Here is a 144,179-nt window from a genome sequence, read left to right on the forward strand (position 1 = left end):
CTTACTTCCTACCGGTCCTTTCGGTACTCTTCTAGAAAATAGTGCTTCAAGTTGCTCAAACTCATCATCTTCTCTCTTCATATCTTCTAATTCTTTTGCATATAAGTCTTTCCAATCTTGCTTACCGGTTGCAGATGTAGATGCATGAAAAGCAGGTTCAGTCTTCACAGCTCTAGAAGGTCCAAATTCCACAAGCTCAAAAGAAGATAGTTTCCCTACCAAAGTATCTCTATTGACAGATGTATTAGCCATTATTCTCAACTCATTAGTAGTAGTACCCTTCATTTTGTAAGTCAGTGGTAGGGCTCTCAGGACTTTAGAAACAATTTCATCTTCGCTAAGAGTTCCACCACAACATTGAATTCCCATTACAATCTCATTTACCCTTTCCATGAATACAGTAATCCTTTCATCTTCTTCCATCTTCAGGTTTTCATATCTCACCCGGTAACCATCAAGTTTAGCCATCTTCACTATAGGGTCACCTTCATTAAGAGTCTCCAATTTATCCCATATAGTCTTTCCAAATGATTTGTCTGTTAATCCCATTATTTGTTGATCACAAAGTGCACACAAGAGGTATTCTCTTGCTCTACAATCATTCTCAAGATCCTTGGGTTTGTTGGAGGAGGATTGCTAGCTCCCAAATTAAAGGATGTGACACCATTCTATGTGATCTCCCAAATTTCCTTGCCAAGACATCTCAAATGAGTCTCCATCTGAATCTTCCATACTGTGTAATTTTTTCCATCAAGCCTCAAAATTTCCCTTCGACAGATAGCTCCAGAAGAACTGGATGTGCTTGAACTGTTAGTCACCATAGGATCTTCCTCAAGCGGTTAAGATTTCTGCAGAGAGGACCAAAGCTCTGATACCAATTATTAGACAGTTCAGATAACCAGAAGACAACAAAGAGGGGGGGGGGAGGGGGGTGACTCAGTTGTCACAGATTACAGGAACATTCAACAATTAAACTTTAATACCGAAACCCAAAACAATAATACCGAAATAACAGTTAATCAAATTAAGCATAAACAATAATCACAGAATAAAAGTCATCCACACAACACCAATATTTGTACATGGAAAACCAAGTAAAGGGAAAAACCACGATGGGAAGCCTACCCATAGTGAGATAATACTTATAGAGTAAGTATGTGAATTACAATGAAGGGTCAACAACCTACAACACTCTGCTCATCACAAAAGGAGTCTCATTGACTACATATAAATCTAGACTACAATCCGGAGAAGTGTTAAACTGGAAAAGATAACATCTCCTATGCCTGAGTATAGTTCTAGTTAAGCTCAATACCGGAGGACTAAATCCTCTTACATAAACCCAATTCGATCTCCAATGATCGACCAACTCCTCTTCCTGATATTACATTATTCGCACATTACATTCCTTGACCATGACCTCTTACATTAACCATGATGATCTATAATGAGATCTTACGTCTATTTATACCAATGCTCGACCATAAATAATCAGGTCGGCAACCAGATAATAAACTAATTACATAATTACAAACCATGTCAGCCTTTGACCAAAAAGTAATATCAACATATAAGACATCTCGAAAATACATCAATAGGTCCTATCCACACATTACATTAATGTCAGTCCATAACCTACATCAACTGGGACAAAGTATAGGTCCACACGCTTCAGCAATGATCTCCAACCACCAAGTCTAGAACATGATCACCAAAAGCATCCAAAAACTTCATCAGAGGCTACACCAACACCACTTATGTAATTCATCAAAGATCTCCATCAAAAGCTCTCCCAGTGAAACCCTCGCCAGAACCAAAAACCAAGCTTCTAAGCAAGCATGATAGCATCCAATCACCAGACCAAAACCAACTGACCAAATATGAGTATAAGTATCATGAACAAGCCAATTCCATCACCAGACTATACTGGAGTTTGCTGGATCATTTAGGATCCAAGTTAACCAAAAACCACTTATCCTACCAGGAACAAAAGGGTGTCTGTAAATCATCCAAACAATTAGTGTTGACATCAATGACAAAACATCAATGCAACACATAATCAATTCCACCAAATGGCCAACATGGTTATCGTGTTCGTGTTCTAGTTGATTGGTGGTGTTTTCATTTAGGACCAGACCCATTCTATCTTATTTTGCTGGGTTATGGATCAGTTTGTGTAACGTTTTGGTTGATTCTCCCAATGTGTCATCAGTTGGATTTATTGTTTGGATTATGTTGTTTCGGTCTTAGGCTAACTTGGTTTATCATTGGTTTGTGAGATTATGTAATGGATCTATTGTATTATCTTTTAGGTGTTCGACCTAGTTGTTTAGGTCCTAGGTTGGTATAAATATGATGTAAGATCTCTTTGTAGATAGTGGATCTCTTATGGGATATAGGATTATTTGTGTGTGAATAATGTTGTAATCATATGCAGAGGTTTTGATTGATCATAGCTGATCGAATTGGGTTTGTGAAAGAGGTTTAAGACCTTCGATATTGAGCTTAATCAGAACTGTACTCGAGCATAGGAGATGATATTCTTGCAGCTCATTCTTATTTCCAGATTGTAATCTAGATTTGTTTGTAGTCAGTGAGGCTCCTTTTGTGATGAGCAGTGTGATCTAGGTAGTGTTCCTTTCTGCATGTGCAGGCCCCTCTTATTGTAATCACATACTTGCTGTAGAAGTATTATCTGACTGTGGGTAGGCTTCCCACCATGGTTTTTCCCTTTACAAGGTTTTCCACGTACAAATCTTGGTGTCATGTGTTATGGATGGTTGGTTAATTATTTTGTAATTTATGTTTATGCTTAACTATTACATCTGCTATTCTAGTATTTGGTTTATGCATTCGAGTAGAAGGTTATGTGAGCTTAAAGTTTGATAATATGTTGACAACTAATTCACCTCCCCCTCTCAGTTTGGTTTATGCATTCCAGTAGATGGTTATTTGAGAATTCCAGTAGAAGGTTATGTGAGCTCGGTCCTCTTTTGCAGAAGCTTAACTGCTTGAGGAAGATCCTATGACAACTAATAATTCAACTACATCTGTTTTCTGGAGAGAAACCCCTAAGCTTGATTTGACAAATTATAGAGTATGTAAGATTCAGATGGAAACTCATTTGAGATGTATTGAGAAAGAAATTTTGGAGATCACGAAGAAAGACTATACTCCTCATAATCCGACATTTGGCAATCCTTCTCTGTCAAGCCTAGATAAGGACATTGAAAATGGTTGTAGAGTTAGAGAAGCACTCTTGAGTGCCCTATCTGATCAATAAATAATGGGATTAAATGACCAATCTAATGTGAATGCTATATGGGATAAGTTTGAAGCTTTGAATGAAGGTGACCCTACTGTTAAAATTGCTAAACTTGATGGTTACTAGTTAAGGTATGAGAACCCAAAGATGGAAGAAGATGAAAATATTACTGCTTTCATGGAAAGAGTTTATGAAATTGTTATGGCAATTCAGTGTTGTGGTGGATCTCTGAGTGAAGATGAGATTGTTTCTAAAGTTTTGAGATATTTGCCACAGGCTTGCAAGATGAAGGATACTACAATTAATTAGCTAAGAACAATGGCTAACACTTATGTTAACCGAGATACTTTGGTTGGAAAATTGTCTGCTTTTGAGATTGAAGAATTTGGTCCTCAAGGAGGTGCAAAGACTGAATCTGCTTTTCATGCACCCAAATAATCAACTAGAAAGAGTGATTGGAAAGATTTATAGCGAAGGAACTAGATGAAATGACAAAAGAAGATGAAGAGTTTGAGCAATAGGAAGCCCTATTTGCTAGAAGAGTACCTAAAGGTCCTACTGGAAGTAAGTATGAATGAAATTAACCTTTTAAATGTTTTGCACATAATAAGATAGGTCATTTTTCATCTAGATGTCCTGAGAGGAATTCAATATTTGAAGAGAAAGCTAGAAAATCTTTTAGGCCTAACCATGATTATTAGAACAAGCATAAGTACATGAGAAACAAAGACAAATCATGTTACTATGCAGATGAGGAAGGTGTAACTGATTCTGATGATGAACCGGCACAAGATTCAGTTAGTGGATCCGGTAATGGTAAGGAATGGTATTTTTGGCTATTAAGGAAGATGTTTTGGTACCTATTATTCAAAATGAGAAAAAGGCCCTTGCTACTAAAATTGAAGACAAGAATGAATGGGTGATAGACAATGGTTGTTCACATCATATGACTGGAGATAAAAAGAAGTTTTTATCTTTCCAAAAATTTGATGGTGGACTGGTTAGATTTGGAGATGACAAAGCATGGATGATCAGAGGAAGAGGAACTATATCATTGGATGGTAAGAATAATACTGATAATGTTTATTATGTTGAAGGTTTAAGGCATAATCTTTTGAGTGTAGGATAGTTGGTGGATAAGGGATTTCAATTACAGTTCAAGGATGGAAAATGCAAAATCATTAACAAATTTGGTATGGAGATTGCAACCGATACACAAACTAAAGAAACATCATTCATTTGAACTCTAATGAGAAGACATGTTTGATTGCACAAATTGATGAGAGTTGGCTATGACATAAGAGATTGTGTCATGTGAATTTTGATTGCATTGTAAATATAAGTTCAACTAACGCTGTTAGAGATATACCTAAAATTGTGAAGCCCTATAATCCGTTATGTAAGGAATGTCAATTGGGAAAGCAGTCAAAACTTCTTTCAAGAGTATTCAAGATAAATCTAATGATGTTCTTGATCTTATTCATACTGATTCATGTGGTCCTGCTAGAATAAAGAGTTTTCAGGGTGATAGATATTTTGTGCTAATCATTGATGACTATTCTAGAATGTTGTGGGTTACTTTTTCGAAAGAAAAATCTAAAGCTTTTGAAAAGTTTAAGATCTTTAAAGCTAAAATTAAGATACAGACAGGGTTGAAGATTAAATACTTAAGGTCATATCAGGGTGGTGATTTCACATCTGGTGAATTTAACAGTTATTGTGAGAAGCATGGGATAAGGAGACAGTTGTCTGCCCCTCGGACACCTCAGCAGAATGGTGTTGTGGAAAGAAAGAATATAACTATCTTGGATGTGGCTAGAACTATGATGATAGAAGCTAATCTGCCTCATATCTATTGGAGAGAAGCTATGAGCACGACAGTATACACATTCAACAAAGTTCATATCAAAGGAGACACCGATAGGACACCTTATGAGTTATGGTTTGGTCATACACCTTCAGTTAAGGATTTCAGAATCTTTGGTAGTAAATGCTATATTAAAAGAGATGATTCCATTGGAAAGTTTGATCCTAGATGTGATGAAGGGATATTTCTTGGTTATTCTAATGAAAGTCAATTATATAGATGTTATAACAAGAGATTGTAGAGAATTGTGGAGAATGCTAATGTCAAGATGGATGAGCTATACAAAGGTTAAATTAGAACTTATGAGAGAGAACTAGAAGTGGAGATGATCATAACTAAACCGGTAGAACCTATACCAGAACATAATGTTGAACCAGTTACTCCGACAGTATTAGAATATTCAACAATGACTGAAGATCAAAGGAGGGAAACAAAATGTCAGAAGAATCCTCGATATGTAAGGTTAAATCATTCAAAAGATCAGATCATTGGAGACAAGAACAAAGGAGTAATGACAAGAAGAAGGTTGGCAACTAATGAGGTATGTTTAATTTCTCAAGTTGAACCGGCATCGGTTATTGAATATTGTAAAGATAAATGTTGGATGAAAGCTATGGAAGAGGAATTAGTTCAAATTGAAAAGAACAACACATGGACTTTAGTTCCTCGACCTAAAAAGAAGAATGTTATTGGAACTCAATGGGTTTTTAGGAACAAAATGAATGAGGATGGAGAAGTTGTGAGGAATAAGGCTAGATCGGTATGTAAAGGATATTCTCAAAAGGAAGGAATTGATTATGATGAGACTTTTGCTCCAATAGCTAAGATTGAAGCTGTGAGATTATTTCTTGCTTATGGTGCCCATAAGAAATACAAGGTTTATCAGATGGATGTTAAATGCGTATTTTTGAATGGAGATCTTGAAGAGGAAGTTTATATTGAGCAACCTGATGGTTTTTCACTTTCAAATGATAAAAACATGGTTTACGGGTTAAGGAAAACATTATATGGATTGAAACAAGCCCTAGAGCTTGGTATGCAAGATTGGAAAAATATATTTTGATGCTTGGATTCACTAAAGGTAATGCTGACAGTAACTTATATTATAAGATCACTAATGATGACATACTGATTGTTGAAGTATTTGTTAATGATATCATTTTTGGAGGTGAGGATAAATTATGACTGGAATTCTCTGAAAATATGAAGAATTAATTTGAGATGTCTATGATTGGGGAGATGAAATTTTTCTTAGGTTTGCAGATTACTCAAAATGATAAAGGTATTTTCATCTATCAAACTAAGTATGATAGAGAGTTGTTGAAGAAATTTGGTATGGAAAATTATAAACTAGTTGGTACCCCTATGGTTACAAGTGAGAAATTGATAAAGAAAGATGTATCAGCTCCAGTAAATCATACAAGGTACAAATCTATGATTGGAGGTTTGTTATATCTGACTCAACCTAGACAAGATATATTGAATGATGTTTGTATTATATCAAGATATCAAATGAGTGATCCTAGAGAGAATCATGAGTGTGCAGTGAGAAGGATTTTCAGGTATTTGCAAGGAACAATTGAGTATGGTTTGTGGTCCTAAAGATGATGACTTTATACTATGTGTATATACAAATGTGGATTGGGCTAGAGATGTTGATGATCGGAAGAGCACATCCGATGGAGCTTTCTTTCTTGGAAAGAAACTTGTTTCATGGATTAGGAAGAAGCAATCATGTACTTCTTTATCTACTGCTAGATCTAAGTATGTTGTTGCTTCTACTAAATGTACACAAGTTTTATGGATGAAGCAAATGTTGAAGGATATAAGGGTTGATTGTAATGAACTGGTAGTTATTCACTGTGATAACTCTGTTGCTATTGATATATCATAGAATCCGATATTTCATTCTAAGACTAAGCACATCTCTATCAAGTATAATTTTTTGAAGGAGAAGGTGGAAGCAAATGAAGTCAGACTAGTTTATGTGAACACTAAAGAGAATATTGCAGATATCTTCACTAAACCTTTGCCTAAGGAATCATTTGAGTACTTCAGAGATAGATTAGGAGTTTCTGCCCCTCCGGTAGAGACTTGAGTGGTGTTGATTGGCATTAGTCTGGTATGCATTTATCAATGCCATCATTCAGTCTGGGTTGATGTGTTGATGCTACTACTCAGGGGGAGTAGTCAGCTGTGTGGTTCAAAGGTTTTATGATTTTTCTTTGATGTTTATGTCATATTTTTGGCATTAATGTCAAAGGGGGAGATATATATGTGAAAAATAGAGCTTTACTATGATATCATTCTCAGAGGGAGTTTGGTTTTTGGTTCAGAACTCCATTGCTATATCATCTTGGAGATTTTGTTGGATGTCTTCCATTGGGGGAGACTTGTTTGGCATTTTCTTGGCACTTAAATGTTTTTCACATCTAGTGTTGCCATGAATGCCAAAGGGGAAGATTGTTGGGAATTTGGAGGAAATGATTATGTGTTGCATTGATGTTTTGTCATTGATGTCAACACTAGTTGTTTTTCTATCTATTGACTCCTGGTAGAGTGGTTGGACTATGATATTTATTTGTAGACCATCTTTGGTATTCTCTAATTTGGTCCGACTTATGGTATTGTCTTGGATTGGTTATTCATGTGTTCCTGATGTGTATCAAATTCTGGTGGCTCAATTTTTGATGATCCGAATGCTATCATTTGTTCTAGTAAGCCATTTGGTCATCGGTAAGGGTTGTACGGACAACACTTTGATGAAGATCTTTTGATGAATCCGATAAGTGGTTTTGGTGTAGCTTCTAGAAGGTTATTAGGATGCTGATGGTTATCATGTTCATGTTCTAGTTGATTGGTGGTGTTTACATTTAGGACTGGACCTATTCTATCTTATTCTATTAGGTTATGGACTGGTTTGTGTAAGGTGTTGGTTGATGCTCCTAATGCATCACCAGTTGGATTTATTGTTTGGATTATGTTGTTTCGGTCTTAGGTCGACTTGGTTTATCATTGGTTTGTAGGATTATGTAACATATCTACTGTATTATCTTTTAGGTGGTCGACCTAATTGGTTAGGTCTCGGGTTGGTATAAATATGATGTAAGATCTCTTTGTAGATCGTGGGTCTTATGGGATATAGGATTATCTATGTGCGAATAATTTTGTAATCATATACAAAGGTTTTGGTCGATCATAGGTGATCAAATTGGGTTTGTGAAAGAGGTTTAAGACCTTTTGTATTGAGCTTAACTAGAACTATACTCATACATAGGAGATGTTATTCTTGCAGTTCATTCTTATTTCTAGATTGTAGTCTGGATTTATTTGTAGTCAGTGAGGCTCCTTTTGTGATGAGTCATGTGCTCTAGGAAGTGTGCCTTCCTACATGTGCAGGCCTCTCTTATTGTAATAACATACTTGTGCATAAGTATTATCTAAATGTGGGTAGGCTTCCCACAGTGGTTTTTCCCTTTACCGGGTTTTCCACGTACAAATCTTGGTGTCATGTGTTATGGATGGCTAGTTAATTATTCTGTAATTTATGTTTATGCTTAACTGTTACATCTTCTATTCAAGTATTTGGTTCATGCATTCCGATAGAAGGTTATGTGAGCTTAAAGTTTGATAATCTATTGACAACTGATTCACTCCCCCCTCTCAATTGTCCACTGGTTATCCTAACACTTTGATTGAGTGAATTTGGGGGGTTTCTTATGTAATTGTGAATCTCTTTTCCTTGTGTTGTTTCATTTTCGTTGCTATGGGTTCTCCTGAATTTCCAATTTTAACTCGACATAATTATGCATCATGGAAAATCAAAGCATGAAGTAAGCTAATGGAAAAAGGAATCACACATTACATAGATAGAACAATACCAACACCAGTAGATCCTAAGGCTAATCCTAATGCTCAATTAGAATGGCTCACTAAAAACTGTATGGCTATTGGAAATTTGAGAAAGTATGTATCAGATGACCTCATTTTTCACATTGAGAAATGTACCACAATCAAAGAGGCTTGGGATATCTTTCAAAAATTGTATGGTCAAGTTGATGAAATTATAGGCTACAAGATTGATAATGAACTTACCAATTTGGATCCCAAGAATTATGATACAATCAAAGACTATGTCATAAAGTAAATGAGTGAAGAGAAAAGCTTAAGGATTGTGGTATTGACAAGACAAATGCTCAATTGATTTTCAACTTGTTGGACAAGGTTCTATTAGAATATGTAGCATTTGTTTCTAGCTTCCAAACCCATCGCTTGATAGTGAAAGTCCCTTCACTATGCCTTCATTTGATTTATAAACAAAAATGTTGATGTTGGAACAATATAAGTTGTTGAACATGGGGATTCTCAAGCCTTCAAATTCCAAGGCTTTGGTGGCTAATCAAGGGAATCAAGGAAAAGGTTCCAAGAAGAAGTCATCTAAGTCAAAGCCACAATAAGAAAAAGGACAATCATCCTCTCCACAATAAGGCAATTCTTTATCCTCTTCCAACAAGGTGAGTACACTCAAGAAGGAGCAACCAACTTGTTCTTAATGCAAGAAGTATGGTCATCACGAGCATCGTTGCCACACTAAGAAAATTGATGAGTTGACAAATCTCCTTAAGAAGAACAACGTCAATTTTCCATCTGCCTACAAGAAGAAGAAATCATTTCCTTCCACTTCCTCATAGTCAAAGGGAAGAGGGCAAGCATTTGTGGCTAAAGAAGGTTCTTCATAGCAGCGGGTACTTGATTCAGGTGCCTCTTATCACATGGGTTCTACAAAGGAGAATTTTTCTTCATTGGAGCCATCCAGGGTACCTCACATTTACATAGGTGATGATACACAAGTTGAGGTAGAAGGGAAAGGTTCAGTTGTCGTGGATGATGGAACTTTTGAGAATGTTCTTTGTGTTCCTAACTTGACCACCAACCTTCTCTCTATCTACCAAATCACTCACTATGAGAATGGAAAGAAAGTTGAGTTTACAACTAATTTAGTTGTGGTAAAAGAACTTGATAAAGATTCCTTGGTAGCAGTGGGACAACTCAATCATAATTCAAGGATTTATTCATTCTCCCACTTTGTGCGAAGATCTCCTTCTATGGCCTTTCTTACTCATTCAAATTCAAATATTAAGCTATGGCATGAGCGGTTTGGTCACCTCAACTACCTCTATCTTCAACAACTTAACACTAAAGTAATGGTCACAGGTTTACTGCAAATCAATTTTTCAGAGGGTATATGTTCAAGGTGTTCCATGGGCAAGCATCCCGAAGAGAGGTTTTATAAGGGGAAATCTTGGAGAGCCTTGGAAGTTATTCAACTTGTTCACAATGATGTAGTAGGTTCATTTCCATCACCTTCATTTAGCAAGGCCTACTATGTCCTCACCTTCATTGATGACTACTCTCGCTTCACTTGGATCTACTTTCTCATTCAAAAGAGTGAAGTGTTTGACAAATTTCTGTCCTTCAAGGCTCATGTGGAGAAGCAATTAGGGAAAGTGGTCAAGATCCTTCACATAGATAATGGAAGGGAATATGTGAACAATAGACTTGAGGATTTTTGTACACTTGAGGGGTTTGATCTTCATCATTCAGTTTCCTACACTCTGCAATAGAATGGTGTTGTAGAAAGGAAGAATAGAACTCTCAAGGAGATGGTTAGTTGTATGATATATGCACATGTCTCTTGATCCCACCTTTTGGGATGAGGCTATTAGTTGTGCCACACACATCCAAAATCGAGTTCCTCAAAAATATTTAAAGGGTATCACTCTTTTTGAGGCTTGGGTTGCAAGAAAACCGATTGTGATACATTTGAGAGTCTTTGGGTGTCAAGAATGGGCTTGCATTCCTCTCCAGAAACACAAGGAATTGTAACCTTAGATGTAGGCCTTGCTTATTTTTTAGATATCCCAAGGGTGTTAAGGAATATCGGTTGATGGATCTAGAGACACATGATGTGTTTATTGAGAGGAGTGTTCACTTTGAGGAAATCTCTCCTAACTTAACCTCACTTCCTCCTCCACCTTCCTTCATTGTGGATAGTGATGAGAGTGATTTAGATGATGAGACTCCTTCAACTCCACCTCATAGGGTTACTCCTTTGTAGGGTCCACTTGAAGTTGAGGAGCCTCCTCCTCCATCTCCACCTAGACCTTGTTGGGATCGATAAACACTTGGGTCAATAGTTTCTCTTGTTGGAGATCCTTCAGAAACACAAATGACTCGATCACAACATCAATAGTTTCCACATGCATATTGTATCAACTTGGAATTAATCTTTAGAATAAGCCTACAACTTGTTAGTTTTTCAACAAATATTGATATTGAAAGCTATAGGAAAAATCCAAATATCAACCAATGAAACAAAGAAAATGAACAAAATGTGAAAATATAAATATTATATCTTTACGATCCTGTCTCATTGTGTCCTATCTCCATCGTTCTTGGTTGTAGATCATTGCTATGAGACATGCACTGTGTGTCCTCCAAGATGGCAAATGTGGAATGGACAGATAACTGATAGTTGGATTATGCAAGCTAAAATGATTTATGCTATGATGCAAGATAATAAAAAGACTCCTAAAATGATTAGATACTCAAAATGCTAAAACTTCTAGATCCAAAATGACTATTGCAAGATCACTATTAGTCTCAAAATGTTGGAGAATTGCTCTTTTTATAGATTTTTGGTGTACAAAATCTCATGTGGCAGAGATCAATAGTTGAGATTGAATCATGTAGATTGGATGGCTATGAAAAGATTGGTTGAGATGTGAAAGAAAAAGGAGGAAGATGTTCCTCCTACACCTACAAGATGGAGAAAAAGATGGAAGGAGAAGCCAAGTGTCAGAAGGCTCGCCTTGACTAAGGATGAAGACTTGAGAGAATATAGGATGGTTGGAGAAATGTGTGTACGTACAGATTCTTTGATTTATAAATTGGAAGTTGAAGATAAATGATCTATTAATATTTAAAAATATTAATATCTTTAGCCACATGGTTGATAAGTTGGCAAAAGAGGAAGTGATGTGGAGATGAGATGAGTTGGATTTGGATATTAAATAATTAAGAAATTATTTAATTGATGCGACTATAGAAGAATTGAATAGGGAATGATTAAATATTAGATATTTAATTGAATTGATTTAGAAAGGGATAATGAATTAATTAATAAAATGTTTCAATTTTATTAATTAATAGAAAAATAAGGAATGAATTAAATAAATTAATCTTTTCAAATTAATTATTTAATAGAAGAATTAAGTATTAAATAAATAATTAATATTTATTTAATTATTCATAGCCAATTTTTGAGTGTATACATTTTGACCCTCTTTGAAATGATGTTGAAACAACATTGTTTCAAAGAAAAATCAAGTCTCAATTTTGATTGCAACTGTCGGTGATGAAATGCCGATTGTGTGAGTGATCATGAAAATTTGAAATAATTGATTGAACGATTAATCTCATGCTAAAATGATAAAAAGGTTTGATTAAAATCCCTTTGCAAGGAAAAATTATTTTAAAAATAAAAATGCCCCTCTCCTTCTTTTGAAAAATTTAAAATTAATTATGCTTTATTAGGTCAAAAAAGTAATTATATAACCCATGGATGGGCCCATTTCCACATTATTTTGCACATTTGGCTTTTGGAGAGTGACTGTTGGTGAGCTAGGTGGAGATTTTGGAGTTCTTGTTGAGCTGTCAGGATGGTGGTCCCCTACAAGTGGCATCGATTCAAGAGAGTTCATAGATATCAGAGACGTGCAGTGTATGGACCCTCAGTAGGTACCCTTATTTTGCCTTGTCATACAATTTTTCCATGAATTTTGCATGTGTTTGTTTAGTTTTTGAATTTTTTAATTTTTTCACCATGAAACCCATTTTTTCCACACATCTGTTTAAAGTTTTAGCGTAAACGCATAGGTTTTTAGTGCTTTTATGTTTTTAGCGCATATGCTCTAAGTTTTTACGTTTTTGCATAAAGTTTTCATGCTTTTATTTATTTAGCGCATGCACCCCTTTGTTTTACTCATATACATTTTGATTTGGCACTTTTGATTGTTTAGCGCATCCATGCAATGTTTCCACACATATGGTAGTTTTGATAGTGCATCTGGTGGGTTTAGCGCTTTTACTCATTATTTTTGCACTTTTGATAGTTTGTATAGCGCTTCTGTGTAAAATGGTTCTTTTGCTTGATTTTCTTGTGCATTTGTGATATGTTGTAGCGCTTTTGTCTCTAGTCCTATCATAAGTCAATGTTGCTTGATGAATTGATGATTTTTTAATTGTTGATGTCAGATTTGATGTTGATTCACTAATACATTTGGACTAGATTTTCGACTGAGGTTTCCGATGAAGAAGGTATATTGTGGCCAAATTTGATTTTTTTGAAAAAATGCCCGCATTCATCGTAATTCCGATGGAAATTACCCATTTGGTTTCGACAAAGAAGGCATTAGCAATGAGAATTTTCTTTTTTTCAAAAAAGTGCTCGAGTTCGTCGTAATTCCGACAATAGCGGCCATTACAAAATAAAAAAAGAGGTGGGGAATTCATTTGTGAATTGCAATCCCGCGTAGGCATCTGTGGTGACTTCAACCCCCAAGAACATCAAACCCGCATCGAAGGCATTCCCACGCAGGAGGTAGATTCAAATTGCCCTAGTTTTTAATTTCATGTTGCAAAACATATAAATGTGGTGGTTAATTCTCCTAGTTTAATCTCGTAAAACCATAGAACTATGATTGAGGGGTGAGTGTTCAATTTTGTATCAGCAATCCCTTCCTCCCATATACATACATGTTGATTGTTCACATGAGATAACATCTCTTTGCGGCATCGTATCAAACAATTCATGAGCCTAGCCTTGTCCATGTTTCCACATTTTGCATTCATGTCAAGCAGGGCATTTGCAAGTACAACACCTAACAAAATTCCTCTATCCATTATGCTTTTATGGATGTCCATACCCTGTTCCAAAGCTCCCATTTTTGCACAGGTAAGGAGGATGTTGGCAAAGGTTGTGGAATCTGGCTTTATGCCTTCCAATTTCATTTGCTTGAAAGTGTCTAAAGTCTTTTCGACAAATCCATTTTGTGCATATCTAGCAATCGTTGCAGTCCATGAGACAACATTTCTTTCAGGCATTCTATCAAACAGTTCACGTGCCTTGTCTATGCTTCCACATTTTGCATACATGTCTACCAGGGCAGTTACAACTACAACATCTGACAAAATTTCTCTATCCTTTATGCTTCGATGAATGCCCATACCCTGTTCCAAATCTCCCATTTTGGCACAGGCAGGGAGGATAGTAGCAATGGTCATGGAATTTGGCTTTACACCTGCTGATTGCATTTGCTTGAAAGTTTCTAAAGCCTTCTCAACAAATCCATTTTGTGTAGTTGCAACTACATCTGACAAAATTCCTCTATCTTTTATGCTTTGATGGATGTCCATTACTTGTTCCAAAGCTCCCATTTTGGCACAGGCTGGCAGTAGGCTGGCAAACATAGCTAAAGAAATGCAATGATCAGCTCCAAAGACATCAAACCACTACTAACAAAACCGAGAGTCTAAAATATGATAGGGAATAGTGTGAGTTGTCCTGAAATAAAATATTTTATTTTCAATTTCAACTAAAACATAATTACTCAGCCATTTAATGTTATTAATAAGTGTTTAATTTATGAAAGAGATAAATGGTTGGCCACAAGTACATGAGTTACTAAATGCACACAAAAAAGTGAATTTGATATTCAAAACTATCTACAATGAATTCAATTCTTGTCCATTAGTCATTTATGTTTGCAATAAGCATCTTTCTTTGTTTTTCTTAATCTTTATTCATAGTTATGTGCATATTTCACATTCTATAATTAGGATATCAATTTCTATGGCTGAACACTAGCATGATGTTTGTGTCGTAGTATAGATGCATGGAAACATAATTATGGGATTGTTATATTATAGAGATCATAAATCTAGATATCGCATATTAGTTCTATCTCTTCTTGGATTGAGTCTAAAGTTGACATACAGTCATAAAGCCATTATTAGCAGATCTATCCATTTCTAGTAAAGACAATTGAGAAAGTCATTTTGATATTGAGAGTTTCTTATCTATTTACCTATTGATCATTATTAAGCCATAATATTTAGGTCTATTTATCTCTCTTGCAAAACCTCTGTAAGTGTCCTAGATTGTCCCTACTACTCACTCTTCAATTCGGAAAAATGGAGTTCTAAAGATTTGTTGCACAAGATGGTGTTGAACATATCAACAAGGCTAGCATGGAAGGCAAGTTCAAGCTTCCACTTATACAACTTACAACAAATGATTTCTTGATAGAAGAAATTCTTGAAATAGGGATACAATCGAAAGACAAGTAAGTACATACAAACCTCCTCAGTTGAAAGTAAAATCTGTGTATAAAAAGAGTACATTGAATCCCAATCCATAAACACAATAGAGATACTGATGGAGACTTAATTGGATGTAGCATGTCACAGCAAAGTTGTTAGAGTATTCTAAGCTAGTACATAATGTTTCGTAAAGCCACATTAGTATTTTACCCAGATCATTATCTACCAAAACTAACTATAGTAATCCTTTTGAGGATTCATTTCATGGTGCTAGATCTTCATTTAGTTCCACTTCTTGTTGGAGAAAAGAATAGTTATTTATTGAGGTAGATGAATATCCCATCAACAAAGGACAAGACCCCTTCTAGAATATAACAAATTCTACTCCAACAAAAGATCATGGGGGTTTCACTAGAGATATTGAATAAGAGATAGACTTCTACTACTACATTAAAAGCATTGGCATGTTCTTCATTTATTGATGTAAACTCTCTATGACGCCACCACAACCAACAAAGTGTTACTACTTATCAAGTTGCCATTAGTTTTATGTCAAATTTATACTATACACTCTAGTCGGTTATCTCTACCAAGACATTCAGTCGGTATGAACAGTCTAGTCGGTTATAGAAGAAAGAAAGTCTCAAAATGTAGTATACACCGAGCTATCTACCGAGTATCATTTCATGTCTACCAAGCAGAAAAGATTACACACCAAGTTGATATACACCGAGTGAAACGTGTTACCAGATTCATTGAACCTAGACATGCATATGAAAACATGTTACAAGATCGAGGCACATCTAACCATTATCACATTGGAAATTGCACTTAAAGATTGTGTATGATTTTGAGGTCATCTAACCAATGAAATAATTTGCATGGTTATTCATTTGATAAATCATATTTGTAAGATCGAAGCAATGAATGGATCACCATCATAAGAGATCTATTTATACAGCATGAGTGAAGAATTAAAAAGTGTGTGTGTATGCATGAGTGTAAGAAGACTGTTACAAAGACACAAATGTCACTAAGAAGGTTTTCAAAGAACAGTCGAAGAACAGAGTAAACAGAAGGGTTTAACAAGTTACTATATGGGTTACCGAGGTATGCTATAAGCAAGGTAACTTATTTAGAGCACATAGAATCTACTATAACATTCCAGATGTAAAGTTGCAGATATTTGTAATGATTTTATTGCAATATTTTGAAGTTGTAAGAGAAACCTTTAATAGGGTAAAAGACTCTAATCAAGTCTATAAATTGTAAAGTCTCTAGCCAAGTGCAACATTTAGTTTAAGTGTTGTGAAATCCTTTAGCAAGGTAGATCTAACAGATCTTGATACTCCTAATAGGGTAAGCTATCAAAAATAGCTAAACATGTAGCTCTAACCGAGCACTCTTTATTATTGCAGTAGTGAAGTTGTGGGTGCCATCCCCACCATAGTTTTTCTCAATAACCAAAAGTTTCTGCATAACCAAAATATATGTGTTATGGAGTGAATCATGTATGATTGTTATCTATTTGTTTTAGCTTTATATTATGTTACTGCACTATTCGGTTTATGCATAACAGTAAAGTTATTAGTGAAGAAAAGTTTTGGAGTACTGATTCACCCCTCCCCTCTCAATGCATTAGCTTTCCATATTGGGCCTAACACAAAGGTGTAAAAAGTTGTTTGCAATGCATGGATTTATCGGATTGTCCTTTGAGAAAATAGAATTAAAGTATGGAAGCAAGATTTGCCAGCTCTTGAGGGAAAGACCATGTCAGACAATAATTTCTATTTTCTTGCCTGTGAAGAAAGACAATGTCAGACAATATCAACGAGCAACAAAATAAGGAGACAATTGCTAGATTGTGGTCTAACTTGAAAAGAAAAGGTAATGGAAAATGTTATTGTCCGTGCAAAATTTGTAAGGGGTTAAAGACTAGAAGACTTCTAATCAAAATAGCGAAGAAACATTGTAGGCTACATGGTCACATTGAAGGTGGACATGATTATCATCCATTGGTAAGTTTTTCATTATATCATTTTGACAATTTATATACATAATAAATCACGTGATGATGAGATCATGATCACAGTATATTTATGTATATCAATTTTATATAGGTCGAGCACCCTAGAGCACATGGTATGGATCAACACAACCCTGAGAATATGGTTTTTGATGTGGACGAACATGGAGGTGTGAATATCGAAGCTGAAGATAATGATCCCATGGAAGATGATGATCATGAGCCAGAAAACACAATTAAAGATTATGGTACAAATACATTGATCCATGACTCATTTAGTACTCGCGCAGCTGATCATGATGATGAAGATGACCTTGATGTTGTTCATGAGGTCCCTCTACTTGAGAAGGCATCTCAGGCCCTTTACGAAGGCTCGTAGGCAACTCTTCTCTCCGCTATATTGCTGTTGGTGAACTTGAAGGTTATGAATGGTTTATCCAACATAACAATGTCATGTATGTTAAGGCATGTCATATATGTCATAATAAACTATGAATCATGATGTACCATTAATATTCTTTATTATAACAAATTATATTTTGTTCCCTGCAAGGTTCTTCACTATATGCCCATTATTCCACTTATGCAACGTTTATTCAAGTGCACTAGCTTGGCACAATTTATGGATTACCATGCACACAATAGAAGTCGAGATGACATTATTTGAATGCTTGCAAATGGTTCAACATTTATGGACATAGAGGAAAAGTGGCCACACTTTAAAGAAGAACCTTGTAATCTTAGGCTTTCATTAGCAGCGGATGGTGTCAGTCCATTTGGAGAGATGAGATCTGTTTACTTAGTGTGGCTTGTTTTTGTTATCAACAAACATTCCTCCATGGATGTCAATAAAGAGGGAGCACATAATGTTGGCAATGATTGTTCCAGGTAGTTTATCATTTAAATATAGTCGTCTAAATTTAATTATAAATATTGCAGTAAAATGGTCATAATAATTATGTAATGTTTTTGTTCATTCGATTAGGTAAGTACCAAGTTAAAGATATGAATGTATATATCGAGCCTCTTATCGACGAGTTGCTGGAGTTATGGAATGGTGTCACTATGTATGACATCTCTAGACCAATAGGACAAAGACAATTTCAATTCCATGTGATGCTTCTATGGACAATACACGATGCCCCGGGGCTAACACATTTTTGTGGTATGTTATAGTGTTTAAGTTGTGCATGAACATTATAATTCAAAAAATTATCATATTTAATCCAATTATACATTATCTTGTAGGTCTTCAAACAAAGGGAAAATTTGCATGTCCTGTTTGTGGTCCAAAGATGAAATCTCATCATTCAAAAAGTTTAGGAAAGCAGGTGTTTGATGAGTATAGGCACTTTCTCCACAAAAATCATAAGTATCGAAATACTGAAAAACATCTTTTCAATGGGAAAGACGAGAATACATCAAAGCCACAAAGAATGACACCTCACCTGTGGAAGTTGGAACATAATAGAATTAATCATCAAGGTAATGCCATTTCATCTATTGGTTTGTCATAAAACATCTTTTCTATTTTGTTTTGTTTAATGATGATGTGATTGATGATCATGAAGGTCGTGAGGGCATATATGACCACCTTCCTAAGGGAATAAAAAGTTATCCCCGATAATTTAGTAGGTTGCCTTACTACGAGCAGTTACAAATTGTTCATTTGTTTGATAGTATGCATATTGGAAAGAATATAATAGAGACAGTATGGAAAATATTAGATGGAAGGCATGACAAACAAAAAATTGTCAAAATATGTAGTGACATTCAGGATTCTAATCATGCAATGATAAGTGTCATTCAATCAAATAGCCATGGAGACCAGATTAATATAAGTGAGCTTCCTTGGTTATTAACAGACTAGCAAAGCAATGCTATAAAAGAAGTCATACAAAAAATATGATTTCCCACAGGATTTGTTGTGAACATAAACAACCTCATATCAAAGAAAAGTGAATTTGGGCCAGGGATGAAAACACATGATTGGCATACCTTCATTAAGGTAATTCATGTTCTTGTGTTTTTAGTATGTATTTAAGTACTGCACGTACGTGTACTTTTCATTATGTTACAAAAAAATGAAAAGAGAATTTTATAATTGTTGCAGTACGTTCTACCTCTATCTCTCCCAGACGACTTCGACAATAATGTCAAGCAAGTCATATATGATCTTGGAAAATACATGAGGTAAGTAGTGATATTTGTTTAGTTCGTTGTATAGATATTATATTTGCAATTTGTTTTACTTCTTATGTAATATTATTTTTTTGCATCTTGAATACCTTGTAGGTGGTTGTCATGTAACGAAATCCATAGAGATGATATAAAATATTGGAAGAGAAAAATTCCTCATTTAATGTGTGAAATGCAAAAGTGTCTACCTCCAGCTTTTTTCAAGGCACAAGAACGCTACCTCATACACCAAGTTGAGGAGATTGAATTGTGTGGACTTGTACACACTAGGTCAATGTGGATGGTTGAGAAGCACTTGAAATTTTTGAAGGCTTTGGTTTGACAAGAGCACATCTTGAGGGTTCTATGGTGGAGGGATATATGGTATACCAGACTATGGTGTACATTTCTGAATATCTTCCTAAGTTTGCAGCAAAGATCCACATGGAACGCATTTGGGATCCCAACGCCATTAACAAATTTGAAGGGGAGTACTTGACGGGGAAAGGTAGATTGAGGAAAGTGAGAGGTAATTATAAGATGTTATTGTAGTTAATTAATTCTTAATCTTCAAAATAAATCGATTGTAAGACGTCTATTTATTTTTTGTACAGTTGGTCGAGAGTGGGATGCACTACATTTGTATGTTTCAAACAATCTTGATTGGATGATGGTATGGATTGAACGTTGTCAACATTTTGGACACACGTTAACATGGGAAGGTGTGGCTTCATTGGTTAAAGAAGCACATCGTAATGGATATTCCAATGTTACGCAAAGGGAAATTGATTTAGCATATGGTTTAAGAGATAAACAGGTACGTATAAATTTATTAATCACCCATATGTTTATCAACTCACAATACAATGAATTTTACATGTTTGACATATCACAGGTCAAACACCACAATGCTATGTGCTGCAATGGTCATAAATTTTGCATAAAAAAGTTGGATGACACGAAGAAAACTTGTGATTCTGGCATCACTGCAGTCTTTGAGGTGACAAATATTTCATCGAGAAATGACATTAATCCTCAACAGTCTCAAAATCGATACTATGGCATTTTGGATGATATACTTGAGTGTGACTTTAATTCCTTCAAATTAATTTTGTTCATCGTCAAATGGTACAGGCTACGATTGAATTAAAATGATCCTGATAGAACTGTTATTGAACATGATAATAGTTTTATAATGCTAAATACAAGGTCATTTGAACCAGTTGGGGATGAGCCCTATGTTCTTCCAAGCCAATGTGAGCAAGTATTTTACTCAGAGGTTCCACATAAGCCAGGTTGGTCATTTGTTGTTAGACATGATCCAAGAGGAAGACCGATAAAGTATAATGTGATGGAAGAAGAAGATACCGAAGAAGTAGAAGATGAAGTGGATGATGATCACGATCGACAGTTTCTCAATGACGATGAAGAAGAACAAGAAGAAGAAGAAGAAGATGATGATGACGGTGATGGTGATGGTGATGGTGATGGTGACAATGACGACGACGACGATGACAAGGATGATGATGATGATGATGATGATGATGATGATGATGATGGTGGTGGTGGTGTTGGCGATGATGACCTTGATGTTCATGATGATGAAGAATAAAATGTATGAGGTATGCGATTAGTATATTATCTATTTAATATTGACTTCTTCATAGAATTTTTTTTACATAATTAATTCATTATGTTTTGAATTCTAATGCCATTACATAATTAATTCATGAAGCGCCTTTTAATATGGAGATGGAGATAGGGAGAGTGACTATTTATGTGACAAATTTTAAACTATATTTATTTATGGAAATTGGATTTTTATTAGCTATGTGATGGATGTTGATTTAAAATACATATGTGATGGATCACATGTTTATGATGATGCATGTGACATTTTTTGAACTTTGTGTTTATTTATAGAATGTGGATTGTTTATTACCTATGTGATGGATGGTGATTTATGATACATATGTGATGGACTACATGTTTATGATGACACATGATATGTGATGGTAATTATGATGCTCAATTACATATGATGACACATCATGTAATGCTTCTGATGCTTATGATACGTATGTATTTATTGTTTATCAACTTACAAATGTAGTAATGCTTATGATGCTCAATTGATGGTGTTGATTTTAGGTATAGTCCCTGTGTGATGCTGTCACCCTTGGTGGGAACAGGTCGTTGACTACAGACATCGTCAACCATTTAGTTGAGGATCCTGCATAGTCAACATAAATTAAAGGTAAGGAATTAAAAAATTTACAATGATTTTGATGACAACATCTTTTTATTATTTAATACTCTTTTTGTCTACAAAGTTCATGTTGTTCATGTTGTGTACTATGTAATTTCGCTAACGTTTTTTATATTTTTTCTTTGTCACAGGCCGACATGGATCCATCACATATTACAGACAGAGATGTAGCTTGCGACACTTCTACCAAGCAGGTAAACCTCATTGTAATTGTAGAAATTAGATAGAAGCAAACTGTTACATTATTATGTTCTTTTTTTGTGATTTATACTAATTTTGTAATTGTTAATGATATTCTTGACACAAACGGATGTTCAGGGAAAGGGAGTTGCAGTACCTGAGCACCTTTCTATGGATGTGGAATAATTAGAGTTAAGCAATGATGACCCTGAAGATCCCATAGACCTTGTGAAATTCTTTAAAATGGCTCTTATAAAAATTAGAAAAGAGATTGTTTCTTTGGCAGCCGTGCATCCTACCATTGATGAGATACGACAGAGGGTGGAATTATTGTATAAGACAACAGAAAACTTGCAAGTAAGCAGTAATGAAAGTTTTAATTATAACAAAAGTTCAATAATGGTTTATATTTTATTCTCTTTTATGCCATTAACTAAAATATGTACGTATTGTTTTTACAACAATTTATCCGCCCTCATGAAAGTCATTCCCACGATCAGGGTGTTGTAGGATCTTCAGGTGATGACGATTTTCTTGTATTATCACTTGCTTGGCTTATCACTGTGACTACCCAAAACACATCATACTTGATACTCTCAATTTTCAAAATAAAGGCTCATCCTTGTTTACAATTCTTGCACTTTTCATATATTTAATGTTTGATATATTTAATGCATTATTCTTCAGGTGCTATCCATGTTACTATGCAAATGTCGCCGCCACCTCATCAGAGGTCACCCTCACCTGTATTGTCGACTACAATGTCGGCAACACGTAGCATGCAAACATCCTCTAGTGCATGTTATATTGGCCCGCCCACCATTGGTAGATCCCTCTTTTGCTCTATCTTCTGTCATGTGTTTATTTCCCTTCAAGCGTTCTTTCTTGAATTCTTATGCCATTTCATAGTGGATTCATTTTTTGCAGGAGGAGATGCACATGAGGATGTGCGAGAGGTGACTGCTACTGATAACATACCATCATTTCCTGGAACTTCTCGTATTGCTAGTACGAGAACATTGTAGGCCACATTGGTGGTGAGCGACGAAGAAATGCTTCCCTTAAAGATACAATAGGTTCCAAGTACTTTAAAATTATTATTATATATACTCTAATTGTAATTTACTTTATGATCACTCATTTTGGACTAATGATCCCATGAATTTTTTGCAGGCAATGATATTTTCTATAAACATCTTAGTGACACTGCATTGCAGATATTTGGGCCCACCATATGTAAAAGGTGGTACATCATATGTGAACTAACCCTAATCCACTTTTGATTTCATATCATTGCTGGAATAGTTTACCTTTGATCCATTTCTTGAAGTGTAATAAATGTAGCTTCAGTTCATTTCTGAATCTAACAAGTTTGTTTTTGCTTTCAAAGGTGGAATGACCAAGAAAAATGGTTAAAAGATGAATTGACAAACCAAATGGTTGAGTGGTTTGGAAATGACACCTTTGACAAAACCAAGCTCCTTGAAAAAGTTGGCACATATCTAAAGTATGTGAGGGACCAATACAAGACCCATTTAGAGAGGAACCTAAAGTACGAGCGTCCCCCCATGATTCCAGAGAGGGAGTGGAAGGACTTGATTTTGGATGCCAAGGAGAGAATTGAAAGGAAAAAAGGAAATACACCACTAGACGCCAAAAGAAGGTATGGGATACTATTCAGAATGTAATTATGTACTAATTAATTACTCTTTATATTTATATAATCTAACATATTTCAAACTTTTTATAGACTGAGTGACACATCAAAGGCAACCAAGGCAAGGCAAGAAAAGCACGGGCAATAAAAAATCGGCTCCTGGTGGTTACATGAAACTTGTTGCACGAATTGTAAGTATCTCATGTAAATGAAATATTGCATCAAAATATTAATAAATTGAAAACGTTTTTTTTAATCAAACAATGAAAGCAAAATTCATGGTACCAAGCAAAAATGCAGGGCTCTGAATTCAATACAACGCCCACAGAAGATGACAAGAGAATTTCCTACCAGCAAGGCTATTCAGTCATGACTAATCGGCTACGAGAATTGAGTGGGCATACACAACATTCGAGTGCATCTATGACACAGGTAAATATGCTAAATGGAAGTTGTTTCAAATTGAATACTTTACCAATAATCTAATTGATGTTGACTTCCAACATAAAGTGACTATATTTGTTTTAAATAAGCAAGCAATGATAACAATGTGCATGTCATTGGAATGCAGCCTGCTAATTGTGAAACACCACTTGCACATGAAGGTCCAAATGTGCATCCCAGTAGTGGAGGTATTCGTTTGCTATTCAAATTTATTTATTTAATTATTAATACAATTAAACATCTTAATTTGTAATTAGAGTAGTAATTAATGTAACCTTTTTTGCTAATATTTTAGAGCATGTAGTCGGTGGTGAGCAAGTGCAGCACGATCTGGGTACACAACATCAAGAACGTGATGTTCCCCACTCAGGTAAAGAGGACCACTGTTATTGTTTTAAACAAATATAATTGCAATTGGTGTTCAACATTAATGTAACCTTTAGTATTTTAACTCCAACAGATCTAGAGGGTGTTCAGCATGTTGAGGTTGAGGCTACACAAAATGATGTGGCCCCATCAAGTAAAGAGCACAACTATTATGTTCTCTAAATTAATGAAATACTTGTAACAATAATAATTTTTGTTTTGAATTTAACCCTTTTCTTTGTTATTGCAGAGGAACCCCCCTTCACTTCAGCACCCTTGTCCTCAGTATAGGACTAGGCATACATTGAGATCACGAGCAGTTGGCGGAACATCTGCAGAGGGGGGAAGTGATAAAGAAACCAATGTTCCACTTAGTCTTTTCATGGCTTCAAAGAAAAAACAAAGAAATAAATGATTGTAATCTAACTTATTTGATAATGACTAATTTTTATGTGTTAGTGAATGTAATTATGTGCTAATTAATGGTTATGGATGATATGTGTTAATTAATATTGATGAATGTTGGGTGTTAATTAATGTTAATCAATGTTATGTGTTAATGAAGATTATGTGATATTAATGAATGAATGCTATATTTTATTAATGGTAGAAAGAATTAATGAATGAATGTTATAAGATGTTAATGGGGAATTTAGAGTGATGTTAGGGGGGGTGGGAGGGGCCAAATGAGCTTCCACCTTCACATGGTTGGCCCTGTTAAGTAGAGAATATTAAACTATACTCGAAACCAAGCAAAGCTCAACAAGGTAACACACTTTTCAATATTTCATTATGTTGCACAGTTAATCTTATTGAATAATGTATATTGAATCTTAATTGCAGGGTCCAACAGAGCCAACATGAACAACAACACCACAAGTTGCTAGGTATAATGAACTCCCATATTGTCTTGTCTGTACACAAACAATATGAGTTGCTTCTAGTGTTGATATCCAAGGTGGGACTGCAAAAGTTATGAATATGCCTCATCCTTGTAAGTTTTTTTATTACTTGTAAGTCATGAATATTTCTCTTTAGTTGATTAAAATTAAATGAAAATCTTTAATGAATACACAAAACTATATACACATGCAGGCGCACTATGGTTGAGATGGTCCAACTCCCTAGTCTCACTCTACGACTAAGCTCATGCCATATCTAAATCAAAGACATCTCAAATGCATGGTCGGTGGAAAGCTACAAAATGCCATTTTCATACATAAGAAAGACATACACAATTGGGCACAATCACCAAGAGAACGGTAAAAAGTGTGTTTGAGATTGTATCATGGATGCAAAAAATCTCTTCATTAATCCTTGACTCATGATTGCTATAATACTTCTTTAGACTTCTCATGTCATTTGTTGCACTTCTTCACTATTTTGGACTGAGTTTCAACTATGTATTTGCCTTGACTTATGACTGTACCTAGCTTTGTCCTATCTTTGTAAGCTTCCTCTTTGAATTGTGGTTATAGCTTTGATAATACCTTTTTAATGTTGCACTATTTGTAAGGAGGACAACTCCTAATGCATGTTGCAAATTGTGTTCTAGTGACTGAGACTAAACTTTTTGTACTTGATGTTTTTGACTAGTTGTCATAACCTCTGACTTTGATGCTTGTGCCTTAATAGAACTAGATGTTTCTTGTATTCATACTTGGTCAAGGACTACATTATGATGCTATAGGGCTACAAACTAAGATTATTTATTGTATTGAGTTGCACATTTGACATGAGTTGCCCTATGACTACTATGCCTCTTGAGGTAATAAGGTGTTGTTCTTGTCAATTTTTGACAATGCTCCAACAATAACGTGTTATTTGTTGTTAAGGTTTGAAAAGACCTTTTCGAAACTTATACCCTACTCTTTTTCACTCAATAGACTTGATTACTGTCATTTTATTTGGTACTAGGTATGACTGCCTACTGGCTTTACTGTAGACTGCAATCTCTCTAGACTGTATTTTTTGAGTGTTGTTGTTCTATACTTGACCATCTATTAGGAAAACATAGCTTGAAATGTCCAAAACAATTAATGAATGTGTTGGGTCTCAAATCAACAGATTGGATAGGCTCTAAGGAAATGCCAACTCCTATCCGTCCAATTGACTTGGCCAACTTATAGAGTGAACCTACTTGGTTACTAAATCTCTCACTTTAGGCTCTGCAGGACCAAGGCAGGTATACCTACTCACTAGTTGTTTTCAATGACTAATGCTTTTTATAGAAAATTAAGTATCTTGATCTGATTTCTTTTGTAGTTGTTTTCGATGTAGTTTTCTTTTGTTTTATCAATATCACTTTTTCGGTGAGAATGCTTCTTTCGGTGAATCTTCTTTATCTTGCATTGATGATATTGTTTCTTCGAAAGTCTTTTCTCATCGATGGGGGCCACCTCTACTTTCTTCGATACCTTTTGTTGGTGGGACCATCCCTTTTAGTGAGTCTTTTTGCACCATAGTGTTATATCCTCGAAGACCTTTTCTTGTCGATGAGAACCATCTCCACTTTCCTCGATATCTTTTATTGATGGAGTTACTGTCTTCGATGAGTCCTTTTGGAAGTTCATCGGCGTTTGCTTTCTTCGATGCCCTTTTTATATCGATGAGACATCCCTGGGTCTCATCAATACTATTTGAATCTTAGATACTTCAATAGAATGCTTTTAGACTTGTTCGATAACTTATGGGTTATTACAGTATCAATGAAAATGATGATTTCTTCCAAAGAGAGATGGCTTCTATCGATGAAACCATGTGTATCAGAGACATGCCTTTTAGTCTCCTTGAAACTCATTCTCATCGAAATCTTTTTACTGTCCGCCGGATTTCATGTCAAAGAGACTTTGGACTTCGGTGACTTCTTTTGTCCTCCCATCGAAACTCATATCCTTATTGATATCATTCATCAATGTAGTTTTCTTCTATTTTATCCATATCACTTTTTCGATGAGAATGCTTCTTTCAGTGAATCTTCTTTATCTTGCATTGATGATATTGTTTCTTCGAAGGCCTTTTCTCATCAGTGGGGGCCACGTCTTCTTTCTTCAATACCTTTTGTTGGTGGGACCATCCCTTTTTGTGAGTCTTTTTGCACCGATAGTGTTATATCCTCAAAGTCCTTTTCTTGTCGATGAAAACCATCTCCACTTTCCTCGATATCTTTTATCGATGGAGTTACTATCTTCGATGAGTCCTTTCTAAAGTTCATCGGTGTTTTCTTTCTTCAATGCCCCTTTTATATTGATGAGACATCGCTAGGTCTCATCGATACTGTTTGAATCTTAGATACTTCTATAGAATGCTTTTAGACTTGTTTGATAACTTATGGGTTATTACGGTATCAATGAAAATGATGATTTCTTCCAAAGAGAGATGGCTTCTATGATTTAATTTCTCAAATCAAGATATTTTACTTAATTCAGATCTGATGCTCAACAAAATGAGTACACTATCACCAATCTATCTTGAAGATTTGACTACTCTTTAGATTATGATATATCAAGTTCAAACCAAGCTAAATAAGGGAATCAATGTTGTATTAGGTTTAATTCCATGATGACATTTGAAGCTTGTTAGAGATAGGAGATTTGTAGCAGTTGGCTTGTTAGGTTATGTCACAATCCCATGAAGGTCCTTGGAAACCGTTAATTTCAGTAGACATGAGACTATTATGTAATGAATTGGATCAGCTAAACCTAGAAGTTCTGTAGCCAATAAATCAACTGACTCAAGTGTATGTTAATTATCTTATGATGGTCATTTATGACCGTTATTCTTAGTAGACATTAAGCAGTTTGCTAGATAGTTGGTTAGTAAACCAGTGAGTTAGTTGGCTCAAGTGTATGCTATTTATCATATGATGGTTGTTAATAACCATTATTGTTAGTACACATTAAGCAGATGGCTTGTTTAGATGGTTGGTAACTAGTGAGTTTGTTGAGCTCAAGAATTGGATGTACAAGTTGAGCAAGGGAGGTGAACACTAACAATGCATTGGTGATTGCAATGTTAAAATTACTCAAAATTGAAACCAATAAACTATTGAAAGTAAACCAGAAGACAACACAAAATCTAGGCTCAAAAGTTCATAGTCTGTAATTGATATTAATTTTGAAAAGTATTACAAAACTCGGAGTACTCTCCATAAGACTAGAAAATCCTAGATATATTTCTGCAGAGTTTTCTTACAAATTCTTGCGATCCCCCTTTTCATTAGTCCTAGTATCCATTTATATAATCATGGATGCATACAAGCTTCAAACCCCTTTTCAAAAAGAGTTTGTTTCAAACTAAAAATACTCCCCAAGAAACGGTTACAAGTCCTTTTCAGCATCTTTGGCCTCTTGCACTTTTTGCTCGGCTGCAACCTCTTGTAACTGCTCCGGAGCATCTTCTTCCTGCATCGCATATTTTTTGGACCACTCTTGAAAAACATCATCAGTAGGCCATGAGTAGCCAATAATCTTGTTCTTCAACTTTAATAGCTTTTTCCAAGAGTTCCTTATTTTCCTCACTTCTGACTCCAAGAAACCATAATGTGATTTGATCTTTTCTAGTTCCTCAATTGTTTTAACAAATAGTGAGGTGTCATCTTTATTGATTATTTCATTTACCCTTAGAGATAGATTAGCTCCTAACTCATCCAGCCATACCTGTTTGTCCTTTATCTGATTTTGGTTGACAAAACCTCTAGGAAACAGTTCAAATTTGTGCTCAGTATACTCTTTTCTATATAAATCAGCCTTCCTTTCCACATTGGCTTTCCCTTCTGCTAGCTTTGTCAAACCTTTGGTCAATTCACATGTGGATTTGATAGTGGCATCAGATCCAACTTCATCATAAGATACACACATGAATTCTAAATCTACTTCCCTCAGGATCCACTTATTTAGAATAGGCTCTAGAATGGCCTTGTCCTCATTTAACTCACAAAGAGTGTCAAAAATTCTCTTCATATTGATATGTACCATGGGAGCATCAATGGTATCAACAAAACTCAAAATTGTAGCCTTTATCTTCTCCTCATACTTATTTGCAAATAAGGCTTGAGCCTGTTTCAACTTTTCCAATTCATGTTGACAAGACCCTCTCTGATTTCTTTGATATCTTTTGTCGATGAAGTTATTATCTTTGGTGATTCCTTTCGGAGTTTCCTTCCTTCGATGGCTCTTTTATATCAATGATAAAAAAAATTTTTATTAAAATGATCATCGTCAGAATTATGACGAATACCAAGCTTTCGACTGATGACTTCTTTGACCGTCGACAGAGTCCATTGGATTGTCGAATTTCCGACGAGCATGGCATCATCGACCAATCCGACGCCGAGTTTTCGATGGTTGATTTTGTCAACACTCTGATGAAAATTCATCAAAAATCCAACAAACGACTGTCGGAAATCAGCTCTGAATGTACTAGTGATTAGATAGATAGATGATAAAATGATGATGTGTGATAAATAATTCTCAAATAGATTGATAGATTTGATAGATTGATAACCATGATTGATGGTTGTTGATTGGATAGAAACTCTAAGACACCGATCTAGTCTCTGATGAATATTTGATAAGTTTAGGCAACTAAATACCACTTGTTGATTGATTACATAGATTGTCTGATAGATAGGATAGGATTGATAGGTAGGATAGATGATTTGATTGATAGAATAGATGATGTGATTGACTTAGACATATTGATTGCAAAAATAGGAGAGATTAGATGTTCTCCAGTACATCATGAGTGGTTTCTGTCAATGAGACACTTAGTTCTGGAGCTAGATGTTGTAGCTATTAGCCATATTGATACTTGCGGATTGAGATATCTCTTGTATATGATAGATATCAGGATAAATAGGGTATTATTGATAGCTCTTGCGGAGAGGTGGCATAGTGACCATAACTCCTTTCACCTACCCACTAGTGAGATCAATGTGACTCTAGAGGATGTATATAGGATTCTTCATATTCCCATTGTCAGAGAGCTTGTACAGTATGATTACCGAGACATGGGAGGAGTAGCAGCATTGAGGACCATTTTTGGAGATGATTCGATTGATGGCTCAGAGATTAGATGGGAGGATATATTGATGTACTATGAAACTCTTCCTTCCATTATGGCCAGATTAGTTGGAGGTTTCATTTTCCCGAATAGGAGATCTCGAGTATTGTCAGTTGGATGGGGTAGGATTCTGTTGAACATGATGCAACACAAGACAAGATATGAATGGGGTGTCTATGTGTTAGCTCATTTATATCACAATTTACATTAGGTTGTATACAATGGAGCAACCAGACTTTCTACATGAGTGACTCTTTTACAGGTTTGGTGTTGGGAGCATATTGTGATCACCTGACCAGTTCATGATAGGGTACGGGAGGATGAGCAGCCATATATTTATCTGTATAGTGGCACACTTACCCAACACAAGCTCGACAAGCTTGAGTACTGGCGATGGGTTCTTAACACCATAGAATCTATGATTTGGAGACCCTATGTAGACTGTGAGCCTTGGTATGATGATGCGAGATCATTACCTTTCATTATGTAGACTAGATACTTTATTGGTAGGTCTCTTTTTGTTATTGAGAGATAGTTGATTTTTTGAGTCTTGAGACACTTTGGTAGACCACAGGGGATGCCATAGGGTGTTGCCTTATATGCTTGGACATACAAGGATAGGCGAGACTAGGGTTCTTCTCTTTCCTTTGATGCATCTTACGCAAAGTTCATTTCATTACCCATGGTTCCATTTTATTTACTACCACATGTTTTGGAAGAAGATGCCACTAACGAGTATGTCAATTTCTAGCAGCACATCCTTTCCCTAGGATCACAAATCCAACAGATCCTCCACCTAGATCTATAGATGAGGATGATCCCCAATGGAGGAGGAGACAACGATGATGGGGTGGTAGAGAAGGGGATGGGGAGGAGGGGGATGATGGTAGAGGAGGTAGGAGGGGTGGGAGGAGAGGTGGTCGCCCACAGGTACGAGGAGGACCATTTGGTTTTCATGACAGAGGTGGACCACTACCTTTGGTAGGTAGGGATGGTGGCAGTGATGGAGGTTGGGGAGAGGGGATTAGAGATTGAGGAGGTGGGAGAGATGGAGGCAAACCAACTGGGAGAGTTAAGGTTCGGGTGGAATCAAGGAGAGCAAGAACAAAGGCTGAGGAGGTATTGATTTTGGGTAGGTTCATCCTAATCCTCATGTATTGGCTGCTCATGGAGGAGGTGATGAGGAGAGCTCAGAGGATGATGTGCCACTGATTAGGTGCAGGATCACTATAGTCGTAGTAGTAGAGGCTTCAGTAGGTGGGGATAGGGTTGAGGGACATGTGTGTGGAGAGGATGAGCCGATGCAAGCAGTGGGTGATGATACACAGATACATGATGATTCTCTTGAGATCCTAGATGACACTGCCATCTTGAGAGCACAGATTGCACAATTGCTGGAATAGGTTTAGGCTCTGACTCTCTTGAGAGATACTGCCATTGAGAGATATGGTCGAGCGGAGAGTACTCTAGAGAAAATTCAACTGTTTAGATCAGGTTCTCTCTTAGGTGATATATTTAGATCATTGATTTGCATTGGGAAGGAGATTTCACACTAGCGTGGGATATATGAGAGTGTGGTTCCTCCTAGCTAGAGAGTAGCCAGTTATGTCTCTACACATTAATTGGGCAGGTTGGGCCAAACAGAGAGTGGTGGTGTCATGGGACCACCTTGCCGAGATAGATATCTAGATCCTGGGGCAGGACCATCAAGTGGGGCACATCCTTCTCGAGAGGGACATACAAATTCTGGTGGCAGTGCCACATGATTTGAGACTTGAGTTCCTCTGATGTTGTATTATGGGATATTGTACACTATTGATGATTTTTTAATTATTTTTGTTGATATCATTATACACTTGGATAGTTTATGATTTATGATGATATGCAGACATTGACGGACTCTATATGATGCTATTTTATGATGGTTACTTTGTTATTCATGCATGATGATGAGATTATAATTTCCTTATTATGACTTCTACATGATGATCTATACTATGATGACTTTATTGATTTATCTTGACAATGATGATTATGTGATGATTATCTATGATGCACCTATGATATTGATGGTTATGAGATGATGATGTAGATTAGATCCTTAGATTAGCTACATGATTATGATACATGATGACTTATATGCATTTATAATAATGATTATGATCTTTATACATTTCTAATGAATGATGCTATGATGAAGTATGCATTGATGTATGAGATGTTCTGTATAGATGATATGATGCTTAAAAATGAAATGATTTTGATTTAAATGAAAATGGTATTTATAAAATGATGAAAAATGATACTAAAATGCTTATAATGATGATATGATGAAATGTTGCAAATGCAAATTAATTAAAATGCAAATGAAAATAAATGAATAAAATGAACTAATGCATTGTACCATGATTGATGATCTAATGAAATGCACCTAATGAAATTAATAATGAGATGATCTTTTAGAAAATGCGAATGAATCTAAATGAATAAAATGCAAATGATCCTAATTCAAATGCAAATGTTTTTGTTTGTCCAAGTATACATATGTAGGAGCATCACAAGGATATTGAATCAATTAGGAGAAATTGAACAACCAGGGTAATGGTTGGTAGTCAAATAGTCAGAAGTCGAATGGTCAGGAAGATGAGAAGCGTCGGAACCAAGAATATTATAAGGTGAGAAGATTCATTCGAGATGAGGATTTTGGTTGGCAATTTAGTGTGTGTATGTGTTGAAAGGAGAGAGGCCAACATGCCACTCCACAGAAGCCGAATATGTGTTTGAACGGTTTGTTATTTGTAAGATGAATGCGATCTCCATCACATGTTGTGTATTAATAAATTTAATCCTTTGGTATTCACATGTTTTCGTGTTGGTTATTATTAATAAAACTTGGACTCATGTAGTAGGTTCTTAATATAATCTGTTATCAATTTTTGTTAATCTTTTGGTCTGTTCTTGTCGCAAATCTGCCAGGAAGTCTGTAGATGCTCTGAAAATGGAGCATGTGGTTGGGTGTAGCTGAGGTCTATTATGTCAAGTGGTTATGCCAAAAAAGTTCCATTGTTGTAAACAGTCGATAGAGTTGTCGTCGAGATAAGTTATACCGATAAGATGTCATTATGGTAAAATGGTATCATTGTTGTTAACGGGATAGGTTACACTATCAGATTTGCAAAATTTTGTTCAACCGATTTTGAATGGTTATTCCGATAAGGTATCAATATTGGCATCAAGATAGTTAACCCCATCAAGCATCATTGTGCTCAAAGGTTGTCATCGAAATAGTTAACCCAATAAAGTGTCATCGAGATAGATTATACTATCAGGATTGCTAAAACCTGTTTAGCAAACTTTGCATGGCTATTTCAATAGGCCTTCAACTATCTCAATCGGTATAGCTATATTAAACTTAGTGACATCGGGACAAGTTGTTCTGTCAGGATAACTAAAAAATTGTCGCTCTGCCTTGATGAGTTATTTTGATGGGAGATCAAAAGTCATGATCAAAATTGTTATTCTAATATCAATGTCCAAATTTGATTTATCTGACTTGGAAGTTGAACCATCTTGCATCAATTGGTATCAGAGCGAGAAGATCTTGAGTGTGTAGATAGATCTCCGAAGGAGGCAATCTACACAAGGACCTTGCTAAAAGGTTTGAGATTTTGTGTTGCTAAGTTTTTTGGTTGCAGGTTGATCCATCAAGGCTGCAGTAAGGAAGAGGTTTGTAAAGGTGTGTGTGTGGGACAAACATGAAAGAGGTCTGTGATACTCTCTCCAACAAGATGAAGCTGGGTAGAAGGTGCAGAGAGAGACCACTGAGGAATGGTGGTAGTGCATCTTTCAGGATCTTCGATGGGTAGATGGCAATACGTTGGTGATTATGTGAGAAAGAAACAAAAGGAGTGATGGATATTTGAAATGTTTGAGTTTTCAATCGTGAGAGAGTTATTGTTACGCCATTGATGAGAGTAGTTGAAAGGACAACCCTGTGTCATTGTGAAGATGAAGTTGTAAACCTGTTGAAAGAGGTAAAGACAAAGGCATGAAGACAAGGCTAGGAAGATGAAGACTTATGAATGATGAAGAAACAATTAGAGGCAAGTGTTGACTAATGGCCCATGTGTAGGAGTACATGTTATTTTGTCTCTAGGGGAGTTTGATGCAAGAGCATCGAGAGGATATTGAATCAGTATGGAGAAATTGAACAATCAGGGTAACAGTTGGTACTCGAACAATCAGAAGTTGAACGGTCAGGAAGATGAGCAACATTGAAACCAAGGATATAACAAGGCGAGCAAATTCATTTGAGAGGGGGAATTTGTGAGCAATTTAGTGTGTGTATGTGGCAAAAGGAGAGAGGCTAACATGCCACTTCATAGAAGCTGAATATGTGTTTGAACAGTTTGTTATTTGTAAACTGAATGTAATCTCCATCACATGTTGTGTATTAATAAAGTTAATCCTTTGGTATTCACATGCTTTTGTGTTGGTTATTATCACTAATACATTTGGGGTCAAATTTCGATGGAGGTTTTCGATGGACAAGGAACATTGTGTGAAAATTTGATTTTTTTTTTTTTTAAATGCCCATGTTCGTCAGAATTCCGACGACCTCGGGAATTTTATTAAAAAAAAAAAACACAATGCATTTTCATTTTGAAAGCAAACCAAAGCAAGCGGTGACCTGTGTCTTGCCTCCCTGCCCCTCCCGCCGAAGCGATCTCTGCACAAGCAAGGTAAGTTTTTTTTTGCAATCAAAGGAACTATTTGTTTTTCAATGAAGGGCAACTAATTTTTTTTCGCAATCAAGGGCAACTGGTTTTTTTTTGTGAATTAATCCATTTTGTGCATATCCTACAATCTTAAAATTCCATGAAATGATATCTCTTTGAGGTATTCCGTTATACAATTCACATGTCGTGTGTATGCTACCCCATTTTGCGATTTTTGTTATTGGAGCATTTGCAACTAATTTCTAACAAAAAACCCCCTTCGATTATGCTTTGGTGGATGTCCATACCTTGTTCCAAAGCTCCTATTTTGGCACACGTAGGGAGGATGCTGGCAAATGTTGCATTGAGATAAACATGACTATATTTCATGAGGAGTTGAACTCAAAGCATTGGCACTATCACTTATGGCTATATTAGCTTTTTAAGACACTTTCATAGTGCACTTCACCTGTCCTAATAATGGACTATCATGAGATTCTTAAGAATGGAAATACTCCAAACATTCATGCCCTCTATGTTGTCATTGTGGTTTTCAATCATTGCGACTACATGCTTTTCAAGGACCAAGTAGTGTTCTTTTTTCATTGTTCTACTGTGCATCTCAAGCTGCACCAACATAGTTTTATTTCATGGCTTTGTTTTGATAGTGATTTCTCCATGGCTTCCACTGTCTTTTTCTTGGCACATTCAATGCATTGTCATCGATCACTACTATTTATTGTCCTTTTTACCTTTATTGAGGTTGTTCTCATACATGTTATTCACTTTGTCTATGAGTATATCTCAACCAATTCACTATTGTAAGTAGAAATAAAAGATTAGTCTCATCTCTTTTACTATTTTAAACCTTCATAGTAATCTTTGCAATATATCATTTCCTTCCAATTATATGGAATAATGATTTTATTTTTATGGAATGTGATGAAGGCTTGAATGTGTCTTCTTGAACTCACTTATTATCAGCTCCTCTATGATTACCTTAGATCTTTGTGGCTAAGAATTGTTCTTGATGAACTTATGCTCTTTATTGATTTCTTTTACTACCATTATATTATCCTGAAAAAGGCTTGTTCAATTCTCCCTTAGCATGCATGTTCTCTCTTTGTATTGATCTAGGGCTACTCATTAATGTATCTATGGATTTCCCTTATTCACTATGTTGTGACAATCATTTGCAGATTTGGGACTATCATCTTTCATAATTTGATGTCTTTAAGATGTGGGTACATTGCTTGACAAGGAAAGCTCAAGCATTTGTGAAGTTCAAAGAGTTTAAACCCCTTGTTGAATGGTCATCCAGTTGTTCTCTAAATGCAAAATGCTCAAGTAAATGAGAAATTCACTCAAAATGGTTTATCCACAACTAAAAGAAAACAGCTAACCACTACATATATGCATCAACAAAACAGTGTTGTATAGAGACCTAATCATGCCTTTATGGATATGTAGATCAAGTTCCTACATTTTGGACAAAAGCAACTCACACGATAATATATTTGTTGAACACACCCACCACAAAGATTTGGTTATGCAATAATATATTTGTTGTTAACTTTATCATGGAGGATTTGGTTATGCTTGTTACAATCAAGGTTTGACCAAACTAATTCTTAAATATACAAATGAAGAGTGTGGTTGGTTGGTGACTAATTACTCTTTTTAACACCATTTACAAGATCATATCTAAATCAAGTGTCTCAAGAATTAAGCTACTACTAAGAAGATAGTTTGCCTAAAGCAAATGGGTTTCTTGGGTGGCTATTTATTGTAGATAACTTAGTTCCTTCATGAGAATCAATCAATTTGGAACATGTATAACTCACATTTGTGACATGTCACTAATGCAATTCCTTAGTACTTGTTTGAGTACTATCTCCTCTATTGTTTTCTATCCACTTTTGTCTCCTTCTTAGAACAAATAATAGATTAATGAGAAGGTGGAAAAGGTGGATTCACCTAAGAGGGAGTGGATTTTCCTAATAATATGTTAGATTCTCCCAGGGATGGATGGACTATACACTTGAAAGGTAGATGATTAAGGATGATGACAAGGTGAATTTTCCTTAGAATGATAGGGTTGATTTTCCTAAGAACAAGTAGATTCATGTAAACTAGAGGATACAAATTTGGACAAAATAATGGAAGGAGACTAAAACTAGATAGATTCACCTAAATGGGAGTGTAGTCATGTAAGGATAGGAAAAATTCACCATTTGTGTAAGAAAGATGGATAAGATAAATGATTTATGTGAAATAGATTCACCTAAGAGAAAGTAGATTCACATAAGGATAGATGGATTTTCCTAAAGATGAAGGGATAAGACTTAACAAAAAGAGGACTTAGGATGATGACAAGGAGGATTCATTTAAGGATATGGCATATTCACCTAAGGGATAGTGTATTCTCCCAAGAATATGGAAAAATTATTGATTGGTGGAATGACATACTAGATCAAGGAATGATACAAGGGTAGATTCACCTAAATATAGGGTAAATTCAGCTAAAAGGGTACCCATGAGATTGTGGTACTAAGTACCTATCTATGGATGGTGTATTTGGATACAAGTATGATGAAACCATGCTTGTGTATGATGAAACAAAGTCCAGATCTTTATTATAGGTCCAACATAATCTCTATTATTTGAGACACCATTTTATTAGCATATCCAATTAGGGTAATTTATGGGTTTAATTATGGATCATGTTGTCTATTTCCATGCACTATTGAGCTTATTTGGATGTATTGTGATTATTTTAATTTTGAAGTTATAAATAAATTATGTTTGTATCTTAGAAGGGTAACTCCAATTGATGTTTGGGCAGTTTATTTGAAAACTTATGGTGATTATTGCCCTATGTTATGTAATGGAGTTATTTTTACACTAAGTAATTAACTAGAAAAATGAATTTGTATTGTTGTGCAAGTATGATGAAACCATTCTTGTGTGTTTACATGTTTGTGCATCCTATTGAGAACCAACCTCGCTGTTGAGGAACTCAATAAATGTGGTGTTAAGTAGAAGAATGGAAAACTCAAGAAGCTATGGTGACATATTGTGGCATTAGTAGGGATTATCTCTATTGACCACACCTTTCAAAGATAGTATCCCCTAGTTCTCCTCATAGAATGGACCATTGGATGGCTCATAGTGGTATTCTATCCTACATTTATCTTGATGGCATTGCCGATAGTTGGTATGTGGTTCTTGGTACAGGTTTCCTCTTACCCTATTATCTTATTTATATCTTTGTTCCAACATGTGGAGATTGATTTTTGTCATGCTATGATGATTTTCATGTTTGCATGTGTTTTGAAATTATGCAAATAGATATGATGTCACACCATATTTATGTTTTTATATAGTGTAGGTGATGGTTACATGTTGTTGATGGTAGCGATTTGCATTCAAAGACACAATTCCACACACACACACACAAATATTTGAAGATGCATTTTATATTATTCCTTCTTAGTGGCGATTAGTGTTGGAAGATTTGCACACATGTAGAGAGGAACTCATGTTAGATACAATAGGTTGTGTTTGATAACATATGAATGTGCCTCATGATGTATACATATAGCTTTGGTGTGTGACATGCATGCACATTATTCCATAAGACACATTGCTATGTGGCATGTGCCCTATGCATGTCTTCTTTGTGAGGCACGTTGCTATGTGCAATGTGGCCCTAGGTGTGTCTTCTCTATGAGGTGTATTGCCATGATATGTTAGGATTTGTAGTGTGCAAGCCACAAATGCATGCATGAGGGACTATTATTATAGTCATGTTTTTTGGGCATGTAGCCTAGGCATGTCTTCTCCATTAGGTACATGGCCATGCCATGTGGGAGTTTTTGTGTTCATGCCACAAATGCACACATGAGGGACTATTATTGGAGTCATGATGAATCTTCACTCTATTTAGCCACAATTTCTAGTCGTATAGTTTACTATTTTTAAATGTTGCCTTCTTTGTTGTGATGTGGTTCCTCACCAAGATCAACGTAGATAACCTTGGATGAGTGTATATAAGGAATCAAACATTGGGAAAATCTGAGGATAGGGGTAAGTGTTTGTTGTATGGGTAGCTACAATCCACTTGTACATTCTTAGTGATTATTGACAGCTATGTCTTGGAGGCTAATCCCATTAAAAAAACAAGGGGGAAGTCATACATAATCGTATGGATCCTCCGTAGTTGTGTGTGGATTCAAGACCATCATTTCATATGGTTCTTGGTTACTTTGTGAGACCATGGCATCCTCTTAGACCAATATGTGGGCCTTGTATTGTTATCCCTGCAATGTGGATGAATAAGTGTATGTTAAAATAAATGCTTTGCATGCCATATAGTTGCATATGAGTTGTTCACATCATCAGATCATGATTTAGAATATGTGAATTCTTTTATCCATGTGAAGTCGAATGATTGATTATGAAAATGTGTTATACATTGAAGCATAATCTGTAAGATGTTCTCTTCAAGAAAAAATATTTATGCTTTCATAGTGAAATGTTGATGAAATGGGGTTCTAGTCTAGGAAAATAAACTACAAACTTGTACATTCACCATTTCAAAACATTTTATTGGGGAATAGTCAATTTGGTTCAATTTAATTCCTCTAGGAGAGACCAGCAATATGATTAATTGTTCCATTTTGATGTGATTGGATATGATTAGATATAATTTCATTGAAGATGCAAGAACTAAGTAAAATTATGTAAAATTGACAAGATTAAGCATAAATAGGCAAATAATAAAGCAAAAATCTAACATAGAGGTACATATTTGGAAATAAGACTCTAAAATGAACCTAATCAGTTACCTATAGGGAAAATGAGGTTAGAGATAATCTACCTATATGGAAAGTGGTTAAACTCTACCTCTAAGTGGCTCATCTTGAGCATTGTCGGTATATGGGCATTGATGGCATATTATATTTGGTTCTATCATTTTTGTGGGTGCAAAATTAAGAAGGCAAAATAGTATTAGTGGGATCATGATCTCATCAAAATGGTTTTTGCTTTGCATTTATGATAGCACATTGATCACACCTTACAAAAGGTTCCAATCTCATACATAGCATCCCAAAGTAAGGTCAATAATGATGTAACTTAATGCTTAAACTTGAGTTCTGGGTAGTCATATAGCGATCATTTCCAGGATTGATGCTTAAACTAGAGTTCTGGGTAGTCATATACCCATGGCATAGGGTAGGGGTGACCTGCAAACAATGCTAGTTCTAGATGCATGTTTGCTTGGTGTATAACTTGTCAAAATTAGATCGATTAGCTACAGGTCTGCCATAAAGTTTCCAACTTATCACCAGTGAAAATACAAGAACCAAGGCTTAGAATACTCAAAAATGTCTCTCAGAAAGTCTGCAATAGGCAAACTTTTAGTAAGAATTTGCAGACACAATGCTCAGAAATTCACACAATCAGCTACATTAAATACGTTCTCTATTAAGTTCAATGTTTTAAGATGAAAAAGAAGAGTTAAATGGTTTTGGTTCGATTTGCAATTTCTGTGAAGCTTTTGCACTGAAGTTTCCATAGCCTGATTTTTTTGCCTATGAAGGAAGACCATTTCAGATAATATCAGCAAAGAACAAAATAAGGAGACAATTGCTAGATTATGGTCTATCTTGAAAAGAAAAGGTGATGGGAAATGTTATTGTCCCTGCAAAATTTGTAAGGGCTTAAAGACTAGAAGACTTCTAATCAAAACATCTAAGAAACATTGTAGGTAGCATGGTCACATTGAAGGGGGACATGATTATCATCCACTGGTAAGTTGTTCATTATATCATTTTAACAATTTATATACATAAGAAATCACTTGATAATGAGATCATGATCATGGTTTATTTATGTTGATCATTTTTATATAGGTCGAGCACCCCAGGGCACATGATATGGACCAACACAACCCGAAGAATATGGTTTTCGAAGTGGAGGAACATGGAGGTGTGAATATCAAAGCTGAAGATAATGATCCCATGGAAGATGACGATCATGAACCAAAAAACACAATTGAAGATGATGGTACAAATACATTGATTCATGACACATTTAGTACTGGCACAGCTAATCATGATGATCAGGATGACCTTGATGTTCATGATTTACCTCTTCTTGAGAAGGCATATGAGCCCCTTTACAAAGGCTCCCAAACAACTCTTCTCTCTGTTGTATTATTGTTGGTGAACTTGAAGGTTATGAATGGTTTATCCAACATAACAATCTCAAGTATGTTAAGGTGTGTCATACATGTCATTACAATTAATAAATGGTGAATCATGTACCATTAATATTCTTTATATTAACACCTCAAACTTTTTTTTTTGCTGTAGATTGATAGGTGTGTTTTTCTTACCGCCATCAAATATTCTACCTCGCTCATACCGAGAATTATCTGCCATTATGAAAGATATTGGAATGGAGTATCAAACAATAGATGCTTGTCCCAATGATCATATTATATATCATAAACAACATGAATTTGGAACAAAATGCCCTGAATGTCATATCAGTAGATATCGAACAAATCAAATAACAAAAAAGGTGCCTCACAAGGTTCTTCGTTATATTCCCATTATTCCATGTATGCAACGATTATTTAGGTGCACTAGCTTGGCACAATTTATGGATTACCATGCAAGCAATAGAAGTCGAGATGACATTATTCAAATGCCTATAGATGGTTCAACATTTATGGACATAGAGGAAAAGTGGCCACACTTTAAAGAAGAACCTCATAATCTCTGGCTTTCATTGGCAGCGAACGGTGTCAATCCATTTGGAGAGTTGAGATCTGTTTACTCGGTGTGGCCTATTTTTGTTATCAACAATAATATTCCTCCATGGATGTCAATAAAGAGGGAGCACATAATGTTGGCAATGATTGTTCTAGGTATTTTATCATTTAATAGTCATCTACATTTAATTATAAATATTGCAGTAAAATGGTCATAATAATTATGTAATGTTTTTGTTCATTCCACTAGGCAAGTACCAAGTTAAAGATATGAATGTATATATTGAGCCTCTTATCGACGAGCTGCTGGAGTTATGGAATGGTGTGACCATGTATGACATCTCTAGACCAATAGGACAAAGACAATTTCAATTCCATGCAATGCTTGTATGGACAATACATGATGCCCCAGGGCTAACACATTTTTGTGGTATGTTATAGTGTTCAAGTTGCGCATGATAATTATAATTATAAAAATTAACAGATTTAATAGAATTATACATTATCTTGTAGGTCTTCAAACAAAGGGAAAATTTGCATGTCTAGTTTGTGGTCCAAAGATGAAATCCCGTCATTCAAAATGTTTAGGAAAGCAGGTGTTTGATGAGTATAGGCACTTCCTTCACAAAAATCATAAGTACCGGAATACTGAAAAACATCTTTTCAATGGGAAAGAAGAGACTACATCAAAGCCACAAAGAATGACTCCTCACTTATGGAAGTTGGAATATAATAGAATTAATCGTCAAGGTAATGTCATTCCATCTAATGGTTTATGTTTGGAATTTGAATTTTTCTATCGTGTTTTGTTTACTGATGATGTAATTGATGATACTGAAGGTCGTTGAGGCATGGATGGCCACCTTCGAAAGGGACTAAAAAGTTATCCCAGACAATTTAGTAGGTTGCCTTACTACGAGCACCTACAAATTGTGCATTTGTTTGATACAATACATATTGGAAAGAATATAACAGAGACATTATGGAAAATATTGGATGGAAGGCGTGACAAAGAAAAAATTCTCAAAATTTGTAGTGACATTGTGGAATCCAATCATGCAATGAAAAATGTCATTAAATCAAATAGCAATGGAGATCAGATTAATATAAGTTCCCTTCCTTGGTTATTAATGGAGCAGCAAAGCAATTCTATAAAAGAAGTCATACGAAAAATTTGATTTCCCACAGGATTTGCTGCGAACATAAACAATCTCATATCAAAGAAGAGTGAATTTGGGCCAGGGATGAAAATGCATGATTGGCATACCTTCATTAAGGTAATTTGCGTTCTTGTGTATTTACTATATATTTGTATACTGCGCATGTACTTTTCATTGTATTATGTTAGAAAACAATGAAAAGATCATTTTATAATTGTTGTAGTACGTTCTAACTCTATCTCTCCCAGACCACTTCGACAATAATATCAAGCAAGTCATATATGATCTTGGAAAATACATGAGGTAAGTAGTGATGTTTGTTCAATTTGTTGTATAGATATTATATTTGCCATTTGTTTTACTTGTTATGCAATATATTGTATATTATTTTGTAAAGTCTCGTTTATATATTTTTGCATCTTCAATCTCTTTTAGGTGGTTGTCATCTAAAGAAATCCACAAGGAAGATATAAAATATTGGAAGAGAAAAATCCCTCATCTAATGTGTGAAATGCAAAAGTGTCTACCTTCAACTTTTTTCAATTCACAAGAACACTACCTCATACACCAAGTTGAGGAGATCGAATTGTGTGGACTTGTACACACTAGGTCAATGTGGATGGTTGAGAGGCACTTGAAATTTTTGAAGGCTTTGGTTCGACAAAGAGCACATCTTGAGGGTTCTATGGTGGAGGGATATATAGTATACCAAACTATGGTGTACATTACTGAATGTCTTCCTAAGTTTGCAGCAAAAATCCACGTAGATCACATTTGGGATCCCAACCCCTTTAATAAATTCGAAGGGGAGCACTTGATGGGGAAAGGTAGATTGAAGAAAGTGAGAGGTAATTATAAGATGTTATTGTAGTAAATTAATTCTTCATCTTCTAAATAAATCAATTGTAAGTGGTCTATTAACTATTTGTACAGTTGGTCAAGAGTGGGATGCGCTACATTTGTATATTTCAAACAATCTTGATTGGATGATGGTGTGGATTGAATGATGTCAACATTCTGGTCGCACATTAACATGGGATGGTGTTGCTTCATTGGTTAAAGAAGCTCATCATAATGGAGATTCCAATGTTACACAAAGGGAAATTGATTTAGCATATGGTTTAAGAGATCAACAAGTACATATAATTTTATTAATCACCCGTATGTTTATCAACTCATGATGCAATAATTTTAATATGTTAGATATATTGCAAGTCAAACACCACAAGGCTATGTGCTGCAATGGTCATAAATTTCACATCAAACAGTTGGATGACACAAAGAAAACTTGTGATTTTGGGATAACTACAGTCTTTGAGGTGACCAATATTTCATCTAGAAACGACATACATCCTCAAGAGTCTCAAAATCGACACTATGGAATTTTGGATGATATACTTGAGTGTGACTTTAATTCCTTCAAATTAGTTCTATTCATTGTCAAATGGTATAGGCTACGATTGAATAAAAATGATCCTGATAGAACTATTATCAAACATGATAATGGATTTACAATGGTTAATACAAGGTCATTTGAACGAGTTGGGGATGAGCCCTATGTTCTTCCAAGTCAACGTGAGCAGGTATTTTACTCAGAGGTTCCACATAAACTGGGTTGGTCATTTGTTGTTAGACAAGATCCAAGAGGAAGGCTGATAATGTATAATGTGATGGAAGAAGAAGATACCGAAGAATTAGAAGATGATATAGATGATGATCACGATCAATAGTTAGTCGATGATGTTCTTGATGGAAATGTACACGAAGAAGAAGTCGATGATGATGCTATTGTTGTTGCTGATGATGATGGTGATGGTGATGGTGATGGTGATGGTGATAGTGATGGTGATGGTGATGGTGATGGTGATGGTGATGGTGACAGTGATGGTGATGACGATGATGATGATGAACACAATGATGACGATGATGACAATGACAACGATGACGATGGTGATGATGGTGATGATGATGATGATGATGATGATGATGATGATGATGATGATGATGATGATGATGATGATGATGATGATGATGATGATGATAATGGTCATGATGATGAGTTGGATTAAGAAGAAGATCAATGACATGAATGAAATGTATGAGATGTGATTATTATATTATCTATTTAATATTGATATCTTGATAGAAATTGATTTGACTTATATGGTTACATAAATAATTCATATGTTTTGGATTCTAATGCCATTACTTAATTAATTCAATGTGCACCTCTAGCTATGTGATAGATGGTGATTTAAAATACATATGTGATGGATTACATGCTTATCATGATACATGTGACATTTTTTGAACTTTGTGTTTATTTATGGAATGTGGACTACTTATTAGCTATGTGATGGATGGTGATTTATGATATGTATGTGAAGGATTACATGTTTATGATGATACATATGTGATTCTTATGATGCTAAATTACATATATGATGATACATATGTGATGCTTATGATGCTTATGATACTGCAGTATTTATTGTTTATCAAATTACAAATGTAATGCTTATGATGCTCAATTGTTGGTGCAGGAACCTGAACCCCTTTGATGAGAATCCTACACAGTCTCATGGATCGACAGGTATAAGTCAATACACCTTATAGAAATAATATATTTTAAAAAAATTACAAGAAAAACAAACTACCTCAATTTTTCAAGCCTCAACATTAGCAGCAAATCTAATACAGTTATCAACACTTGAGGCCCCAATTGGATTTACTCAAATTTTAATCTCAACATCAACTTTATGGCCGACTTCTTCATCAATATTACCCTCATTTGCAAAATATCTCTCTCATTACCAACTAACTCTCTCATTTGATGGTGCACAGGTATCATTAATAGGTATTTGTCAGATGTGTCTTCCTCGAGTGAGGGAAATGTAGGAATAGAAGAGGAAAGTGAGACATGTAGTAGATCTCAAATAGGGAGATCAACTAGAGGTCAAAAGATTAGAAAAAAATTCAATAAACGCATGGATTTTTTTCTTGCTCAAGGGGGGTCATGTTCTTATGATGATGAGACCAAAGGTGACATTGAGGTGCCCTTGAGGTACAAACATCTACTGAAACAATGTGTACCCAAGGAACTTCCTCCAATGAACATTGATTTTTGTGTTAATGAGAGGATATATCACATAGCACCTTCGTTGTTACATGGTTTGGGCCTATTTTCCATGGACAACATAAAGGTCTATTACAACAAAGATGCTGAATTGATGGAGTTTGTTGGACCTTGTTACAATTATAATGATTGGATGCAGATTGTTCAATATAAAAAAAGTATGTGTAGGTATGCACTGTCAGCCAATTATATATAACAAGAAGATAATGATCAAAGTAAATGAGTGGCTGTATACATTGATGGAAGGCCAAAAGCAATAGGGAATATTGCAGGTTTTATAAATAGTACATGACTTGGGTCAACTAATAAGCAACCCAATTGCATATTTGAGGCACGTGAGGGAAATTGTGTGTTTGTATGTTGGATAAAATCAGTAAGTGTAGGGGAAGAGCTGCTAATCGATTACAATTTGAGTCGTATAGATACAAACAAAGTTACTATCATGGGGGTGGTACGTACTATATATATACCATTTAAGCCAACCTCCAATTAATGAATCCAATAAACCATTGTATTATTAAGTTTTTTTGCTAAGTCTATTGGTTTCATTTCGCTAACGTTTTTATATTTTTTCTTTGTCATAGGGCCACATGGATCCACCACATAGCATAGATAGGGGTGTAGGTCCCAACACTTCTACGGAGTAGGTAAACCTCATTGTAATTGTACAAATTAGATAGAAGCAAACTATTACATTATGATCTTTTCTAGAGTGTTTTGAAGTAATTTTGATAGTGTTAATTATATTCTTGTCATAGACGGATGTTTGGGATAAGGGAAAGGAACCTGCAGTACCTCAGCACCTCCATAGGGATGTGGGGCGCTTGACAGTGTTATGCGCTGATGACATCGCACTTAGCGCAAACCCTATACAATTGGTACAAACTAATATTAGAAAAATTAGCCAAGAGATTGTTGATTTGGCAACCATAAGCCCTCAGACTGATGAGATAATAGAGAGGGTGCAACTATTGTTACAGACAGTGGAAAACTTGCAAGTAAGCAGTAATGAAAGCTTTAATCATAACAAAACTTCAATAATGGTTTATATTTTTTTCTCTTTTATGTCATTAACTAAAATATGTATGTGTTGTTTTTACAAAAATTTATAAGGGCTCATCATCCTAGTGGCGATGATCAGGGTATTGTGGGTAGTTCAGGTGATGACCATGTTCTATATATTAAAACCACTCCTTTAGACTTGTGAACTTGCTTTTTTAATATTTTATATATTTAATGTATTACTCTTCATGTGTTGACATGGGTCCAAGGTCAACCCCAACTGTATTGTCGACTGCAATGTTGGCAACATGTAGCATGCAGACATCGTCTGTTGCACCAACTCATGTTGACCTGCCCACTAGTGGTAGATCCCTCTTTTTCTCTCTCTTTCGTTATGTGTTTATTACCCTTGAAGTGTTCTTTCTTGGAGGCATTTCATAGTGGATTCATTTACTGTGGTAGGAGATGCACATGAGCATGCGCCAGAGGTGTCTACTGGTGATAACATACCATCATTTCCTGGATCTTCCCGTATTCCTAGTATGGGAACATTGTAGGCCACATTGGTGGTGAGCAACGAAGAATCGATTCCCTTGAATATACAAAAGGTTCCAGGTACTTTAAAATTATTATTATATATAGTCTAATTGTAATTTACTTACTGATCACTCATTTTGGACTAATGATCCCATATTTTTTTTGCAGGAAATGATATTTTTTATAAAAATCTTAATGACATTACATTGTAGATATTTGGGCCCACCATACGTAAAAGGTGGAACATCATATGTGAACTAACCCTTATCCACTATTTTGATTTCATATCATTGCTAAAATAGTTTTCCTTTTATCCATTTCTTGAACTATATCAAAGGTAGCTTCAGTTTCTTTCTAAATCTAACAGGTTTGTTTTTTCTTTAAAGGTGGAATGACCAAGAAAAAAAGTTAAAAGATGAACTCACAAACCGTATGGTAGGGTTGTTTGGAAATGACACATTCGACAAGACTAAGCTCCTAGAAAAAGCTGGCACATATCTAAAGTATGTGAGGGACCAATATAGGACACATTTAGAGAAGAATGTAAAGTATGAGCGTCCCCCCATGATTCCAAAGAGGGAGTGGAAGGACCTGATTTTGGATGCAAAGGAGAGAATTGAAAGGAAAAAAGGAAATACACCACCAGATGCCAGAAGAAGGTATGTGATACTATTAAGAATGTGAATATGTACTAATTATTCATTAAATTTATATAATCTAACATATTTCAAACTTTTCATAGATTGATTGACACGTCAAAGGCAACTAAGGCAAGACAAGAAAACCATGAGCAACACAAACTCGGCTCTGGTGGTTATATGAAACTTGTCGCATGAATTATAAGAATCAATAAATTAAGTATCACATCAAAATATTTATAAATTGTAAACAATTTTTTTTTGATCAAACAATACAAGAAAAATTCACAATCTAAGAAAAAATGTAGGGCTCTAATTTCAATAGAGTGCCCACAAAAGATGACAAGAGAATTGGCTACCAGCAAGGCTATATAGCCGTGGCTGAACAGCTACGAGAATTGAGTGGGCAAACATGAGATTCTGATGCATCTATCACAATGGTAAATAAGCTAAATGAAAATTATTTCAAATTGAATACTTAATCAATAATCTATTTGATGTTAAGTTTCAACATAAAGTGACTATTTTTTTTTAAATAAGCAACCAATGATAACACTGCGCGTGACATTGGAATGTAGCATGATAATCGTGGAACAGAACTTGTACATGAAGGTCTGGATGTGCATCCTAGTAGTGGAGGTATTCATTTGCTATTCAAATTTTTTTATGTAATTATTAATACAATTAAACATCTTAAATTAAAAATTAGTGTAGTAATTAATGTAACCTTTATCATTAATATTTTAGAGCATGTAGTCGCTGGTGACCAAGTGGAGTATGATTCAGGTAGACAACATCAGGAACATGATGTTCCCCAATCAAGTAAAGATGACCACTATTATTCCTTTAAACAAATTTAATTGCAATTGGTGTATTGATTAATGTAACGTTTCGTATTTCAACTCCAGAGGATCTAGAGGGTGTTCAGCATGTCGAGGTTGAGGCTAGACAAAATGATGTGGAAGATGATGTGGCCCCATCAGGTAAAGAGTGTAATGGTTGTGTTCTTTAAATTAATGAAATACTTGTAACAATAATAAAAAATATTTTGAATTTAACCCAATTCTTTGTTATTGCAGAGGACCCCCCTTTGGTTCAACATCCTCGTCCTTTGTATAGGACTAGGCATACATCAAGAGTACGAGAAGAGGGCAGAACATCCAAAGATGGGGGAAATGATGAAGAAGACGATGCTTCACTTAGACTTTACATAGCTTAAAAAAAAAAACAAAGAAAGAAATGATTGTAATCTACCTTATTTGATAATGAATAATTTTTATGTGTTACTGAATGTAATTATGTGCTAATGAATGTTCATGAATGATATGTGTTGATGATTATTGATGAATGTTGCATGTTAATGAAAGTTAATGAATTTTATGTGTTAATGAACGTTATGTGATAATGAATGAATGTTATATTTTAATAATGGATGAAAGAATGAATGAATGTTAGATGTTAACGGGCAATTTAGAGTGATGTAGGGGGGGGAGGGGCCAAATGAGCTTCCACCTTCACGTGGTTGGCCCTATTAAGTAGAGAATATTAAACTATTCTCGAAACAAAGCGAAGCTCAATAAGATAACACACTTTTCAATATTTCATTATGTTGCACAGTTAATCTTATTGAATAATGTACGTATATTGAATCTTAATTGCAGGATCCAATAGAGCGAACATGAACACCATGGTGCAACTGTAAAAGCTGTGAATATGCCTCATCATGAATAAAGCTGAATTAGCGCATTCTCTGTAAAATCTCAAATGCTCTATACTTTGGAAGTTTTGAAATTTTTATGATCATATCGGTCCCCTGCCTAAAAGCTTTTTTCCTTGATTTGTTTGTGATACACATTGAGAGGTTTTTGTTTTCCTTTTATTTATGCATGTCTTAATGATTCTCCACATGCTTCCCATTCTTATTTAGATTGTTGTATTTATACATATATCTGCCATAATAATCCATGATGAAAACTGCCAAAAATGGAAATTTATCGTAGGTTGCAATTACAAAATGCTTTTGTATAGGCCTCTCAAAGATTAAGTACATCAAATTGAGACTTTATAAATTGAGTGTATGTATTAGCAATCTCCCAAATTGTTCAATGGTCTCCAAACTTTGTCAATTTTTTATTTTTATTTTAACTCAAATATGTATGGTATAGGCATATCATTGGTTGTGTGACTTTTTTTTTCCTTAAATGCTTCTATGACCAAAAGAGACAAGTTTTAGATGAAAATGGGGTCTTATGGGCCTCTTTGACACAATGGTAGGTTCTTTAGACCTGAAAATGCCCCAAAAACTAGTCGATTGCCTTAAGTTACAAACAAATCCTTGTTTGTGAGCATGCTTCTTGATCTCCAATTTTGGTGGAATGAAAGATAATATTGAATTTCTCAAGCCTTTTGGATGCTTCAAAACCACCAAAAAAAAGCTACTTTGATCATTGAAATGTTGTAGTGACTTGGATAAAAAAAGAAAACTAAGTCTAAACTTTAGAAGCTAATTTTTTCTTGTCAAATTGTTTTCAATTTTCAAATCATCCAAGGATGCAAGAGTATATTTTGTTATGACAAGATAAAAAAAAAACTTAGAATCTTTTGAAACCATTGAAACATGGGGACCCCTTCCCCCCCTCCAAAATCCCTATTTTTTCAGGATGCAATACTTAGGGGAAACATCCCCTTGCCGCACCACTTAGGGATGTCCTAGGGACTCCAAGGAGTCTCTTGACCATCTTGAGGATGCCTATGAGTGTCCCATGGCCCCCAATTAGAAACTCCAATTCTAAACAAAAATGGTGAAATTATTGTAAAAATGTCATCCGTATTAAAGGTTTGGCAATGCCCCCTAACCTTGATGGGGGCTCTGCCCCAAACCCCCCACAAGGGGCACTACCCATTGACCCCAAACCTCTACCCACCATTCTTATTGTTAATGCAATCGTTTCCATTTTTTTTATGTTGACTAGTTTAAACACTTAGTATGCCAAAGTTTCATTTGCAATTCTTACACTTATTCTTAGTTTGTTCCCAAAGTTCCAAAACTCTACCACCATTGTTAATGTTCAAATTTCAATGCAATCATTGACATATTTTTAATGTTTATTGTAAAATTTACATAGTGTGGCAAATTTTTATTTACAATTGTTATACTTATTCTATACACATCCTTTTATAATTAATTTTTTAAGTTGTATATATATTTGCATCCCACCCCGCCCCCTTCGTCATCCCCCTGTCGTCCCCAAACTTAAGCCCTTGGTATGTTAAGATATGAAAGCTCACAATAGTTTCATTTGATATGTTAATCGAGGAAAAACCTACAATATATAGCTTCCAAGATTCCAAATCCATGAGGATCATGAAGAGGTAGAAAACCAAAAAAAGAAATTGCTTATCCAAGTGTCCAAATTTGTGACAAGGAAAAAGTAGAATCTCAATCAAAGAAGGAGAATGCACAACTCATTATCTTATTCTACCTAAGTAAAAATATTACCTAATTAAGCTTTTTAATAGTGGAATATCACACTTAGGATAAAACATATCCAAGGTAAATAAAATATTACATTGATAGGCTTCTTTGGTTGCTCTAAAAGTGGTGCCTTATGAATTATGTTCTTGGATACTAGAGTTTCCAAATTCTGGGCACTCTTGATAGCTTCTCGTAGAGATTGTGATTCGAAGGCTTTAACCAAACCTTTCAATGGTTTTTGTTGATGTGTTTTTTATGCACTATGCAACACAAAATAAAATACTAAGTATTCTATCCTCTCTTGAACAAAATCCTCCCAAGTGCTAAACTACGTGATCAAATGGGATGACTCCAAGATTCCAATAGTCAGGTCTTGACTTTATATTGTAGATAGACTCAATGATTATGATGTGATATCTTCTAGAATCACAAGGGGGACTTACGTTGCTTGGGTCAAGACCTATCCATTCTCATGTTTCATGATTGATTTACACTCCATGATTTAGGTCATCCTTGAGCAACATCTTGACTTAGCCAAATTTTGTTTTTTGTACCCTAATTCTTTAATTTTGACCCCTTACTAGCATTGCCTTAGGTTTTTTTGGAATTATTGCTTCTCTAGCATGGGCACATTTCTAGGGTTCATTCACACAAATTGTTGTTGATGAGCAAGCTAGTATCATGACCATGACTTAAACAAAATTTTAACTTAGTCAAAGTATCTCCTCCAAACTTCTATGAGTTCATCACCTTCATTCTTCATCATTTGGATGTCTTTTGTCATTGGAAGGTAATTCTTGACCACCATACCTCAATCTTGACCTATGCTACCCTAAAACTCCAGAACATATTCATGTTTACAATTGAGATCTTGGTGACTTGATCACTTAATACAGCTTAATCATGCAGGTCTCATCTAACTCCGACTCCAACACTTAAGCAAATCAACCCTATCATCCAAGTAATTTGGGAAATATCTTGCAACTTGACAACATGGGTAATGATGGAGGAATGGAAGGTGAGACCTATAGAGGTGAGAGAGAGAGAGAGGGTGAGAGGAAGAGATAATGACCTGGAGAGGGTAGAGAAAGAGAAGTAGAGAGGGAGAGAAGAAGAGAGGGATGGAGAAAGAGACCTAGAGAGGGGAGAGAGAAGAGAGAAAGTAGAGAGGGATAGAGAAGAGAGATAGAAGAGAGATACCAATGTCAATCTTTTTCTATAAACAAACATTTTCCAAAAAATTGGCCTATCGTCAGAATTCTGACTCCAAAGGGTAAAATTTTGATAGAGGAGTGTCGTTGGATGTACAACATTCTCGTTGGAACTCTTCTAGAGGCCGTCGTATCTGACAGCCCTCCTTTGTCAGAATTTTACCCTTTGGAGTCAGAATTACGACGATAGGCCGAGATCGCGATGGTATTCTTTCGGGATATGAGCATCCATGGTAGCTGTCGGAAAGGTTGGAGGTGATGTCAGAATTGCGACAACCACAAGGACAGTCGGAACTTCCGACACAAAGTTTTCGATGACTTTTTTTGTAGATTTACCAAATTGTGTCGGAATTCCGATGATTTGTCATCAAAATTTTGACCCGAATGTACTAGTGTATTAATGACTCCTAGACTCATGTAGTGGGTGCTTGATACAATCTGTTATCAATTTTTGTTATTATTTTGTTTTGTTCTTGTCGCAAATCTGCTAGGAAGTCTGTAGATCCTGTTTGTTTTCCCTGAACTTCCTATCATTATTGTCTAAAAATGGATCATGTGGTTGGGTGTAGCTAAAGTCTACTACATCAAGTGGTTATGCCAATAAAGTTCCATTGTTGTAAACAATCGATAGAGTTGTCGTTGGGATAAGTTATACCGATAAGATGTCATTACATGGTAAAATGGTATCATTGTTGTTATTGGGATAGGTTACACTGTCAAATTTGCAAAATTTTGTTCAATCAATTTTGAATGGTTATTCCAATGAGGTATCAATGTTGGCATTGGGATAATTAACCCAATAAAGCATCATCGTGGTCAAAGGTTGTCATCAAAATAGTTAACCCGATAAAGTGTCATCGGGATAGTCTATACTCTCGAGATTGCTAAAACCTGCTTAGCCGATTTTGCATGGCTATTCTGATAGGCCTTCAACTGTCTCGATGAGTATAATTATACCAAACTTAGTGACATCGGGATAGGTTGTTCTATCAGGATTATTGGAAATTGTCGCTCCACCTTGATGAGTTATTTCGATGGGAGATCAAAATTCATGATTGAAATTGTTATTTCGATATCAATGTCCAAATGTGGTTTATCTAACTTGTAACTTGAACCGTCTTGCATCATATACTCAATCATTATTTCAACCATTGATCCTGAATGCTGATGGATTCTTATGATGGAAATAAAAATGTAATGGAAATGCAAAGACCTAAATGATATTGCCATCTTTTCAACATTTTTTAAGAAGTGCTTAAATTCATTATTGAGATTTTAAAAGTTGTAACAAAATAAAACCATCTTGATATAAAAATTCAAGATGACCTAAGTATCTCTTACATGGATTTTCATATAGAAATTTAATACAAGCATCTAGGTACAAGGAACCAATATGACCTAAGTATTTCTTACATAACAGACATGGATTACCCCCTTCTATATATGACTCAAAACGTCCTCAATGATCTTTTGTCGATCATGTCCTTAGACAAGTACATACATTAATAAGAGATAAACCACAAACAAAAGACAAAGAAAAATAACCATGCCCCATAATAGCTCTCTAGTCTTGAACATCACCGAGTTGCATAAGGTACATGATTAGGGAAAATCAAGATACAAACATTGAATCATGCATGTCACATGTATGTTCCCTTAGTCAAAATAGATATAATCATCCTGATTAATGATTGTTGATATGTGTTGTCACTTGCTTGTTGAATCTCTAAATTCTGATTTTCATGATTCAATTTGTTGGATATCCTAATTTTGTTTAAGCCTTCTCTTACCACTTGTTTTTCTAAGTTTTTTGATGTTTTTGGATTTTCTAGATTTTAATGTTGCCCCCAGCTAGAAACAAAATTTATTATGGATATCCAATGATGATCCAAACCATGGTGGGATACGATGCAGATAATTGTTCAAATAAGCAAGGACAGTGACTATGCTAAGTATGTCCTTGTTTGATAAGCTTTGTGAGTTGCGGATTTCTGCTAATGGCTTAGGTCAAATGGATGCGCAAGAAAAAAAGCAAACTCATTGATAAAAGAGCCAACTGTTAGATAGCACCCGTTGCCAGGTTTTTGCCATCTAAATTTATTGCATTTTTTTGTATTATTTTCACTGTTTTCACTATTTTTGTATTTTGTCTTTTCTGCTTTTTAGGGATTTTGTCTTTTATATTATTTTTTGAATTTTTCTTCTTTTATACTTTTTATAATACTGTGTTGATATTTCAAGAATAGAACTTCTTGTGATGCATGGTATTGATAGGTTCATTGAACCGTTCACCTTTTAGTGTAGACAATTTTTATGCTCTTGATCCATATGTTGCTACCACAACAAAAAGACCCAACCAATTTGGCTCAAATTTGCTCTTTTTCTCTATGTCCTGTTGGTTGCGTGGATTTTCTCTCAGAATGAGATCTCCTATCGGAAATACTCTAGGATTGACCTTGTGATTGTAGCTTCTTTCCATTCTCTATTGATATGCCTTCAAATGATCTAAAGCATTTTTCCAATGTTCTTGTATCAGTTATAATTCTTGTAGCCTAAAGACTCCATGTTCTTCTTCTGGGATAAGTCCTTTCAATGACGCACGTAGAGAAGGTATTTCTACTTCAACTGGTAAGATTGCTTCTGATCCATACACTAGATAATACGGAGTTGCCCTCATTGGTATACAAATGCTAGTGCGATATGCCCATAGAGCAGGGTTCAACTAAATGTGCTTGTCCCTACCAGCTTCATTGACTGTCTTCTTCAAAATCTTGAGGATTATTTTATTGTATGCCTTGGCTTTACCATTTCCTTGTGGATAATATGGTGTTGAGAACCTATGTTGGATCTAGAATTTCTCACATATTTCTTTTACATCTTGATTTTTGAAACGTCTCCCATTATCATTGATAAAGGTCATAGGAACACCTATAGTGATAGATTATGTAGCTCAGGATAAATGATGAGATCGGTTTTCCTATCACTGTTGTCAAGGGCAATGCTTCAATCCATTTAGTGAAGTATTTAGTTGCTGTCAAAATGAACTTGTGTCCATTACAAGATGAAGGATTTATCTTTTCCACTAGATCTAGTCCCCATTGAGAGAATGACCATGATCGTGTTAGAGGATGCAGTTCTTGCGCTGATGCATGAATGAGATTCCCATGAATCTAACATTGTTTACACTTCTTAGCATATGCAAAGGAATCTCTTTCCATAGTGGGTAAATAATACCCCAATCGAATGAGTTTCTTAAATAGTGTAAGACCACTTGAGTGTGTATCACAAATACCTTCATGGACTTCATTTAGAGCTTTCTCAAATTCCTCACATTCAAGACATCTTAAGAGAGTGTCATCCTAACCTCACCTATAGAGGATATCCACAATAATGGTATAACGGGCTGATTGACAAATAAAATTTTGCTTCTGATTTTGGGATAAATTTGGAGGAAGGATATTATCTTTTAGGTATAGATAGGTTTGGTCATATAGGGAGGCATTGGTTCGAGATATGTTGTAGATGATTTAAGTATTTGGGGCATCAATGGTAGGATAAAATATTTCTTCCACAAGGAACTTGTAACACTCTTGATTTTCTTGAGTTTGCAAGAGAGATGCTATCATAGCCATGACATCTACTGCTTGATTCTCATTCCCTAGGATTTGAGTAAATGGGATTTCAGTAAAATGTTCTCTGAAATCTTCAACCAGCTTCTTGTAGGGAATCAATTTATCATCCTTGGTTTGATATTCATCATTGATCTGGTTGATTATTAGTTTTGAATCTCTATAGACATGTAACTCCTTGATGTTCTATTCAATATCCATTTTGATCCCAATAACTAGCGCCTCATACTCTGAAGTATGGTTTGTACATGGGAAGCACAGTCTATATGATTTAGGAATGGTGTGATCCTGAGGTGTTATGAATAAGATTCCTGCACCTAATCCATGTTGTCTGTAGGATCCATCAAAATACAACTCCCAAAACTTTTTGCTAATTGTAAGAACATCTGCATCGAGAAACTCAATGTGTAAAGGTGCATCATCACGCAAGGGTACTTCAGCCAGTTGGTCTACAATTACTTGTCCCTTTATGGCTTTTTGGTCAACATACTCAATATTGAATTCACTTAATATCATGACCCATTTAGCTAATCAACCAACTAATGTTTCCTTGCTAAGTAAATAGTTCAATGGATCAATCTTTGCAATTAACTTAACAAGGTGGGCAAGCATATAATGTCGCAATTTTTGAGTTGCAAATACCACTACTAGACATGTCTTTTCCATTATTGTATAGTTCAACTCATAACCAACCAAGGTTCTACTGATATAATATATTACTCTTTCCTTTCCTTTTGTGTCATGTTGTGCTATAAGAGCTCCTAATGATACATCTATTACTGAGATGTATAGAAACAATGGTTTTCCTTTGATTGGTGTTGCTAGCATTGGTGGATTTACTAGATATTGTTTGATTTGTGTGAAATTTTCCTCACATTTGTCATCCCATCTGAATGGAACATTCTTGTGTAAGATATGAGTATAAGGGTGACATCAATCAGCTAACTAAGATTTGAACCTTCGTATTGATTGCAATCTCCCTTGTAGATAACGCAACAGGCTAATATTCTTTGGGGATTCCATCTCCATGATAGATTTTACATTCTTTGGATCCACTTCTATTCCATGAGATGATATGATATAACCTAGGAGTTTACCTGATGTAACCCAAAAGCACACTTCTTTGGATTTAACCTTAATTTGTATTGTTCTAGTCTATCAAAGATCTTGTCTAAGATTTCCAAGTGCTCTTCTCTTGGATGTGATTTTTCTAGTATATCATCCACATAATCCTCCATGAAAGTATGCATCATATCATAAAAAATGGTTGTCATAGATATTTGATATGTACCTCTAGCATTATTGAGTCCAAATGGCATAACATTATAATAGAAAGTACCCCAAGGGCATGTAAAAGATATTTTCTCTTAATCTTTAAGAGCTATCTTGATTTGGTTAGACCCTGAGAAACCATCCATTAAGGAGAATATTTCATGTCTTGTAGATAGATCTACAATGATATCAATACTTGGTAATGAAAAGTAATCCTTTGGACATGCTTTATTCAGGTCTCTGAAATTTATGCAGACTCTGATACTTTTTTCTAGTTTCGATACAGGCACAATAGTTGACACTCATTCTAGATATGTGATTGGTCTTATGAACCCTACATCCAATAGGTTCTTCAATTCTACTTTGACTAGAAGAACAATATGAGGATACATCTTTCTAAGTTTTTGTTTAATTGGTTTGGCTTTTAGAGTGACATTGAGATGATGCATAATTAGATCTGGATCAAGTCCTAGCATATCAGTGTATGACCAAGCAAAATTGATTTGCCTTTTCTTGAAGAACTTAGTAAAGTCATGTCTTTCTTGTTCTGATAAAGATGTTGTGGGGTGAAGAATCTTAGGACTCTCTGGAGTACCAATAGTAACTAACTCTGTGGGTTCTATCAGAATAGCTGATCTCTCTTGAAAATATTTTGGAAAAGTGTCAAATCTTCCATCTTCTGGTGCCTCAAGGAGGTTTTCACCATTAGATATGTTTTTATTTTATCTTTTGACTAATCTAATGTTGTCATAAAATTGTTTTTAGCATTAGGCCTTCTTCTTTGTTATTATTTCACTTTTGCGAGTGGAAGATTTGGCATCCTCCTGACTACAAGAAGCATTATTTGATTCACTGGTGGAAGCTCTCTTTTGTATTATAGGTTCAAAAACATTAAGGTATAAGGATATAGCATGGTCATTTGGAAAGATATCAAATTCAGGAATTTCGTCATTTTCTCAGTCAATCAGTTCTGGGTGGATTAAGGGTAAGTCATAATCTTGATCAATTTCTGTGTTTTCAATCATCATAATATAATTGTTAAAATTTTCAAGTGTATTAGTTGAGTTAAGGATTTCACTTTCTTCAAGATATACTCTTCCGATCACTCTCCAATTAGCTCTAGAAAAGTTAGAATGAGCAAATTGTGATTCACCCTCAAGTTGTCTATTTGCTGACATTTGACCCTAAAATGAATGGATCATATCAACTTGTATATCTTTTGGATAACACACCTTTTTAGAGGTTGTCTCAGCATTTGAATCAGTTTCATTTCTTGCTTGTATTTGACATATTTGAGTAGCTTCTGCTGCTTTTCTTGCTACTTCTTGTCTTCTTTCATACGCTGCTTCCTCTTGACTTATTGTTTCTCCTACTTGGCTTTCTATTAAATAATCTATGGTTCTACCTGTATACACCTAAAAATAGTCTGAAGATAATTAATTAAATAAGCAATTATTTAATTAATCCCCCTTCCTAATTTAATTTAATTCACTAAGCAATTTGATTAAAATCCCCCTTTCACACACTTATTAATAAATCTAAGGATTTATTTAATAGGTTCATTTTCATAATCCCCTTTGATTAATTAATTATCCTCATCAAATTCATCATCAAATTCATTTCTTCTAGATCCCTTAATTAATTAAAACAAATCAATTTATGAGTTGTTGGAATTAATTAGCCTTTTCCGATTATTTGAATTTTTAAATTAAAATTCTCCTAGCTTCTAACCACCTAACCTAACCATCCCTCTTACCTAACCCATTTCATCTAACCTTGGGTTTAATTAACCCATATTAGCCTGCACATCCTAACCACCATGTCCCCTTTCCTTAGACACTTGATCTCTCATAAGCAGAGCTTCTTGACACTTGTCACCATAGAGATGGAAAATGTTCCATTTCATCCAACCTTTCTAGAAGCTTCTTGACACTTGTCACCATGGAGATGACAATGTTCCCTTTTGTCCAACCTCTTTTCCAACCTCCTCTAATTTCACCATTGATATCTTCAGACTTAATCTTGATCGTTGATTCCTGCCACCTCACCCCTGGCCTTGGAAATCCTATAAATAGACCCCATTTTGGAGCAATAATGATCCCATCTCATTTGCATTCAAGCATTGTTACTATAGGCATATGCAATCTTAGTTTATCATTTTAGCATTGTCATCATGTTCAATTTTAGCTTAAATCTAGCTTATTTTCTAGCATAATCATGGAATCATGTCACTTAATCATTATCATTGCTAGCTTAAATGCATCATTTATCATTTAAATCCTCCATTTAAGTGTAGTCAAGTCACTGGAATTTGCATGACCAGATCTGAGAGCAAAATTCATACTCGCATTTACTAGGAGGCGACAGGTCACTTAGCTATGGTTTTATCTTTCTTTGCTTTAGATTCATTAACCATGCTTGTAATGATCTATTGAGTGTTTTGTGTTGTAGGAACATGTATACACTTCACGGGCATGACATTTTGGTGCCCACCGTGGGGCCAAAGTTATCATTTTTGGCCTCTCAAGCTTCATCAACATTCATCTCTGGCGGGTCTGAATCAGAATGTCGTACGAACTCATTTCTAGCCTAGTACGACATACTTTGTGAGTTGGAGTGATAAGAGATCCTGTATCGTACGAGCCTTTAGGAAATTTTTAATGTCGTACTATCTCTCATCTTGACTCGTACAAGCTCTCATCCTGACTCGTATGGTCTCAGAAAGATACTTGCACGAGTGGGTAAGGTGTGTCGTACGATACTCTACTTTTGTGGTTTTTTAAATTGACTACATGTTAAGGGTTTGATACTTTAATTGATTACCACTAACACTAACTCTGTTCTATTGATGAGATTTTTGGTAGCCTAACTCTTTTTTGTAGGATGATTTTCAAAGATACGCTAGTCAAAGACATAAATTAAAATGCATCAATGACTACTAATAGAATTATTTTGCAGGTTGCCTAAAAGAATTCAACAAAACTTTGTGTATTCCTTAAAGTTTTTTAAGGCACACTTATCTTTCGCTAAAGGAATGAACAATCATGTATTTTGTGTCTTTGATGATAGGTGAGTATGCTCTCACCTTTCTTAGGTGATCATAAAGCTAGACTCAACTTTTACTTTCATTAGTGCATTTCTTTAGCAAGCCTGCCCTCCCAAGGAGTTAATAACTCTTAAAGCCATTATGAGCGGTGAGAGGGGAATGACCTAAGTGGGAACGACTAATGCCAACTAATCCAACCCACTATAAAATAAATGTGATTTGATGAAAATCAAGTCAATGGCAGTGCTCGAGAATAGCTCTCCTTCATACCTTCGGGTATAAAAACCCTTGGTTTCAAGGCTGGGAGACCTCTTAATTGAGTATTATACCCCAACGTGCCGAACGGATCCCTTAATAGTGCTGGTTAAATTAGAAGCTACATGATTCACCTCTGAAATAGTGATAATCTTTGTGCAAGAGAGATAGTTACTCTCCCAATATACTTTCCATATCGTGCCCCCATTAGCGTTTGGAGTCGGATAATACAACATTGAGAATCCATTGCATGAGACTCAGCGGCCGTATTCTGATTAGCTATTAGGTGTGTACCTAAGCTTGCAAGCAAAGGTTTTCTCTCCTCAGCCAACTTCCTTAGAGTTTAGTATGCTTGGAGTCACTTATCACATCATGTGTTTGCTATGTATTCATCCCTAAATGAAAAAATCAGACATCTAAAACTGGAAAACATAAGAAAAACATCAAAATTCACTAATCCAAATTTGGCAAAACAAACATTTTTTTATCTCTGCTCTGTTATCTATCATACGAGTCAGGTTCTCTATCATACTATCTGGTAATTTGTCATATGAGGTTAATCTTTTGTCGTATGGTTCAGAAAGAAATGTCATATGAAACTAAGCTTTTTACATGAAATTTCTTATTTGTCATTTGGTCTTATATCTCTTGTCGTTCGAGGTTCTATAATCTGTCGTACAAGTCCCTATTTTTGCCTATCCAAAGTTGTGTCCTACATGTCTTTTTCAGGTCTGTCATTTTGCTTGATCAATTTGCAGTAATCATAAACATTTGTTATCTATTGCTTTGTGCTTGGATTGTCTCCTTTGTTGGCTTGGTCAAGTTATCATCCATCGAAATCAGACTTTAGAACATAAACACCTTAAGATTTTCAAGTGCTCACCCTCAACAAGTTCAAGATCTAAATATCTCAAAGTGTATTATCACCCTCTTTGGTAAACTGATCACTCAAACATAGTTTCTCATTAGGATCTATCATCCTTTATCATGAAACTAAAACGTTTGGTCAGCATAATCTCGTCTCACATCATAGGATATATCATTCCTACTGGACTTGGTTTTTATCAAATCACCATCATTGCACTCCAAAACTGAAGATCAAAAAACTTGCCAAACTTTTAACACTTGAACCATCTTTTCGTGTCATATCACGCTATCACATTTACCTTGACAATTGATCACTTATCAAAACAACTTTTAGACAATCGAATCCTAGCAAAATAAACACGTGTATGCTCGTTCTAACCAGAGCTCAGAGATGAAGAATCACAGAGATGAAAATCGTAACAATGGAATCAACTAAAGACCATATAACCATGGAACATGAAGATGAAATACAAGTTGAAGGAAAAATAATAGAACAAAATATCAAAGACATCAAAAAAGATCCTCAATTTGACAAATTTATGCAGAAATTATTGGAGGGAAAAAAAGAAAAATATTTCCTAATGTTAGCTAAATCTGGTGCTACACTCCCCCGAGATTTTAATGTGAACAAATTGGCACAAAAGAAAAGTGACCCTCCCCCTAATAATGAACAATACAAAGATAATTTTGGTCTCCACATGAATGACACATCAATTCCCAATAATACCAGAACCAATGAAGAAACCTACATACCCAAAAGAGATGAAGCAGAAATTCTGAATAACCTCCAATCCAATGAAGATACAAGAAGGACTAGAGATGACACAAGAAGAGATCCAGATCCTCTTAGAATACAAAATCAAGGTCATATAAGAACAAATCATGTTGATAATACTATCACAACTCTCACACAACAACTACAAACATTGAAAACACAAATTCAAGATATGCAGAGAGGAAATGTTAGAAGATACTCACTACAAGAAATATGTCCTTGTCCATTCGACATAAACCTAAACATGATACCATTTCCTATAGGTTTTGAAACTCCTAGATACAAAAAAATATAATGGAAGCACTGACCCTCAAGATCATATATGAGAATTTTGCACAATGAGTATGGAGTTTGCACATGAGGATACCTACTTGATGAGATTATTTCTGAAAAGCTTAACTGGACTAGCTATGGAATGGTTCTCCAAACTTCCACCTGGAATCAGATCATTTTCAGAGTTGGTGGATAAGTTTGTTTCATAATACTCTTACAACATACAACATGAATTAACAATGCTAGACCTATGTAATGCCAAATAAAAGAGTGGAGAACCTTTCATGACATTTTTACAATGATGGAGATGGTTAGCTTCGTGGTATCCTCGTACAGTGCCAGAATACAAAAAAATGGACATATTCATTGACAACTTAAATGATCAAATGAGTTATTACTTAAAAATGCAAGAAAATCAAAGTTTCAAAAAAATGGTCGATAATGAAATCAGAATGGAGGAAGCCATGACTAAGAAAGGTGATTTGAAAATATACAAAGAAGGAGTCCATCCACCTAACAACACCAATAACAATAATCACAATGATAAACCAAATTTTTGGAATAGAAATCAAAATATCGTCAACAATGGAATAGTGGATAACAACAATGTGAAACCAAAACAACCGATTTTTAATTTATCCACTCACTCAGCAGCGGCTCAACAAAACAACCATAACCAAAAAGCAATTATCAAAACTTTCTTTCGAAGATAATTTACAAACATTGGGGAACCCCTTGGGTCAGCACTAAAGACACTTCTCACAAACAAATTGATCACTTTACCAGAAGAAAGGAACTACGAACCTCAAATCAAACCACCTTGGTGGAATGATAACCATTATTGTGATTTTCATCGAAACAAGGGAAATCACACAGATAATTGTCAAAAGTTGAAACATATCATACAAGATATGATTGATAATAGAGTAATAACTGTGGATGGACATACAACAAATGAATCTCATACAACTTTTAAAACTCCGCTTCTAAATTATGAGAAAGGTGAATCATCAACAACAAATAATGCTAAGGGTAAAGAGAAGGTAAACTATGCTCATACATATGATAATATGGTAAACGTGATTGTAGTTAAAGAAAAACAAAATCAAGAACATGCTCATGCTCATGCTATCACAAGAAGCAAAGACAATTTTTTTGTCAGGTCCTACAACAAACACATCATCCACTACCAAACAATACAACCTAGTGGAGCAATTGTAGAAAACACCCGCACAAATATCCATCTTAGAATTGTTAAAGCTTTCACTTGCACATAAAGAAATTCTAGAAAAAGCATTAATCGATACAACAATATCCAAAGATCTAGATATTGATCAATTCCAAAACATGGTAAGATACCTCACAACCCCTCATTTCTTATCATTCACTGAAGAAGATGACATGTCCTTACAACATCCCCACAACTCTCCTTTGCATATTGATGTCCTCAAACACAAAATGTGCATTAAACGTGTTCTAATAGACGATGGAGGTGTCCTAAACATTTGTTCATTAAGTCTTGTTTGTGTCTTAGGATATTCAGAAGATGTAGTTGATGTCCGGAAAAGGATCACCATAAAAGCCTATGATGAAGAAGAACGTTCCTCTAAGTGAATTTTGATACTACCCATCAGAGTGGGACCTTTTCAGAAAGACACAACATGCCAATTTCTAGACTTGGACTTATCATATAATATACTCTTGGGAAGACCCTGGATACTGTTGGCATTTGGCATTATAACAGACAATGGGAGATTGTTGGCATTTCAATAAGGATATTGAGAAGGTTGTTGATGATTATGGAAATAACTGATTAAGGATGTTTACTGTCTTGATATTATTATTTTGTCATTGATGTCAAGAAATTAATTTTCTAATTCAATATGATGTTGCCATATCTTGAGAAGTATGATTTGAATAGTATAAAGATGTCGGTAAAAGACACAGAAAGAATATGATGAATAAGGGGATGAATAAGGTATTCAATGGGCAACTATTACCGAGTCAGACAATGATGAGATCATGATGTTTAGATTGTTTTAACATCATACATATGTTGTAAATTGTAAGGTTAATACTATACTATGTTACTGAGCAAAGAACCTAGTCGCTAAACCCTAAGGTTATCGCTATCAATTAATGAAGGCAGAATGTCTATCGAGTGAAGTTTAGTATTTACCGAGTTGTTACCGAGTTGTTACCAAGCTGTAACAGAATACATTAAATGGTTACATGCATTATTTAATGAAGGAAGCTGATGAGTTGGAACTGATTAAGTGATTAGTATGCCATGCATGAAGTTTGTTAATGAATCTATGGCAAAGGAAAATCAGCATGAAGATCTACAACTCAGATTGAACTGCAATACCCTAGCACAAGTTCCAAGAAATGTATGCAAGTTCCAAGGCATGGTAAAACATTTTCAGATCGAAGGATACATTGAACCTAGTCAAAGTTTGAAGATCTGATGGCTATGATTGATCATGGGAAATGTGATCAAGGAGATTAAGTGGTTGGCGAATTGTTTATATATAGGGAACTATTGATAAACAATGTATGCGAGCAAATGTATGCACAGGGATGCTACATAGTGATTATCGAGCACAGAAGCTTGAAGATTTGTTTGAATAACAGAGTATAGAAGCCCAGTAGATGGACAAGATGAGTTCTATGTCTAGGTTGTATTGAGCAAATAAGAATCTGCTTTAGCATTTTAGATGTGAAGTTGCAGATAGATTTTTATTACTGTTATTTTGTGAAAGTGACAGAAAATCTCTTAACCGAGTGGACTTAATAGTCTTATTTGTAAAACCCTCTAGCAAGGTGACATTCTAATTGAGTGTTTGAAATCCTTTAACAAGGTCACTTCTAACAAGGTGAAGATCCTAACAGATCTGAGGGAAATCCCTTAACCGGGTCACATCTAGAAATGTGTTTGTAATCTGTAACAGGATTTGCTTTTAACCGAGCACACTCTAGAAGAGTATATTTCTTAGTGGGTATGAAATCCCATAGTGGTTTTTCCTTATTTGGGTTTCCACTTTAAATCTGGTGTTATGAGGTTTATGATGTTTATATAATTTTGAGTTTGCATGTTTAGCAGTTTTGGTTATATTACTGAAGTATATGTTACCGAGGTTGAATCTAATGTTTTTATGAAAGATTAAGTTTGTATGATTCACCCCCCCTCTCATCTTGTTGGCTATTGGATTTGTACTTACATTAAGTATCATAACTATCAATTGGTATCAAAGCTTTGGACTCCAGAAGAAAAGTTTAAAGCTACTTGAGGCAAAGATCCAAAGATGTATAAGAGGGATGCACCAAAGCTGAACAAGTCAATTTTCTCTACATGGCAGAAAATGATGAAGCTGCACCTATCAGGAGTTGGAGAATATGTTGTATATTATCTAGAGAATGATTTCATCACACCGAGCACCTATCCATTAACAATGGAAGAGATAAAGGCAAAGCAAGAACATATCCAAGCAATGATTGAAATAACATCTGCATTGACTGACTCAGAGTTTAATGATCTAGAAGGCTGCAATGATGCAAAGGCTATTTTGGATAAGCTCATATCAGTAACCAGAGTCTCTGCAATCAATGCAATCAGAGTCTCTGCAATCAATGAATTGAGGTTTGTACCTAATATGCCAGTTTCTTTAGATGCTACTATTGGTAAGCTACATGCATTTGAGCTAAGTAACTTTGATAACAGTGGATCTTCCGTAAATAAAGTTGAATCTGCATTTAGTTCTTTTCATCTTAATGAATCTAATGATTACAATGAAAGAAAGTATAAGTACTTTGAAGGAGATCACAGTGGAGCAAGTGAAAGATTTTGTAAGAACATGGAAGAAGTAAACAAACTGTATGAGGAAATTAGAAAGTAGGAAGAGTTTGAAGCACTATTAGCCAAAAGGTTACCAAGAGGCAAAGGTAAGTATAAAGGAAAACTACCTTTGAAATATTTCAATTGTGATAAAATAAGACATATGGCTTCTAATTGTCCTGACAAAGAATCTACTGAAAGGAGAGATTACCGAGATGATAGACAAAAAGACAATCATTATAGAGGACACCGAGACTTCAGAAGAAGAGATAGAAAGACATGCTTAATAGCTGATGAGGAATCCAATGATGATAAATCAGATGAAACTGATAGAGAAGAAGTAGTTTATGTGGCTATCAAAGATGGATCAGATGAAGAAAGATATGAAGAAAAAGCCTTAATATCTCACGTAAATACTAATGATTCTTGGATCATAGATAGTGGATGCTCACATCATATGACAAGAGATAAACACAAGTTTGTTATGTTAGAAGATTATGATGGAGGCTATGTAAGATTTGGTAATGATGCACCATGTCTGGTGAAAGGTAAAGGATCTATAACACTTTTTGACAATGCAAGATGCAATGATGTTTATTGGGTTGAAGGTTTGAAATACAATTTGTTGAGTGTAGCACATCTAAACAATACAGGTTACCGAATAGAATTTTAGAAAGGAATTGTCAAAGTTCATGACAAGAATGGAAAGTTAGATGCTACCGGGACACAAACAAAAGGTAACACATTTCACCTTGACTCAACTCAGAACAAGTGTTTGTATGCAAAGACAGATGATACCTGGTTATGGCATAAAGGGTTTTGTCATGTAAATTTTGATAATCTGATCAAAAGAAGTAAGAAGCACCGAGTAAGAGGTCTGCCGAGTCTTGAAAAGCCTGAGAATGCTATGTGCTGAGGATGCCAGATGGGTAAGATGACAAGATCAAGCTTTACAAGTAAGTATTACAATTCTAAGGGAATTTTAGTTCTTGTGCACACTGATCTTTGTGGTCCTATGAAAGTTCAAAGCTATTATGGTGATAAATATTTCATATTATTTGTGGATGACTATTCAAGGATGATGTCAGTTATGTTTTTAAAAGAAAAATTTGAAGCTTTTCAAATGTTTAAATGGTACAAGGCAAGAGTTGAAAATGAAACAGGAAGACAACTGAAATGTCTTAGATCAGATAGAGGAGGAGAGTTCACATCTAATGAGTTCAACTTATTCTGCAATGATCATGGTATTAAAAGACAAGTCTTTGCACCGAGAACTCCACAATAGAATGGAATAGCTGAGAGAAGAAACAAATCTATTGTGGATTGTGCTAGAACACTGATGATTGAAAAGAAAGTGCCACAAACATTTTGGAGAGAAGCAATAAGCACAATAGTTTACACCCTGAACTGAGTACAACTAAAGAAAGGTACTTTCAAGACCCCATATGAAATTTGGTATGACAAGAAACCTAATGTAAGTTATTTTAAAATCTTTGGAAGTAGATGCTAGGTACACAAAGATGATAGAAATGGCAAGTTTGATCAGAAAAGTGAAGAAGGAACATTTCTAGGTTATTCTTCTAGAAGAAAAGCATTTAAATGTTTGATCAAATCATCTAACAAAATAGTAGAAAGTGCAAATGTAAAAATTGATGAATTTGCAAAAAGAAATGATGAAGGAAATTTCAAAGAACTAGAAGATTATGATGAATTTGTCTATGTTCAACTGACAAGTTTTACCAAGAAAACTATTGAAGAAAATATTCAGTTACCGAGTGATGAAGAAGATCATACAGAGCTTACTGAGCCTGTATTAGCCAAGTATGTCAGAAGACATCATGCACCAAGTCAGATTATAGGAGATAAGGATGATCCAGTGATGACAAGGAACAAACTGAGATAGAACACATGTCTGATATCTGAATTTGAACCAAGAATAGTGAAAGAGGCATTTAACAGTGAAGACTGGATAAATGCTATGACAGAAGAGATTGATCAAATCAAGAAGAATGACACATGGACACTAATCCCAAGACCGAAGGACAAAAATGTAATCGGTACAAAGTGGATTTTCATAAACAAGCTAAATGAAAAAGGAGAGGTCATTCGAAATAAAGCAAGACTAGTTTACAAAGGTTATGCTCAAGAAGAAGGAATTGATTATGGTGAAAATTTTGCACCTGTGGCTAGACTTGAAGGAGTAAGAACATTGTTGGCATATGCTGGTTTCAAAAACTTCAAGGTATATCAAATGGATGTCAAATCTACATTTCTGAATGGAATATTAGAAGAAGAAGTTTTTATTGAACAACCTGAAGGATTTGTTGAAGACAATAATAAAGATTAGGTATGTAAATTGAACAAAGAATTATATGGTCTAAAACAAGCACCTAGAGCATGGTATGAAAGATTGCACTCTTATTTGATTAAGATTGGTTTTATAAGGACAAGTGAGAATAGCAATATGTACATGAAGAATGATGAAAATGGAATACTGATCTCAGCCATATTTGTTGATGATATTATATTTTGTGGAAATGACTCTCTTTGTAAGAACTTTGGAAATCAAATGAGCAAAGAATTTGAGATGTCATTAATCCGTGAGATAAATTATTTTATAGGTTTATAGATACTGCAAATGAAAAATGAGATTTTCATTACTCAATCCGAGTACATAAAGGAAATCTTGAAGAAATTTGGAATGGAGGATTCAAAACCAGTAAGTACTCCTATGACTGCCAACTGTAAACTATCAAAGAATGATGAATCTACATCTGTTGATGAGACACTTTACCGATCCATGATTGGAAAGCTACAATATGTTGTTCACAACAGACCAGACATAGCACATGCAGTAGGTATAGTTGCAAGATTCTTTGTAGATCCTAAGGAAACACACATGACAACAATCAAAAGAATTTTTAGATACTTGAAAGGCACAGAGGATTATGGCTTAGTATATCAGAAAGGAAATGATTTTGATTTAAAAGTTTATACTGATGCTGATTGGACAGGCAACATTGATGATAGAAAAAGCACAAGTGGAGGATCTTTCTTTTTAGGAGAAAGACTAGTGAGTTGGCTTAGCAAGAAACAAGGATGTGTTTCACAGTCAACAGCAGAAGCTGAATACGTTGCTGCAACATTGAATTGTACCAACATTGCATGGATCAAACAACTGTTGGAAGGTATAAATGAGAAAGTTATCGAGCCAGTAACTATATTTTGTGACAATACTAGTGCCATTAACATTTCAAAGAATCCTGTTATGCACTCTAAGACAAAGCACATCTCTATCAAATATCATTATCTTAGAGAAGAAGCTCAAGAGAAGAAAGTGGTGTTGGAATATGTTAGCACAAAGGAACAAATAGCAAATATCTTCACCAAGCCACTACCAAGGGACACTTTTGAATATCTCAGAAGTAAGTTAGGGGTCCTACCCCTATCTTCTACTCACTGACCGAGTTCGGTGAAAGCATCAATTCAATGACTCTATCGAATATCTTTTAAGAGTTGATGCTGATTTACACACTTTAGGATGTTTTCTAAAGGTGTGCAGGAAATAATGCAGGATACAATACAGGGAACATGAACTGAAGACAAAATGCTCTGACTAAGACTCAGTTAATACACAACAATAGGATATCACTTCCTACAGGGAGAAATTATGTTTTAGTTCTTTACTTTTTGGCATTGTTGTCAAAGGGGGAGAAGACTGATTGAAAAGACTGAAACTAAAGATTGAAAAAAGGGGGAGAAGACTGAAGAAAATAGGAGTAGTCTGTTGACAGCAAGAGAGCATTTCAGCATTTCAGAATCACAGCAATTCGAATCTTTTTAAGGTCAAATCAATTGGTTTTTCCATCAATGACAAAGGGGGAGATTGTTGGCATTTGGCATTATAACAGATAATGGGAGATTGTTGGCATTTCAATAAGGATATTGAGAAGGTTGTTGATGATTATGGAAATAATTGATTAAGGATGTTTACTGTCTTGATATTATTATTTTGTCATTGATGTCAAGAAATTGATTTTCTAATTCAATATGATGTTGCCATATCTTGAGAAGTATGATTTGAAGAGTATAAAGATGTCGGTAAAAGACACAGAAAGAATATTATGAATAAGGGGATGCATAAGGTATTCAATGGGAAACTATTACCAAGTCAGACAATGATGAGATCGTGATGTTTAGATTATTTTAACATCATACATATGTTATAAATTGTAAGGTTAATAGTATACTATGTTACCGAGAAAAGAACCTAGTCAGTAAACCCTAAGGAACCTAGTTGGTAAACCCTAAGGTTATCGCTATCGGTTAATGAAGGCAGAATGTCTACCGAGTGAAGTTTAGTATTTACTGAGTTGTAACAAAGCTGTAACAGAATACATTAAATGGTTACATGCATTATTTAATGAAGGAAGCTAATGAGCTGGAACTGATTAAATGATTGGTATGGCGTGCATGAAGTTTTTTAATGAATCTATGGCAAAGGAAAATTGGCATGAAGATCTACAACTCAGATTGAACCGCAATACCCTAGCACAAGTTCCAAGAAATGTATGCAAGTTCCAAGGCAAGGTAAAACATTTTCAGATCGAAGGATACATTGAAGCTGGTCAAAGTTTGAAGATCTGATGGCTATGATTGATCATGGGAAATGTGATCAAGGAGATTAAGCAGTTGGCGAATTGGTTATATATAGGGAACTATTGATAAACAATATATGTGGGCAAATGTATGCACAGGGATGCTACATAGTGATTACTGAGCATAGAAGCTTGATGACCTATTTGAATAAAAGATTATAGAAGCCCAACAGATGGACAAGATTAGTTCTATGTCTAGATTTTATTGAGGAAATAAGAATCTGCTTTAGCATTTTAGATGTGAAGTTGCAGATAGATTTTTATTACTATTATTTTGTGAAAGTGACAGAAAATTTCTTAACCGAGTGAACTTAACAGTCTTATTTGTAAAACCCTCTAGCAAGGTGACATTCTGATTGAGTGTTTGAAATCCTTTAACAAGGTCACTTCTAACAAGGTGAAGATCCTAATAGATCTGAGGGGAATCCCTTAACCGGGTCACATCTAGCAATGTGTTTGTAATCTTTAACAGGATTTTCTTTTAACCGAGCATACTCTAGAAGAGTATATTTCTTAGTGGGTCTGAAATCCCACAGTGGTTTTTCCCTATTTGGGTTTCCATGTTAAATCTAGTGTTATGAGGTTTATGATGTTTATATGCTTTTGAGTTTGCATGTTTTGCAGTTTTGGTTGTATTACTGAAGTATATGTTACCGAGGATGAATCTGATGTTTTTATGGAAGATTAAGTTTGTATGATTTAGCCCCCCACTCATCTTGTTGGCTATTGGATCTGTACTTACATTAAGTATCAAAACTATCAGATAGATGACTTGCAAGCTATCCCATCGACATATCATCAGTGTGTAAAATTTCCCTATAATGGATAGGAAATCACAATCTCTGTAGATTCCAATCCATTTCAATACTACAGCAATCTAAAAATGGCCCAATAAGTTATTGTTCCTCATAATAGGGAGGCATCATCTTCGAACACACAATCCAAGGAACAATCATTTGCCTCTATTCTATCAAGTATGGAAAAACAAACGCAGCTAAGAGATTGAGGGAACAGAGAATATTCAATATGACAATTATCATTTTCTCTTAAATCCTTTGGAAAACCATCAAACTCTAAACAACAACCAATTGTAAAACATCTTTCGATATTTGATGGAGCATTTGTTAGTGTTGGAACCTTATCAAAGGAAACAAAAGACAAAGATGTGATACAGTGGCTATACAAGGATGAAGAATGTCAATAAAAGATCAACAATGTCATAATACCTACAAAAATGTATGGAAAAGGATTTAACATTCTTAGAAGAATGGGATACACTAGAACAGGTCCTATAGGAAAAATAAAAGAAGGTATCTCAGAACCTATTCAACCTTACACTCAACAGACTACTCACAAAACAAGCTTAGGGTATGAACAAGTCACTTTACCAGAAGACACATCTTTTAGTCAACAACAAGAGGAATACGAAAGAAAACAAGAACAACTGGCAATTGAAAGAGAAGAAACATCAGCGAAGCAACAAACACAAGCAAACATGAAATAGGAAAAGAAGCAAGCTTCAAATCAACAAGAGAAACAAACTAAAAGCACCTCTCAAGCAACATTAAATCTCAATCAAAATAAGAAAGAAGCTAATATAAATCCAAGAGAACTCATAGAAAAGTTGATAGAACTTAATCTCAGTCCTGAAGAAGTTGAATATGAAAGAAGAAAAGATATAGCCAGAAAAGCAGAAGAAATGCTATATGATCAAATCTATAGATTGCAAGCCGAAAGTGATATAGATTCTAATGAATGGGAATGGAATTCCTATCACTTTGAAGAATGAACTGAAGAAAATTGCTTTGAAGGAGATGTAGGAGTCGATGTAGTTCACACGTATGGAGGACAAATGTCAGGAAGTAGTTCACTTGAATTAGAATCACATTCGGCTGACTTGGACGTAACTGAGGATGATCAAGAATTTTTTATGCGAGGTCATTCTAATGAGAGTATCCTTCTAGACATCGACATACATATTGAAAACTTTGATACATCTATCATGACCCCTGAAACCCTTGAAATATCCCAACCTGAAGATCCCCTACCTCTAATCCACCCTAAGCTTATTGATTGGGAAAATGAAGGACATACCTCCATTGATACCTTTCCGAATGACCATGCCATATCTGTATATCTTAACGCAATAGAACCCATAACAACTTTCACTAGGAATTCCAGCAACGCATCTTCCAGTCAAGTGGGTGCCAAATCTCCTAGTCACAAAAGTGAAAATAACGAAAAGAATATAAAGTCTAATGCTGAAAACCATTTATTGGCAACATTAGATCTAGAAAAAGTAAAAAGAAAGGACACATCTAATGGTGAAAACCTCCATGAGGCACCAAAAGATGGGATATTTGATACTTTACCTGAACACTATCAAGAAAGGTCATCCAGTTTGATCGAACAACAGAGGCAGTTAACATTGGCACAATAGAGCAACCAAAGATTCTTCATCCAATGACTTCTTTATCAGAAGAAGAAATGCAACAATATATAGAGTTATTCAAATGACGTCAAATCAATTTTGCCTAGTCATATGTAGGCATGCCAGGGTTAGATCTAGAGCTTATTATGCATCACTTAAACATTAGTCCAAGAGCCAAACCAGTCAAATAGAAGTTAAGAAAAATGCATCCGCATATCGCTCTCCTAGTCAAAGCCGAACTAAAGAAATTACTGGATGTAGGATTCATCAGACCTGTAGCATATCCTCAATGGGTATCCAACATCGTTCCTGTTTCAAAACCAGATAAAAGCATCAGAATATGCATAGACTTCAAAGATCTTAATAACGCATGTCCAAAGGATGACTTTCCTTTGCCTAACATCGACATCATTGTAGATTTAACTGCTGGACAGTCCATGTTTTCTTTAATGGATGGTTTCTTTGGATACAATCAGATCAAAATAGCACCCAAAGATCAAGAAAAGATAGCTTTCACATGTCCATGGGGTACTTTCTACTGGAACGTCATGCCTTTTGGATTAAAGAACGCATGTGCTACATATCAAAGAGCTATGACAACTATATTTCATGACATGATGCATACATTCATGGAAGACTAGGTGGATGACATATTGGCAAAATCATACAACAGAGAAGAACATATAGAGATACTGGAAAATATCTTTGACAGGTTAGAACAATACAAGCTAAGGATAAACCCTAATAAATGTGCCTTTGGTGTCACTTCAGGCAAGCTATTGGGATACACTGTTTCAACTAGAGGTATCAAAGTGGATCCAGCTAAGGTTAAAGCAATGGAAATGGTATCTCCCAAGAATATAAGTCAACTCAGATCACTCCAAGGAAGACTCCAGTTAATCAGAAGATTTGTTGCTGAACTAGCAAATAAATGTCAACCATTTACTCATCTATTGCACAAAAATGTTCATTTCAAGTGGGACCATCAATTTGAGGATGCATTCAACAAGATTAAGGCATATCTCATACAACCACCTGTACTAATGTCACCAATTCAAGGAAAACCATTATTACTCTATGTATCAACCACTGAAACATCATTAGGAGTTTTGCTTGCACAACAGGATAATGAAGGAAAAGAATGAGCTATCGACAATATCAACAGAACACTAGTAGGATACGAAATCAACTATTCACCAACTAGAAAAAGCATGCTTGGTAGTAGTTGATAGCTAAAATTGATCCTTTGAAATATTTACTCAGCAAAGCAACATTAACAAGATGACTAGAAAAATGGATCATGATTATGAGTGAGTTTGATATTGAGTATGTTGACAGAAAAGCTATAAAAGGACAAGTCATTGCAAACCAACTAGCAAAGGCACCCCTTAAAGATGACCATCCTTCACAAATTGAGTTTCCTAATGCTGATATCCTAAGAGTCACCACAAAAACATGGCAATTATACTTTGATGGTTCATATACACAACATGGATCAGGAGCAAGCATTCTATTCATCACACCACAAGGTCATACAATTCCAAAAACATACAAATTAAGCTTTCCATGCACCCACAATACAACAGAATATGAAGCTTTGGTAATAGGTATCAAAATGGCCATAGAATGGAACATTACACAACTTCAAGTCTTTGAAGACTCTCATATCATCATCAATCAAATCAATGATGACTGTCAAACAAAGGACAAAAAATTAATGCCTTATAAAAAGGTGGTTGATGATATCAAGAAATAATTTGTAGAAATAACTTTTCAGCAAATTCTAAGAAATGACAACAAAGCAATAAACGCCATGGCTACACTTGCTTCTCTCCTTCAGACATAGGAAAATCAACAACATTATGAAGTTCAGGTGGAAGAGTTGTTTTACCCCGCCTATAATTGTCCTGATTCCCAAACCATCTATCAACTTGTAGGGCATGATTCTTCCCACTATGGCCAAACTTACACATACTTGAAAGATAATACCTACCTCCTGACTTATGAAAAAACCAGAAGAGAAACTTTATTCACCAATCCTCCCATTTTACTCTTGTCGCAGATACCTTGTTTAAACGAGGTCTAGATGATACTCTTTTAAGATGCCTCAAACAAGAAGAATCTGAGAAGGCCTTACATGAAGTCCATAATGACATTTATGGCACTCATTCAAGTGGTCTTACCCTTTCAAAAAAACTCATACGCTTGGGCTATTATTGGATGACTATGGAACGAGATTCTTTTCAGATAGCTAGAACATGCAAACAATGTCAAATCCATGGGAATTTGATTCATGCACCAACATAAGAACTTCATGCTTTGGCAACATCTTGGCCTTTTTGTCAATGGGGTCTTGTTCTAGTCAGAAAGATAAATCCTTCTTCATCTAATGGTCACAAATTCATCTTTGTAGCTACGGAATATTTCACAAAATGGATTGAGGCAATGCCTCTCATAAATATCATAGGAAAACAAATTGTTGCATTTATCTTGAACTATATAATTTGTCTCTATGGAATACCAATGACCATTATCACTGATAATTGGCGACCATTCAAGAATCAAGATGTACAAGAGCTATGTGATAAATTCAAGATCCAACATAGATTCTCCACACCCTACTATCCATAGGGGAATGGGCAAGCAGAAGCATCAAACAAAACTATTCTTAAAATCCTCAAAAAGATAGTAAAGGATACTAGAAAAGATTGGCATATCCAATTAAACCCTTCTCTATGGGCCTACCGTACTAGTATCTGCACACCAACAGGTGCCACACCTTTCTCTCTTGTTTATGGATTAGAGGCAATACTGCCAATAGAAGTAGAGATATCTTTTCTACGAGTATCATTAAAAGGTCTCATCCTAGATGAAGAACAACGAGTATCTAGACTACAAGAGTTAGAACTGATCCGTGAACAAAGACAAAATTCCTTTGATCATCTAAAGGTATATCAACAAAGAATGTGTTAGAGCTATAATCATAGGGTCAAACCATGAATCTTTCAAGTAGGGTACTTAGTACTAAAAGAAAATCCATGCAACCAGACAGGTCAAGAAAAGAAAGGAAAGTTTGAACCAAACTGGTTAGGTCCATTTGTGATCACAACAATATTTGGATCAGGAGCATATCAGCTATCAACACAGGACAAAGATCAGCTCAAGGAACTAATCAATAGCATGCATTTGAAGAAGTTCTATGTCTGAAAAAGAAGAAAAATCCAAAAAAAGTGAAAAAGTAGAAAAATCCAAAAAACAGTGAAAAAGCAGAAAAAATCCAAAAACAGTGAAAAAGTAGAAAATCCAAAAAAAATCAAATATGAGAAAAAGTGCAATAAAAACAAATGGTGAAAACCTGGCAAACGGGTGCTATCAGTCCGCTAGCTCTTCCATCTATTAGTTCATGCATCTTTCCACTTGCATTCATTCATTTTCCATCAGCACTGTTCATATGCATCATAAAGCCTTTGTACATACACGAGCATCGCAGCTCCTCTCTCACCATGGTTTGGATCATTGGGTATATCATACTAAATTTGTTTCTAGGCTTGGGGAAAAATCCTGCACTTAGCTGGGGACAAAACTTTAGATCAATTATAAGCTTAATCAAACATGTAGAACAAACTCTCAGACAACTCTTAACAAGCGAAAACTAAGACATATCCAACATGGAACACGTGATCAAATTATCAACCATCAAACTATCACAAAGTTAGTCTAAATGCATGGATGATATCTTTTGAGATAATGATTTTAATATGATTGTTCAACTTTAATTTGCCATATTGATTTTTCGCTATCATGATTTCTGAGTGACTCCAGTATGTCTTTGACTAGAGGAACAAGGAAGGAACATGATATTTTTCGTGTCTGCTGTCTGAACATTGATCATTAATATGTGCAAATTTGTCTCAGGACATGATCATCGGAGTATCATTGAAGACATTTTCAATTTCCGTATTGAAATGATTAATACTGCTTGTTTTATGCAAGCAACACTCAGGTCATCTCGGTTCAATTATACCTCGATGCTTGTGCTAACTTGCCATATCAAAATCCAGGAAAGCAGTGCTCAGGTCATCATGGTTTCATTATACCATCGATGTTTGCACTCACTTCCCACATTTTAAAAAGCTCAATGATGACAAAAACGTAATAATCCAGTGATTGGTCCGCTTGTAGCTTTGCATTGCATTTTCATTTGCATTTAAGCTTGTATTTCATTCTTGCATGGGATCCCGCATGCTCCTTTTATCCAAGGTTAAATCTATCATAGGAATCATCTAGGTATCATCACAAGTGTATACACAATCAGACTAATGACTCATATCTCTCCAGATATTGTCAACCCAGCAAAAATATTATGCTACCCTCTCAATAGAATCAACATCAGCATATCTAAATCTTACTGCAACTTGATATCAACAAACTGTCAGTTCTTTATCCAATCAATCTTATCAATTCTATCAATCAATCACATTTAAATCGATTCTCTCATGTCTTATACAGGATGTATCTTTCTTGAAATGAGACGTTCTGATCATGTCTTATATAGGATATATTGTTCCTGAAACCAGACGCTTCGATCATCTTTGTCTTATACTAGAGGTGTCAATCCTGAAACCAGACTAAATATCAATCTTATCAATCTAACCAATCAAGCTTTATCAATCATCAAGAACCACATTACCGTGATCATAGAACTCGCATTTTCATGAACCATAGTTGCAGACATCAAATCATTTCTAATTTAGACATAAATTTTGCAATCATCCAAAAACTCCAAAGATCAATTATCTCAATTGATCTCCTGAGGGGGCATCATTGTATCAAAATATATCAACCAAGAGCTAGGGCATCCTATCAAACCAATATCATCATCAAAATGAGATTATTCTTTGAATCAACAAGGCATCACACCTCGCTTCAAAGAGGGGCAAAATGTATACACCTAAAAATGGTCTAAAGATAATTAATTAAATAAGCAATTATTTAATTAATTCCGCTTCCTAATTTAATTGAATCCACTAAGCAATTTGATTAAAATCCCCCTTTCATCTACTTATTAATAAATCTAAGGATTTATTTAATATGTTCATTTTCATAATCCCCTTTGATTAATTAATTCAAATTAATTATTTCCCCTCATCAAATTCATTTCTTCTAAATCCCCTAATTAATTAAAACAAATCAATTTATGAGTGGTTGGAATTAATTAGCCTTTTCCTATTATTTGAATTTTTAAATTAAAACTCTCCTAACTTCTAACCACCTAACCTAACCATCCCTCTAACCTAACCCATTCCATTTAACCTTTGGTTTAATTAACCCCATCTTAGCTTGCACATCCTAACCACCTTGTCCCCTTTCCTTAGACAATTGCTCTCTCATAAGCAAAGCTTCTTGAAACTTGTCACCATGGAGAGGACAATGTTCCCTTTTATCCAACCTCTTTTCCAACCTCCTCCAATTTTACCATTGATATCTTCAGACTTAATCTTGACTGTTAATTCTTGCCACCTCACCCCTGGCCTTGGAAATCCTATAAATAGACCCCATTTTGGAGCAATAATGATCCCATCTCATTTGCATTCAAGCATTGTTACTATAGGCATATGAAATCTTAGTTTATCATTTTAGCATTGTCATCATGTTCAATTTTAGCTTAAATCTAGCTTATTTTCTAGCATAATCATGGAATCATGTAGCTTAATCATTATCATTGCTAGCTTAAATGCATCATTTATCATTTAAATCCTCCATTTAAGTGTAGTCAAGCCATTGGAACTTGCATGACCAGATCTGAGAGCAAAATTCATACTCGCATTTACTAGGAGGCGACAGATCGCTTAGCTATGGTTTTATCTTTCTTTGCTTTAGATTCATTAACCATGCTTGTAATGATCTATTGAGTGTTTTGTGTTGCAGGAACAGGTATACACTTCATAGGCGCGACACTACCAATTTTTGGCTCTTGATAACTAGGGATTGATATAGGTTTTGTACCATCTTGTTTTTTATTATTGACTGCTTCTGTCACTTCCTTGTATTTTCTCTTGCTTTTCTCTTCTTGTTTCCTAGCATGCTCATTTTCTTGTTTAGTGGAAGGTGTTTCTTGTTCTATAATAGCTTTCTTGTTCCTTAAGTCTATTAAATCTTCATCAGATGGTGAGATTAGATCCCACTCATACTCATTTGACTCTATTTCAGAATCACTTTGATAACTAGGTATTGATATAGGTTTTGTACCATCTTGGTTTTTATTATTGACTACTTATGTCACTTCCTTTTATTTTCTCTTGCTTTCCTCTTCTTGTTTCCTAGCATGCTCATTTTCTTGTTTACTGGAAGATGTCTCCCTCTCTATAATAGCCTACTTGTTCCTTAAGCCTGTTGATTCTTCATCAGTTTGTGAGATTATATCCCACTCATACTCATTTGAGTCTTTTTTAGAATCACTTTCTAGGACTATACCATTGTATCTGACAGGGATGTTATATATGGGGAGAAGAGTTTGCTGATAATTGATACAAGTTTTGTCGCCTGTTTTGATTCGGGTTTTGCACTTGCTTGCACTCTTTGAATTTGTTTATAAACACACTCTTCCCTTTGAATGGCAAGTTCTTGTTTTTCCTTTTTTCTTCTTCCCTTTTTTTCTAAGTGCTTCTTCAACTACTGATTCTATATTGGCTTGATCAAGTTTTGTACTTGCTTTCCCTTAATGCATCTATTTATAGGAAGCCTCCTCTCTTTGAATGGCAAGTTCTTCTTTTTGTTTCTCATATTACTCTTATTTTTATTCTCTATTTGTCTTTTCAGCTGCTTGATGTATCACTTCTTTCAATGATTCCTCTTTCTATGCTACTTTTATTCTCCATTGGGGATTTTGATGATGATCTCAATTTTGTGTGGGTTGAGTATGTTGGTCATACCCAAGTCCATATTTATCTTTAACATGTTGAGAATGAGGTGTGATTAGTTTTATGATTCCTTCTTGATGCTTTCCAAGAGGGCCTTTTCCTTGGTATCCCATTCTCTGCATTATCCCAAATCCATTGCCGTACTGCTTTGTGGGGATAGTGATACATAAAGTTGTTGCTCTGATTTATTCTTCATCTTTGTATAGCCAATCAAAGATATCCTTTTCTTCAATTTCTTCAAATAATGTTCTAGCTCAGAGAAATTTTCCATCAAATATTTCAATAGGTTTTTGTTGGGTTCGCATTTTTGCATTTGTTGGTTTTCTATATGACTCTGGAGAAATTGGTAAAGCCTGCAAATAATACTTTCCCATTCCTGCATCATTTAATTTTATCTTTTTTCTCAAAAATTTCCAAAGTGGATGTGAATGATGTCACCTAAGATGCTTTGGTAGGAGATAATGCTTCTCGGTTATGAGGAACCCTTACATATTGAGCTAGTTTTAAATTGCTACAATATTGACTAGAATTTGCTCATATGGTTATCTCTTATCCATTATGAGGAAATTTGACACATTGATGATATGTTGAAGGAACTGCTTGCATATCATGAATCCATGGTCTACCTATAAGAATGGTGTAAGATAAATTCAAGTCCAAAAGTTGACAAACTATATCTCTCTCAACTGGTCCTACTTTGAGTGGTAAAACCACCGTTCCCCTAGAAGTGCGTTCTTCTTCACCATAGGCTTTGATTGTTATTTTCTTTTTAGGATCTACTATATTTTTTGAATATCCTAAATCTTTTATCAAAGTTAATGCACAAATGTTTAAGCCAACTCCTCCATCTATAAGAACACGTTTGATGTGGGTTGTATGAATAGTGACTTCAATATGTAGGGGAGCGTTATGGGGATGTTGTAATGATACACCATCATTTTCTGTGAATGATAAGAAATGAGGGGATATGATATGTCCCACCATGTTTTTAAATTGATTAACATCCAAGTCCTTAGATACTATTGTTTCCACTAGAGCCTTTCCAATATTTCCTTATGCATTGGTGAGATTTTAAGGAGCTCTAAGATTGATATTTGTGTTGGTATTTTCTGTAATTGATCCACTAAGTTGTACTATCTTGAAGTGGATGTTATATCATTTGTTACACCTAGAAATGTTATCTTTGCCTTAGTTTAAGTAATTGCATTCACTAGTTCTGCATGTGCTTTGTCTTTAACAATGATGATATTCACTACATTGTCATATGTGTAGGTATAGTTTACTTTTGCTTTGCCCTTTTCATAATTGGGGAGTGGATTTTTGAATGCCAAGTGTGATTCATTCATTTTATTACCATCCACTATGATAATCTCATTATCAATCAAGTCCTCAATGATATGTTTCAATCTTTGAAAATCATTCATTTGGTGTCCTTTGTTTCTATGAAAATCACAAAAAATATTTTCATTCCACCAACTTGGTTTGACCTTAGGCTCAAAATCTCTCGCTTCTAGTAATGTGATTAACTTGTTTGCAAGAAGCATTTTTAGAGCTGATTCCAATGGTTCCCCAATGTTTGTAAATTTTCTATGGGGGTTGGAATAAAAGGACTTTGGTTTAGTATTCTCTTGATTGTTTACTAGTGCTCGACTTGAAAGATTGAAAATGAGTTATTGTTCTTTAGCATCTTTTTTATGTGGTACTCCCTCATTGGCAACATTTTTGTTCTTCATCCAAAATTTTGGTTTGTCATTGTTGCTATTATTTCCATTATTGTTGTTGTTGTAGAGTTTCAACTCTCCTTTCTTGACCATAATGTCCTCTATCTTTAAACCATTTTCAACCATTTTTGCAAAACTAGGAGGACATTGTAACTTGATTCTATAAATCATATCACTAGTAAGATTGTTAATGAAGATGTCCATTTTCTCTTGATTTAGTACATCTCTAGGGCACCTATTAAACAATTGTCTCCATCGCTATAGAAAGACCATGAAAGGTTCACCATTCTTTTGTTTGATGTTGGATAGGTCTAGAATTGTTATCTCAATTTTTATGCTATAGGAGTATTGTGAGACTAATCTATTCACAAGTTCCTCAAAAGATTTAATCCCAGATGGCAATTTGGAGAACCATTCCATTGATTGCCCACTTAAAATTCTAGGAAATAAATGCATCAGATCAGTTTCATTGTGTGCAAATTCCATACTCATAGTGAAAAATTCTCTGATATGATCTTGAGGATTAGATTTCCCATCATATTTATCGTATTTTAAAATTTTACAATGTTGTGGGAATGGTATCATATTCAAAATCCTATCAAAAGGATATGGACAGATGTCCTCCAATGAATATTTCTTCGAACTTGTTACATTCTGCATATTCTGTATTTGTTGTTGCAAAGTTTTCTTTTGTTGAGTGAGAGTCAAAAGAAGATTATCAACATGAGTTCTCCTTGCATCCTCATAAGTTCTTCTATCACCACACTCCCTTCTTGTTTCATCTTTTGGTTCTTTGCTATCTCTTCTTTTTTATTCTCTATCTCTTCTTGTTTCTTCATGGTTTATCTAATTCAAGTCATCATCATTCTGATCATCAGTGTTTTGATTATGAATTGTTTTAGCATCTTGTTTCAAACTTTCAATGTTAAAACCTTGTGGCAATTTTATTCCTAAATTTGCCAACATTAGGAAATATTTTTTCTTTTCTTTTTCCAAGATTCTTTCCATTAATTTGCCAAATCTGGAATCTTGTTCAAGGTCTCTAATGGTATTATTGATTTCTTCTTCATCAACATCTGTGTATCCAAATTGATGAAACAGTGGATTTTCTTCTTCCATTTGTTTTTGTTTTTGTTGTTGTTGTTTTCTCAATTGCTCGTGTTGAGCTCTAGTCCAAACTGACATATGATCGATTTGAAACTTCATCAGTTTTGATTTTTTAGATGCAATTCAATAGGTGATCAATTGGATAGGAAAATAAGCTAAGTTGATTCTACCACCTCTATTGGTACGTTGAGATAAAGTGTCTCTTTGTTGAAAAGCATGTGCTTTTAAGGTTTCTTCGTCAAACTCTGTTTCACGACCACGTAGATAGTCATGAAAACGGTGTAGTAATATGCGATGCTTCAACAAAATTTTGTGGTTTATGTATAGAAACCTTCTCTTTTTTAAGAGCACCTTATAACTAAGTTTTCTCTTCTTAAGACGACACAAAATGGTCATACAAGCATGTAATGGTTGACAAGTTTTTGATCCCAATGTGAGTGCAAGTCTTGTGAAATTTTGATACTACCAGGTTCAAGGTCAAATGATATATCCCAGTCAATGAATAAGGTTAATCTGATTTTAAAGTTTCATGATGAAGGGCGATGTATCCTATTGATAAACTATGTTTGAAAGATCAAATTTGTCAATAAAAAAGTGTTTTGTACACTTGAGATGTTGGATCTAAGATTTGTTAAAGATGAATACTTGTGATAACCTTAGGTGTAATATATTGTTTTGGGCAAATTATTCAAGAAACCTATTTATTTGACCAGCTATAAAATCTATGAAAGTTGAAATGGATTCTTCTCAAAAATGGGTATCCAAGACTGTTTTCAAAATTTTGAGTTGACAAGAGGAAGTTCTCTCTGTTTTGAATGCGCTACTGAAATGTGTGAATGTGCTATCAGTTTTGACAAATGTGTTGCACTGTTGTGAAAATGTGCTACTCTGTGCCTCAAAAGCGTAGCTCTATGTTACAAATGTGGTATTTTGTTATGTAAATGCGTTAGCAAATAGTGTATATGCATGAATCTGTTGTTCAAATGCATTGTTCAGTTTTGCAAATGCACTATCAAAGTTTGTAAAAGTGCGACTCTGCATTGTGAATGCACAACTCTATTGTTTTTCCAGCAGGTTTGAGTTTTTCACCGGGATGATTTTTTTCTATTTTTTATTCAGAACATAATGCAAGCACAACAAACAATATGTTTTGAAAGCAAAATGCATAGGCAAGTACAATTCCTATGGTAGACCAGGACAATAGTTGTTGAATCTCACATGGGTTTCCCCGTGGCTACGCTATTCAAAGCGGATACTTAGATGCTTGACTCCACTGGCTCCACCCTCAACACTCACTTCTCTGGGGCAGCCAAGCACCAGTTCTCATGAAAACTCCTCATGAAAAACTTTGTATCTCTATTAAGAACCATATATGTGTGAGTTGCTATAGAGGTCCAACCTCTTGCACCAACAACTAGAAGGATTTGGGCTTCAACACAAAAGATTTTTTAGTCAAGGCATCCGGTCGAGTGGCCATACATGCGGTGTGTTACGATCCATTAAGGAAGGCCTCCCAGCTTATAGAGGTTATGCTCTATAGGGTTTATAGGGAGTCATAACATCGGTATGAACTAATCAACACTCGATGTGTGTAACTTTCGTTACAAACACAATTTATTTATAGTGGATCGGAAGAGCTTGTCTTTAGCCCATTTACTTGGGTCGTCCCCTCTCACGGAGCCTTAAGGGATACTCAAAAGGAAGACCCTCTAAAGGTTAAACATTCTAGAAAGTGGGTCTGGTTTTCTGATCACCTGATTAAGGTGAGAGCATAGTAACCTACCACTTTGTTCAAACACAGTAAACAGAGGATTGATTTTCCTCCTGATTAAATCTATGTGCAACTATTTTAAAGAAGACACAAAGATGCAAGTTGCATGTTATTAATTGACCTTCTTAGTTAAATTAGGTGAAGCAAATGATGGTAAATTACAAAACCCCTAGTTAAACTAAATGTGAGAAATGCATGAAAAACAACCTACAAGAGTACAACGGTCGAAAAACTAGAAGTCTTAGATAACAACCTGTTTTGAAATTTTTTGCAAACTGCCAAAACAAATGTGCTAAAACTACAAATGTGCTTGACCTAACTGCAAATGTGCTATCTAAATTAACAAATGTGCTACCCTAAGATACAAATGCTCTAGACTGCTTTACATATGCCCTAAAACATGATGGATGTGTTGGCATTATGTGAACCGGTATGAGGACATAATGATATTGTATGTTGTCATTGATGTCAATATGTGATATGAAGAGAGATCTGACATATGTGAGAACTAGTATATATGCCAAAGTAAAGTGGTATATTTGTTCAAGGTGAACCAACATGTCAAGGTGAACCGGCATGTAGTCATGGGAATTGGCACATGGATGCATTGTATGAATACCGGTTGGTAGGTAGTTTCCACTTCAAGATTTCCTGTAGGAGTATCTCAAGCCTGTGTGACTCAATTGGTGATCTTTATGTGATGAAGTTAGCATGATAACAAAGAACAGATAGTGTTGCCACGTAAGAATTGTGCGCATGAAGGATCTTGCATAAAGAAGAGTGTGCCTATCTACCTCGGGAATGTGCGAAGTCTATAAATGGTGATAATGTGTGATGGGTTATCAGCCGCGATGAAATCGGTGGAAAACGAATGATGGAGAATGTCTTGAGATTGGATCAAGACTATTGCATTCAATATAGTATGATCAACAGTCAGGATTGAACCGTTTGAATTCCTTAACCTAACAGGTCTAGGGTTTAGGGTTTATGCTACCGACCTGTCTGTTGTCCTATAAGGTCGATGTTGTGATTCTTTCAGAGGTTGTTGGCAAAAGTTGTGTGTGTGTATCTAGGAGAAGAGATATGTGATTCTTGCCAGACCAGAGGAGAGAAGTCATATCTGCAGAGTATAAGTGCAGAAGGTGAAGAGGAGCTTAAGCGGATCTGCATTGGTATTGAGTGCTATTATCAGGTCCTTGATAAACCTATCGATCTTTAACTACTTCAACAGTTGTGAAATCCCCTAGCAGGGTAGCCTTAACCAACTTGTTGAAAATCCTCTAATAGGGTAACTTGAAGCTACTGAGTCATTGATATCCTTTAGCTATTGAGTTCTTGAAATCCTCTAACAAGGTACCCTTAACAAGGTTTAACCCTTAACCGGGTATTGTAGCCATCCCTTAATCGGGTGATCCCTAACAGGATCGGTTCCTAACAGAACCTATTGTATCTGTCTTTAACTAGACAAGGCTCCTAATAGAGTGGACTTCTAAAGAGCTCAAAAACAAGCTTGTGGGTATTCATCCCCACCGTGTTTATTCCCAGTTGGGTTTCCATGTGAAAAATATGTGTGTCATGTGTGATATTTTCTTCATGTGATGTTATGATTGTTTTCTGATTAAGTGGTGATGCATGTTGATCTTGCTGTAATATGTACATCTTTGATGGTAGATTGCCTGTTCATGTATTAGAGTGAAATGGGAATGAAGAGTTAGATATGAGAACATAAGTGTCAACCGATCTTTGCTTGTCTTAGTTACAGTGGGTTTTTCGATTGAACTCTATTGAAGGACCGGTGTTGTTGTTTGTCTGTCAGTGCATAAGTGTTAGTTGACAGACCAGTTTAAGATTGAGTTTTTGCCTGTACTGATTCACCCCCCCCTCTCAGTACCAGTTTGGTACTATTCATTTATCATTAAGTTATCAATTGGTATCAGAGCATCCTCTAGGTCCTCTGTGTTGTAAGCTTAACCACTTGAGGGAAGGTCCAAAGTTTAACAAAGAAAATTTCAGTATATGGAAAGATAGAATGAAGATATACATCAGAAGCATGGGTGCTCAACATTGGAGCTATGTTGAGAATCCCTATGTTGCCCCTACCGGTACTCTCACCGATGATCAAAAGAGAGAGATACAGGAGAATGGGCAAATCATGGAAGCCCTAATCAATAGTTTATCTGATATTGAGTTCATTGATGTCCAAGATAAGGTAAATCCCAAAGAGGTATGGGATGCTCTTGAAAATATCTATGGAGGTGATGAGCATGTAAAACAAGCTAAGGAAGAAAGCCTTAGAGGAAAGTTTGAAGACATGCGAATGGTTGAAGGTGAAACCATTCAACAATATGGTATTAGAATCAAAACTGTTGTCAGAGATATCAAGAGTGCAGGTGGTAAGCAAAGTCCTGAGATCCCTATTGTCGGTCTATGCAATAAGGGTTGCTGCTATTCAGGAGCTGAGATCAATAGGCAAGACTAAGGTATCCTTGGACTCCATCATAGCAAAGTTGATAGCCTATTAGCTTAATAGTTTTGATGGCAGTGTTCAAAAGACTAAATCAGCTTTTAGAGCTTTTTCTATACCATCCAGGAAAGGAAAAGAAGCAAGCACTAGTGGTGAACCAAGACATAGCAAAGTAATGGATGATGAGGAGTTTCTGATGGAATTTGAAGCTCTTCTTGCCAGGAAATTTCCAAAAGGAACCTGTAAATACAGAGGTAAGATCCCTTTGAAATGTTTTTCATGTAACTGGATAGGACATATTGCTATGAACTGTCCTAAAAGTGACAACAAGGATAAACCGGAAAGATTCAGGAAATTCAAAGGAGGAAACCAGAGAAACTGTTTTGTTGTAGTTGATGAAGGTGTCACAGATGAGGAATTAGAAGATGAAGAGAATGAAGACATTTTGTTTGTTGCTATAAAGGAAGATGTGTCAGACAAGAAGGCTCTTGTCTCCCGCTTTGATAATTCCAATGAGTGGGTTATTGACAGTGGTTGCTCACACCATATGACTGGTGACCAGAGCAAGTTTCTATCCTTGGAAGAGTATGATGGTTGTGTGGTTCATTTTGGCAATGATGCACCATGTATGGTTAAAGGAAAAGGGTCCATCTCTCTGAATGGAAAGAGTAGTGCTGACAATGTGTATTGGGTTGATGGTCTCAGACACAACCTTCTGAGTGTTGCTCAGCTGAATGACAGTGGCCTCACTCTGGAATTCAAGAATGGAATCTGCAAAATCAAAGGAAAAGATGGTGAATTGGTGGCCACCGGCATGCAGACCAAAGGTAACCTATTTCATCTGAATGTAAATATAAGTACATGTCTTATGGCTAAGTTTGATGATAGCTGGATATGGCATAGGAGACTCTGCCATGTAAACTTTGATAACATTGTGAAGCCTAGTAAGATCAAGGCAGTTAGAGGGTTGCCAGTGCTAAGAAAATCGGATAATACCTTGTGTAGAGAGTGTCAGTTGGGGAAAATGTCTTCCTCAACCTTTAAAGGTAAATCTTTCACTGCTGACAACTTGCTTGATCTTGTGCATACTGATTTGTGAGGTCCTATGAAAACTAGAAGTGTGCAGGGTGATAGGTACTTCATGATTCTGACTGATGACTACTCAAGAATGATGTGGGTCACATTCTTGAAAGACAAGTCTGAAGCCTTTGTGAAGTTCAAATCTTTCAGAGCATTAGTGGAGAAGGAACACGATAAAAGGATCAAGTATCTCATAACTGATCAAGGAGGGGAATTCACTTCCGATGAATTCAACAAGTACTGTGAAGAATTTGGTATCAAGAGGCAACTGTCTACCCCTCGGACTCCACAACAGAATGGCCTAGCAGAGAGGAATAACTAGACTATGGTTGAAGTAGCTAGAACCATGTTGATTCAAGGAAAAGTAGCTCACACCTTTTGGAGAGAAGCGGTAAGCACTGCAGTCTACACAATGAACTGGGTACTCATCAAGAAAGGTAAGGATAAAACTCCTTATGAGTATTGGACCAGTAAGACACCTATGGTTAGCTACTTTAGGGTATTTGGTAGCAAATGTTACATCAAGAGGAGTGAACATCAGGGCAAGTTTGAAGCTAAATGTGATGAGGGAATATTCCTAGGATATTCCACCAAGAGTAAAGCTCTCAAGTGTTTCAACAATAGGACTTAGAGAATTATGGAAAGTATCAATGTGAGAGTTGATGAAACCTCTGAGAAACCAGAGGAAACAGGCAGTGAGAAAGCTATAAATGAACTGGTTGCAACCTTCTGGGAACTGGTTGTCAGTCAACTAAGTACCAGTAACAATGTTCCTAAACTGGTGAATGTTGATATTGATGAAGATGAGGATGAAGAGGAAAAGCAAGAAGAACCAGTCAAGACTATTCCTTGGTATGTCAAGTTGAATCATGATCCTAAGAAGATCATAGGAGTAAGGATGCAGGAATCCTTACAAGAAGAAAGATCAGAGAAAACTCATGTTTGATCTTTGAATTTGAGCCTAAGTCATTCAAAGAGGCTCATAAAGATGAATACTGGATCAAGGCAATGGAAGAGGAACTTGACCAGATAGAGAAAAATGGTACATGGTCCTTGGTACCCAGACTGGAACATAAAAATGTCATTGGCACCAAATGGGTGTTCAGAAACAAGCTGAATGAGGATGGCACAGTGATCAGGAACAAAGCCAGATTGGTGTGTAAAGGATATGCTCAAGAAGAAGGAGAAGACTATGGAGAAACCTTTGCTCCTATAGCCAGATTGGAAGGAGTTCATATGCTTCTTGCATATGCAAATTTTAAAGGATTCAAGGTATATCAAATGGATGTAAATCTGTATTCCTAAATGGTGTACTTGAAGAGGAGGTGTATATAGAGCAACCAGATGGGTTTTCCCTATCTGAAGACAGTGATATGGTGTGCAGGATACATAAAGCCTTATATGGTCTACAAAAGGCACCTAGAGCATGGTATGAACATCTACATTCCCATCTCGTGAAGTTTGGATTTGAGAGAACAAGTGAAGATAGCAATATCTACTTGAAATCTGAAGGAGATCAGATCCTGATCTGTGAAGCTTTTGTTGATGACATTATCTTTGGTGGAGATGACAAGATGAGTCATGAGTTTGCTGATGAGATGAAGGAAGAGTTTGAGATGTCACTCACAGGGGAGATTAAGTTCTTCATTGGACTGCAGATCTAGTAGATGAAAGATGGAATCTTTATCACTCAGTCCAAATATGTCAAAGAGGTGTTGAAGACCTTTGGCATGGAAGATAGCAAACCGGTTGGTACACCGATGGTGACTGGTTGCAAATTATCAAAAGAGGATGATTCCGCATTGTTTGATGAGAAGGAATATCGATAAATGATTGGTAAGTTGCATTATGTAGTGCATAGTAGACTAGATATTGCACATGCAGTTGGCATTACGGCAAGGTTCTAGAAAAGTCCAAGAGAATCCTACTTGGTTGCAGTCAAGCGGATTCTTAGGCATCTGAAGGGAACAGTTGACTATGGATTGTGGTACCCATATAGTAATGATTTCAACCTGAAAGTATTCACAGATACTGATTGGGAAGGTAATGTGGATGATCAGAAAAGCACAACCGGTGGTGCATTCTTTCTCGGTGGTAGACTAGTCTCATGGATGAGTAAGAAGCAGAGCTGTATCTCTCAGTCTACAGTGGAAGTGGAGTATGTTGCAGCTTTCATGAACTGCACTCAGACAATCTAGATGAAGCATGTATTAGATGGCTTCAAAATCCCTGTATCTGAACCAGTAAGTATATTCTGTGATAACGCAAGTGCTATCAATATTTCAAAGAATCCAGTTTAACATTCTAGAACCAAGCATTTTGAGCTTAAGTATCATTTCTTGAGGGAAAAGGTTCAGAATAAAGAGATTGCACTGGAACATGTTTCCAATAAGGAGCAATTAATAGACATATTCACCAAGCCTCTCCTAAAGACTACATTTGTGTATTTAAGAGGTGAATTGGGGGTACTGCCCCTTCAAGAGGTAAATTAAAAGTATTTGTTCCACATCAGTCAGGTATTGCATAGTCAAATTGTTTTTTGATTGATGTGTTGAAGGATGCTACTCCTCAGGGGGAGCAACATAATGGAATAGAGATGTTTGTGCCTCCACTTTGGCATTGTTGTCAAAGGGGGAGAAGAAGTGTAGCGGAGGAGATATCTACAGAAATTGGGGAGAAGATGAGTTTGCAGAAAGATATCTTTGTATATTGCCATCAATGCCAAAGGGGGAGATTGTTGGCATTATGTGAACTAGTATGAGGACATAATGATATTGTATGTTGTCATTGATGTCAATATGTGATATGAAGAGAGAACCGGCATATGTGAGAACCGGTATATATGCCAAAGTAAAGCGATATATTTGTTCAAGGTAAACCGGTATGTCAAGGTGAACCGACATGTAGTCATGGGAACCGGCATATGGAAGCATTGTATGACTACCAATTAGTAGGTAGTTTCCACTTCAGGATTTCCGGTTGAAGTATCTCAACCCTATGTGACTCAATCGGTGATCTTTATGTGATGAAGTTAGCATGATAATGAAGAACAGATAGTGTTGTCACGTAAGCCTTGTGCGCGTGAAGGATCTTGCATAAAGAAGAGTGTTCCTATCTACCTCGGGAATGTGTGAAGTCTGTAAACAGTGATAACGTGTGATGGGTTATCAGCCGCCATGAAATCAGTAGAAAATGAATGATGGAGAATGTCTTGAGATTGGATCAAGACTGTTGCATTCAATATAGTATGATCAACGGTCAGGATTGAACCATTTGAATTCCTTAACCTAACAGGTCTAGGGTTTAGGGTTTATGCTACCGACCTGTCTGTTGTCCTATAAGGTCAATGTTGTGATTCTTTCAGAGGTCGTTGGCAAAAGTTGTGTGTGTGTATCTAAGAGAAGAGATACGTGATTCTTGCCAAACGAGAGGAGAGAAGTCATAGCTACAAAGTGTAAGTGTAGAAGGTGAAGAGGAGCTTAAGCGGATCTGCATTGGCATTGAGTGCTATTATCAGGTCATTGATATACCTATTGATCTTTAACTACTTCAACAATTGTGAAATCCCCTAATAGGGTAGCCTTGACCGACTTGTTGAAAATCCTCTAACAAGGTAACTCGAAGCTACTGAGTTATTGATATCATCTAGCTATTGAGTTCTTGAAATCCTCTAACAAGGTACCCTTAATAGGGTTTAACCCTTAACCAGGTGATCCCTAACAGGATCAGTTCCTAACAAAACCTATTGTATCTATCTTTAACTGGACAAGGCTCCTAACAGAGCGAACTTCCAAAGAGTTCAAAAACAAGCTTGTGGGTATTCATCCCCACCGTGTTTTTTCCCAGTTGGGTTTCCACGTGAAAAATATGTGTGTCATGTGTGATGTTTTCTTCATGTGATGTTATGATTGTTTTCTGATTAAGTGGTGATGCATGTTGATCTTGCTGTAATATGTACATCTTTGATGGTAGATTGCCTGCTCATGCATTAGAGTGAAATGGGAATGAAGAGTTAGATTATATGAGAAGATAAGTGTCAACCGGTCTTTGCTTGTCTTAGTTACACTGGGTTTTGCCGGTTGAACTCTGTTGAAGAACCGGTGCTGTTGTTTGTATGTAAGTGCATAAGTGTTAGTTGACAAACCGGTTTAAGGTTGAGTTTTTGCCTATACTGATTCAACCCCCCCTCTCAATACCGGTTTAGTACTATTCATTTATCATTAAGTTATCAGGATGCATAGCTAAAACTGGTAAATGTGTTATTATAAACCACAGATGCACTAATTTAACATGCAAATGCACTATCAAATACTACAAATGCGCTAAAATAGGTTTGAAATGCATTAAAATATGAGTAAATGCGCTATTCTGCTAAAATTATGAAACTTATGAGAATGATAGAAATAAGATAGAAGATGAGTCCTAAGGCCCCATGGTGGGCACCAAAAATGTATCAACTTGGAATTAATCTTCAGAATAAGCCTGCAACTTGTTAGTTTGTCAACAAATATTGATAATGAAAGCTACTAGAAAACTCTAAATATCAACTAATAAAACAAAGAAAAGGAACAAAACATGAAAATATAAAGATCTACCCCTTTAGAATAGTAGGGGGATCTATGACGTTCTTCTAATCAATCTCTTGCTTATAACTTTACCCTCCTATCTCATTTTGTCCTATCCCCATTGTTCTTGGTTGCAGATGATTTCTATCAAACATGCACTGTGTGGCCTCCAAGATGGCAAATGTGGAATGGACAAATAACTAATAGTTGGATTATGCAAGCTAAAATGATTCTCCTAATATGCAAGATAATAAGGACTCCTAAAATGCTCAAATTCTCAAAATGCTAAAACTCCCGGATACAAAAATGATTACTACAAGATCACTATTAGTCTCAAAATGTTGGAGAATTGATTTTTTTATAGATTTTTGGTGTGCAAAATCTCATGTGGCAGAGATCAATAATTAAGATTGAATCATGTAGACTGGATGGCTATGAAAAGATTAGTTGAGATGTGAGAGAAAAAGGAGGAAGATGTTCCTCCTACACCTACAAGATGGAGGAAAAGGTTGAAGGAGAAGCCAAGTGTCAGAAGGCTTACCTTGACTGAGGATGAAGACTTGAGAGAATATAGAATGGTTGAAGAGATGTGTGTACATATAGATTCTTTGACTTATGAATTGGAAGTTGAAGATATATGATCTATTAATATTTAAAAATATTAATATATTTAGCCACATGATTGATGAGCTGGCAAAAGAGGAAGTGGTGTGGAGATGAGATGAGTTGGATTTGGAGATTAAATAATTAAGAAAGTATTTAATTGATGAGACTATAGAAGAATTGAATAGGGAATGATCAAATATTAGATATTTAATTGAATTGATTTAGAAAGGAATAATGAATTAATTAATAAAATGTTTCAATTTAATTAGCTAATAGAAGAATAAGAAATGAATTAAATAAATTAATCTTTTCAAATTAATTATTTAATAGAAAAAATAAGTATTAACTAATAATAAATATTTATTTAATTATTCATAACCAATTTTTGAATGTTTACACATGCATTGCTATCGCTTCCTGTCCAGAGACATTTCAGGAAGCATGAGGGGTACTTGAGTGGGACGAAACTATGGAGGAAGAGTATATTTCCTTGATGACGAACAACACTAGGGAGTTAGTGAGGCAGGAGCATCCCCGGTCTCTGAGCAATATTGCATCAACCAAAACTATTTCCTTTCAGTTTAGTTCTGGTTCAGTTCAGTGTGCAATTTTTTGTTTTCTTACCGATAGTTGCTTGCTTTTCATTACAGATCCTATTTTCAGTTTCCAGGCCGGTTCATGTCCTTAATTCCATATTTTCAGTCCATTAGGATTCTTTTTTGGCTAGGTATCGCTCCCGGTTGACTGTTTTTGGGTTCCGAGACAGTTCTTGTGCTTATCGGCTAACTTTCATTCATTACTGAATTGGCTCTTGGAATGTGGATCTATTTGGGGTCTTGTTTGATGTTCTTAGGCATGTGGTCGATCTTCCTGCTGATCTGATCTTCTTACTTGTTATTTTCTGGAAAGATTTCTTTTATTCTTAGGGCCGACCTAGTTGCACGTTTCATTTTCCTGCATTGGTAAATGTAATCTTTTGAGGCCGACCCAGATATGTTCGGGAGGGTATATATATGGAACTATGTAATCATTTATAAGATAGAGGACAGAGGAACTAGAAATCAGAATAATGATTGAGATTGGTAATTAGTGATCCAATTGATTCTTAGAATCCCAGTTGGATTGTATCTGGCTTGTAGCCTACATGTAACCGGTTAACTACTGGATCTTCTAAGATGATTGTATGATGATAACCAGTTGGTTGTCAGATGTTCTAAGGCAATAGCATGATCTATTTCTATAAGCTTGCTATGTTTTCTTGTTGCTTTCATTATGTTACTCTTGCTGCATAAGTCGGTTAATTCTTTTTTGAGGGTTTTATCGTTTATGGCTGCATCAAATGGTATCAGAGTTGGTAATGAGCTGGTTGGTGGAAGAGTTGTTTGCAAACCGTGAGGTATTCCTTGGGGTGGACAGATCATCGATTGGAGGCAGACTACATGTGTGTTTAATAGATTACCGAGGAGAGGCAATTGAAACCAGTAGTCAGATCGCCCAATTGAGGCAGTTCATCGAAGCAAAAGAGGAGATGTTGCCTAGAAGGACAAACCCTTAGAGGGTAGAGCAGATGATGGAGGACTTCAAGAATAAGGTGAGGAAAAAAATCCAGAATGCATTGGCTGGTTTGCGGAGGAACCTTGAATCTGAGGATGAATATGAAGAAGATGGTGAAGAGCTTGAAGTGTAAGAGGTTGAAGGACCGAAAGGCATAAGAGAGGAAAGATTCCTGAGAGTAGGGGTGCAAGTGAGTAAAGTTCATAAAGTGGATGTTTCAAACTTTTCTAGAATGTTGAACCCAAATGATCTGATTGATTGGATCAGAGAGCTAGAGGATTACTTTGAGTTTGAGGATGTCAAGGACCCGTAGAGAGGCTGGTTGGCATAGACTAAGTTAAAAGGGCATATTGTCTTATGGTGGAAGGAATTGTAGAAAGACAGAGTGGAGAATGGTGAAATGAAGATCACCTGGTGGAAATAGATGGTTGCAAGATTGAAGGCCAAATTCATCCTGGGAGATTATGAGTTAGAATTATTCAAGAAGTTGCAAAACCTGAAACAAAGAAACATGATTGTGAAGGTATACACTGAGGAATTCTACAAGGTGATGATTAGATCTAGACATAGAGAGATGGATAGAGAAAAGGTGACTGGTACATAAATGTACTTGCATTTAACATTCGGGATGAGATGAGTATGTTGAGGGTTTTCGTGGTTGAATAAGCTTAACAATATGCTTTGAAGGTTGAGGAGAAGGTGAGAATAAGACAACCGAATAAACCAAGCGGGAAGGAGAGATTCAAGGGACATATTAGTACAAAGAAGCAAAATGTTGAGGAAGAATCAAAACCTAAGTGGAGTAAAGAACCAGAGAATAAAACATAGAGGAAAGGCAGTGGTAGGTTTGGTAGAGAATTTCCCATCAAATGTTTCAAGTGTGGAGAAACTGAACATAGATTTTATGAATGTAAGCAAGGAATGGAAAGAAGTTGTGTGGCTAATAAGGAACCGAAATGTGAAGTTACTGGAACTGATTATACACTAGAGCAAGGAGAATCCCTTATATTCAAAAGAATCATGATGGAGCAGAGCAGTGAGGATACCGGATCTACTCAGAGAAAGAGTCTTTTCTAGATTGTGTGCAAATCAGGTGGTAAGTGTTGCAAGGTTATTCTGGATAGTGGAAGTACTGATAATTTGGTATCAAAAGAGATGGTAGCGAAGCTTGGGTTGAAGAGGCTTGAGAATCCTTTTCCTTATAAGGTAAGTTGGTCAGAAGATGATCAAAAGATAGAAGTAAAGGAATAGTGTTTGGTGAATTTCAATAATGGGCCTTTTAGGGATGAGCTCTTATGTGATGTTGTATCTATGATTGTTTGTCATGTCTTGTTTGGAAGACCTTGGCAATTTGATAGAGGAGCTATTTATGACTATAGAAGAAACCTAATCACTATGAGAAAGATGGGCAGAAGTTCACATTAACTTATTTGAAGGAGAGAGAGAAGGAGTGAAGAATCTGGGTCTAGAGAAAAATTCCAGTACTAAGAAACTGGTTGCAAAGGTTATACTGCAAGATGACATGAGTCTACAAAAGGACATGATAAATAAGCCTGACAGATAGATAGAACTGAATGTCAAAGAGCTTATGGTGCCAAACCAGATCAAGTCTTTGTTGGCATTTGAATGAAGATTGCATTGATGAACTATTGTGTTGTCATTGATGTCAATTGTAATTAGTAATAATGTTGTTATGATGTTGTTTTACAACCGGTACCTGTGAGAAAGTGGATGAAACCGGTATTACTTAAGAAGCAGTGAGATCAACCGGTAATCCTACCTATTGATGTGCCAAACCCTAACCGATGGATCTTGGTGAATCGGTTGTATTGGTTTATGATCAAATTGTGAATGATAATGATTATGCCACATATGCGTATTGTATGTGATAAGTTTCAAATGGATTTTGGTGTGTAGAGATAATGGTTTTATCTTGGGAATGAGTGAGTAAATTGCATGAAGAAGAAGCCGCATGATGAGTTACAGGAATCAATGAAGCAGTGATCAAGAAGCGGTCAAGGTTGTCTTGTATAATGTGCAATGATTGCTATGTAATCCAATGGTCATACTTGAACTGATTTATTTGTAATCTCTAAGAGATCTTAAGTTTGTGATGTGTTACCAACCTATTGTTTTTCTTATAAGGTCTATGAGTTGTTTTGTTGTAGTGTTGGCAATTTTGGTTAAGTGTCAGTGTGATTGGTTGTTGAACCAAAAGGAGTATTTGTAGTATGTGTGAAGGCAGATAGGAGCATGCAAAGGATCTGATCAAGCAAAGTAGTGCTATTTACCAGATCAGCAAACCCCTGTTATTCTCTAACAATTACAATAGTTAAATCCCTTAACTGGGTAAGCTTTAATAGGCTTAGTGCTTTCTCAATCTTCTAACTAGGTGATCCATTAGCTTGGATTTCAAATCCTCTATCGAGGTTACTCCTAATAGGGTATTACTTCTAACAGGGCATTGTAGTCAATCCCTTAACCGGGTGGTCCGTAACGGGATTTGTTCTTAACGAGACATTTTGTAAAGCTTTAACAAGCTTGGCTCCTAATAGGGAGAACTTCAAAAGAGTTCAGAATACTTGTGGGTATTCATCCCCAATGTGGTTTTTCCCATTTGGGTTTCCACATCAAAAATCATTGTGTCAAGTGGTGAATGGTTTTTGTGGTTATGTTTGATATGGTTAATTTGCTTAATTGTTAAATCCACTTAGTTATGTTAAGATGACCGACATAAATTTGAAATGTGCTTTTACTATTGTCAGTAAAGTATTTTGATGTTTTGGTTAAATGGTTTGAGAGTTTAAGAGCTATTATATTGTTATTTTGTTCCGACACTCAAACCGATATACTCGACAGTGGTATTGCAATTTATAGTTCAGAGATTGACTTGAGAGATTGTTTCTGAGTTTGGTGCAAGTTTAGTCAGTTTTCTATCTACTGATTCATCCCCCCCTCTCAGTATTTGTTCAGATCCTTATCGATTCATCATATCATCAATTGGTATCAGAGAATTTTAGGTCCTCTAGTGTCTAAGCCTAACAGCTTGAGGTAAAGATCTAGAAGAACATGATGAAGAAAGAAGGTTCAAAGTTTAATAGGGAAAACTACAGAATATGGAGTGATAGGATGAAAATCTATATCAAGAGTCTAGGTAGTCAATACTGGGAACATGTTGTTACACAATATACTGCACCTAGTGGGACTATGTCTGATGATCAAAAGAAAGAGTTACAAGAGAATAATCAAGCATTGGAGGCCATTATCAGTACTTTGTTTGATTCAGAGTATGTTGATGTCCATGGTCTGGAGACTACTTATGATGTGTGGAAGAAACTTGAGAAAATCTATAGCGGTGATGAGCATGTGATGATTGCCAAAGAAGAGAGTCTGAGAAGTAAATTTGATGACATACGGATGGCTGAAGGTGAGAATATTTAATAGTATGGTCAAAGGATCAATGAGATAATTAGTGAGATCAAGAGTGTTGGTGCTAAAGTGGAGGATGCCATAGTGGTTAGTAAGGTGTTGAGAACCCTTCTATCGGTCTACACAATCCGAGTTGCAGCCATTTAGGAGCTAAAGCCTATTGATAAAACAAAGGTAACTCTTGACTCTATCATTGGTAAACTTATTGCATTTGAATTAAATGGTTATGATGGTAGTGCTCAGAAATCTAAATCTATATTTAGAGCTTCAGTTTCTAACCCAACTGTGAGGAAAAGTAGAGATGTTAGTCATAGTTATGAGTCTAGATCTAGTAGAGAAGTTGATGATGAAGAAATTTTGATCAAGCTTGAAGCATTGTTGGCCAAGTGGTTACCCAGAGGTATCAGTAAGTACAAAGGTAAATTACCTTTGAAGTGTTTTGCATGTAACAAGAGTGGACATATTGCAGCTAACTATCCTAATGGTGACAATGAGAATACACATGAGAAGTACAAGAAGTACAAAGGAAAAGGCAAAAGAGATTGTCTCATTGTAGTTGATAGTGGAATCACTGATGAAGAATCTGAGGGAGATGCTAATGAAGACATTGTCTTTGTTGCCATTAATGAGGAGACATCTGATCAGAAGGCATTAGTTTCATGCATGGATAGTCCAGATGATTGGATCATAGATAGTGGTTGTTCACACCATATGACCAGTGACAAGAATAAATTTCTTACTTTAAAGGAATTTGATGGAGTAGTTGTGAGATTTGGAAATGACTCACCCTGCATGGTAAAAGCAAAGGGAACCATTTCTCGTAATGGAAAGAGCGGTGCAGATGATGTCTATTGGGTTGAAGGATTAAAGCACAATCTTTTGAGTGTAGCTGAACTAGATGACAAAGGTTATCCATTGGAATTTAAGAATAGAATGTGCAAAATCTATGGGAGCAAAGATGAACTGATTCCAACCAGCAAGTAGACAAAAGGTAACCTATTTCACCTAAATCCTAAAGTCAACAACTGTTTAATTGCTAAAGTAGATGATAGTTGCTTTGGCATCGAATATTTTGTCATATAAATTTTGATAACATTGTCAAAGTCAGTAAGTCCAAGTTAGTAAGAGGTTTTCCTCAGTTGGAAAAATTGGTGAATGCTCTGTGTAAAGAATGTCAATTAGGGAAGATGACATCCTCAACTTTTAAGAGAAAATATTTCTTAGCAGAACATTTGTTAGATTTGGTTCATACAGACCTCTGTGGACCAATAAGGACTAAAAGTATTCAAGGTGATAGATTTTTTATGATCTTCACTGATGATTGCTCAAGAATGATGTGGGTCACATTCTTGAAGGACAAATCTAAAGCCTTTAGTAAGTTTGAGGCATTCAAGGCCTTAGCTAAAAAGGAAAGTGGTAAAAAGATAAAGTGTCTGAGGACTGATCAAGGAGGTGAATTTACTTCAGAGGAATTCACTAGATATTATGAAGACAATGAAATTAAGAGGCATCTTTTTGCACCTAGGACACCATAGCAGAATGGTATTGTAGAGAGGAACAATCGATAAGTTGTTGAAGCTACTAGAATGATGCCAATACAAGGAGGTGTAGCAAAAACTTTCTGGAGAGAAGTTGTCAGCACAATTGTCTACTCTATGAATCAGATATTGGTAAAGAGAGGTAAGTATAAAACTCCTTATGAATACTGGTATGGTAGATCACCTAATGTCAATTATTTTAATATTTTTGGCAGTAAATGTTTTATCAAGAGAGGTGACTATGTTGGTAAGTTTGATGCTAAAAGTGATGAAGGCATATTTCTTGGTTACTCCACCAAGAGTAAAGCCTGCAAATGTTACAACAATCGGACAAAAAGAATCATTGAAAGTGTTGATCTCTGAGTGGATGAGTGTCCTGAAGTTTCAGGAGAAACCACTGAGGAGAAAAAAGAAGATGAACCTTACATTCTGATTTTGGAACCAGAACTGGTGAAGCCAGAAGTTGGTGAAGTGAATGTTGTAGTACCAATTCAATCTGAATATGTAGATTCTGAAGATGATGATAGTGATGAAGATGAACCTGAAGATAATGATCATGCTATTCCAAGGTATGTGAGACTCAATCATAATCCTGACCAGATTATTGGAGATAAAGATGCTAGAGTATTAACCAAAAGAAGAATTAGAGAGAATTCTTGCATGATCTCCACTATTGAGCCTAGAACTGCTAAGGAAGCCTTTAGAGATGATCACTAGATCAAAGCTATGGAAGAGGAGCTTGACCAGATTGAGAAGAACAATAAATGGACCCTAGTACCCAGACCAGTGAATAAAAATGTGATAGGAACCAAATGGGTATTCGGGAATAAATTGAATAAGATGGAGTAGTGGTTAGAAACAAAGCTAGATTGGTATGCAAAGGTTATGCACAAGAAGAAGGAGAAGACTATGGCGAGACATTTGCACCAGTTGCTATATTAGAAGGTGTTAGGAATCTACTTGCATTTGCAGCATATAGGGGATTCAAAGTATATCAGATGTGAACTCAACATTTCTAAATGGAATGCTGGAAGAGGAAGTATACATTGAGCAACCAGATGGTTATTCTTTGACTGATACAAAGGATATGGTGTGTAAACTACACAAAGCATTATATGGTTTGAAGCAAGCACTGAGAGCATGGTATGAAAGATTACATCCACACTTCATGAATATAGGTTTCCTGAGAACCAATGAAGACAACAATATATATCTCAAGAATGAAGGAGATGAGATACTGGTTAGTGAAGTGTTTGTGGATGATATTATATTTGGAGGCAATGATGACATGAGTGATGATTTTGCAAATGAGATGAAAAGTGAATTTGAAATGTCTCTGGCAGGAGAGATAAAAATCTTCATAGGTTTGAAAATTCAGCAAATGAAGAGTGATATTTTTATCACATAGTCCAAATATGTGAAAGAGGTATTGAAGACATTTGGAATGAGTGACTGTAAACTAGTTGGGTCACCAATGGTTACAAGTTGTAAAATCTCTAAGGAGAATGATGCTGCATCTGTTGATGAAAAGGAGTACAAATCAATGATAGGGAAACTGCATTATGTTGTTCACAGAAGATTAGATATTGCTCATGCAGTTGGATTAGTTGCCAGATTTAAGAATAACCCTAAGGAGACACACATGATTACAACTAAAAGGATATTCAGATATTTGAAAGGTACTATTGATTATGGATTATGGTATCCATATGCAGGTAACTTTGATTTGAAGGTTTATAAAGATGCAAACTAGCTAGGAAATATTGATGATAGGAAGAGCACAACTGGTGGTGCATTATTTCTTGGAGGAAGACTTATATCTTGGATCACCAATAAGCAGAGTTGTATATCACAGTCCACTGTTGAAACTGAATATGTTGTAGTGTATATGAATTGTACCCAGGAAATCTAGATGAAACACATTCTAGAAGGATTCAAGTTGAAGATCTCAAAACCAGTAAAGATTTTATGTGATAACACCAGTGCAATAAATATATCAAAGAACCCAGTGTTTCATGCTAGCACCAAGCATATTGAGCTGAAATATCATTTCTTGAGGGAGAAAGTGTAGAGTAAAGATGTAATATTGGAGCATGTATCCACCAAGGAGCAGCTAGTGGATATCTTTACTAAACATCTTCCTAAGACTACTTTTGAGTATCTTAGAGGTTAGCTAGGGGTTGTGTCCCTACATGAGATCAATTGAGTAGATGTGGAATACATCATTCCTGAAGCTAATTGAAGAATCTTGAAGTAGGATTGGTGTAGAGTGGAGCTATTCCATAGGGGGAGCATCAAGTTGCAGATCGTTGATGCAAGATAGTGAATTATGACACTGCATGTTTTACTTTCACTTTGGCATTGTTGTCAAAGGGGGAGAAGAACTATTTGATTGATAGAGAGAAGAACTATAGCTAGTTACTTGCTGAAGACATGCAACTTTAGTTGAAGGAGAGTACATGGTAAAATCTAAACCAAGATTCCTATACCTATGTATGTGCATTAATCTCAATCATCACAATCAAGGGTATTGATATTTGTATTGCCATCAATGCCACAGGGGGAGATTGTTGGCATTTGATTAAAGATTGCATTGATGAACTAGTGTGTTGTCATTGATGTCAATTGTAACCGGTCATGATGTTGTTATGATGTTGTTTTGTGACCGATAGGTGATCAAGTGAAGGAAACTGGTATTACTTAAGAAACAGTGAGATCAACCAGTAACCCGACCTGTTGATGTGCTAAACCCTAACCGATGGAGCTTGGTGAATTGGTTGTATTGGTTTATGATCAAATGGTGAACGGTAATGATTATGCCATGTATGCATGTTGTATGTGATAAGTTTCAAATGGTTTTTGGCACATAGAGATAACGGTTTTATCTTGGGAATGAGTGAGTACATTGCACGAAGAAGAAGCCACATGATGAGTTACAGGAATCGATGAAGTGGTGATCAAGAAGCAGTCGAGGTTGTCTTGTACAATGTGCAATGATTTCTATGTAATCCAATAGTTATAATTGAACCGATTTGTTTGTAATCTCTTGGAGATCTTAAGTTTGTGATGTGTTACCGACCTATTGTTTTTCTTATAAGGTCGATGAGTTTTTTGGTTGTAGTGTTGGAAATTCTGGTTAAGTGTCAATGTGATTGGTTGCCAAACTAGAAGGAGTATCTGCAGTATGTGTGAAGGTAGATAGGAGCATGAAAAGGATTTGATCAAGTAGAGGAGTGCTATTTACCAGATCAACAAATACCTTTTGTTCTCTAACAATTACAACAGTTAAATCCCTTAACCGGGCAAGCTTTAACAGGCTTATTGCTTTCTAAATCCTCTAACCAGGTGATCCATTAGCTTGGATTTCAAATCCTCTATTGAGGTTACTCCTAATAGGGTATTGCTTCTAAAAAGGTATTATAGTCAATCCCTTAACCAGGTGGTCCCTAACAGGATTTGTTCTTAACAAGACATTTTGTAAAGCTTTAACAAGCTTGGCTCCTAACAGGGAGAACTTCAGAAGAGTTTAAAATACTTGTGGTTTAAAATACTTGTGGGTATTCATCCCCACTGTGGTTTTTCCCATTTGGATTTCCACGTCAAAATTTTTTGTGTTAAGTGTGGAATGGTTTTTGTGGTTATATTTGATATGGTTAATTTGCTTGATTGTTAAATCCACTTAGTTATGTTAAGATGGCTGACAAAAATTTGAAATGTGCTTTTACTATTGTGAGTAAAGTATTTTGATGTTTTGGTTAAAAGGTTTGAGAGTCGTTATACTTTTATTTTGTAATGAAATTCAAACTAGTATACTTGATAGTTGTATTGTAGTTTGTAGTTCAGAGATTGACTTGAGAGATTGTTTTTGAGTTTGGTGAAAGTTTAGTTAGTTTTCTATCTACTGATTCACCCCCCCTCTCAGTAGTTGGCTGAATCCTTATTGATTCATCATATCATCAGTCTTTTGGTAGAAACAAATTTGAGTTGTAGAAGAAAGAGAGTAGTAAATAGAGACAATGTGCAGATCTGAAGACAAGGAAGAGAAACAAAGAGAGTTAGGGGTTAGAGAAGCCGATTGAGATCCTAAAGGAGCTAAAGAAGAGATTGGCAGATAAGGAAGTTGTTTGGATCATAAATGAGCATGAGGTATTTATCCCTAATCCTTTTAGATGTTCATGAGTTGCCTCTCATGGAACATCTTTTTCTACCTGGGGTGTTTGATGTAGGAGCATCCCCGATCTCTGAGCAATCTTGCATCACCCAAAAATATTTCCTTTCAGTTTAGTTCTTGTTTAGTTCAGTGTGTATTTTTCTGTGTTCTTACCGATAGGTACTAGCAGTTCTTGCTTTTCATTGTAGATCCTATTTTCAATTTCTAGACTGGTTCATGTGCTTAATTCCAGATTTTCCGTCCATTTGGATTCTTTTCCAGCTAGTTATCACTCTCAATTGACTATTTCTGGGTTCAAGGACAGTTCTTGTGCTTACCAGCTAACTTTTCTTCATTACCAGAAGAGTTCTTAGTGTGTGGATCTATTTGGGATCTTGTCTGATGTTCTTGGGCGTGCGGTCAACCTTCCTGCTGACCTGATCTTATTGGTTGTTATTTTATGAAAAGATTTATTTCATTCTTAGGGCCAATCTAGTTGCACGTTTCATTTTCCTGCATTGGTAAATATAATATTTTGAGGATGAATCGTATATGTTCCAAAGGATATATATATATGGAAATATGTAATCATTTGTAGTATAGGGGACAGAGGAAGTAGAAATCAGAATAAGGATTGATATTGGTAATTAGTGATCTAGTTAATTCTGAGAATTCTTGTTGGATTGTATCTAGCTTGTAGTCTGCATGTAACCGGTTAACTACCAAATGTTCTAAGATGATTGTATTATGATAACTGGTTGGTTGTCAGAAGTTCTAAGGCAATAACATGATCTATTTATGTAATATTGCTATGTTTTCTTGTTGCTATCGTTGTGTTACTCTTGCTGCATAAGCTAGTTAATTCTCTTTTGAGGGTTTTACTGGTTATGGCTGCATCAAATGGTATCAAAGATGGTTATGAACCGGTTGGTGGAAGATTTGTTTGCAAACCATGAGGTATTCCTTTGGGTGGACAGATCGTCGATTGGAGGCAGACTGCGCATGTGTTCAATAGATTGCCGAGGACAGTCAATTGAAATGAGTAGTCAAATCGCCAAGTTGAGGCAGTTCACCAGAGCAGAAGAGGAGATGCCGCCTAGAAGGATGAACCCCCAGAGGGTAGAGAAGATGATGGAGGACTTTAAGAACAAGGTGATGAATGAAATCCAGAATGCATTGGCTGGTTTGCAGAGGAACCTTGAATCTGAGGATGAATATGAAGTAGTCAGTGAAGAGGCTGAAGGACCAAAAGACATAAGAGAGGAAAGATTCTTGAGAATAGTAGTGCAAGCGAGTAAATTTCATAAAGTGGAAGTTTCAAACTTTTCTGGAATGCTAAAGCCGGAGAATCTGATTGATTGGATTAGAGAGCTGGAAGATTACTTTAATTTTGAGGATGTCAAGGACCCATAGAGAGTCTAGTTGGCACAGACTAATTTAAAAGGGCATGCTGCCTTATGGTGGAAGGAATTGCAAAAAGATAGAGTGGAGAATGGTGAAATAAGGATCACTCGAGGGAGACAGATGGTTGCAAGATTGAAGGCCAAGTTCATACCAGGAGACTATGAGTTGAAATTATTCAAGAAGTTGTAAAACCTGAAATAGAGAAACATGACTGTGAAAGATTACACTGAGGAATTCTACAAGGTGATGATTAGATCTAGACATAGAGAGATGGATAAATAAAAGGTGTTGAGGTAAATAAATGGACTTGCATTTAACATTTAGGATGAGATTAGTATGTTGAGGGTTTCCACAATTGAACAAGCTTACTAGTATGCTTTGAAGATTGAGGAGAAGGTGAGAAGAAGACAATCGAATAACCCAAGAGGGAAGGAGAGATTCAAGGGACGGATGAGTATGAAGAAGCAGAATGTTGAGGAAGAATCAAAACATAAGTGAAGTAAAGAACCAAAACAAAAAACATAGAGGAAAGGTAGTGGCAGTACCGGTAGAGAATTTCCCAACAAATGTTTCAAGTGTCGAGAAACCAGACATAGATTTTATGAGTGTAAGAAAGGAATGGCAAGAAGTCTTGTGACTAATGAGGACCAGAAGGTGAAGTTACTGGAATTGACTGTACACCAGAGAAAGGAGAATCCCTTATGTTCAGAAGAATCATGATGGAGTAGAGCAGTGAGGATACTAGATCTACTCAGAGAAAGAGTCTTTTCCAGACTGTGTGAAAATCAGGTGGCAAGTGTTGCAAGGTTATTATGGATAGTGGAAGTACTGATAATTTGGTATCTGAAGAGATGGTTGTGAAGCTTGGGTTGAAGAGGCTTGAGCATCCTTGTCCTTACAAGGTAAGTTAGTTATAGGATGATAAAAATATAGAAGTAAAAGAACAGTGTTTGGTGAATTTCAATATTGGGCCTTTTAGGGATGAGGTCTTCTGTGATATTGTATCTATGAGTGCTTATCATGTCTTGTTGGGAAAACCTTGGCAGTTTGATAGAGCGGCTATTTATGACTATAGAAGAAACCTAATCAGTATTGAGAAAGATGGGCAAAAGTTCACATTGACTTCTTTGAAGGAGAGAGAGGAGGTGAAGAATATGGGTATTGAGAAAAGTTGCAGTACTGAGAAATCGGTTGTAGAGGTTATACCAAAAGATGACATGAGTCTCCAAAAGGACCTGATAAATAAGCCTGACGGACAGATAGAACGAGATGAAGTCTTGTGGCAGAAAAAAAAATGAGTTGTAGAAGAAGAGAGCAGTAAACAAAGACAATGTGCAGATATGAAGAAAAGGAAGAGAAACAAAGAGAGTCAGGGGTTAGAGAAGCCGGTTGAGATCCCGGAGGAACTAAAGAAGAGATTGACAGATAAGGAAGATGTTTTGATCAGAAATGAGCATGGGGTATTTATGCCAAATCCTTTTAGATGTTCATGAGTTTATTCTCATGGAACATCTTTTTCTACTTGGGGTGTCTGATGTAGGAGCATCCTCAGTCTCTGAGCGATCTTGCATCAACCAAAAATATTTCCTTCAATTTAGTTCTTGTTCAGTTCAGTGTGTAGCTTTCTGTGTTCTTACTGGTAGGTATTGGTAGTTGCTTGCTTTTCATTGTAGATCCTATTTTTAGTTTCTAGGCTGGTTCATGTGCTTAATTCCATATTTTTAGTACATTTTCATTCTTTTCTGGCTAGTTATCACTCCTGATTGACTGTTTCTAGGTTTTGGGATAGTTCTTGTGCTTACCAACTAACTTTAATTCATTATCGGACCGGTTCTTGGCGTGTGGATCTATTTGGGGTTTTGTCCAATGTTATTGGGCATGTGGCCGACCTTCTTTCTGATCTAATATTCTTGGTTGTTATTTTCCAAAAAAGATTTCTTTCATTCTTAGGGCCAAGCTAGTTGCACGTTTCATTTTCCTGCATTGGTAAATCTAATCTTTTGAGGCCGACCCGGATATGTTTTGGATGGTATATATAAGGTACTATGTAATCATTTGTAGGATAGAGGACAAAGGAAGTAGAAATCAAAATAAGGATTGAGATTGGTAATTAGTGATCTGGTTGATTCTGAGAATCCCGGTTGGATTATCTCTGGCTTGTAGCCTGCATGTAACTGGTTAACTACCAGATGTTCTTATATTATTGTATGATGATAACTGGTTAGTTACTAGAAGTTATAAGGCAATAACATGATCTTTTTTCTGTAATCTTGCTATGTTTTCTTGTTTCTTTCATTGTGTCACTCTTGTTGCATAAGCCAGTTAATTCTCTTTTGAGGGTTTTACCGGTTATGGCTGCATCAGTTAGTCCCTCCCCCTAAGGGGAGAAAGATGGTTTGATGTAAGTGGATATATCAAACCAAGTTTGTAGCACATGGTAGTGTGGATAAGTATAAGTCTTGACTTGTTGTGAAAGGTTTCACACAAGTTCTAGGTGTTGACTATACTAAGACCTTTGCGCCCATAGCCAAGATGAACTCCATTCGCTTGATGCTTGCTATTGCCGCAACTCATGGTTGGGTTGTACGTCATATGGATGTGAAGAGTGCTTTTCTTGAAGGGAATCTTGATGAGTAAATTAATATGAAGCAGCCACAGGGTTTCATCTAGGATTCTTCATTGGTTTGCCGACTGAGGAAATCTATCTATGGCCTTAAGAAGGGCCCTAGGGCTTGGTATGCCAAGATGGATTCTTTTCATCTCTTAGTAGGGTTCACTAGGTGTCATTCTAATCTGAGTGTCTACATTGTGTGATAGGATGACTCACACTTGATACTTGTGCTCTATTTTGATGACTTGGTCATTATAGGGAGCACCTCATCCATCATTAGCAGTGTCAAATCTACTTTGCATGATAGATTTGCTATGACTAACTTGGGTCTTTTGCACTACTTTATCAGAATAGAGATTTCACAACTTCATCTTCCAAGATTACAATTTTGCAGCCCAAGTATGCTCTTGATCTACTTGCACACTTCCACATGGCTGATTGTAAGACTATGCTAACTCCTTTTCTTTCAAGAGTCAATCTTGAGGCTAAGTGCTCCACTCCACTTGTTGATTCCACATTGTATTGGCATCTTGTGGGTAGTCTCATTTACTTGACTCACATACGCCCTAACATTTCATTTTTAGTTGGCATGGTTTCACACTTTATGCAGGAGCCACATGAGCTTCATTGGAAAGAAACCAAATGCATCTTGCAATACATCCAGGGTACACAACATAATGGGATTCACTATGCAACAAGAACAAGACTTTGCTTGGTTGGTTACACATACTTGTATTGGGCTAGCGATCTTGATGATCGCAAGTCTACTTCAAGTTACAACTTCCATCTTGGTTTGGGCCCCATTTGTTGGCAGAGAAAGAAGCATCATGCTATTTCTCTCTCTTTGACCAAGGTTGTGCATCAAGGGGTTGTTAATGCAACAAGTGAGGCTATTTAAATTGAACATAATCTCATAGAGTTTGGGTTCTCCACTCCATGACCGAGAATTATACATTGCGACAATTAGAGTGCTATTGCCATCTTGAAGAACCTGATCCAACATCAGCAGACCAAACACATTGAGATACATATGCACTACATCAGGGAGTTGATTCAAGAGTAGGTCATTGATTTGCAGTATTGTTCTACAACGGAGCAGGTTGTAGACATATTCACCAAACCATTCACTAAGACTAAGTATCATCAGTTGCGATCTCTCTTGGGGATGCAGGACATTTCATCAGGAGGGGTCAACTAACTTCTCCTTCCTCTCTTATTGGGGGGACATTTTCCTCTTTGAGGTTTTGTCCTTCTTCTTTGAGAGTTTCCTTTGTATATAGTTTTCATCTCTCTTTTGTGGGGATGTTTTTTACCACTAGGTTTTCTCTCTTTCTTCATTTGTAAGAGATTGCATTGCATAGGCTTTCTTGCATTTGCATTTGTACATGGGTACCTAACATGGCCTAGTAGCAGGGACCCATCTTGCATTGGTTAGCTTGAGTCTACATTCCCCTAAGTTGCACTTAAGGGTGGGTGTTGGTGTAATTATTTATTCATATAGGATATAATTACACTTTACTTAAGTTGACTTAGGATAATGCATCTCATCATAGTTTGGATATGAGACACTTAGGGAAGTGTGCACATAGGGATGTTGTATGTAGGAGAAATTCTATCTTTCATGGACTTATCTTGTTATTACATTCCACCTCCGGTGGGTGATTTACCTCTTGTGGAATATTTTATTATTTCTCATACCTACCCTTACCTACCCTTGTTTCTCATTAATCCACATGTCATGATTGTGTGCTCACATATACATATGGTCTTTCCTATATAAGCAGACTCATATTATTTGTATTGGTTAATCCAATTGATCATATTTGAATATTGATGAGAATATAGTTTGTTCTTGTCAAACTATTGTCTCTCTTATTTGTGCTATTCCTTGTTCACTTGATCTTGGAAAATTCTCACATAAATCCCTTGAGATGAAGTCTCACCCCTTGGCCTCTAAAAAGAACAATATACACTATGCCCAAAATGTTCATTAGCACTACACTGATGAATCCATGGAGTCTAAATATTCTGATGAAGATGCTTTCTACCTGGGTACCTAGAAAAAGAAGACCTCTTCTAAAGGAAATGGGTATGATTTTGATAAAGAGTTATCTGATAAGGGAGACTCTGATTATGCCCATTTTGATGATTTTGTCCTTGATTCCTATAGCCTTGGCTCTACCAAATAGGGAAAATGCCCTAACCCCTGTGCTCTGATGGAAATAACAAGAATGTCAAGATGGGATCTACCTCTAGTGTGAAAAGAAAATCCCCTCCACCAAATACTTCTCAAGGAAACAAAATGACCAAGAAAAAAGTGGTTGGAAATACTAATAGTTGTTTTGCTCTTGGGCTTGATGAGGATCAACAAAATCTATATTTTCATATTAAAATCCTAGATGAATTGGATAAGGCTACCACTATGGGTAAAGATACGGGCTCCTATGTCATGGATACGGGGGCTAGTGAGAAAGTGGTGAGGGATGCTATAGATCTTAGGGTTGAGAAGCAAGGTCAATAATCTTACTATTCCACATAGCATTTTGATCTCTCATTCCTCTAACAACACAAACAAACTACTTGACCTCAGTAAGAAGCTAGTGGCAGATGTTAAGGCCATGAAGAATTACCATGAAGAAAAAATTATGAACCTAGAGGTGGGTTTGGACAAGGTCAATGAGAATTTGAGAGATATTATTGCAGTGAGTAGAATAGCTATGACTAATAGCACAAAGGGCCTTTGGAGACTGAATGAAAAATCCCAATCTCTCAATTTTTTCCCCTCGACCACTCATGATTCCTCCTCCATGTCGATTTACATCAAGGGCAAGGCCAAGGTGTCCATCTCAGAAGGCAAGATCCAAACTAATCAAGGACCTTCGGCTCGCACTTGCAATAGGGATAAAGGTAAGCATGTCAAAGCTAGTGATATGGAGGATTTTATAGAGATCAAAAGGATTTTTATTAATAAAAATGTTGACTATTCAAATGTTGAATTAAATTGTATAATCCATGGGTTGTTAGACCCTATTTTTGTGTTGTTTTTGTTGCCATTGGCTTGATGTGCTTGATGCTAGATTGTCTTTAATGACAGTTTCTTTTTGTTTGGGTTTTGGGTCCCTATAAAACCTATTTTAATATAATAAAAAACTTGTGTGTGTATGTAGAAAGTTAAAATCTTAATTTAAGTGAAATTATGCATTTCTTCCATAATGTGTTTTATTATGTCCATCTATTCTAGGAATTCAAAAAATATTCCCATCATATTTATGGAATTGAACTAAAACTAAAGAACTAAAATATAAATTTTATACCTTCCGTATGACTGAGAGAATGCATTCCTACAGGTTTTAGTCTCATTCCCATTGTTCTATAGTACGTTTAGGCAATTTCCTAAAAGTAAAGCTAGAGACAAAATGACCTCTATTGAAGCGGAAATTAGCCTGATATGTTATGTTTTTGTCCTAAAGAGTCTAAAATCTGCAAAACAACACACTAAAACAACAATAATATGTGAGATTTGACCCGTGAAGTGGTTCCCTTTGGGTGGTGCCAAAAGTGTGAGTGTAAAATTGTGAGTAAACTAAGATGATTAAAAAATAAATAGAAATCTAACCTACACAATTTAGCAAGCCTACACTCATGACTAAGATGCTTTGAAAGAAAACTTAGATGAACAAATAGCAAACCATAAAAGTGCAAACTCTAAATATCCTTTGATTTGATGGTCCTTTAGTTTGATGTGTGTTAAATTTTATGCTTCCAAGAATGTTTGAAATTTTTCCATGATGGTTGATGCAAGATGAAAACTAAGCTAAGTAATGGTTGTAAGATGCAAAATGGGAGTGATCAAACTTACATTAAGACTTTACAATGTGGATGAGCATGGTATATTGTGAAGGAAAAATGAGGGATTAAATAGACATGTATGAAGAAGAGAGGCTTCCTAGAAATGTGCTACTCATCCCACTTGAGGACAAGTGACAATAGAAGGTGACACATGCCCTCTTCAAAGACAAGTATCAACGCTTATGATGACAAGTGGAATAAGAGCTACATGTCTGTTTGGGAGAGAAACACCCAAATATTTGATTCTTTTTCAAATATTTAGATAATCATGAATGTGCACACATGAGATAACATTAGTAATAAGGATATGGTTGGTTATAAACCAAGGTTAGTTAGTGTGTTAGGATTAGCAGATGGGTTAGAAGGGAGTTAGAGTTAGGATACATGTGTGCCAGACAAAATTATTTGAATTATTTAATTCAAATAAAAAGGTTTGGAAGAAAAGGGTACATGAACTAAATAAAATAAACAACATATTTATTTTATTTAATAGAAGAAAATGTTGTGAGGAATTAATTAATAAAAATACTCAACAAGAGACATTAATTAATTAATAAGAAGGTGGCATAATTATTTTAATTAATTTAGCCAAGATACCATACATTAATCAATACTATAATTATTTAATTACTCATCTAGTGTCTTGAATTGAGAGAATGAAGGGTTTTAACCTTACTCTCTTGGAACAAGTTGCATAGTCATGGAATGAGAGTGAAGTCAAAATTGGTGGTGTGGCTATCACTATTTCCATGGACTCCATTGCAGTTATGAGTGGTCTTATTATGGAAGGCGTTATGTTCTCTAAGAAACCTAAAGTAAACTATAAGGATGATATTGCAAGGTTCCTTAAGTCAGGAGAGAAGGTGGCTCATCTCCAAAGTGGGTTCAACAGAGAAGACCTATAGGTTGTTTGGAAGGAGGTGACCTTGCTCCTCATGAAGTATATCACTCTAGACAAGATATTTAACTAATTTCACTCTTTGATTTTTCCAATGCTTAACCACCTCAATTATGGATTGAAGATGAACTTTCCATACTATATTTTCTCATCCATTTCTTAGTCAGTTGCTATTGCTAAAGCCAAAAAAGCTCTTTCCCTTCATCATGGCTTAGCTTGAGATTGTATAATTTCCATCTTGCCTTGTCCCCTACTTATGGGCCTTCCATAGACCCCTTTATCCTTACCTCCAATCCCACCTTGATTGTTTAGTTGTTGGAAAACCTAGTCTATAAGGGTACTCACAACATTAACCCCTCACAAAAAGAAACTCCAATCTATATTAACACTAAATGATCTTCTAAAAACAAGTGAAAGGAATAGCCCCTAAACTCTCTACATTTGATGTGTCAGAGTCTAAGGCTGCTAATTCCAAGGACAATACATCCCCTAGGTTCATAGATGTTGAATGTGTTAGATTTGTGTGAATGTTGGCATTGATGTCAAACTCGGTGATCTAGTTAGGATAAAATGTAACATATGTAGTAGAGCAGTGATAATCTATGTAGTAAGTAGATAAGTGATATTGAATAGATACTGAGTAGCTAAGTTTGTATGATCTACTAGAGTTATTTTTGGAAGATCCTCTTCTCTGGAATCTTGTTTTTTTCTTATCATTGTTTGTATCAAGTTCTGGTATCCGTTGTATCTACTGCATTGTCAAATGTTTATATTGCATTATTATTTATGCTCCAGAATCTGTGATATCTGTATCTTGAAGATAGGAGTTGTTATGATTGTAATTTGTGCTTATGGGTCTACATCTTTGGGTCTAGTAGACCCTTGTTTTCTTCTAGTAATTGAAGCATGTGTTTAGGTAATTGAGGCATGCGTTTTGGTAATTGAAGTGTGTGAAGGAAGCATGTAAAAGATCTATGAAGGCCAACTTGGTTACCCTTTGCTTTGATCAAAACATACTTTGGTAACGTGTTGATCTGAGCAATGTATTATTGTGTGATTCATTTGTGCTTGGCCAACATATTATCTTGGTTTATGTGATTACCAGTATATATAGATGATACGTGGATGTGTGACATATAATAGAGCATGAAGTGTGTGAGCAACAAAGCAGTGACATGCAAGGTATGCCAGTAAGGAGAGTAGTAGCATTATGTGAGTAGTGTGTAGTGTGAACAGTAGATTATGATGTATATATAAGAGTGAAGGTGAATGTGGAAGATTGCGAGTGCAGACAATGTTGTAGTAATCCCTCCCTGGATGTACTGTAAGCAATTGAACTGACAAAGTGTAGATAGTGTTGCAGTAATCCCTTACTAGATCTAATGTAGGCAGTTGTGGATAGGTTGGAGAGATCCCTTACCAGATCTATTGTGAGTTTTTGTGAGTTGTTATCAGAGCTTATCTTGGAACTGACCTCATTCATTTGGAGATGCAAATTTCCTTAGTTCATTTATTTCTACTATAGTGAGAATTTTGGCAGTGAGCCGCATTGTAATCAAGCAGTGAGCCAACCCTTTTGTAAACACCATATAACTAGTTATATTATCTTGAGAGTTAACCCTCTCCATGGGTTTTACCATTTGGGTTTTCCAAATAAAAAATATAGTGTTTATTTTATGGTTATGTTGTTTTCTTATTTTGCATTTGCTGATTCATGTTAATGAGATTAATTGCTAAGGTTAAAATATCAATAAAAGTATTATAAGTGTGGGAATACTGATTCACCCCCCCTCTTAGTATTCTGGTCCATTCAACCATTCAATAGAATGGACCTTGATGACCCTAAATATAATTTTGTCACCTCTTCTGCACTATTAGTAGGCTCCTCTCCCCTTGTGAATTCCTCACAAAAATGTGACTTACCTATTTTTGTTGAGAAGGTGAATGAGATTTGTGATGGGTACAAAAAACAAAAAGCCATTATCCATTTCTAAACTCAATGTGGCTAGTAAGAAGATCAATAGGTTGGAGGCTCTTATCGAGGCGGATACTAGAGAATCTAGTTGGGGGATGGATAAAAGAAATCAGAGAGTTTCTATAGACAAGTTGGAAAAGTTGGAAGGCATGGAAAAGGAAATCAAGGAGCTCATCACAAAGGTGGATCAAGAGGAGGATAGGTAGGAGATGGCCAAAGTCATTAAGGAGATACGAGGCAACCAAATTACCCTCAAAAGGAAATTGGAGGATATGATGGCTCTCAATGAGTAAATGGCTAAGAATAATTCAACCTCACTTGAGGCAATGCAGGAGGAATTTAATAAAAGATAGGAGAAGAAGAGGTATCGCATTGGTTTATCTTTGGCCTTTGAGATGGAACAAACTATTTCAAGGGTGAAGGCTATGCCAAGGTCCCTTGCTATGTCTTCCTAAAAACATTCTAATAAGAAGTTATCTTTGAGAGAGAAGGTGAAATTGCTAAGCTAGGACTGGAAAAGTGATAAAAACACCATGGGGAAGACCGTCAGTTCATTCTTTTGATGAGTGGTTTGGGTTCCTTTTGGTCATTGTCTGTCTGCTTCTTTAGTCATTAGTCTAGTTTTCTATTTTGGTTAGTTTTTGTGGTCAATTGGTTTTTGTTACTTTTTTATAGTTATTTTTCAGTTGGATCCTCTCATTCCTCATGAGACCCTTGTCTTTCTTCACTTTTGTGGTTATGTAATGGTTTAGTCCTCTCCTAATTTATCTAATCAGAACTGACGAAGAAGGTGGACACTAAAGAGAATGTTCAAGATTTGTTGACCAAACCTATTAGCATATAAAAGTTTTTTTAGTGTAGAGAGACCATGGGACTCATTCCTAATACTTGATGGTTTATTATCTGATGTATTTCTATGGATGTATTCACAATGTATGATGTGAAGTGGGAAAATTTTGGGATAAGATGGAATCATCCTTGTAAAGCTTATGTCATTATATTAATGTAGCAATAATATGTTATAGATGCATTCATATGAAAATGGTATAGGGGTAAATGTATTTAATTATTACTTTTCATATTTTATCACATGGATAGTTAAGAAGGGGATGGTAATAGATAACATAATAAAGAAAAAGGTGACTATTGAACTTCTCATATTTGGCACCTAGAAAAAATAGTTGAAGGAGGTAATTAGAATAATGTTTCACATTACGAATAGGGAAAATCAATGGCCAAGGCATGGGGAATTGAAGATGTACATTTGGGCACCTATTTTTGGTAATATATAAGGAATTTCTACATAATTATATATTGGGGTTCTTGGATGGTGTATTGTATGAGGTGTTTTTAGAAGCACATAAAAACTGCTAGAATTGAGAGTAGAAGGGATATTGTTCTATATGTCTCATGCAACATAATTCCAATATTATGTGTTAATTTTACATAGTTTGTTAATTTTATTAAATGGCTATTTTTTTCATAACCTCCATTCATGGTATTATATATTTAAGATCTTTTAGATGAATGGGTTTTCATGATATTAAGGATTTAATTTAATATTTCTAATTAGATTTTCAGATTTTTATTTTTGGGTTTTACCTTTATTCCTAACACATTTTAGTGTTGATGTTGCAAGTTGAGGACTCTATAATTATTTATGAGGAAATTGTATTTGCACCTTTCATTATGTAAATTCATTCCACAATGGTTATGATGTAGGAGCATCTCTTCAAAGGTGGGCACATTAGGTGACAAGTGGTAGTGCATGTCTTAGGAGAACATCTTGTGGACTAAAAGATATGTCATAGTTGACTACTATTATGAGGTGTTTGGTGCAAGAGGTTATCATAGAGAATTAACTGTCATCTTACATGTTTCCTTGTGTCTCCCTATTTTTTGTGTAGGATTTGGTGGGTTATGTTTTGTAACTTGTGAGTCATAAATTATAATTTACGCAAAATGTGAAGGTCTCCTAATTTAGGCATGAGACATAGGGGATGGTTCTAACCCATGATATTTTGTAAACTCAAGTTAATTTGTAACCCAATTAGTCCATAAATTGATCCTTGTTGCAAGTATTTAAGGGGTAAAGAATAAATAAATAGTAGAATCCAAAAGGGCCAATTGAAGTAAGAGTTTGCAGATTTGGATTTGGAGAAAGAAGCATGAATGAAGGTTGTAATCAAATTTGTAGGTGGTTTTGATGTTGAATATAAAAAATTAAAGGTGTTTTGTGAAAACTACAGGCTTAGAGTTGCAAATAGTTTGCTACTTTTCTTTCAAACTTAAATCTTATGTTGTTGGCATTTTGAGTTTGTTGGTATTTTGCATAAAGATTGAATTAATGATATGTTGTCATTGATATCAATTGAACCGACAATGATATTCATGTTATTGTTGATATTGTTGTTTTTGATATTGGCTAGTAACCGGTAAGGAGAGCTTTGTGGAAGATGTTGTAAACCGGTATGTTAAATTTGTGAGTTGAACCGATGAACCGGTGTAAAGGGTTAAACCTTTCTATGTAATGCAACCGGTAAACCCTAACCGATCAAGTTTGATGGTTTATTATCTGATAAGTGGTAATGATAGAGACATGTGTGATCATTGAATGAGGATATGTTCAAATTGTTTTAGCACATTTTTTTTTTCTAGGGAAGGAGCAAAGTGGATTGCATCTAATGCACAATGTGTGATGAGTTACAAAGTCTGATAAAGTGGTGATCATGAAGCGATGGAATTTTCTTGAAGAATGTGAAGAGATTGTCATGATTTCTAACGGTCAAGATTGTACTAACTTGTTTGTAATCTCGATGATGAGAATTAGGTTTTTGTTGTGTTGCCGACCTAATTCATTTCTATTTAAGGTCGATGAAGTTGTTTGTAAAGGTTGTTGGAAAGATTGATGAAAACCTATTGAGTGTATAGTTGCCTAACCAGTGAATGGATCTGCACTTTGAGTGAAGGCAGATTGAAGCTTAGAAGGATCTGATCAAGCAAATGTAGTGCTAGTCAAACAGATCAAGAAAACCTATTATTTTCTAACAATTACAACAGAAGTTAAACCCCTTAACTAGGTAAGCTCTAACAAGCTTGGTTACTCATTAAATCCTCTAACAAGGTGGTCCATTAGCTTGGAATCTTAAATCCTCTAGCGAGGTTACTCCTAACAGGTTATTGTGCTTTTAATCAAGGCATATTTGTAAATCCCTTAATTGGGTAATTCCTAATCAAAATTAGTTCTTAACAGGACTTTGTTAGGTCCTGAAGACAATTGAGAGGGGTGGGGGTGAATCGGTTGTCAAATAAATTTAAACCAAAAACAACTTAACCAACCTTAATGCTTAATACCAGTAAACCAAACTTTATGTCGGCAAACAGTTTATCAGTTAATTGTAGTACTCGTAAAGATTAATGCATGAAACAGAAAGACAATAACATCCACAACATATAACACCAATATTTGTATGTGGAAACCCTATAAGGGGAAAAACCATAGTGGGAAACCTTGCCCACAATTAGATGATACTACTATAGATAGTATGTGTATACAAATGGGGTCTTCACATGTAGAAAGGCCAAGCGCCTAGAGCTCACTTCTCAAACACAAATAGGAGTCACACTGACTATAATTGGATGGTTAAATCCAATAATGATGTATTGCTCAAAATAGCATCTTCATATGTTGGATTTAGTATCGGTTCAGTTATGATATATCTTCACATAAACCTTCCTTCAACCTTCAAATGATGTCTGCATGTATAGCTCTGCTTATATTCGCATATACCAAATTACAATCCTTTTCACATTCGCATTTTGATCTTACAAATAAGATCTTACATTTATACCATAACCTAAGACCAATTGAGTAGGTCGGCTCTACAAAAGATATTACAATAAAATCAATTTACAAGTAAATCAATAACCAATGCAATATCTGATAGAACATTAATAAATCATCTCCATAGCGTGACGTGCTGATCTGGAATAGATAAGCCTATCGGTTCTTATCCTGGACCTATTTGTCGGTAACAACAAATATGGAAACACGAATATACCAATGAAAAAATCTCCAAGACAAAGTGTCCAAATGATGTCTTCAACATAACCAAGTATTTTCCATTTCATTCCAAGTGTCTGTGAACAATATATCCTGCCGGTGTATCAGATACCAGTGACTGTGCATAAGTCTCTTGCTTGCTGGTGAACATTGCCAATTCTCTAAGTGCTAGAGTTGATAAGTGTTAATAGGTGTTGACATCAATGACAAAACCATATCAACATATCAAAAATACCAACAATCTCCCCCTTTGGTATTGATGGCAACACAAGATGGATAAACCATCAAAGTGCCAAAATAGAAATGCAAAATACCAAAAACCAACAATCTCCAAAAGAGATCAAAACTAGAAATCAAAATTCAGGTACAGAGAGTAATCAATCTCTCCCAAAATAACAATCTCTCCCCCTAAGAGTAACATGTGTTTTTCCATATCAATCTCTCCCCCTTTGACATCAAATGCCAAAGCAATACAAAAATCAAGTTCTAATACAAAATACCAACTTATTTAGTATACCAACTACTCCCCCTGAGAAGTAGCTCTCCTCATCAAGGCCAGAATAAAAGATTTCTTTGTTATTTCTACTGGTTGATGACAAACATCAACTGTCTAAGTCTCTACTGGTGGGGGTATGACCCCAATCTGATCTCTGAGATATTCAAAAGTCTCCTTAGGCAAAGGCTTAGTGAAAATATCTGCAATCTGCTCTTTAGTATTCACATAAACTAGTTTAACTTCTTTTGCTTCAACATTCTCCTTTAGAAAATTCAGTTTGATAGAAACATGTTTAGTTTTAGAATGTAGTACCGGATTCTTAGATATATCAATTGTTGCGGTGTTATCACAATAGATAGTTATAAGTTCTTTGTATTTTACCTTTATGTCCTTCAACATTTGCTTAAGCCATAATACCTGTGTATAGTTAGTTGCTACTGCAACATATTCTGATTCTGCTATTGATAAAGATGTGCAACTTTGTTTCTTACTCAACCAAGAAATTAATCTGCTTCCAAGAAAAAATGCTCCGCCAGTGGTGCTTTTTCTATCATCTACATCTCCTACCCAATTTGCATATGTGTATGCACATAATTCAAAGTTTTCATCTCTAGGATACCATAGGCCAAGATTTGTAGTGCCTTGTAAGTACCGAAAAATCCTTTTTACTGTTGATTCATGATTTTCTTTAGGATTACTCTGAAATCTTGAAACAATACATACTGCATTCATAATATCAGGTCTTGTTTGTGTCAAATACAGTAAACCTCCTATCATAGATTTGTACCTAGTCGGATTCACAGGTGTAGATTCATCCCTTAGTGACAATTTGTCATTTGGAGTCATTGGTGTTCTTATCGGTTTAGATTTTTCCATCCCAATTTTTTTTAGTAACTCCTTCAAGTACTTAGATTGACTCAAGAATATACCTTTATTAGTCTGTGAAATCTGCAATCCTAAAAAGAATTTTATCTCTCCAATCATAGATATTTCAAATTCTTGCTGCATTTCAATAGAAAAGTCTTTACATAATCCATCTTCTCCTCCAAAGATTATATCATCAACAAAAACTTCTATAACCAAGATGCCATCATTAGTCACTTTATAGTATAAGTTGTTGTCAGCATTACCTTTAGAAAAACCAATCTTCAAAAGATATTTATTCAATCTAGCATACCAAGCTCTTGGAGCTTGCTTCAACCCATACAAAGCTTTCCTTAACCTACAAACCTTATCTTTGTTATCTGTTAAAGAAAATCCATCAAGTTGCTCAATGTAAACTTTTTCTTCAAGATCTACATTCAGAAATGCACATTTAATATCCATTTGATATACTTTGTAGTTCTTGTGTGCTGCAAAAGCTAAGAATAATCTGACTGCCTCAATTCTAGCTACCGATGCAAAGGTTTCATTATAATCATTTCCTTCTTTTTGAGAATATCCCTTACACACTAGTCTTGCTTTATTTCTAATTACCTTACCATCTTCATTAAGTTTGTTTCTGAATACCCATTTTGTTCCAATTACATTTTTGTCTTTAGGCTGGGGAACTAATGTCCATGTGTTATTCTTTTCAATTTGTTCTAATTCTTCTTCCATAGCTTTAATCCAGTGTTTATCTTCACATGCCTCATTAATTGATGATGGTTCAATTTGAGAAATAAGACCTACCTCTTCATTTGCCAATCTTCCTCTTGTCATAACTCTTTAATATTTGTTCCCAATTATCTGATTTTCAGAGTGGTTCAAACTTATGTACCAGGGTGTCTTTGTTTGCTGTTGTTCCTCAGTTATAGTGGAATTTTCAGATGATACCGATGTAACTAGATCTTCATTTTGTACCAGTGTGTTCAATGTAGGTTCATTTGTCAGTATCTCTGTTGCCGGTTCAGAGTCTATATACCTTGAAGTTCCTCTAAACTGTTCATCAATTTTCACATTTGTACTCTCAACAATTTTCTGCAATCTCTTGTTAAAACATCTATATGCTTCTCTTAGATGAATAACCAAGAAATATTCCTTCATCACTTCTAGGATCAAATTTGTCAATATACTGATCTCTTCTAATATAGCATTTACTTCCAAATATTTAGAAATATTTAAGAGTAGGAGTAATACCAAACCATAGTTCATGAGGGGTCTTACTGGTTTCACCTTTGGTGTGAACTTTGTTGAATGTGTAGACTATTGTGCTTACTACCTCTCTCCAATATACATGCGGTAGATTTTCTTCTGATAACATACTTCTAGCTGCATCCAAGATAGTTCTATTTTTCCTTTCTACAACTCCATTTTGCTGTGGTGTCTGGGGTGCTGATAATTGTCTTCTGATTCCATTTGCTTCACAAAATGTATTAAATTCCTTAGATGTAAATTCACCTCCTTGATCTGATCTAAAACATTTGATTTTCTTACCAGTTTCATTTTCTACCATCACATTGAATAGTTTGAATTTCCCAAGTGCTTCTGATTTTTCTCTGATAAAAGTAACCCAACACATTCTAGAATAGTTATCAATGATTAGCATGAAATATCTATCTCCTTGTAGGCTTTTAGTTCTAGCTAGACCACATAAATCAGTATGAATTAAGTCAAGAGCATTATTGGATTTTTTTGGAATACTTTTAAAAGATGCTCTAACTTGTTATCCAAATTGACATTCCTTACATACCGGAGTGTGAGGTTTAACAATCTTAGGTAAATCTCTATCTGCTTTAGTTGTATTGATTTTCACAATGCAATCAAAATTTACATGACAGAGTCTCTTATGCCATAGCCAACTTTCATCAATATGTGCAATCAAGCATGTCTTTTCATTGTTATTCAAATGAAAGATATTACCTCTAGTCTGATTATCGGTTGCAATTTCAAAACCAGTTCTGTTCATAATTTTGCATTTCCCATTCTTGAATTGTAATTGAAATCCTTTTTCAACTAATTGACCAACACTCAAAAGATTATGCTTTAAACCTTCAACATAGTAAACATTCTCGGTATTATGCTTACCATCAAGAGATATAGTACCTTTTCCTTTGATCAAACAAGATTCGTCATCTCCAAATCTTACTAGACCTCCATTATATTCCTGAAAAGTCAAGAATTTACCTTTATCACCAGTCTTATGATGTGAACATCCTGAATCAATGATCCATTCATCCTTAACTTCAACTTTAGCTGCCAGGGCCTGCTCTACCAGTTGAACAATAGGTGCCAATTGATCTTCTGTTATAGCAACAAAGACCCATCCATTGTCTGTCGGATCCTCATCAGCAAGATAACAAGATTTGTCTTTATTCTTCTTAAATCTGTATCTCTGATATTCAGGGTTAGGCTTGTATGTTCTTCTAGCTTCTTCTCTCAATCTTGCATGTCTATCAGGGCATCTTGAAGCCATATGACCAATCTAATTACAGTTAAAACATTTAAAGGGTGCTTTACCTTCATACTTACTTCCAACTGGACCTTTAGGAATTTTCCTTGCAAATAGTGCTTCAAGTTCTTCAAGTTCTTCATTTTCTCTCCCGCTTTCTTCAAGTTCTCTTGCATAAAAGGCTTTCCAATCAGACTTGTCAAATAATGATGCAAATGATGTTGATGCCTTAAAAGCTAAATCTATCTTTATAGTAGCAACATGACCAAATTCCTAAATCTCCAAAGCTGAAAGTTTTCCAATCAATGTATCCCTAGTTACTAATGTATTAGGCACTGTTCTTAACTCATTTATAGCAGTAACATTCATTTTGTATGCCAGTGGCAATCCTCTTAAAACTTTTGAAACAATATCATCTTCACTTAAGGTTCCTCCACAACATTTAATACCCAAAACAATTTCATTTACTCTTTCCATAAAAACATAAATCCTTTCATCTTCTTCCATTTTCAAATTTTCATACTTGACTTGAAAGCTTTCAAGTTTTGTATTTTTGACTGTGGAATCTCATTCATTCAATGTTTCCAAATGGTCCCAAATAGCTTTAGCAGTAGATCTATCTAATAATCCCATGATTTGCTGATCTGGTAGTGCACTCAAAAGTGCTTCCCTTGCTTTGCAATCATTTTCCTCATCTTTTCCTAAGGTGGGTGGATTAGGTTGACTTTGAGTAGGAGCAATATAGCCATTCTTTGTAACATCCTAGATGTCCTTTCCAATGCAATTCAGATGTGTCTCCATCCTGATCTTCCATGTGCCATAGCTGGTTCCATCAAGTGTAGGACTGTCCTTCATGAAATACTTAGAAGACATTGGATCTCCTCAAGCTGTTAAACTTCTGCAAAAAGAGGACTAGGCTCTGATACCAATTGTTAGGTCCCAGATACAACTGAGAGGGGGGGGGGGGTGAATTAGTTGTCAGATAAATTTAAACCAAAAACAACTTAACCAACCTTAATGCTTAACACTAGTAAACCAAACTTTATGCTGGTAAACAGTTTATCAATTAATTGTAGTACTGGTAAAGATTAATGCATGAAATAGAAAGACAATAACATCCACAAAACATAACACCAATATTTGTACATGGAAACCCTGTAAGGGGAAAGACCACGGTGGGAAACCTTGCCCACAATCAGATGATACTACTGCAGATAGTATGTGTATACAGATGGGATCTGCACATGCAGAAAGACCAAGCGCTTAGAGCTCACTGCTCAAAAACAAATAGGAGTCACACTGACTACAATTGGATGGTTAAATCCAATAATGATGTACTACTCAAAATAGCATCTTTATATGCTGGATTCAGTACCGGTTCAGTTCTGATATGTCTTCACAGAAACCTTCCTTCAACCTTCAAATGATGTCTGCGTGTATAGTTGTGCTTATATTCGCATATACAGAATTACAATCCTTTTCACATTCACATTTTGATCTTACAAATAAGATCTTACATTTATACCATAACCTAAGACCAATTGAGTAGGTCAGCTCTACAAAAGATATTACAATAAAATTAATTTACAAGTAAATCAATAACCGATGCAATATCTAATTCAACATGTGAGCTTAATGCATTTACAACATTAATAAATCATCTCCATAGCATGTCGTGCTGATCTGGGATAGATAAGCCTGTCGGTGCTTACCCTGGACCTATTTGTCGGTAACAACAAATATGCAAATACAAATATACCAATGAACAAATCTCTAAGAAAAAGTGTCCAAATGATTACTTTGGCATAACCAAATATTTTCCATGTCATTCCAAGTGCTGGTGAACAATAAATCCTATCGGTGTATCAAATACCGGTGATTGTGCATAAGTCTCTTGCTTGCCAGTGAACATTGCCAATTCTCTAAGTGCCAGAGTTGATAAGTGTTAATAGGTGTTGACATCAATGACAAAACCATATCAACATATCCAAAATACCAACAGACTTATTGTAAAGCTTTAACAGGCTTGGCTCCTAACAGGGCGAACTTCAAAAGAGTTCAGATATCTATCCTTGTGAGTCTCATCTCACTGTGGTTTTTACCTACTTGGGTTATCCACATATAAACATTTGTGTCAAGTGGTGAATGCTTTTGTGGTTGTGATTTTATTTGTTGATGTGGTTAATTATTGATAAGGCATGTTATGTAAAAGCATTGAGAGATGAATATGTTGAGTTATGATTAAGGATTGTTGATGTTTACAATATTGAAGTTGTTTACTTTTAAAGTTGTCATAATAGTTAAACTGGTTGATTTCAAGTATTCTTATGAATATTGATCTTGACTGAGATATGTTTACTTTGTTTGACTGAGTTTGAGTTTCGGAACTTTCTATCAATTTTTCAATATACTGATTCACCCCCCTCTCAGTATTCTACTGGATACTTATTCTTTCATCATACCATCGATTGGTATTAGAGCGTCTCCGGTTCTCTTAATCTAAAAGCCTAACAACTTGAGGAAAAGATCTTGTAGATCATGATGAAGAAAGAAGGTCTAAAGTTCAACAAAGATAACTATAGAATATGGAGTGAAAGAATGAATATTTACATTAAGATTCTTGGTAGTCAGTATTGGGATCATATAGAAAATAAGTATACTACACCTACTGGACCCCTGACTGATGATCAAAAGAAAGAACAATAAGAAAATCACTAGACATTAGAAGCTATTATCAGTTCACTGTCTAATGCAGAATATGTAGATGTTCATGGTCTTGAAACTGCATATGAAGTATGGAAGAAATTAGAAGAGATTTATAGCGGTGATGAGAATGTTAAGATTTCCAAAGAGGAGAGTTTAAGAGGAAAGCTTGATGACATGAAAATGTTTGAAGGTGAGAATATCTAGCAGTACGGTCAAAAGATTAAAGAGATAGTTGGTGAGATAAAGAGTGCAGGAGGGAAAGTGGAAGATGCCACAGTAATTAGTAAGGTACTAAAAACCCTGCTACTGGTCTATGCTATCCGGGTTGCAGCTATTCAGGAGCTGAAATCTATTGAGAAGACAAAGGTAACTCTTGACTCTATTATTGGCAAACTTACAACTTTTGAACTAAATGGCTATGATGGTAGTGTACAAAAATCAAAATCTGCATTTAGAGATTTTGTCTCTAACCCATCTAGTGAGAAGTAGTAGAGATACTGGCCATAACTATGAATCTAGATCCAGCAGAGATGCTAAATATGAAGACAACTTAGTGTAACTTGAAGCATTGTTGGCAAAATGACTACCTAGAGGCACTGGTAAATATAGAGGTAAGCTACCTTTAAAATGTTTTGCATGCAACAAGATTGGTCATATAGCAGCAAATTGGCCTAATGGTGAAAATGAATACAAGAGAGACAAATTTAAGAAATACAAGGGTAAAGGCAAGAGATATTGTCTTCTAGCTATTGACAATGGTATTACTGATGAAGAATCTGATGATGATGCTAGTGAAGATATTGTGTTTGTAGCTATTGAGGAAGAAATATCATATCAGAAGGTACTAGTATCCAGAATGGATAACTCTAATGATTGGATCATTGATAGTGGTTGTTCACATCACATGATCGATGATCAGAGCAAATTTCTTTCCCTGAAGGAATTTGATGGTGGTGTTGTCATATTTGGAAATGACTCACCCTATATGGTTAAAGGTAAGGGTGTTATTTCTCTTAATAGGAAGAGCAGTGCTGACAATGTCTATTGGGTTGAAGGCCTAAAAAACAATCTTTTAAGTGTGGCACAACTTAATGATAGAGGATACCCATTGGAGTTTAGAAATGGAATGTGCAAAATCTTTGACAACAAAGGTGAATTGATTGTAACCGGGAAATAGACCAGAGGTAATCTATTTCATCTCAATCCTAAAGTTAGCAATTGTTTGATTGCAAAAATAGATGATAGTTGGCTTTGGCATATGAGATTTTGTCATATAAATTTTGACAATATTGTTAAAGTAAGCAAGTCTAAGACAGTAAGAGGTTTGCCTCAGCTGGACAAACTGGTTAATGCTCTTTGTAAAGAATGTCAACTAGGAAAGATGACTTCTTCAACTTTTAAGAGCAAGTCCTTCTCAGTAGAGAACTTGTTAAATTTGGTTCATACAAACCTATGTGGACCAATAAGAATAAGAAGCATTCAAGGTGACAAATACTTCATGATCTTCATTGATGATTGTTCAAGGATGATGTGGGTCACATTCTTGAAGGATAAGAATGAAGCTTTTGGTAAATTCAAGGCATTTAGAGCCTTAGCTGAGAAAGAGAGTGGCAAAAAGATAAAATGTCTAAGAACGAATCAAGGCGGTGAATTCACTTCTGCAAAGTTCACTAAATATTGTGATAATAATGGTATCAAGCGGCAAATTTCTACACCAAGGACACCATAGCAGAATGGTCTAACAGAGAGAAACAATTGGTCCGTGGTTGAAGCTGTTAGGACTATGTTGATAAAAGGAGGTGTATCAAAAACATTTTGGAAAGAAGCTGTAAGTACAACTGTGTACACCATGAACCGAGTTCTGGTGAAAAGAGGTAAGGACAAGACCCCATATGAGTATTGGTATGGGAGATCACCCGATCTTAGCTATTTTAAGATATTTGGAAGCAAGTGTTTTATTAAAAGAGGTGATTACATAAGCAAGTTTGAAGCTAAGAGTGATGAAGGAATATTTCTTGGCTATTCCACCAAGAGTAAGGCCTATAAATTCTTCAACAACTAGACACAAAAAATTGTTGAAAGTGCTAATGTTCATGTAGATGAATGTCCTAAAATTTTAGAAGGAACTAGTTCTGAGAAGAAGGATGAAGATCCTTGCATTTTGCTCTTGGAACCTAAAACTATTAAATCAGAAACCGGTAAAGAAAATCTGGATGTACTTGTTCAACCGGAACAAATAAATTCAGAAGAAGATGATAATGAAGAAGTTGATCCTGAAGAGAATGATAATGTTATTACTAGGTATGTGAGACTGAATCACAATCCTAAATAGATAATTGGGGATAAGGATGTTGATGTACTAACTAGAAGGAGAATAAGGGAGAACTCTTGTATGATCTCCACCTTTGAACCTAGAAGCACTAAGGAGGCATTTGGTGATGATCATTGGGTGAAAGCTATGGAGGAGGAGTTGGATCAAATTGAGAAGAACAACACTTGGACCCTGGTACCTCGACCGGTAAACAAGAATGTTATAAGTACTAAATGGGTGTTCAGAAACAAATTATATGAAGATGGTGTTGTAGTTCACAATAAGGCAAGATTAGTATGCAAAGGATATACGCAAGAAGAAGGAGAGGATTATGGAGAAACTTTTGCACCATTACCAAGATTGGAAGGTGTTAGAACATTTCTTGCATTTGCAGCTCATAAGAAGTTCAAGGTATACGAGATGGATGTTAAGTTTGCATTCTTGAATGGGATACTAGAAGAAGAGGTTTATATAGAGCAGCCCGATGGTTATGCATTGACAAATAAGGAAGACATGGTATGCAAATTGCATAAAGCCTTGTATGGTTTAAAGCAGGCACTTAGAGCATGGTATGAATGACTTCATACTCATTTGATGAAGATAGGATTTGCTAGAACTAGTGATGACAACAACATTTATCTCGTCTGAAAGAGATGAAATACTGGTAAGTGAAGTATTTGTAGATGACATTATATTTGGAGGTAATGATGGCATGAGTAATTATTTTGCAGATGAAACGAAGAATGAATTTGAGATATCATTAGTAGGGGAAATAATTTTTTTCATAGGCTTACAGATACAACAGATGAAGAATGGTATTTTCATTACTCAATCCAAGTATGTGAAAGAGGTCTTGAAGACTTTTGGTATGAGTGACTCTAAACCAGGTGGAACCCCAATGGTTACAAGTTGTAAATTGTCCAAGGAAGATGCATCGAAGTCTGTAGATGAAAAGGAACACTGGTCAATGATTGGCAAATTACACTATGTTATTCACAGTCGACCAGATATTGCCCATGCAGTTGGTATTGTTGCTAGATTTCAGAAGAATCCAAAGGAGGCAAATCTGATGGCAACCAAGAGAATTTTTAGATATCTGAAAGGTACTGTTGGCTATGGGTTATGGTATCCATATGGTGAAAATTTTGATTTGAAAGCATACATAGATGCTGCCGAAAGACTACTACTGGTGGAGCATTCTTTCTAGGAGAAAGACTAGTCTCATGGAGTAGTAAAAAGAAGAGTTGCACTTCACAATCTACTGCTGAAGCTAAATATGTAGTAGCATATATGAATTGCACACAAGCTATGTGGATGCGACACATTTTAGAAGATTTGAAGATGGAAATCTCAGAACCAATATAGATTTTGTGTGATAATACAAGTGCAATAAAAATTTCTAAAAATCATGTTTTGCATGCAAGGACTAAGCACATTGAATTGAAATATCACTTCTTGAGGGAAAAAGTTCAAAGTAAAGATGTTATCTTGGAGCATGTTTCTACTAAGGAGCAGCTTGCAAATATATTTACCAAACCTCTGCCTAAGACCACTTTCGAGTATCTTAGAAGTCAATTGGGGGTTGTCCCTCTTCATGAAGTTAGTTGAGCATGATGCTGATTGCATCAGTCCCTGAACCACTTGCAAAATTTTACATGGATGGATGAAGAAGTGGATGTATTCAATAGGGGGAGCATCAAGTTGCAGAATGATGTTGATGCACAATGAGAGAAGAATTACATGTTTACTTTCACTTTGGAATTGTTGTCAAAGGGGGAGAAGAATTATGTGATCGAGGAGAAGAATTATGTGTCTGATTAGGTGAACTAGTGGCAGGCTGAAGACAGAACAAAGAAAGGTTAATACTTGGTAATGTAAACCAAGATTCCTATTCACCAATCTCAGCAGCAATCAGAGGCATTGATATTTGTATTGCCATCAATACCAAAGGGGGAGATTGTTGGCATTTTGAGTTTGTTGGTATTTTGTATAAAGATTGCATTAATGATATGTTGTCATTGATGTCAATTGAACCAGTAATGATATTCATGTTATTGTTAATATTGTTGTTTTTGATATTGGCTAGTAACTGGTAAGGAGAGCTTTGTGGAAGATGTTGTAAACCGGTATGTTAAGTTTGTGAGTTGAATCGGTGAATTGGTGTAAAGGGTTAAACATTTCTATGTAATGCAACCGGTAAACCCTATCGGCTATTAAACCCTAACTGATCAAGTTTGATGGTTTATTATTTGATAAGCGGTAATGATGGAGACACGTGTGATAATTGAATGAGGATATGTTCAAATTGTTTTAGCACGTTTGTTTTTTTTCGAGGGAAGGAACAAAGTGGATTGCATCTAATGCACAACACGTGATGAGTTACAAAGTCTGATGAAGCGGTGATCATGGAGTGGTTGGAATTTTCTTGAAGAATGTGAAGAGATTGTCATGATTTCTAACAGTCAAGATTGTACCAACGTTTTTGTTGTGTTACCGACCTAATTGATTTCTATTTAAGGTCGATGAACTTGTTTGTAAAGGTTGTTGGCAAGATTGATGAAAACCCATTGAGTGTGTAGTTGCCTAACTAGTGAATGGATCTGCAGTTTGAGTGAAGGAAGATTGAAGCTTAGAAGGATTTGATCAAGCAAATGTAGTGCTACTCAGACAAATCAAGAAAACCTTTTGTTTTCTAACAATTATAGCAGAAGTTAAATCCCTTAACCTGGTAAGCTCTAACAAGCTTGGTTACTCATTAAATCATCTAACAAGGTGGTCAATTAGCTTGAATTCTTAAATTCTCTAGTGAGGTTACTCCTAACAGGGTATTCTGCTTTTAATCAAGGCATATTTGTAAATCCCTTAATTGGGTGATTCCTAACCAAAATTAGTTCTTAACAGGATTTATTGTAAATCTTTAATAGGCTTGGCTCCTAACAGGGCAAACTTCAGAATAGTTCAGATAGCTATCCTTGTGAGTCTCATCTCACCGTGGTTTTTACCTATTTGGGTTTTCCACATATAAACATTTGTGTCAAGTGGTGAATGCTTTTGTGGTTGTGATCTTATTTGTTGATGTGGTTAATTTTTGATAAGGCATGTTATGTAGAAGCATTGAGAGATGAATATGTTGAGTTATGATTAAGCATTGTTGATCTTTACAAGATTGAAGTTGTTTATTGTTAAAGTTGTCATAATAGTTAAACCGGTTGATGTCTAGTATTCTTATGAATATTGATCTTGACTGAGATATGTTTACTTTGTTTGACTAAGTTTGATTTTGGGAACTTTTTATCAGTTTTTCAATATACTGAGCCACCCCCCCCCCCCCTCTCAGTATTCTACCAGATACTTATTCTTTCATCATACCATCATATGTGAGGTTTATAGTTTGGTTCAGTTTTACACCACTTTTGTGATGATTTTATCAACACCTATGGGTGTCATATCAATCTAATTTCATTTTTCTTTTATGTCTTATAAATTTAAGTGGTTTGGTGTGATTAATTTCTATTGTAGTTTGCACTAGGACTTGAGGGTAGAGAGTGTAGATTTTTCTTGTAGATGAATGCGCCAATTGTAAGAAGAAATTTTCAAAGGGTTTGAAAAGTTGAGATTCCTGTGATTATAAACAAATTATTGAAGGGGGTAGTTTACAATAAAACTTGTGAATATTGAAAGAGGGATGAGAGTTTGAAAATTTGTGTAGAAAATAGAAGAGAAGAAGAGAATATCGGCATGAAGGAGTCCCATTACTTTTCTAACAAAAATGTATTTGTAAGTGAAGTTGTGTTTGTAGGTGAACATGATGATTTTATTTTATAGATTGAAGTAGAGAGATAAAATTATTGTAGGTAGAGTTGAAGTTTCAATAGAAAGTGACAAGGTAAAATATGATTTTATTGAATGTTATGATGAGGTTGATTTACTTAAGAATGGTGAAGATGAAGGCTACCTACTTAGAGAGATTGACCATTTGCTAGAGAATGGAAAGAGAAATAGATGATTTGTTAATGAGGATTGTAGTAGTGGAGGTATAATAGAATGTATTGATTGTAGGTCAAAGAGGTAATACATTTATATGTCTTGTCAAATGCATGAAAAAAGAGAATGAAGTTGAAGCTATAGCAAGTAATGAGAGGGTAAATTCATAGTTTATTAAATTTGAAGATGATGATGATTTTCATGTTATGGGTGAGTTAGTTTAGAAGGTTGTTGCTAGTGATGTTTGGTATGCATAAGAATTGTATGGTGTTGCAGAGTTAAATGTAGGTGCATTTTGGTGGAGGTGTCCAAACAATGGTGGGTTGAATCCAACAAGAATAGAGGAAAATGTGAGTTACATTTGTAGGAGGTGGTCAATTCATGGTCGAGTTGATTGCACACTTAATAGGTTGAGTGTAGAGCAAAGTTGGTAGAGAAGGATACTTGTTCGAGCTAGGTGTTGGAAGGAAAGAAAGAAGAACAAATTAGAGGTAACAAATTTAGTGATGGAGTTTGCTATTGGTTGCTTGCAACCTAAAAGGGTTGTCTTTCACTCAAATACATTTTGTGAATCCATATTCACAAAAAAACTTTCTTACCCTGGGTGTTTCATGCAGGAGCATCTCTTCATAGGTAGGCACATTAGGTGACAAGTGACAGTGCATGTCTTTTGATCCAGCATCCTGTAGAGTAAATAAGACATCATAGTTGACTACTATTGTTAGGTGGCTCTAGTGCAAGAGGTTATGACAAAGCATTAATTTTCATCTTACCTAATTCCTTTTTCCTTCCTATTCTTTGTGTAGGATCTAGTGGGTTATGTTTTGTAAATTGTAAGTCATAAATTATACTATATGCAAAATGTGAAGGTCTTCTAACTTAGGTGTGGGATTTTGGGTTTGGTTTAATCCCATATTATGTTGTAAACTAAAGTTAATTTAGAACCCACTTAGTCCATAAATTGATCTTGGTTTCAAGTGTTTTATGGTCTTTGGATGCAGGTAAAGAATGAAGAGATAACACAAGTTAAAAGGCCTAGTCAAGAAGCAAAAGTTTGCAAATTTGGATTTGGAGAAAGAAGGAATGAAGGGTGTAATAAAATTGGTAGTTGGTTTTCTATTATTTTTTCTTTTGCAGCTAGTTTTGATGCTGGATTCAAAAATTCAAGGTGTTTTGTGAAGCCCATTGGTTTAGAGGCACAAATAGTTTCAACAATATAGTGACTTCTTTAATTTGCAAACCATGTGTTCTTTCCCTGGACTTTCAAATCCTTGTGGTTGAGTCATATAGATTTATTCATCAATTTCACCATTCAAAAATGCATTCTTGACATCCATTTGGTGAAGAGAGCACTTAAAATGAGCTGCCAATGCTATAATAGTCCTGATAGTGCTAATCTTTTCTATTGTGGTAAAAGTTTTTGTGTAGTCAATTCTCTCTTTCTGTGAATATCCTTTGGTCACTAGTCTTGCCTTGTGTTTTTCAATTCTACCATCTGACTTCAATTTAGTTCTATATACCCACTTATTGTTGACCATATTTTTGCATTTAGGCAAGTCCACCAATTCCCAATTGTTATTCTTTGTCAAGGAATCATACTCATTTTGCATATCTTGTTCCCATTCTTATTTTCCTTTATCCTCATCATATGTTTGTGGATCATTGGTCTTCATTATGTTTGTCATTAGACCATAATTAACTTTATGAGTCTTTTGATAAATCTCTTGAAGACTCTTAGTTTTTGGACTACTAGATTCCTCATCTATGTCAAAAGTTTCCTTTAAACATTCATTTGTTTCAAAATTATTAGAAGATTAATTATTATCTATGGCCACTTGTGGAATAGGAGAGGGTTTTATCATGTCTTCAAAACCTTCATTAAACTGGACATCCCTACTTATGAATACATCCTTCACACTAGGATCATACAACCTATATTCTTTTCTTTGACCATCATAACCCACAAAGATGCATTTAACACTCTTCTTATCAAATTTATATTCTCTAATCTCATTTGGTATATGAGCAAATGTTTCACATCCAAATACTCTAAAATACTTGACATTTGGCTTTTCTCCACTCCATGCTCCTTCAAGTGTGATATATTGCAAACAAGTTATAGGAGATCTATTTAAAACATGAGAAGCAGTATTGACAACCTTAATCCAAAGAAACAAAGGAAGATTCTTGGATTGTAGCATACAATGTGCCATTTCTACTAAGGTCCTATTCTTCCTTTTAGTGACACCAATTTGTTGGGGAGTATATCTATTAGTCATTTCTTTCTTGATCCCATGATACTCACAAAAATATTTGAACCTATTGTTGACATATTCTCCACCATAATGAGTTCTTATTCTCTTGATCTTATTCCCACTAAATGATTTTCCACAAATATTTTAAACATTTCAAATTTGCTAAACACTTCATCTTTTTGTTTAAGAAAGTAAACCCAAACTTTCCTTGAAAAATCATCAATGAATGTTAAGATGTACCTAGCTCCCCCCTTTGATGTTGGATTGATAGGCCCACATAAATCACTATGGATAAGTTCAAAGGATTTTCTTGCCCTCCATGTAGATCTTTTAAAGCTATCTCTATGTTGTTTACCAACCATGCATCCTTCACACACATTTAAATTTACCTTTATCCAAGGTAGTCCATCAACCATATTCATCTTTGAAAGCATAGACAAACTTTGATAATTTAAATGATCATATCTTTGATGCTATAACTCACTTGTGGAGGATCTTGTAGTAATATAAGCTTTCTTATCAACACTTTCTAAAAAATTGTATATACCATCACTCTCAATTCTAGTTGCCACTATTTTATATCCATCATTAATATTCTTGATTAAACACTTATCTGAATAGAACTCCACTTTATAACCATGTTGAGTTATTTGACTCACTGAGAGAAGATTTTTGGTTAACTTTGGTACAAGATTCACATCTGTTACTATCCATTTTTTACCATCATTTCCTTTCATTGAAATTGAACCTATTATTTCAATTGCATGTGAACTACCATCACCAAGAAATATCCTTGCACCTTTACTTTCTTCTAAATTGTTAAACAAGTTTTTATTGTAGGTCATATGTTGGCTAGCTCCTGAATCAATATACCATGTGTCACTTGGATGTCCTTGAGTAACTAAAGAAGCTATTATTATATTATGATCACCCTCTTCTTGAGCAAAAATTGATTGTCTTCTTTGATTAAATTTTCTTTTTCCATATGATTTATTAAGACATTGATCACTTTTATGCCCTTCTTATCCACAATTAAAACATATGATAGCATTTTCTCTTTTATAGTTACTTTTGTAATTTCTCGACTCATTTTGTTTCTTTTGAAAACAATCTCTCTATTGATAATCCCTTGATTGATTCCATTGCCTTTGATTATTTCTATATTGATAACCTTGATTTGGTCTTTGATTTTGATATGATTTACCTTGAGTATAATTCTTATATTTTTTATTCACTAAAAATTCTTGAGTACTCTTACTAGACTCACCCATGAACTTTGTAAGCCTATCTTCTTCATTTAACAAAGCATCATACACTTCTTGTAGTTTGATATTCTCAAATTTTCTAGTGAGTTTGAAAGTACAGATGAAATTATTGCACTCATGTAGAAAAGTTTCAATTAAAAAATCTATTATTTCAGAATCTTCATACTTAACTTTCATCATTGCAAGTTGATTTCTTAAATTTTTTACACTTGCCTTCAATTCCAAATGAGTTAATTGTCTTTTAATATCCATCACCTTTAACTTGCTAGTTCTTCCATACATTGTTTCCAAAGTTTCCCATATTTCCTTTGTTTTTTTCAAACTTTGAACGTGTGGTCTAACCCTTGGACTAATTTTCCATAAAATTGTATCTTGTGCATTCATATTCATGTTTACTTTCATTTGTAGGCCTATTTTCTGTTACTAGCTCCCATAAACCTCTCATTTGCAAAATCAATTCCATTTCACATTTCCAATTGACAAAATTAGAACCATCTAATTTTTCATTAACCACAATATTAGAAGTTTCGGAGACAACTATAATTATGAACACCCACACACGTGCACAATAAAATTTGATATTGCCTTCTTATAAACCAAACAAACAAGCTCTTTTCATCAAACTCTTCACTTTAACAACCAATTGTCAATTTCAATTTCCACTTTCTTCGTGACTTCAAACAATTAAGATCTCACATCAGCTTGCAACTTTTAAATAAAAAACTCACATTTCTAGCATAGCCACAATCAGAAACCCACTTCATGCCCAAGTACATCCACTGGTTTTAATACTGCTCTCATACTAAAACAAAACATGACTCATGCAGAGATCTTAATGCTTACCTTTTTGGTTTGTATGCCTCCTTTACACTTGCCTTCACTTGGACTCCTTTCTTCTTGCACCAAGTCTTCGCAGTCACAAGTTGTAGACAAAAAACATAAGCAGGATCAATTGACAGGCAGGATGGAACACACTTCAGCACTCCAAGTAGCAACCTTACACTAAAGCACCGCAGTCGTTGCAAACACAAATCAAATACAGCAAACTACTTCACAAACTGGAGCACACACCACTCCTGAACGTGTTGCTTTGATACCATGAAAAAAGAGAAAACAGAGCACAACAGAACACAGAACAAAACACTTTTAAAACTGAGCGCTTGAAAATGCTACACCCAGGAAATCTGTTTATAAGCAAACTGATTTACACTGTAACTGTGCAAAATATTAGATAGCTCATTTATTATGGACAGTGATAAGACAGCTAATGGTCAGCAGAATACAGCTACATGTGAAAAATATGAAGTCTAGAACATCCTTCGGTCCGTGCCGACCTTGTACATGATTAATTTATTTCTAACAAAAAGCGGGTGAAGAAGAGGGCTCTTCATCCACCTTATCAGAACCAGCACAACCCTGAAGGCTCGTATCAGAAAGAAAGGAACTACATTGCTGCTCCAATGCACCAACACCTTCGTAATTTCTTGAACCTAAAAAAATAAAAGTTTGTAAGTGATCAGAACCAAATCTGAAACAGTGGAAAAATATTTTTATATTTTTTTTAGTTTTTCTATACATTAGTAATTGTCATTTTTGAAGGCCTTCGGGGTATTTTTAGCCCTTGAAAGTTTGGCCTATTCTTTAATATGTTCCCATAGGCAGTTCTTGTAGGACTTCGCCATTAACTCTTGGAGACCTTTCCAACGAGTTAAACGGCTCATAATTTCGAGTCCCGAACAGAAAGTTATGCCTAGTTAAAGTTAGGATAAAATCTCATATAGTGTTTTTGAATTTTTTCGTAGTTTTTCGATTTTATTATGTAATAAACAAATGTGACTATTGGGCTTCGATTCTCAAGGGTTTTGTGTGACCCTTGGAATCTCATGAACTACTATATGTTGGATTTTTGAATGGAATAGATCACTTTTTAGCTTGTTTCAATTCTATGCTTTCTTGTTCTTGTAAACAGAATTTACAATACCGCAGGTTCTCACTCAGGTGTTGTCATCTGAATCCATGATTCAAATCAGTGGTATCAGAGAAAGTTCGCTCCTGTATGTCATATCACACGCGATCAACATATGAAAAATTGGGGTTGGAAACAAGGAATCCTTCAGACTACCTTCCTTTGAGACGCACACGATTGCGGATGGCTAAGTTGCAGACCGGCAATGACATTAAAGCATTAGTTGCAGGTGCACTAACAAAGCAACGTGAAGAAATGATGGGGTTGTTCAAGCAAATGCTGGAAATTCATGGGTCACAAGCAAACCCTCCATTCACAAGGTATACGCCATTCAAGGTGCAAGAGAATTTTGATATACCCACATTTCAAGGAAAGATCGATATAGATGCTGTTGATGATTGGGTTTCAAAACTAGAAAGATATTTCTCTGTCAATTAGTTTTCAAATGAAGAGAAGATAACTTTCGCTCTCCTCAAAGCTGAAAATCATGTGAAAGATTCGTGGGAAGCGAAGTTAGCATCTAAGGCAGCAGAAAATGGTAGCACTTTTATTTTTTATCAAAAACCCACATGGGGAGAATTCATGGAGCACATAAAAGAAGAATATTTTCCTATTGATACATATGAACATAAATATACAGTGGCAATTGCTTCGACAGAAGAAGGACCAAACTGTTCAAGAATATACTAATATGTTTCATGCCTTAGCAACAAAGCTTGACATCAAAGATTGGGAGAAACACCGAGTTTTGAAATATCAAGGTGGACTCCACAGGTACATCCAAACCGAAATGGAATTCCTAAACATAAAGACTTTACCTAGTGCATATAAATTTGCTACCAAAATTGAGGAGAAATTCAAACAAAAAGGGAGGAGGGATAATTTCACAAACAACAGATGGAAGAGTGAAAGTGGCAAAACTACATGGAAACAAACCTCTAAGGAACCCTCTCCCAATTCACCAACAAAAAAGACATTGAGTATGAAGAAGACACAAGAGAATGGTATGTAGTGTGAATTACATAAGAGTCCCTCTCATAATACAAAAGATTGCAGAACCATAAAAAGCTTAATGATGGAGACTCGTGAAGACAAGGCGGAATCTAAGGTGGCAGAAACTTGCACAGAAGGAAGTCATGAATAGGTCATTGAGTCTGATCCATATGCCATGGTAGCTACTACAAGGATATTGCCCTGGGAGGATGAGGAGATATTGTTCCATTCAGAGATGTGGGTCGGAAGAAAAGCCCTGCACTTTATCGTTGATAGCAGAAGTCGAAAGAACCTAATATCACTAGAGACTGTGAAGAGACTAAATCTAAAAACAACAACCCACCCGCAACCCTATTCAATGGGATGGGTTAGTCAAGGGAGAGATATCCAGGTGCACCAGTAGTGTCGCCTTTCATACTCCATAAAGCCTCTCAAAGATGAGGTAATCTGTGATGTGGCTCCCTTAGATGTTTGTGATGTTCTATTGGGACAACTATATATGTACCAACGACATGGTGTTTATGAGTCCAGGCCTCGCAGCGTGACCATCAGATTAGGTGAGCAGAAATACCGAATACCAGAGGTAAGCCCTACATACACTACCTCGTTGATTAGTGCCAAGCAATGTAAGAGGTTGGTTGCCAAAATGGGAACATTCATTTTATTGATGATTCGTTCTGAAGAAGAAAAGAAATCAGTTTATAATTCCCACACCATCACAAACACAACAACACTGTAGCAAATATCAATGGATCAAATTTTGATGAAATATGAGAATCTGTTTAAGTTACCAACTAGGGTACCTACACACTGCCAAGTGAGACACACTATTGATTTGATGTCAGGAACTCCATTACCTAATGAACTAGTTTACCGTAGGTCAGTATTAGAGAATAATGAGATTAATAGGCAAATACAATAATTGATTGAGAAGGGATGGCAGCCCCGTTGTTCTAGCAAAGAAAAAGGATGGAACCTGGAAACTTTGTATTGAGTATAGGGCCTTGAATAAAATTTTAATCAAAAATAGGTATCCACTTCCCAGGATAGATGACCTCTTGGACCAGCTTAGAGGGGCCCGATTCTTCACCAAAATTGATTTGAAATCAGGGTACCATCAGTACCAATTGAATCAACTGATGTGTGGAAGACAACTGTCAAATCTAAAGAGGGATTGTTTGAATGGCTGGTGATGCCTTTCGGTCTAACAAATGCTCCTGCGACATTCATGAGAATGATGAATGATATACTTAGACCATTTACCGATTCCTTCGTGGTGATATATCTTGATGACATACTCATCTTCAACAAAACTTGGGAGGAACATTTGCAACATGTGGAAAAAATTCTCTCAACCTTACAAGATCATGGGCTTTATGCAAACAAAGAAAAGTGCTCCTTTGGTATGCAAAGTATCAAATACTTAGCATATGTTATTGACAGTGAGAGTGTCCATATTGATCCGGAGAAGATACAAATGATTAAGGACTGGCCGTCTCCTAGAAATCTCATAGAGTTACGAAGTTTCTTCCGGTTGACAAACTTTTATCGCAGATTTGTGTTGGAATTTAATCTTGGATATGAGAAGGAAAAAACGAAAATTCATTTTTCAAAATAAATATAAATGATGGTAGATAAAAATTAGATCATATATCAACTTTGTGATATAAATCATATCACATGTAGTCTTACCGATACATTAAAAAATTTAAAATTAAAAATACCTTAAAAAATAAAAAATATTACAATATTTAGAATTTTGGTATATCAGGTAGAGAGAAGTTTCTGTAAACACCTTCATTGCAATGCTCGTGCCGCCATGTAAACCGTCAGTTTTCAATTATCTGATAACAAATTACAAAGTTCGATGCAGGATCACACTTTGATGGTAACAATAGGATATAGCTGCGAGCGATAGAGTAAAGCAGAAAAGCGTGACAACTAGTAGAAACTCAAAGGAGTCTTCTTGGAGTTTTTATAGCAATAATTTCTGTTATTCTTTTTCCCTATAAATATAAAAGAATGTAACATAACAATTAAGTTGATCGCATCATTTCTGTGGGTAAGAGATGAATTATTTCTGGGAAAGGCTTCAGAATTTGTTTACTTACAGAAAACCTTCAAGTACAGAAATCATCCAAAACCTCATTCATGTTTGCCAAAGTAGGCTGAACCTTCGTAGAAGCATTTAATAGAGTCTGGTTATGCCCACCTGATAAAAAGTGGAAAACAGAGAAAAAGAGGCTAAACAGAAGTTCACATGGTAGAAGACGATTTGATTTTTCATTTTTTTTAACTAGAAATAAGCTTTTATCCAACCAAGTACAGGTTTTCCATCTGTAGAAGTCATATTGTAGCTTATTATAGTGGTGGGTTGTGGTGATATGGTTTCTGAGGATTAAAATAATCATTGTTTTCAAATTTTTGATAAAAATATAAAAATATATTAACAAAGAAGTTGGAAAACATTATGTGAGAATGTTTAGATAGTAACAGCTGTCACTAATATCAAACAGAAGAATTTTCAAGTAGGCTTGATGAAAAGACAAATTCCACAAAGTTTAATAAAAACAAATCCAATAGAAAGATGACAAAGAAAAATCAAAACCCAGAGAACACTTGAACAAATAAAACAATATTTTAATGATTTTAATTTTATCATATTTTAAAAATTAAATTTCAAAAAAAATAATAATAAATACTAATATATTTTGAATTAATAGAATAAATTATTTTTTGATTATCAAAAAATATTACTATATACCTTTGCACGATTAATACAGATTTACATAACTGAAGATGGTCTAGTTTTCTATTAAGAGAAATTTGAATACATCCAAATGCACATGTTTTCATTGTTCAGAGTTCACTTTCTCTATGTCACTGTTTCTTTATGATGATTAGTAAAAAAATACCCACTAAGCAGATCTATTCATGAAAGTTGGATCTGGTAATAAAATACCCAGTGGAAGCCAAGTATTTTGATACGCATTTTGTATTTTTTTTAATAATATTATTGTTTAATTATATCTTAAAAATAAATCTTGAAGAAAGTGAAGATAGATTTTAATATACTCTGATTTAATATAATAGTTTAATATTTTGTCAGTAAAATTTTGTTGAGTTTTCACAATATATTATAATTAAATGTTTCTGTACTTGATGCAAATTTATAATCAAAGATGGTTTGATTTTCTTTCTATTTTTATTTATGGATGTTGCTGTCTATACATCTGATGCATATATTGTTCATATTTATGGGCCATGCCTTTCATATTGTATTTTATTATGATGGTGGATCTGTTTTGATTTGGTCTGTGTTGAGAACATTGTTTTGAGATACATTTAAGTAATAATTATAGATCATATTTTTAACATTGTAACATTGTAGTTTAGTATGATGGTGGGTCCCAGATATATTTATGCAATTGAAAATATGAGTTTGATGCAGTTCATGAATTGGTTTGATTTATGTATTTGGTAGTATTCTAAGAATCATTCTTGAATTTTTTTTCGTTTCATTTAATTAACAGTTGTCTCTATTTAAGAATCTTATTATTTTAATTCAATGTAATTTCTTTTCATAATATACTTTTATTCTTTTTGTTCAAGGACAATTTTTTTTTTTTTATTGATAATGATAAGATTTTGGTAAATATATTTGTAATTTATTTACAACATTTTAATTTTATTAATTTTTTAAATTAAAACTTGAATAATATAATATAATGAATTAATATAATTCAATTTAATATAATTTTTGTTACAAATTTTGATGTTAATAACTAGATGATTTGTTTCAGTCATTTTTGTGGTTCGAGAGAAAGTTTGTGAATTGGACTTAAAAAAGATAATTTGTGAGATGGTCTTCATAATTCTGGTCTCCCTTTTAAGTAGTGAAGGTTTTGTCTCTTCTTCAAGATTGACTTCTCATATGAAGTAGACTATTTGACTAAATGGGTTTTTGATGCTAATTCAATCAAAAGGTCACAAATTGTGAGTACCTATTGTTTGTTCATTGTAACATTTTCTTCAACTCTTTCATAATGATTTGGTTTGATCATTTTGAATTATTTTTCTTTATTTTTTAATTTATTTCTAAAAATTGTAAAGTTATAAACCTCTCTTCAAATTTCTTAATTCTTTCTAATTTCTCAATTATAATCTTTACTTTTTTAGAAACACAAAATTTAGTACAACAAATTATATTTATCAACGAAATTATAATTTGATTGTCACATAATATTACTATTTTTTTACTATTTGTTCTTATAATAGATCTACATGAATTTATATTCCATTGGATTCTTTTTCCTATAACCAAAAAATCGAATACATCCAGATGCACACGTTTTCTATGTTCACAGTTCACGTTTTCCACGCTACAGTAATTTGAAGGATGCCATCTAACATTAGTTTAATACCACTACATACATTTCTGCTGAAAAAAAAAATGATTCATAAATTTTATTGATTTGAAACTATTATGCCAACCAAGTGCAAATTCTTAGATGAACTCTGATATCCAGTTTTTAGCTGTCCTGTTAAGCTCTTGAAATGTGAGATCACTAATGCAACTAGGCGCAGCATTCTCCACTCTGGTGTTTATTGAAATCGTTTCACCAAAATTACCAATTATGTTAGTCCTTATTGACAGCCACAATGAAAGTTGGATCTGGTAATAACATATTTAGTGGAAGCCAAGACTTTTCATACCCATATTTTTCA

Source organism: Cryptomeria japonica, chromosome 3 (assembly GCF_030272615.1).
Source record: "Cryptomeria japonica chromosome 3, Sugi_1.0, whole genome shotgun sequence".
NCBI classification, from domain to species: Eukaryota; Viridiplantae; Streptophyta; class Pinopsida; order Cupressales; family Cupressaceae; genus Cryptomeria; species Cryptomeria japonica.